This window comes from Miniopterus schreibersii, assembly GCF_964146895.1.
Source record: "Miniopterus schreibersii genome assembly, chromosome: 15".
Lineage (NCBI taxonomy): Eukaryota > Metazoa > Chordata > Mammalia > Chiroptera > Miniopteridae > Miniopterus > Miniopterus schreibersii.
In genome coordinates, this window is record NC_138115.1 from 25,620,787 (window position 1) to 25,764,330 (window position 143,544).

General features: G+C 47.2%; 2 protein-coding genes and 3 pseudogenes across 9 annotated transcripts; 2 read left to right on the forward strand and 3 right to left on the reverse strand.

Moving 5' to 3' along the window:
• Nucleotides 1-912: 912 nt before the first annotated feature.
• On the forward strand, nt 913-55,252 carry LOC308567469 (uncharacterized protein). Of its 5 annotated transcripts, XR_014000301.1 has the most exons (4): nt 913-1,242; nt 29,394-29,503; nt 30,528-31,357; nt 31,786-35,142. XR_014000301.1 is itself a non-coding variant. In XM_081159104.1 (3 exons), exons 1-3 carry the CDS (start codon nt 1,198-1,200, stop codon nt 31,970-31,972), a joined length of 342 nt encoding a protein of 113 aa, XP_081015230.1. In that variant the 5' UTR covers nt 924-1,197; the 3' UTR covers nt 31,973-35,142. The 5 variants fall into 5 exon arrangements, 1 of the variants encoding a protein (XP_081015230.1); XR_014000302.1 differs by lacking the exons at nt 30,528-31,357; nt 31,786-35,142 and adding an exon at nt 36,021-39,665 and having other exon boundaries at nt 922-1,242; XM_081159104.1 differs by lacking the exon at nt 30,528-31,357 and having other exon boundaries at nt 924-1,242.
• LOC308567494 (alpha-1,4-N-acetylglucosaminyltransferase pseudogene) lies at nt 50,404-54,813 on the reverse strand (annotated as a pseudogene). Its single transcript has 2 exons — nt 54,631-54,813; nt 50,404-51,039 (listed from the first exon to the last, which is right to left on the reverse strand). The product of its transcript is annotated as an alpha-1,4-N-acetylglucosaminyltransferase pseudogene (transcript).
• Nucleotides 55,253-58,357: 3,105 nt separating the features above from the next.
• LOC308567495 (cilium assembly protein DZIP1L-like) lies at nt 58,358-78,488 on the reverse strand (the record flags this gene model as incomplete). The annotated part of the gene is made up of 11 exons (XM_081159137.1): nt 58,358-58,498; nt 59,498-59,622; nt 62,133-62,305; nt 62,778-62,994; nt 65,422-65,602; nt 66,823-66,935; nt 69,451-69,481; nt 72,498-72,569; nt 74,101-74,225; nt 76,923-76,992; nt 77,988-78,488. 11 exons carry the CDS (start codon nt 78,486-78,488, stop codon nt 58,358-58,360), a joined length of 1,749 nt encoding a protein of 582 aa, XP_081015263.1.
• Nucleotides 78,489-88,650: 10,162 nt separating this feature from the next.
• On the reverse strand, nt 88,651-93,177 carry LOC308567496 (alpha-1,4-N-acetylglucosaminyltransferase pseudogene; annotated as a pseudogene). Its single transcript has 2 exons — nt 93,163-93,177; nt 88,651-89,285 (listed from the first exon to the last, which is right to left on the reverse strand). The product of its transcript is annotated as an alpha-1,4-N-acetylglucosaminyltransferase pseudogene (transcript).
• A 16,837-nt stretch (nt 93,178-110,014) lies between these two features.
• On the forward strand, nt 110,015-110,590 carry LOC308567497 (rRNA-processing protein FCF1 homolog pseudogene; annotated as a pseudogene). Its single transcript has one exon. The product of its transcript is annotated as an rRNA-processing protein FCF1 homolog pseudogene (transcript).
• The last annotated feature ends 32,954 nt before the right edge of the window (nt 110,591-143,544 follow it).

The following is a 143,544-nucleotide window of genomic DNA, read 5'->3' on the forward strand; positions in this document are numbered from 1 at the left end:
AAAGCAGTAAGGAGCATAGAGGAGGAGAGGCTAGAGGTTATGAGATCAGTTGGAAGGCTATTGCTGCAGTCCAGGGGAGAAGTAATAGCCTGAGGCAGAGAGCGGCTCATAGAAATGGAAGAATGGGTAACATAACAGGCTCATTGCAACCATCCTGTGAAAACCTTACTGGTTAGGAGCAGCACAAAGGTGAAACCTGTCCGTACAAGTCCAGGGAAGTTTTGTAGGAGCGCGCACACGCGCGCGCGCGCACACACACACGCAAATTGGGAGAGGTGAGTTAATCAGAAGCATGTTTTTATTTAGCTTCAGTTATCAGAGCGTTTCACTGTGAATTATTCAGATATTTGCCGCCATTTTTTAAATACCTGACCCAGAGGCGGGAGAAATGCTAACACATATCTAACGCTTTCTACGTTCCAGGCATGTGTTAAGAGCTTTAGGCTCTCCATCCTCACAACCCTTATTTAACAGAAGCGGAAACTGACTTAAAGGAGGGTAGGTAACTTGCCCAGGTAATGCAGCTGATAAGTGAAGTCGCAAGGCTTCAACCCAGGCGCTCTGACTCTAGAGCCTCTGCTCGTAGCGCAGCAGCAGCCGGAGGGTGGGGCAGACGGCGCCAAGCGGGTCCCACTTCAGCGGTGGGCTGGGAAACGCTCTTACTGGTGGCTGAATCGAGATCACGGTTTCTCCACCTGAAAAACGGAGATAATGACGCTACCCATTTGGCGCAAACAAGGAGCGAGATAAAGGTGCTTCAAATGACACACGCGGCTTCACGTACTAGCTTTTCGGGGTATGAAGACGCGAGGTCTCCGTGGCTGCGAATCAGCGTGTGAAGCCGGCAGCTGCGCAGCGAGGCTCCGCCCCCGAGGCTCCGCCCCCCGCGAGCGGCAGGTGGGGCCCGCAGATGCTCTTTGCGCATGCGGAAGCTGCTGCCCGCTCCCCACCTTTAACCCGGGCTGACTGTAGCCGCTGTTTCTCAGCGGACGATTCGTAAGGAGGCCCCTGGCGCGGTTTCCCTTTGTTCTCCCTTCTGCGGGCCCTGGCGGCGCCTCAGCGGCGTGCAGAGCGTGGTCCGGTCTCGCCTACCTGCCTGCCTTTCCGCGTACGTGCCCGTGGTTGGCCCAATAGTTTGCTGTCGAAAGTGCGGGCCCCCGCGCCGGCGTCCGCTGCAGCCGGGTGGGAAGGCTCAAGATGGCGTGCCTGCTGGAGACCCCAATCCGCATGAGCGTCCTCTGGGTGAGTGACCCGCCGCAGCCGCCAGCCCGGGCGCTCGGCCCCGGCCCGCAGCGTTCACCGCAAACGCGGTGTGCCTCTTGGGCACCACCCCCTGGGGTCACCCCCGACTCAGCTTTGGGCGGGGGATGAGGGAGGGTGGGCGGCTGCGATAGACGGAACCCGTGCCGAACCAGAGACGTCTCCACCTCCCGGAGCCCCCACCAGCGCCGGTTCTCAGGATGGCACCCAGCGGGCTGGGTGCTTGGCGTACTGGTAGCTGGCTCGGCGGCGCGGCTTGGGATTCGCCGGGCGCTGCACTGAGCCTTGCTCCGCGGTGCCGGGGGCTGTGTCCTGGGGGCGCGGGGCTAGCGGGTGGCCCGGGAAGGAGCGCCCACCCTGCTCCCCGCGGCTTTGGCCAGAAGAGGTGCGGGCTGCTGGTTCTCCACAGCCTCAGGGCTGCCAGCCAGGTCTGTGTGCCTTCTGTCGCGTCCCAGCACCTGGGCACTGGCCGGAGCAGCTTGCTTCTTAGCAACTGGGGTTTCCTATCAGTTGCAACGCCTAGGGTGTGTAGTTATTTAAGCCCATTTTCTTTACTCTGGAGGTTGCAGCCCAGAGTCGAAAGGAACTTGTGCCTGGCATTTCTTTTTCCTTTAAGGGGAGTCAGACCTGGGGGGGAAAAAAGAAAGATCAAATTTTCCTATTATTGAAAGAAGGGCGCATACTGACGTGCCAGGAAGTTAATACTGTTGTTGTTTTTAAGCTTAAAAAACAAAACAAAACGTCGCTTTGAGAGATCCAGTACCAGAGGTGAAAGTTACTGGGCGGTAACTTCGAAGGGTTTTTGCAAGAAATGAGATCCGTCTAATTCTGAATGGTCAGTTTATCCACAGTCCATTTGCTGTTCCTGGAAACAAACAGATATACAATGGTTGACCATCTTTTAGACTTGTGGAAATCAGTCTGATATTGAGAGGGTAGTTGGATTATATGTGACTTGTCAGGTTCCTAGAGTCTGTGACTGCAGCTGGTTAGTTTTCTGTTCCCTGACTTCTCCCACAAATACACTGAGCTCTCCAGAAGCACCTAGGACATTGGCCTGTGATTCAGGGTTAGAGCATTTTGGCCTACTGCAACCTTGATAATTTAATTTGGAGGGGCGGAGCTGTCAACAAATTGCTCCCCTAATCCATTTTAGTAGTCCTTCTTCTTATTTTTAAACTGCAACTGGGAAGTACTGTTCACCTAAGTATTGAATCAGATTAGCCCATCATTACTCCACCTTTGGCTGCAATATCCAGGAATGTTTTGTGGGAGAGCAGGCCAATGACTTTTCCCTCATGTTTTTTGAGAAAGTATGGATCTCCACTGTTCTCAATTCCCTTTTATTATCTTGTTTATCTTTCATTTCACTTGACGCTGCTATACTTTTTGTACATTGTCAACTTGTACAGTGCATACAATTGAAATTTTTTATTTGTTTCACTCCCCAGTAAAAATAATATTTTCTGATTAATTTTATTCAAAAACTTCTTGAAGAGCATTCCCTACTTCTAGTGGGGATTTGCTTTAGTCCTAGTCTCATTGGACTTTTGTTCATCTGTTTGTTTTTAAGATTTTCACAGTCTCAAAGTCTGGTTTCTCTGTACTTCAGTCCTAGAGCCTTGGGTAATCAGACCTTTGCATAAGTGACTTAATCTGCCTAAACTCACTGATTATACTAATTTAAAGTGAAGCCTGTTCCTTTCAAAGTACTACCTAGGATATCACTTTTTGAAATAAAGAGTGCAGGTGGAACAGGAAATGTTAATCAGAAAGTATCTTTAAAATAACTGATTCCTTTAATAGGCTACTTATGGTGCACCAGGTATGGACAACACCCTGTAATGTATACTTTAGAGAATGCAAGGATGAGATGGGATATGCCCTCAGGGAGCTCAGTCCGAATGACTCTATAGCTTGATAAACAGAATTCAAGCAAGGGGCAAATCAGACGGTTTTAAAGGGTTTTTATTCAAGGCCCTTTTTACCTTCTCCCCTCCGAGAGATCCTATTCACTCTTGTAACCTTAACTGTGATCAGCTCACACCATGTACAGTGCCAGCCTTGACTTTTCTCCATCTAGTCTCCATCTTCAATTGTGTGGATGTTATCCATCACTTGCAACAAGGTACATTCCATCTCCTAAGAGGACTTGGTCATGACTTCCCATTTCTATTAATGGTACTATCTTTAATTGATCACTCAACGTAAACCCCTTGAATTATCTCTGACTCTTTCCCCTTTCATGCCCCTATATCTAATTAGTTCTTAAGTCCTGTTGGCTCTTTATTCTTAGTGTTTCTCACATCTCTCTGTTCGCCTGGTCACCCTCTAATTCAGTGCCTGCATTACTACAGTGTCCTCTCAAGTACTTTACTGCCTCTAGTGTCTTACCCTCTCAGTTCAAGTTCATTCTCCACATTAATTTTTCTATTGAACACGCCACGTCCCTGCTTCAATTTTTTTAGTGGGTTTTTACTGCCGAAGGGCTGACATTTCATTTTCAGCTTTGGATATGAGATTGTTTATCCTTCTACATGAACCTTCTATCCCGTATAAACTGACTTTCTCAAGTTGAAGCGACCTAGGGTTCTTTTAAACCCCAGTAACTTATTGTCTCCCTGATCATTTGTACACATGAATTACAGCTTTGTATAGATTTATTCTTGTGATATACTTTGAACTTTTGTCCTTTGCCAGGCATGGTGTTGGGTTTGGGAACACAGTCGTGAGCTACTCAGACCTGTCTCTGCCCTTTTAGAGATTTTAGCCCAGCGTGGGCAATAGATGTCAAGTTGTCACACAGTTCGTTGTTTGTGAATGGCTGTTAGTGTTATGAATGAAAAATATAGGGTGCTGTTACAAGCATGTAGTAGGGGAATCTGATCTAATGTGGGGGGCAATGAGGAGAGTTGGGGAGGGTTTCTGTGAAGAAGTGACAATGAGGTGAAAGTTCAAGGATGAGTAAGAACAAACTAGAAAAACAGAAGAACATTTCAGGCAAAGGGAACTGCTTTTGCAGAGGCCCAATGCCTTTAATAGTTATTTTATCTTGTCTTCTTAGTAAATTAATTTTTTTCTTAATTTCACTACTATTTATAGCACTGTCTTGCATAAACAGCGTACTCAATAAATGTTTGAACTATCTGTTTTGAGGAGTTGCGCAAACTCTCCAGCTCTTTCTAGGCTGCACCATGATCACCTATATCACTCTGGTTTTCACTTAGCATTACATCACCCTTTTCAACAAATTTATAAGTTCTCTCATGTTTCCCAAACTTTTGGATAATTTAACATTAATTGCATTCTTAAAAACTTTATTTTGAAATAATTATAGATTCATGGGAAGTTGCAAAGATAGTATAGAGAGATTCCTGTGTACATGTCACCCCGTTTCCCTGTTGGTTACATTTAGCCAGGAAATTGATATTGGTATATGTGTATGTATAGGTCTCTATCACTTCATCACATGTGTGTATTTATGTAATCACCACCACAGTCAAGTTACAGAACTAGGCTATCATCACAGAAATCTCCCTCATGCAACCTCTTTGTAGTCACACCCACCTATTCCCCCTCCCCTACTATCTAACCCCTGGCAACTACTAATCTCTTCTTTATGTCTATAACTTTGTCATTTTTTATAATGTTACATAAATGGAGTCATATAGTATGTGACCTTTTGAGATTGGCTTTGTCACTCAACATAATACCCTTGCGATCCACCCAAGTTGTTGTATTAATAATTTGTTCCTTTTTATAGCTAAGTGGTATTTCTTGGCATGGATTTGCATGATTTGTTTAACCATTCGCCTGTTAAGCTGTTGTAAAGTTTGACAAGTTTTGGGTTTTTTTGTAATGTAAGTGCCTGACTTAAGCTTTGATTGCTGAGGCATCCACTTCAAAGAGGCATCCAAGTCAAGGATGGCTATCTCCAATAAATATTGCTGGACACAGGACTAGATAAAGAGTCATGCCACCTTCCTCCACTGAGGTGTCTTTATTTTAGATATTTTAATTGATTTCAATAAGCAACTCTTTGAGTTACTTGTTTTTACTCTTTCCAAACTTTAAATTCTGGTTTTTGTATTTTAAATTCAATAATAAAGAGTGAGCCGCTGAAACCCTAGCCTCCCAGCCTCAACCCCAATAAAAGCAGAACCCCAGACCCATGTGCACGTGTGGTCCCCCCCTCCCCCCAATGATCTTGCAAGTAATAAAACCTTATTTAGTTTTCTGATGATTATTGCTGAAGGGCATCTTGCAGCCATAATAAGAACCACAAAGGCCTATTCAATCACAAGATTGTTTATTGATAGGATGAAACTGCATACAGTAAGATTTTGGTGGTTTCCAGTTATTGGCTGTTATAACCAGATATGAATGATCATGCTTAGGTTTTTGTGTGGACATAATTTGGTATCTCTGAGGTAAGTCCAGGGTTCAATTGCTATATTGTATGGTTTAGTTCTTAAAGAAACCGACAAACTTTTTTTCAAGTGGCTATACCATTTTATATTCCCACTAGTAATGTATGAGAGATCCAGTTTCTCTGTACCCTTACCAGCATTTGATATTGTCATTATTTTTAAAAAAAAATTTTTAAATTGATTTTTAGAGAGGAAGGGAGAGGAAGAGAAAGAGAGAAACATCAATCTGCTGCCCTCCTGCATGCCCCCTACTAGGAATGGAGCCCGAAACGTAGGCATGTGCCCTGACCTGGAATTGAACCTGTGTCCTCTTGGTGCATAAGATGACACTCAACCAACTGAGCCATACCGGCCAGGGCTGTTGTTATTTTTTATTTTAGCTGTTTTAATAGATTTGTAGTGATATCTTATTATGGTCTTAATTTACATTTTCATAATGATTAGTGTAAAAAATATTTTCATTACTTATTTGCCACCCATATTTTATCGAACTATGAGTTAAATATTTCAGTGAAATATTTCTTCATGTCCTTTTGCCCACTTTCTTTCTAATTGGACTGTTTTTTGCCTGTTGAATTTTGAAAGCTCTTTGTGTATTCTAGGTACAAGTCCTTTGTCAGGTGCTTTGCAAATATTTTCTCCCAGCCTGTCACTTATCTTTTTATCCTTATAACCATAGGCTTAAAAATGAATTTGGATCTCAACTTCATACCTCATATAAAAACTGATTCAAAATGGATCATAGATTTAATTGTAAAACAAAGTAAAGTTTTTAGGGAAGATAAAAACAGGAGAAAATCTGCAGAACCTTGGGCTTGGTGAAGAATTCTTAGAAATAACACCAAATGCATGCCCTATTTTTTTAAAATCGATAATTGGACTTAAAATGAAAATGTATGCTTTGTAAAAGACCCTGTTAAGAAGATGATTGCATTTTACATTGATCACTTTGTAATTATTTGAGAGAGAGAGGCAAGGAGGTAATAAAATGCTTTTGAATCACAATGTAGGCTGATATAGACAGCTGAGACACTTAGTAATTGTAATTGCCTTCTTTACAGTCTTTTCCCAGTACCATTATGCCTTTTTGACAAGCAGCTGTTACAACTGTGTAGTATATTCCAGGCCTGGATATGCCTTAATTTTGTTCTGTTCTTGATGACTATAAGTATTTTGTTGGCCTCAAGCTGCATATTGATTTGCTCTTTACATGGACAACTGACAATAGTTAGAAAAAAGTTTTCTGTGAAGTTTTTTTGTTTTTGTTTTTAAAATATATCTTTATTGATTTCAGAGAGAGGGAAGGAGAGGGAGAGAGAGAGATAGAAACATCAATGATGAGAGAGTCATTGATCGGCTGCAGCCCGCAACCCGGGCATGTGCCCTGACTGTGCATCGAACCCTGATCGCCTGGATCTTAGGTCGATGCTTAACCACTGAGCCACGCCCGGCCGGGCTTGAAATAGGTTTTAAACGGAATCTTTATAGTAGTTAATAGTATTCCAAGCATCCTCCTTTTTGGTTGTTTTTCTTTCCTCTCTCCCCCAACCAAGATTTTCCCTGACAATGATGAATGATGAACAAAATGAACAATTTTCTCTTGAAGTTCCTAGTAGTTTGTGGAATAATTGACATACTAAATTTTGATTGGCAACCAACCACTAGTTTAAACTTTCATTTCTTAGGGATCACAGTTCCCCCTTGTGAATTGTAATATTTTAATTTCTAAACAGCATATAAATTAAATGAGAAAATAGGATAATGCTTTGCAAACTGTAACACACTAAACAAGTGTCTAGTATTATAAAAATATTTATCTGTCTTTTTTTTTTTCACCTGAGGATTTCTTTAAATTGATTTGAGAGAGAGAAGGGGGAGAAAGAGAGAGAGAGAGGAAGCAAGGAAGGAAGCAAGGAAGGAAGGAAGGAGAAAGGGAGAGGGAGGGAGGGTGGGAGGGAGGGAAGGAGGAGGGGAAGGGGGGAAGGGGGGAAGGGAGGGGGGGAGGGAAGGAGGGAGGGAGGGAAGGAAGGAAGGAGGGAAGGAAGGAAGGAGGGAAGGAAGGAAGGGAGGGAGGAAGGAAGGAAGGGAGGGAGGGAGGGAGGGAGGGAGGAAGGAAGGAAGGAAGGAAGGAAGGAAGGAAGGAAGGAAGGAAGGAAGGAAGGAAAGGAAGGAAGGAAGGTAGGAAGGAAGATTGGTGTGAGAGGGAAACATCGATAGGTTGCCTCCCGTACTCGACCTGACTGGGAATCAAACCCACAACATTTTGGTGTATAGGACAACTCTCTTCAACAACCAAGCCACCCGGCCAGGGAAATTCCTTCTGAATTATACATGAACATTGTTCCAGAAGTTCTCCCCTTTCCCATTGCGTCATCAGTTTTCTTCGCTATTGGAAAAATATTTCCATCACAGAATAAGCATGCTCTAATTTATTCCCAAAAAAAAGGCTCTCCTGACTCCACTTCTCTTTCTAGCTACTCTTCTATTTCTTCACCCTCCTTTATAGTGAAACCCCTTTAAAGTGCTATCTGTATTTGCTTTTACTTTTCTAATTCCTCTTTTCCCCATTCTCTCTTAAACCCTCTCAAAGCAGGCTTTGGCCCCACCACTTTGCCCATACTTCTATTGTCAAGATCACTCATGACCTCCCTGTTTCTAAATCCAGTGGTCAGGACTTAGTTATCATGTTATGCTGGACATCAGTACTATTTGGCTTATTATGTGATTACTCCTTCCTTGAAATAGTCTCTCATTTGGCTTCTTAGATTTCTTTCTACCACACCGGCTGCTTGTTCAAGTGCTCCAGAGTTCAGTCTTCAGGTGTTGCGTTATCCATGGTCACTCCCTTATTGAACTCATCCCATTTATATGCTGGAAACTCCCTGATTTTGTATCTCCAGCCCACAGCTCTCTCCTAAACTTTAGACTTATATATGCAACTACCAACTTGACATTCTTTTCACTTCCATGTCTAATAAAATTCTCAGTCTTAACATGTCCCAAACAGAACGTTTGTCTTCTCACTCAGACCTGCACCACCCACAATCATCTTCTTCTTCTTAATTGGCAACTCAGTCTGTGTAGGTGCTCAGGCAAAAACCTTAGGTGTTATTCTTGGTTTCTCTCTTCTTTTACATCCCACCTCTAGTCTGACAGCGTATCCAGTTTGACTGTCATTTCAAGTTCAACATTTTTCTGGAATCTGAGTGATCTTACTACCTCCAAAACTCTTTCCCTAGTCCAGGCTACTATCATCTCTCTGAAATAACAGTGTCTCTGGTTATTGAAATAGCCTTCTGCCTAGTCTCCCTGCTTTTTGTCCTCGGACTCCCTCCACACATTTGTTCCTAAAACTACAGCCCGAGAGATCCTTTTAAAACAAGTTCAAGTCTCTATTTTCCCAAAACTAATTGCTTTCCAACTCATGCCATAAAAATAAAAATTCTTACAATGACCAACAAGGCTCTATACCAGTGCTGTGCAGTGGAAAAGCAATGCAAGCTGCACAGGTGTCCATGTAGACGCCCCCGTATTTCCAGGTGATGGCCAGGAGGGACGCCTCTGAGCTGACATGGAGCCAGCTTCTCTCTGCACTGGTGCTGATCTGCAGGAGCAGGTGCAAATCAGCCTGAGCAGCACGGGGGTAGGGAGGGGAGTCACAGAAGGAGGCCTGGCCCAGGCTGCCGGGGAGGGGGCAGCAAGCCTGCTTCCCAAATACCTATTTGCCAAGGGACCAATTTTGCCAATTTACCAACATTGCCTCCTTCACCCAAGTGTTGCCTTTTAGTATAAAGGTTACACAAATCAGTATCCATGGGAAGACTTCAGGGGCTTGAAGTTTTGTTTTTTTTAAATGAAAGAAGTGGAAAGGTAAAGTAGAAACCAAAAGGGATTTCACAGTGAACTCTATGAGTCATTTTCAGGAGGTGGGACGGTATCTGCAAACATGAAACCATGAAGAAAGAATTTTTTTAAAGTCCTAAACACTGATAAAGAAAAAGGTAGAGTAGAAAATGCAGGAAAAAAATCAGTATTCGTGCTATTTGAGAAATTTGCAAAACAACCTTAAAATGCATGTATGCCTTCGTTCAATAACTAGTTCCTTTAATAATATTTAATAAGGGCCTACTTAGTGTGTGCCAAGCTCTGTGACAGCTCCTGAAGATATGCCAGTGAGCAAAGAGAAAACTTTCTGCTGGGAGGAAATGGACACCAAACAAATGAACCTAGATGTTCTGCTGGGGATTCATAACAACTATGAAGGGAAGGGGCTGGGTGGGGAGGCTATGAAGGGGGCGGGGAGCACAGTCGGATCTCGGGTTCCAGCAGAAGCTGGAATGAAGTGAGGGAGTGAGCTATGGCCAAATGTCTGAGAAGAAGGTTCGAGGTAGAGGGAAGAGCTAGTGCAGGGGACCCGAGGCAGGAACAGGAGGAAGGCAGTGTGGCCACAGCCAAGTAGTGAAGGGAGAGGGGTAGGAGATGACACCAGAAAGGGTAGGGCAGAGAAGGAGGGCGCATTCTGTGGGCTGAGCAAAGCATGAAGTTATTGGGAAGATCTGGAAGACAGGAGTCATGTGATCTGATTAGTCTTCCAAGGGCCACACTGGCTGCTCTGTGGAAAACAGACAGGGGTGGGTGGGGGTTGGCAGGTGACCAGGGCAGGAGCAGAGAGGCAAGTAAGGGTGCTGTTGAAAGAACCCAGCCAAGAGGTGGTGGCAAAGGAGGCTGACAATCAAGGAGGTGGCCTGCACACAGGGAGGGAAGAGGTTTTTGTTCTCTCAAATCACCAAGTTCCTGGCTTTTTGTTACACAGCCATAGGAAACTAATACAAGTACCGTCACAAATGGCTTCAATCATGCTACTTGAGCTGCAAAACCTAAACTATTGACTCTCTGGCCCTTTAAGGAGGACACACTTTCCTGGCCCTAGCAGCTTCGGCTCAGTGGTTAGAACCTCGGACCGAAGGGTCGAGGGCTCGATTCAGGAGAAGGGCATGTATCTCGGTGGCAGGATCTATCCCCGGTCCCAATCGGGGCATGTTCAGGAGGCAACCAGTGGATCTCCCTTTCACATCAATATTTCTCTCTGTGTGTCTCTCCCCCTCCCTTCCACTCTCTCTACAAAACACAATGGGAAAAATATCCTTGGGAGAGGTTTAACAGAGAAAAAAGAACAAGCTTCCTTACATCTGATCTAGCCTATGATTAGAACGCAGATAAAGCTTTATATAGCAAGCAATGCTATTATTTTCAAATCAAGTTTTAGCTGTTTTTTAAAAATAATTATAAAATTAACATATCCTCGTCACTGAATTCACTCCAGGTCATACTAAAACACCTACTATCACTGTGTGTGGTGTATTTTGTTCTTCAAGCCTTTTTCTTCAATCTTGATGGGGAGATGGGGCATGGCATAGCTAAAACACTTATAGTGCGTTTATAATGGAAGAGTACTTAATCCCATGTTGTAGTCTTCATAAGAAGGCACAGTTCGAAGCTGCATAATGAAATCAGAGAGTGCTTATAAGTTCCTTAAACATTACCTGATTATGGGTCCTCATGAGAGAAATATTTAGAGGAAATATTATTTCCTTATTGTGCTATGCTACTAAGATGAAGATTACAAACTTCCCAAGAGTTCCAGAAGTTTCTTGCTCATATCTTAATATAACGCAAACTCATACAGAAGCACTCCACCTGACCCCTTATGAATTTTCTATTTCTATAATTTTCAGGTGAAATATTGCCTCGTTTCCCCTTCAGGTGCAAAAACAGTTTAACGTGGATGGGTTTAAAACTGGCAGTGGAAAATAAGGAGTATACACACCTGGAAAAGATGCGGGCACTCATTCACCGATGATTAGTCTCAAAATGACCTAGGTACTAAGAGAGAAAGCTGGAGGCCAAAGACAGCAGGCAAAAGACAAGTCTAACTTAAGTCTCTCCCAAGTACTTGAATCAGGGCTCAACCCCATAGAAAGAAGGCCAGGCAAGAGTGAAAGGATCTGGGCTCTAGTTCCATCTCTGACACTGAGTCCTTACCCTCAGTTGACCCCTCTATAAAATGAGTAGGTTGGGCTCCTTTTCTGTGGTGCCTCTCAACATGGGCATTCTAAGATTCTCAGACACTTACTCGAGTGTACCGTGAAAACAGTGGTGTGTCTTCAAACAGCCCTTTCAGATCCAAAGGGAAGAGGAAAACAGTGTCTATTGCTGAGAGGAGAGAAAAGGCTGGGTAAGTGGAGTTTGGGGGCAGCCGCATGGAACTGCTGAGGCCCTTCATAAAGAATGCCACCGGGTAGTCGGGATAAACCTTGGCAGCAGACTCCACAGCACAGGCGACCAACGGGGATGGCTCCATTCTCTCGGAGGTCTCTAGGAACACAATGCTGCGCCCCTTGCCCAGGAGGGCTTGTGGCTCCCGCTGGGACTTGTAGGGGGGCAGGCAGGAGAAGAGGCAGCTGGACTTCAGGGTCAGCTGGTAGAGGAAGCCAGAGCAAAGCAGCAGGATGACCAACAGGGAGAGTTGGAGCTCCTTCAGCATGTCCACTTCTCTCTCCTGGACTGCTCCTTTAAGTCAACACATTCGTTAAAATTCCATTCACAAAACTAGAAAACAATAGCATGCACACACACAAAAACAACTACACAATCATATCACTTCTAAGCTTAGATTTTTTAAATCCCAAATAAAATATGATCAAATCAAGCCATCCAATATGCAAAAGAAAAAGGCATTCACTGGGGTTGAACATAGGAATTTAGGGTAGTTCTAATTCATTCATAACAGAAAATCTATTAATCACATGCATTATCTTATACATTAAAGAAGAAAAGCCGTATGACCATTTTGGTGAAAAGGTGCCAAGAACAGGATAAGATTTGACATCCACTCATGATTTTGATGAAGCCCAAGGAAATTTTTTTCAGCTGACGATGTGTAGCAGAACATACAGCAATCATCATACTTAATAGGAAGCATTTAAATGATCCCCAGTAAGACCAGGAAAAGGCTACGGATATGCAATGATCACTGTTACCATTCAACATCACACCGCTAAGTCTAACCAAGGCAACGAAACAAGAGAAAAGATTGCCTACTATGAATTCAGAAAGAAGGAAGCAAAACATCACTGGCTGTAGAAAATATGATTGCCCACCTAAAAAGCCCAAGATGATTTACTAAGAAGCTAACAGAACTAAGAAGAAAACTAACCATGAAAGCAAACCGAAGGCTAGAATTAAATGACTTGACAAGATCACAAGGTTAGCAGAGCCATGCGCCTTATTTGGGTCCCCTGTCTCCCTGTAGCAACTCCCTCTCTGAAAACATTGGCTCTAACTCTAGCTAACTCCAGGGGACCACAGATTCCACTTTTCCTGTGGTCAAGGTTTCCTATGCCATATGACTCTTTTAGAAAATACAAAACCAATGAGTCAGAGCTTACCTCGAGCCTGAGACTTGCGGTCAACTGCTACCTGAGGTCTCAGCAATGACCACAAGCTTTTCCTGCTTTACTTTCTGGTAAATCGCCACCTAATCTTCCAATTCAACAACAGGGCGAAGTAATACATTGGCCGAAGATTAACACTAAAGGCAAGTTCTCAAGAAGCTCCTCCCTTTACTAAGTTCCCCAGACACAGAGACTTGGGGGCAATAAGGAGTTTGCACAATATTTCAGGTGACTCACACATGAAATCGTGCTTATTTCTAGTTTTGTCAGAGGAGCAATAGGGTGATGACTTGGCCTGGAGTAAGTGTATATGGCCCTGGACCCAAAAGATAGTGTGCCTGAGTATTTTAGTTCCAATCAAAACCATGGGCAGACTTGGGAATGCTTCATCACTGGCAACCCTGTAATTTGGTCCAAACGTTGCAAACATAATGTCTGAGGAAAAGAAAAGAAAATCCAGCACCACCAATAAGCAATGCACAAGCCCAACAGTCCAAGGTCCTGCTGATTTGGAGCAAGAATTGATTCTCCAATTTCAGTTACGGTGGCTTCAAGAAGGACCCTTTGCGCAGAGGTCCCCTCACGTGAGGTAGAGCTTCCTCCAGGCCTCACAAGGCCAAGTTCATCGCCCTGCACCCGTGATGTGGCAATCCCCACATCTCCAAAGAGAGTAGTATCTTTCTCCTGGGGTCTGCTCCCCAGTGCTCCTCACGTGAGTATGTAGTAATCCTCTTGGGAGCCATCCTCACTGAGGGAGTCATCATTTTCAATTCAGAGCCTTCTCTTGGCCATGAACAGGAATCCACAGCTCCCCCTGGATGCTCTTGTGTGAACAGAGAGGTCCTCCCCTGAGCAGCCTTTGGATCCTGACATAGCAGGTTCCATATTAACGGACTTAAGATGTCCCACTTATCAATGGTTTCTTGTTTTCTATGTGCTGAGGCTCCCCAGGAACAGCTCTTTGGGTCATTCCTTTGGGAGCTGAATTTCTTCTCTGGAAGTCATCAATGTAGGGCTCAGGTACCTTGGTATCTTCTCAAAGTTCCCTGGCATTGAATGGATGGGTTGTATTTTACCTTCCAGAGGGGAGTGAAGAAGAGAGCACAGCTCCTGCTACTGGCTCTGGGATGACGAGAGGTCTCCATTTGTGGAGTGATACATGCCTAGTGCCTGCATTTCTGGTGGATCATGTAGCCAGTGCCTTCCAACTGTCCGCACAATAATCAAAACAGTTGAACAAGTGGTCAAAGAAGAGATCAGTGAAGTAGTTGGGGGTCTTTGACACAGGGGTGACAGTGAGCATTAGTGATGCAGTGACACCCCAAACACAAAAAGTAGTATATGTCTGACTCTGATCCAAATAGTGGGTATGATGGAAAGAGCACTAGTTTGGAGTCATTCCTCCACTTGCCACAGGCTCTGGTCACCAGGACAAGTCCCAAAACTGCTCAGAGCCTCAGGCCTTTTGTAAAGTATGGGAAATAAGTGACCTCAGACTCACAGTGAGGGTGAAGGGCTCTGTTAACCCAACAAGCTACTCTCACTTTTCACCAAGGAAAACAGGAGAAAATAAAACATAATTACTATAGATGGTATTTGAATCCCTGATGACAAACATTAAATGGTTGGTAGTTTTTTTTCAGATGAGGGAAATATGTTTCCCTCGGAACATTTAAGAAGAAATACGCAGCTCTGTTTTGGAGTTGAGATGTGCACAGATTCCAGCAGTCAGGCACTGATACCCAGGGCTCTTTTGGGATCACAGCCTGATGTCCTTCCTGAGTCTTTCTGAAGAGGCTCCCTGTCATCTGAGCCACTCTGCAAGCAACTCCCCAGGCTCCTAGATCCATCCCTTCAGCCTTCCCTCTGGTGTGAACAGAACTGCTTTCCCTTCTGTCTGCTCCTCTTTCTGCCTCATAGGGACGGTATCACACTGACTTTCTGTGTGTGGGAGCAGGTGCCACAGCAGGAGCTCCCAAGATGACTCCACAGATCCCTAGAGGCTCCCAGGAAGGGATTTGGGAACTTGGGGCCACAGTTTATATTAGTTCCTTTACCATGGGTGCCATTGGTGCACAGGTCCTATGTATTGCCTGCCCAAGGAATGTTCCTGCCCTTTGACACCCATGACCTTAACTCTGTTCAAAATTCCTCCAAATGTCTTCACCACACAATGGCAGGCTTTCTCCCACCAGCCAAGCAACCCATAGGAATAGATATCTGAGTTGAGAAGTGCAGAGTTATTTGTCTTCGAGCAATGGGTGGGTCTGAATATGCTGGTGAAAGCCCCCTGTGCATCCCGATGTTGTCTACTTTCCCAAAAGTTCCTGCCTCCCTTGAGGGAGCTCCTGTTTTCTCCATTATAATCTAAGCCAGACTTGGTCAATGCGGTGACCATGGGGCCTGGGCAGCTGCTACTGCCTCATGAGACCTAAGGACCTGTGCAGGGATATAGCCACAAGTAAACAAAGTAAATGGACAGGATGGGAAAAGACCGCTGAATCCAGAGTACTCCTTTTTTCCCCAATCAGTATTATTCCACTATTCTCTTTATTTTACAATATTGTTCTTTGGATGTTTGGAGATAGTCTGAAGAAAAGGCAGTGCAGGGGGTAAAACCCCAACCAGAGCAGAGATTTCCCCAAACCTCCAGGCCTACGGATAACCTCTGATAAACTCAACTGGGAAAACTCCCATGTTTGGGGCCTACGCTCCTTCTGATGTAAAGAACTCACTGTATCAAGAAGGAAAAGTTAAAGGAATTTTTAACACTAAATGTTTGTTGAACTGAACTACATGTTTAAAGCACACCTCTTAATTCCGTAGCTTCTTTGATCTTTCATTTTTTGAAAAAAGGAAATATTCAAGCCAACAATACTTGTCCTGTTGGCTTTGGAGCCCTTGGAACCGCAGTTCCGGTTTCTGACATATCTGTCAAGTAAGTGGGACTGATAAACTTTTTAAAGCATTCAGCTATTAACAGGGCAAAACCAATACACAGAATTATGGCTTATCACCATTGCCAGTTCCTGCCCTGGCGGGGTAGCTCAGATGGTTAGAGTGTCCTCCCGATACACCAAGGCTGTGGGTTTGCTCCGGGTCAGGGCACATACAAGAATCAACCAATCGATGCATAAATAAGTGAATTCAAAACATTGATGTTTCTCCTTTTTCTCTAACTCTAAAATCAATAATTTTTTTAAAAATTCTAAAACGAAACTAAAAAAGAAAATACGCAATTCCGTTCCCCACTGTTCTCAAGCTGGAACATACAGTGGAGACCTGGGTTCACATGAATGAGCAGGGCCAGTTCACTGCGGAGTGAGGGATAATCCACAGCCTAGCACCTGGAAACCATGTGAGAATAACAGAAGGACATTGCCGAGTGACAGTATCAACAGTAAGTCCTGAAAACCATTTTCTTTCTTATTGATAATCAGTGAATTGATGCCAGCATAGAATCCCCTTGTCCGAATATGTTACACTCTTCTGCACGTCTAAGGGATTCCCCCTGATAGTCAAATGTTGGGCTGTATGAAATTCCACGTCTGGGGGTCGAGCATTGTCTGAGGTTTGGCAGAGGGGAGAGGCAGATGCATACCCAGAATATTCATTCCTGTGGGGCTGCAGCAGTGGAAGGGGCGTCACTAGTCAACCAACTGAGCAGCAAGTAGCAGCTGCTGTCCTCAAGAACTAGCACCATATCAAGGGCTCAGCGTTGAGCTCTGTGGCTGGCAAGGTGGACATTCTGGGGCAGCGCAGTCTTGGGAAGTGGGCGTCTATGCTGTTGTGCCATGTGGCCTCTCTCTTGCCATCACAGCCATTCCACCCACGTGCCCATCGTGCCAGTTCTGGGCTGGTGACCAAGCAGATCGTCAGCAGTGCACCAATGCTCCTGTCGGCAAATAGGCACAAAAGATCTTTTCGGGTAATGGAAATACTCTAAAACCGCATTATGGGATGTTCGCACACAAAAGAGCCACCTACTGTGGAAGGTCTGCATGTGGCGGTCCTTGGGGCACACGGCCATGAGGCGCAGGTCGCCTCAGCTCAGCACAAGGTCTGTGGGCCCCGACCCGCTGCTCCGCCAGCGCCAGCGTCTCCTAGATCTTGTCCAGCTCCCTGTGGCAGCAGCCGGCCACAGCTCCCGCATCCTGAGGGCCCGAGGCGGGGAGCGTTGCCCGCAACCCCCTCGAGCAGAGGATCCCAGCTCCATGAGCAGAGGCTGGGCTGAGGGCTCAGCTCCCGCCAACGTAAACGGAGCCGCCTTCTCTTGAGAGGCCTGCAGTCTAACTCACTTCCGGTCTCAAGTCTCGCGAGAGAGGTTCCCTCCCCCAGGATCCCAAAGAGCTTTCAGGGGGACGCGGGTCTCCAAGTCTCAGCAGTGGAAAGATAAGAAAAGTCGCAACTACCAGAGTCAAAAAAGAAGTCCTCAGAAATAGAGCTTTAGTTTGATAAAATTAAACCAAACTAAGGAAGTGAGCAGGTGCGATTGGTAATACCCCAGGAGGAAGCTCTCACGGTGAAGATAAATGCCTGAAAGTAAATTAGAAATTTAAAAAGATGTTTAAAGAAAAAAAAAGGAAAGGTACTTTTAAAATAAACATTAAAATCACTGAGGATTTAAAAAGTACCCCCTCAAGAGTTTCTGAAATTACCAGAGTAGCTGTTTGTTCCTTTGTGTGTGTGTGTGTGTGTGTGTGTGTGCGCGCGCGCTTAAGGGTCCAGGGACTCTTCACCCTCCCGGCAGAGGGTCGTTGGCGCAACTGGACAGGACTCAGGAGAGCGCAGAGCGGGCAGAGCCTCCAGGAGGGGGCACCAGGCGCCCACTGAGCGGCCCAGAGGGACACAGCCAACAAGCAGAACACCTCTGACAAAACGCAGTCAAGAGAAGTAACATAATCGGGACCACACAGAGGACAGTTCATCCTTCTCTGCTCATTTTTATTCGTTGTATTATTGAATTTATTGTGCTCACAGTGGTTAACAAAATTGTGCAGGTTTCAGGTGCACAATTCCGTAAGACATCACCGCCCCCTGTACTGTGGGTTCAACACCCTGATGCTCCCACTGCCATTTATCTCTCCATCCCCTTTTTCATCTCCCTCCTCCCCCATCACCACACATTTGTCCATGTCCATGAGTTTTCCTTTTTGTCTTTTGTCCTCATTCCCTACATCCCGAATCCAGCCACCACCCACACACAGCTCTCAGCCTGCTCTCTCCGAGTCTGTCACTCTTTTGCTTGTTAGTGATTTGGTCCTTAGATTGCACATATGAGTGAAATCATAGGATACTTGGAGAGAAGTAACCTAATCAAGATAACACCGAGAATAGTGACTCCATCCCTGCTCATCTCTAAAAACTAGGTAAACAATATTCTAGAAACAGATTCCAGAATTATTTCAAAATGAAGCAGGTGTATGCAGAACAATGGCAATCAGACGACACCAGAGACGTTGTTGAGATATAAATCCATTGAAAGACATTGTAGCCCGGCCGTGGGTCAGCGGTAGAGCATCGACCTAGGATCCAGGAGATCGGGGTTCGATTCCCGGTCAGGGCACATCCCCAGGTTGCAGGCTAGGCAGCCGATCAATGACTCTCTCAGCATTGATGTTTCTATCTCTCTCTCTCCCCCTCCTTTCCTCTCTCTGAAATCAATAAAGATATGTTTAACAAATCAATCAATCAATAAAGACATTGTACCCAGAGTGTTTTATGGCTAAAGACATTGTACTCAGAGTGTTTTATGGCCAATTTCATTCAACTTTACAGGGAAGAGTTTTCATGATACTTATATTGATCAAGAGGGTTAAAAAATAAGATGCAAATTTAATATTTTCAATTATTTTTTGATATTTTACTTTCCTTTTGAATTGGACTTTTTAAATATATCAGAATCCATGCTTTTTACAACATTGCTAAGTTTAACTTTTTCCATTTAATTTTTAATCTACATGAGTTATCTTTTCTGGATCTTTTTTCTCCCATGTAACAAATATTGAGGGCTAACTTACTTAAAGTTACATGAGCAAGAGACAGGCCCAACAGCATAGACGCTCACTTCCCAAGACTGCTCTAGCTCCTCTGCCTCTGAATGTCCAACTTGTCAGCAACAGAGCTCAACACTGAGCCCTTGATATGATGCTAGTTCTTGAGGACACCAGCTGGCTACTTGGTGTTCTTTCACAAGCCTGGATGGCATAGCCTACTGTTTGCCCACCAGGCTATATGGCATAGTCTGTTGCTCACAGGCTACAAACCTGTACAGCAGGTTACTATACAAAATAACATGAGATTAAATCAAGCACAAGGAAAAGTGAGGCAATCAAGAGACTTGGTAGGGTTGTGTGAGGCTGCTCCCGCTGTAACACTGCATACTCTTTTATAACAAACCTTTGTTCTTATAGAAGTAGGAGGAGTACACTCTAAGAAACTATAGTATGGTAAATCCATAAGCCAGACAGTAGTCATTTGTTAGTAGCCCCAGCCGTGCAAAGGCCACACGGAATGGACTGCAGCTGGGAACACAAGCTAACCTAGCCAGATGAGGGAGTGAACTGTGCAAATACGGAGCAGAAACTGGGCAATGGCTTTGATCTTAGCCCTGCTGAAGACACAATGGGACTTCTTCCATGGCTAGAGAGAGGGAGATGGGACCTTAAAACTCGGTGGTTTAATTCCACAGATGGGAAGCTTTCCACGATCACTCCTCCTCCCACGGGGCCTCAGGAAATTCTTTTTCCCTTGGCACCTCAGGAAGCCCACTTCCACTATGAAGTAGGGACACAGAGCACCCCACCAATAACACTGACATAGTCTCAAGCTATCTATTCTTTGAGACTACTTACATGGTCTCAAAGTATCTTTCCAAAAGATTCTTATTGTAACAAAGAGATAGCAGGCTGACACCACATTAACAGAGTGATCAAAGGTGATATCACTAGGCCTAGACAAATCACACCCTGTGCGTTCTGATATGACACATATTATCTTTATGGTATTTCTACCAAAAACACATAACCTGAATCTAACCTTGAAAAACAACAGGCAAATAGAAATTGAGAAAGATTGTGAAAAATAACTGGCTCCTTTTTTAAATAAATATGATGGTCATGAAACATGAGGACAGACTGAGAAATTTTAAAAATTAAAGGAGACTGAAGATTTAGGATAACTGAATGCAATGTGGTGCTGTCAAGGACATTATTAGGTCAACTGGCAAAATTTGAGTAAGTTCTGTAAATTAGATAGTATTGTATCAGTATTAATTTTCTGATTTTGATCATTTTACTCTGGCTATATAAGGTAATTCCTTTTATATGAAACCCACTGAAATTATAAATATATATATAGTTCTCTGCCCACTATGTAATTCTGGGGCTAGAAGCTGAGAGGAACTGCATCTCTAAGTGACCCTTTGCCAGCTGAAGTCTGGATTAGGTTTTGCAAATGAGAAATACTTTTGTGAGATGTTAAGCAAACAAAAAAGACAGTTTCCAAGGCTGAAAGTCATTTTCAAAGAAAGTTTATTTGTCCATTGGTAGCACAAATAATAGTTACACTAAGAGAAAAAAATAGATGCTTATTTCAGCCCCTGCCCCACCCCCACCCCCACCCCCTTTTCCCTTTTTCTAAAAAGACACATACACCCAGCAGTGTCTTCAGGTGGTGTGGGACCTGAGCTGTTTTTCCCAAGCCCGGCAAAAAGCCGGGTCCTCAGCTCATCCCGCCTCTGGGGCAGCATCACCAGTTACAGATCTTGTGTTTGCCAGGGGTCCTATTGCTGACGTCATCCTTCTCTGGGCGCTGAGATTTCTTTCCATTGCCCACGTCCCGTGGGACATCTTGCAAAATAATTTCTTCGACGTCACTCTCATCAGAAAGCTGCATGAGATAAAGGGAAGAAGAAAATGCAGGATGGCCACGGGCATAAGATGGGGGTTTGGAAGAAAGTAGGTCGACACTGCTCCTCAAGCTCCTTGGAAAGAACTATGGCAGATCAGGCTGCTCTTGCTTTGGGCTGTGGATGCTCTTTCACAATGTGGGGAAAGCAAGGGATGTCTTTTCAATGCTTTGGACTCATTAAGAACACACAAGAGCTGCACAACAAACCCAACGGATTATATAGAGTAAAAGCCAAGGGTCGGGGGATGGATTCTACCAAGAACCAAGCCGTGACTGCCCACAACTTCTGAATGGCAGGGTGACAGCATTGGCCATCCCAGGGAGCCCCTCTTCTGCCTGAGAAAGTGACAGGATGTGGGAGCTCTTCATGCCTGGGGGGCGGAGGGCAGTGAGGAGGCTCTGGTGATGGTGGAGGACGATGAGCATCTGAGCTCTAAACATTACGGTGGCTCAAGCCTGAGAGACACAAGGCCATCAGGACATTCTCCGTGAGAGGAATGGCCTTGAATATTTAGAACAAAGTGTCTAAATCCTCCCACTGTATGCTGTCGCCCACTGTGATGTGTCTGATGCCACTGCAATACCCGCCCCGTGGGAAGAAGTCCACCGGCCCGGGGCCTGTGTGGGGTCCTTAAGAGTGAAGGAAGGGGGGGGTCCCCTGTGGGATGAGCCAGAGGGAGAAGAGACCAGCTACCGAGGAAGGCAGGCAGCGAGCCTGGGCCAGGCTCCATCAGAGGCAGGAAAGGGGAGAAACAACCTACCGAGGAGCTGCTTGTGTCATAAACCAAAAGGTTTTCTATTCTTAACATGGACACAAGAAGCACTTGAAAGTGGCCCTGTCTGCACAGTGAGGTCAGTTCCAGCATCCCGCTGGGGCCAAGGCTGACACTCGCTGGACCCTCCCGCAGGCCCACCCCACGCCCCCAGACTTGGAGCTGGTCCTTTAGGGAACTGCAGGGCAACCTGCCAGAGTCCCGCACCCTACCTGAGGCTTCCCTTCCGTCGTGGCAGCCTGCGGTGGCGCGGCGCCGGGCAGGGGCACACTGGCCCCTTCTGCAACCTTCTTCGCCTGCTCCCACTCCTGCCGGCTCATCACCAGCACTCGCCTCACTGCAAGGCAACCAGAGGGAAAAGCCCAGGGAGTGAAGGCCGCGACCTTCTGTGAGGTCCAGGCTCCAGTGCGGACAGAGGGAGTCCAGAGAGGGTCAAAGGCAGAGGAAGGGCGACCGAAAAGACCAGGGCGAGGAGAGGGAGAAGCCCCCGGCGACCTGTGCCTCAGGGAGAGGCCTTGGGCATCCCGACAATGTAGCCGCACCTCACAGCACGGCTGGGCGGTTCGCTTAGGGAGTCGCCTTCCTTTGGCCTCGCTCAGCTGGGACAAGAACTGCAAGACAGACGGTCAGGCACCCCCTCCCTCACCACGTCACTGAGACAGGGAGGGATCTAGATGGGACTCAGCACAGGAGGGCTGCAGGCCAGACATGCTCTCTGCACACTCCATGCAGGAAGGGAGCTGAGCAGTGACGTGCCTTATCTATGGCTCCCGGTGACGTGGGAAATGAGGTGCATGTCCAGGCCTCAGGAATCAGCAAGAAGGAGGGAGCTAAGCTCGGCTTCCTAGGAGTCAAATGTCTGAGCGCAGGATAGACTCTTGGATCTACAAAAGCCCTTGGCTCCCTGATTCAATCCTTCAGGGAATATTTCAGTGCCTACAATGTACCAGGAAAGTTCCTCACCCCTCAGTCATCTTCTCCAGATACCTCATTTTACAACAGAGGAACAGAAACCCTTCACACAAGGACAAGTAGGTAAGTAACAAGTGACAGAGCCCGAACTGGACCTTAGGACCCCTCAGACCATCAGCACTTCTCTAAAGACTCAGTCTGGTGGATTCTGATGGATCAGCAGGCCTGAAATAAGCTGTGGACTGGATGAACTTGTGCGGGATCCATTAACAGCATGGGCTTGCAGACGGCACAGGCCTAGGCTCACATGCCAGGGCAGCCACAGGCTGGCTTTGGAAAGATACAACTGTCTGTTTCATATTCTTTAAGTCAGCCTGGGCTAGAAAATGCAACTGAAGCCAGAAGCGAATGACATTTCCACTGGTAGGTTTTAGAAAATCTTAAAAGAATTGGAGTTGATTTAGTTGTTTTGAGAAGAAAATGGTCAATTTGTCATTATAACCTGTTAGATAGAAAGTGACAACTTGAATGGATGCATTCATTTCAGTTAACCATAACGCTTAGCTTCATTTCTGTGATGCCGTTTAAACCAACGAGCTAAATTTCTAAGTTTCTTTGCTGAAAAGGAAAAAGAAGTTTCCTTTAATACCAAAAGGAGTAATGTGGCCCAAAGATGACCTGGGGAGATCCGAGGCAGCCTGCTGGGAAGGTTCATTGTCAATCTCTGAGGCTGTCATCCTCTGTCTCAAGGTTGGCAGGGAAACCACACCTTCCCCTATTCTTTTGTTACAAAATCTTATGTTTCGTAGACTATGTGTTACAGGAAACTATATTTGTCAAAGTGTTCATTGTGGCTGAACCTAGTGGAAACTGAGGTGATAGTTAACCCGGTGACCATAAGCCCTTGGTCTGGCTCTAATGAACTCAAGCAGCGTAAGAGGCCGTGCGGATACACTTCCTGCTGGGCAATGGCTAAAGGCAGTTCTTTCTGGGAAAAAAGTATTCTACAAATAACAAAACAAACAATAACTCCAGCACATTAGCTTCAAAGACATAACCCAGAATCAATTCTCCATGACACGGTTCTGTGATCTTGAACGAGTAACTGAAGGTCTCAGAGGCTTAGCTTCCACATCTGTAAGGGTGGGTGCAGTTATGCAGACGCCTTACCTCATGGGCTGGGGGAGGGAATCCCTGCTCTACCCCCAGGGTTAGCCAAGCTTAAGAGGGACACCCTCTCAGTGTCTCCCTACACTTTCCTACCCTCTCCTACCCACAGAACTAGCCAAGCAGAGTCACTGCAACACCCCTGGGCCATGTTTCAGCTGGGAGAGGGTCAGGAATGCTGACTTCCTTTTTCTCTCAGACCCTCTCCCCCCACCAGTGACTGGGTTTGGAAAGCAGCTGGACTGTCCCCACAGCTGCCTGTTTAAGCCACCAGCTTAGGGTCTTTTCTGCAGACCCAGACCATGGCAAATATGGGCAAGATCTGGATTTGGGAGACTGCAAATCCAGAGGGAGGCCCCACCTGGCCTCAGGAACCAATCCAGCTCTGTCAGGAAGCTGATGCCTTAGGCATCACTGGGCCCTGTCACCAATAACAGAGCAAGGCTTTGATCTCGGTGTACCTGGTCACCTTGTGTAGTCACTGTCAGTTAAGTACCTGGAAGAGGAGAGGTAGGAGTGGGCTCCCCACAACCTCCAAGAGTTGAACAATTCAATGACTAAACAAGGGCTACAATAAACGACACTCAAATTCTATCTTGCTCCCCATATCTCTGCCATTCCCGGAATGGGAAAGGAGGACTGTTCTCCCCAAGGCACAGTAATGAGCTGTCCAATCAGAAAACCCAAAGGAACTCAAAGGGCATTTCTAGGACCTGGAGGAATCTGGGCTGCAGAAGGGCTACTCCACTGGTCCAGACCACTCACCAGTATAAGGCCGGGTACGTGAGCCGTTGTAAGGAGCCCGGGAGCTCCCCTCCAAAGGATCTTTGTCTGACAAGTCCCAGTTGTCCTCTGACTGGGGTCGTAACCTGGCTGGAGCTCGTGGAGGCTTGGGAGCTGCACGCTGCCCAGAATCTCTCTTCAAGTTCCGTTCAGAACTGAATGGGACCACAGTGACATGGAGGAGGAGAGATGAAGCATGGAAAGGAAAACTTTAAAAGGCAGTCTTCACTACTTACAAGCATGTTAGGTTTTCCCAGAGCCTTCCCACTCCCTCCCTTGGGCCCAGGAGGCAGCCAGAAGTCTCCCTAGAGTGTAGCAGCCAAGCCAGCTCCTCTCTTTGGACATGAGGACCCATCCTTCCAGTGTGGCAACCTGGGCTTGGGGAAGAGGTGAGTCAGGAGAGTGGACGTTTGTCTTGCTGGGAGCAAAGGACCTCAGTCTCTTTTGGGAGCTCTGGTTGGACCCTACCTGAGGCATCTCCAATTCATTGCCCCCCAACCACCTCAGCCCATCACTTGTCTCTGCCCCTCTCCTTCCTGGAGAAGCCTGTGGGGAGCCCAGAACAGAGCTGCCTGAGGCCCGGAGCCGAACCACAAACCCAGTGACAGTGCAGAGTCAGCGGCTCACCTGATCAATGGCCCTTGAGAATCTCGGGTCCTGAAATTGCCCTGGGCTCTAGTGGTCACCCTAAGGGTGGGCACCTGGGCACGGCCAGGGTCATTGATGCCATAGTAATGTGGAATTAGGACGGGGGGTTCTCCCAGGTTGGATGGCAATGCGTTGTGTTGGGTCGAAGTCTTTGACTGGACCTCTTTGGTGACCAGAAGGCTCTCTCGGCATTTGACTAGAAGCAAAGACAAGAATGAGGTGCAGTGAATGCCCATCTGGCTTCTCACGCCAGAGCGGATACGGAAAGAGGCCCCGACACACCGGAAATGGATAGGTCACTCTGTTGTAAGATACCACAGTAGCCAACTTAGTAATGTGCTTCACGGCTGGCCAGATTCAGGGCAAGGACCCAAGTATTATCAGAGACCAGGAGACTGGCTGGTATTCCAGGGCCATGTCATCATTCCAGGAGACACATAGGAGTCAGTAGATCTAAAGAGGAGCCCAGTGGGTCTGCCACTCACTCCCTTACTCTCCACCTCCCCCCACACATTATCCACACCCCTTCCTCAGCTTTGCAGGAAGACCCTGTTGTCACCAGAAGTCCCCAGAGGACCACATGGGCCATGAAGATCCACACTTTCCTCCTGGGACTAGGCCTGTGGCTTCAGTGCTAAAGGCAGGCAGTTAGGCATAGCCCTCATTTTCCAATGGCATCAGGACTCATTGGAGAGAGAGGGATCCAAAATCAGCATTTCTCTTTCACAGAGAGAGGAGATAAAGCTCATCACAGGGAGCTGGAGTAAAGACTATTGACGAAGCCTATGTGGACTGAGTAACAGTGTACAATGACTTTCTTACTGTATGTGGTTCAGGGTCAAACGCTGAAAGACACTGATCTCAGAGAGCTCAGTTACTCAGAATGGACCTTCCAGGAAAGTGTGAAGTGAAGAGAAGGGGAAGACAAACGTGCTGAGAGGAATTAATAACAATAAAAGCTGCAGTGCGAGGCACAGACACCAGCTGAGCACTTTACCTACAATGTCCTTTAGCCCAGACGCCTTCAGAGAGGACTGTTTCCCAACTTTACTGAGGCCTCCAGAGATTCAGAGCCTCGATCAAGGCCCAGGATTCCATGGAAGCGAGAGGCAGATACAAACCCAGGACGTTGGTCGCCCCAAATCTAGGCCTCTTGCCACTGCCTTTCTACATCCCACAGCTTTGCCCCCAAACAAAAGCAGCACAGTGTGAGCAGAGACAGGAGGTGAGCATTTATACAGCTCCGCGTGGTCCCTAGGGAGAGAGCTTGTGGGCAAGTGCTGGCAAGGAGGTCTACAAAGTGCTATGAAAACAGTGTCACCTCACAGTGACCTGCGCTGGAGAAGGCAGGACCTCAGGACTAGGGAAGGGAAGAGAGGTGGGGTTGGGGGGTGGACTCTCACTCTTGCTTCAGGACTACAGGGCCAGGGTTGCAGGGGAGGGTGGCGCCTGGAAGAGCAGGACGCCTTTCCCTTCTCTTGGAAGCGGGGACTAGGAGGGGCTTCCATCACCTTCCCTAACTGCCTGTCCCCTCTCTCCTCAGAGCTCCCACCACCCTGTATTTGTTCCATCCCATCACTAGTCCCCACTGGTTTCCTAGCTAAGGTGGCAGGTCCTGGCACACATCAACCTCAGTAAACAGCACTCAATGAATGAGTGGAATGAGTGAGCATTAGAGGCACAGGGCTGAGAACTTAAATTGAAGTGTGAAAGGCGGCTTAGCAACCAGGACTAATACCCTTCTTCTGCGATTTCTGTGCAAGACTAACAACTGTCCTGTCCTTAGAAACGTTAAGGCCAAAAATTTGAACTCCACAGGACAGAGTTTCCCCTATTTGGATACAATTTTACCATCTTCGCCTACCAACTGTTGTGTTATCTTTTTGACACTTTTACATAAGATGTCATCCCTTTTACACATAAAACACCTATTTTGTTCTTGTCCAAGTAAATGTCCGTGAGCTTACGGATGGCTGTTAGCACTGGGGAGGCTCCTGAAATTAGGAAGACAAGTTCCCTTGCTCCTGAAGTTCTTTGAGGACAGAGACTGGACGGTCCTTGCCCACCTCCTTGAATCTTCCACAAGAACCACCCGGCCTTCCCTTGTAGTGAGCCTCAGGGGCAAAGAAGCAGCTGAGACCCCAGGCAAGGAACAGGGCTGAGCTAAGGAAGGATTTGTCCTCAGGCAGAACTGCCCCAGCCACTCACCAACCCCTGGTCAGAACAGAGTGTCCATTGACTGCTGTTCGCCTCTGCCTGCAGCCCAGCTCCCAGGCCTGGGTCACAGAGCCAGGCACCCAGGGAGCTGCTCCCTCTGAGCACGAAGTTCACCCACAGTCAGAGTCAGCAAAGCTGTGCAGAGCTAAGCTGCCCAGGAAAGAGCAGATCTGAGCAGGAGAGTTCCGCTGCCCACAAGCTCTGGCTGGCTCTCCTCTGCAAACATCAGGGACCCAGGTGCCCACCCCACCCCACCCCAGCCCTCACTCTGTTTCCCCCACAGAAATCTTCAGACTGAGTCACCGTGAGGACCCAACCATCTCACCCTTACAGCCACCCACCTCATGTGCAAACAAAGCCAGGCCCTCCCAGGTGACAGCCCCTGGGCAAGCCCTCTCCCCAGCTTACCTGAAACCTTCCTCCCTGGCTGGGCCACTGAGGCCTTGTTCTGTTCCGCCTCCTCTCCGCCGGGGGCTTTCCTGACCAGCTTTTCCCTTGGACTCAGAAAACGAGGAGACTTCTCTTCCCTCCTCACCGGCTGTACCTTCTCGTGGTAACTCAGAGTCACAGTGGGCATTACCCTCGCATCCTAGAGAGACAGAAGATCCCCTTTGGAGACAGGACTCCCCTGCAGCCCCTTCCCTAAGCCTCTAAACCTGCTGCTGGCCCGGGAGCCACTGTGGTCAGTGCCAGGCGCTCCGAGGGCCAGGGGGATGATGAGTGTCAGAGCAGGGCCAGCAGCAGCTTCACCCGCTGCTGAAAGTGCGCTGGTTTAGGGCCTGGGAGACCCGCAAAACTCGCACAGCAAGAGGACAGAAAGGGGCTGTGCACAATGCCCCAACCACAGCGCCGGGGCTCAGCCGGGCCGTGCCTTTCCACCAGCAGACTGAATCCAGCACCGGAGACCCTGCCTTGCTCCTTTTTGTCCCCCAGGCACTATCCTTATGCCAGACACCTTGTCCTCTGTGACTAACAACGTTTGAAAAACTACTGCGAAAAACAAATGCCAGGTCCCCTCTGAGACCTACTGAAAGCTGCTTGGGCTTTTCACATCTACCCAGAGCCCGCGGGAGCTCCGGCTTGGGAGGCATCTAAGTCCAGCATGAGCGTTCATTCAAGGTTAGAGAGAAATGTTCTAATCAAGCCTGAACTTAGGGCCAGCGTCAGCTTCAGCAGGAGCTGAAAAGAGTCAAAGATTAGAGCAGAGTCACTAAAGTAAACTAGGAGCCCGTTTTTGTTCTCATCTTAGTCCACACAGATAGAATTTTCAAGGATGGGATGCCTGGCTCCTTTAGTGACCAGGTGTGCTTTTATTAAATAATAATTCCATTGCTGCCTTTAACGCTAATATGCATGCTCTGGTTAAACACGGGCACGAGGGAGCGACAGCACTCAAATCCCAATTTGTACCACACAGAGCTTTCAGGCCCTGCTCATCCACAGCCACCTGCTGAGTGTGTGTGGCCATGTGTGCCACCGATGATGGACACTTAGCCCATGGGACCCACCCAGAGGCCAGACTGAGCCAATTCAATTCCCTTTGTCAGAAAGAGAGACCCAGAAGAAAGTAACCAATGAGTAGAGAGCACGGAGAGGTCCGGACTCAGGGTGGCACCTCAAGTGGCCATTGGAGGAAACAAAGCAAAGCGACCACACTGCCACCGAGACCTGGGGGCAGAAGCCTCGTGGGTTTATATTCCTAGACACCAAAGGTGCCCCTGCTTGAACAAATAAGACGAACAAGCTTAGAATGTAAGGAACGATCGTGCCTTGTCAGTTTAAGAACTTACTTTCTTTACCCCCTTGCTTACCCTTCTGTCTGGAATGGTGTGATGCAGAGCTCGCTTGATTCGCTTCAGCAAGTTGCGTTTTCCCTTCGGAGCTTCCAGAACTTTCTCCCGTTCGTCCAAGGAGTCCTCCAGCTCTGCAGCACACGGCAATCAACAAGGTCAGTCTGGTGCCCGGAACCTGTGTTCCCACAGCCCCACAGCACCCACCTGGCTCATGCTCACCCCGTGTGCTCGGGCTCCCGCCCGTGAGCTCAGGGACACTGTCCCAGTGTCCATCCCTGGGTCACAAATTGTTGTTTCTGTTCCTGGGCACCACCACCGCAGACCCCTGCCCACATTCAGGATTCCCTTCCCTTCCAGTCTGGACCTCTGAGATCTGGGCTCACTCCAGATCCCAGAAAAAACTCGGGGCTCCAGGCTTTTGTCAGGCACTTGAGTCCTGGCAGCAGCTTGTTCCCTGACTCCATTCTGATCCCAGATCCCGGGCCATGTCACTGCCAGCTCCAGCCTAATACTGGCGCCACCTGACGCCCTCTTCCCAGAGCTATGTCAAATTCTGTCCCCTTTAAGGGGATAAAATAGTGCACAGGATAGACGGGTCCATGCTCTCTTCAACTTTACTGTTCAGATCAGGTGCTCTCCCTCCAGTTGCAGTAACATCTGGATCACAGGGTTCAAAAGCCACATACATTCCCTGGCCCCACCCTCCAGAGTCTGGTTCCATAGGTCTGGGGAAGGGCTCTGCAATCTCCATTTTAACTTGCCCAGATGATGCTGATAGAGGTGAGCCACAGAACACACCTTAAGAAGTACCGACCCAGAATGTAACACAATTAGGAATTACAAGGAAAATGCTGCCAAGGGCCTATCCAGGGTGAGACAGGGAGCACGGAGAACAGCTCTTCTGGTCCAGTGGGGAGAGAGAGGGGAGACCCTCCAGTTAGAGCTGGACCAGCCCTTTGATGCACTCAAGGGACATTTACTGACAAGTAACATGGGTGTGAACAGGCCAGTGCTGGGTGCCGGGGACACAGAAGAAAACACTCAAGAAAGTCACAGTGGAGGGTGGTCAACTCCAACTTGGCTGTATGTCTGAATCACCTGGGCCCCATCCCAAGCTAATTTCATCAGAGTGTCTGAGGGTGGGCCCCGGGCCTTAATATTTATTTTGTAAACTCCCAGATCTTCTAGCAAACAGCCAAGCCTGAGAACCAACTGTTCTGGAGCAACGGTTCTCCCCGTGTGAGCCACAGCACCGGCTGCACCTGGCAACTCACTAGAAACACAGATTCTCAGATCCCGCTCCAGCCCGACTGAGCACAGGTGGAGCCCAGCAGCCTGGGAGTCGGGAGACCTGCTTCTCACTGCACACCCCTCTGCCTTCAGGCCCTAGTTCCCTTCACCCAGGTTCAGGTGGCCAGGCACAATTAAGGAGCTACAATCTGAACAATAGAGAGGGCTGCATATCTGTTCTCAGCCTTGGACACCGGGGAAGAAAATGAGGGCCTGCCTCCCTTGGAAGAGCCCTTCTCCGTGTCCACAGCCTTCAGGTCCCCACAGCTCCCTGAGGAGAAGGAGCATTTAGTGCCTCCAATGCCCGGGACCCATGTGAGACTTAGAGAAAAGGTGGGACTGCATGTGGGGGCTAGTCGGAAAAGTGAGCCCTCTAGTCATCTTTCCCAGAAACAGGTGGGATGGAGCGGTGGTCACAACCACGGGATCTGGAGGCAGAAGGAGCAGAGTTCACAGGCCAGCCCTGCCCCTCTCTAGCTGAGCTCCCCTTGGCCAGTCCTTGAACCTCTCTCGGCGTCAGTGTCCTCACCTCCCAAATGAGGATGTTAATGCCCATCCCACATTGAAACCATGGGAATCCGGTAATGAGACCAGGAACCTGAAGTGCTTGGTGAAGCACATGGCACACATCCAGCCCCCACCCTGGGAAGCTCGGGGCCACAGGAACAGTGCCTCTCTGAACTGGTTGCAAGACTGGGAAAGAAATGTGGAGCCTCAAGGTAGGACATGGGAGGAGACTGTGGGATTGTCAGAAAAGGCAGAGGAGTAGCTCCAGGGATAGGACAGGGGAGGCAGGGTGGAGTAAAAGGGGCCAGTTTCATAAGAAGCTGGTCAAGGTCTCCAAGCAAGAGCACCGCCCTGTCTTATGGCCTGCCTTTACATGCTAGCACCTGCACTCCATTACACACTCACACACTCACGTGCACACAAACCCCAGCACACCAGAGCCCCCCCAAAACGAGTGATATTCCAAACCTGCCACAGTCACATAGGTTTGGGGTGAATTTGCTATACATTGGGAATAGGCAAAGGTCCATGGGCTAAACCACAGGCAAGGTGAATTAGAAAGAACGGGTTCATGGGCTCTGCTCCATCGATCACTTCCCCCAGGATCCTTTCCTTTTCCCACTTCTCCACCTCCCTGCAGAGAAGACCAGGCCAGGCAAGAAACCCTGCTGCTACAAGGAGGAGCCCTGTCTGCCCCAGAAGCAAAAGTCTTCTTACCCTCCCTCGCCCAGCCAGAGAGCCTGACCCCATACACCTTCACCCCCATCCTATATATCGAGTGGTGTGGGGCAGGAAAGAGAAGAAGCCAGGACAACCGCCAGGCATGACACAGACCATCCCATGCAGACTTACCCTCCTCCTTCCTGTGACACACCGTCTGGCTCTGCAAAGATGAAAACGAGAGCGGGTTACAGCCAGCAGGGACCTCTGCTCAAGGAGTCACTCTGCCTAGCACCGTGAAGAAGGGACAGCCACTGCTTCCACACGCCCCCCTTAGAACTGGAGGGCGCTCACAGTACACCGGACCAAACCCACACACCTCCTGCCTTCCGTATGTGAGGGGATGGCACCGAGGCTGAATGGCAGCAATCTGAATGGAACCATGCTTTATTTTCCCATGGTGGGGAGGCAAGACTGGTTGAAGGTCGGAGCCCCATGGAAGCAGAGTGGGACAGGCACACAGTCAGTACTCTTGGTACAATGGGTGGAAACAGCCAGGGCCAGGTAGGTGCCCATCCTGTACTGTGGACATCTGAGCTGAGTGCCTCCTAGGTGGATGGAGGCATAATGGGGACAGTCACTGAATTATCTGCTCAAACCCCCTTTCCAGAAAGTGCTGCTTCTCCCTCTGTCCACATGGACAGGGCAGCCACATGTGACAGTGTGGCCCCACGCCACAGCCAAAGCTGGCTGTCCAGGTCTGGGCAGAGAATCCTGGACTGCAAATGTGTGAAGGCAAGAGCTGTCGGCACCCCACTGCTCTTGGGTTGGGGTTTCTTGGTTTGTGTGTGTCCTTCTTTGTTTTGTCATGTGTAACACATAAGGAATAGGAGCTGGTCCTCAGAGTCACAATTGAAAACTAGAAGTAGATATGGAGAAAGGAGCAAGACAGGCAGCAGAGGGAAGCTCCTGACCGTGTTCCTGTCTCTGGTCACAGGTTCCTCCCACACCCAGCTGCTCCCTACCTGGAGCTCTGGGAGACGCCCGGTTGACAAACACAACGGATCCCCTCTCCTGCTTAATTTGAGTGGCTTCCTATTAGCCTCTGGCTAATGGCTCATCCAACTCTTTCTTGCTTTGCTAACTCTATTCCAGACACTATTAAAGAGATTACTCACCTCCTAGGCTTCCCTACAGCTATAGCTACCCATGAGACACAGCTGAGACCAACAGAATAGAAGCAGGTCTCAGGATTTGACCTTTTCATTAACTTTCCCAACTGACACAGCTGAGGCCAACAGAGTAGAGGCAGGTCTCAGGATTTGGCCTTTTCATTAACTCTCCCAACTGACACAGCTGAGACCAACAGAATAGAAGCAGGTCTCAGGATTTGACCTTTTCATTAACTTTCCCAACTGACACAGCTGAGCCCAACAGAATAGAAGCAGAAGTCTCAGGATTTGACCTTTTCATTAACTTTCCCAACTGACACAGCTGAGACCAACAGAATAGAATCAGAAGTCTCAGGATTTGACCTTTTCATTAACTTTCCCAACTGACACAGCTGAGACCAACAGAGTAGAGGCAGGTCTCAGGATTTGGCCATTTCATTAACTTTCCCAACTGACACAGCTGAGGCCAACAGAGTAGAGGCAGGTCTCAGGATTTGGCCTTTTCATTAACTTTCCCAACTGACACAGCTGAGACCAACAGAATAGAAGCAGGTCTCAGGATTTGACCTTTTCATTAACTTTCCCAACTGTCACAGCTGAGACCAACAGAATAGAAGCAGGTCTCAGGATTTGGCCTTTTCATTAACTCTCCCAACTGACACAGCTGAGACCAACAGAATAGAAGCAGGTCTCAGGATTTGACCTTTTCATTAACTTTCCCAACTGTCACAGCTGAGTCCAACAGAATAGAAGCAGGTCTCAGGATTTGGCCTTTTCATTAACTTTACCCACTGACACATCTGAGACCAACAGAGTAGAGTAGGTCTCAGGATTTGGCCTTTTCATTAACTTTCCCAACTGACACAGCTGAGGCCAACAGAGTAGAAGGAGAAGTCTCAGGATTTGACCTTTTCATTAACTCTCCCAACTGACACAGCTGAGACCAACAGAATAGAAGCAGGTCTCAGGATTTGACCTTTTCATTAACTTTCCCAACTGACACAGCTGAGGCCAACAGAGTAGAAGTCTCAGGATTTGACCTTTTCATTAACTTTCCCACCTGGATATGGTTCTGATAGTTGGGGTCATGGCAGCCATCCTGAAACTATGAGCGTCAAACACGAGAAAACTAAACATTTGGAAGATGATAAAAAGGGACCCAGAGTCTGAGTTGCTGATGTATAATTTTGCTGCAAAATTGAGGCCAGCAACAGTCACCGCTATTGGTGTGACAATACAGAAATACAAAACACACCCTAGGGGTCTATTGTGCTCTGTTTAGCCAATACATTCCTAACTGAAATATTTACAAACATGGGTTCTGGTAACATAAGGAAGAAACCTCTGGACCAGACCACAATGGCCACAGCAGTGAAGAGCCTCGTGTTGTGGGGGTGAACAGTGAAAAGAAAAGCAGCGGGAAGAGGGTAGGAATGTTACCTGGGTGAGGCATGGCTGGGAGGACAGAAAAGCAGAAACAGCAAGGGGTGCAGGTACACAAAGAGGGGACTAGACAGTGGCAGTGGGTGCTCAGCCCATGGAAGCCGTGTGCAGGGCGCTATCAGAACCATGGCGAGGACCTAAGGCCATGCGGGGGACATCTGGGGAAAGATGCCCTTCGGCAGGGACCTGGGGCTCAGAAGGGCAGGTGAGCCTGGATGGGGCAGAGAATCGTGAGCAGTAGGTGAAGAGGCACTGGGCCAGGTCTCGGAGACGGAGCTTAGTGAGTGCCTGTCATCACACGAGTGTATCTGACCACCGCATCAGAGGCTGTTAACTCATGAAAAGGCTGCTGGTTAAGAAATTATGTCTGAGAACACAGTGCACACAGGCTTTGCGTTCCCCTGCCAGGCTAGGGTTGATCTCACCCCTGGTACTATCCATGCCCTGTGTGGACTCCAGTAAGGCACTTGGCTTTTCCCGCCCTGTTCATAATCTGCCAAATGAATGATAAATAAATACATAAAGCCATAAAAGTACTGAAAGAAAACAGGAATTTTCTTCTAATCTCAAAATGGCCATAAACACAAGATTAATAATTTGAAAACTTTGACTACATAAACATTATTCAAAGTGTATGGACAAGGTCCTGTTAAACAGCATTGAAGGACCAATAGAAAACTGGAAAATGGTCACAACAGGACAACAGTTTGGTTTAATTTCCATGCCTGATGCGAACTCAGGAATTGGTAAGGAAATCAATAGAGAAACAGGCAAAAGATGTGAAACTAGGCAAAGGATGTGAACACACTTCATAGAAAAAAAATGGCTTTTTTAATGTGAAGCTGGTGAAACGCCCAGCGGTGGAAACACTTTACTGCTGACTATTAGCCACGAAGCTCTTTCTCAACAACCTTGCAGAGGAGAGACAGAAGGAGAGCATGATTACTGACTGCCAAAGGCCCTTCCTTGACGTGGAGCTAATTACCGGTGACACAGACCACACATAACTGGACTGTGCTGACGCATCCAGTGGTGGCCAGGGCCAACTCCAACCAGCTCACGAGAGCAGATTGGACACAAATCTCCAATTCCATATTTGCTGACCTCAAGTGGTAGCATGAAGTCGGCCATGGTGGGACTATTGACACCACAGAAAGTAACAAATGCTGCAAATCAAAGGTTTTCTACTTCCATAGAGCCAGGTGTGAAATCCTTGCCACCCACCACAGGATCCATCCCACATATCTTCAAGTCCCATAGGTCGTCACACTTTCTAAGAGTTGTTTTGAACTGGGTTGGAGTAAAAGGAGGGCAAGGGATGGAATAGGAGACACGCTGTGTGCATTTTGAAAAGATCCCAGGCAAACGTGACACTGCACACACGCATATCAGCAGCCTCACTGAGCCCCCCAAGAACCCCATTCTATCCTTTTAGGTGTTGGCGGAAGGTCTGAAAACATAGGACCTGATGTTTTTCAACTTGCCCAAAATCATAGAGCAAAAATGAGAGGCTTGTTTAGAAGCCAACATGGTTTTTGGTAGGTTCTAGGAAGAAAGGCCTGGGGGATCAGCTCACCTGAATTTCTATCTTCTCCTTTAGGGCCTGAAGCCCCTTCAGTGCCTGCTGGTGCTGCTCCTTGAAGTCATCCTGCAGAGACCAGGGCATAATTTAATTTACATGGAGATCTAATCATGATTCGGTCTTTTACATCCTGAGCTGTGGCAGAGGACACACCTTACCCTCCCACAAACGCCAGCCTGCCCTCCTTAGATATCCCCACACCTGGAACATCCCCACGAGCCCATGTTCCCCTTCACCGGGGTCTCCTGAGAGCTCAGGCCGCACACGGGACGAGCAGGTTCCAGGGGAGAGCGGAAGACAACCTGTCTTACAGTGCTTTTCACAGTCACTCTAACTGGAATCTTAACTGAGGTTTTCCCTCAGAATTTAAAAAACACACCAACAAAACAATTATCCAACTACTCTGAAAACTTTGTATCCAGTTTGGCTCCTATACTTTCATAAAAGTAAAATAATAAACTGTCGGGCGAGAGGAGACAGCAGTGAGACACACAGGCATGAGCACGTAAGCAATCCTTGGGGGAAAGACAAAAACGAAAAGGGGTGTCCCAGTTCAGGAGAATGTGGCCCAAGTTCAAAGGAAAGCACCGATGGTAGAAGTCATGTCTTCATTTATCAACACTCAGAATTTGCTAACCGGAAGCAACCCTTTGACCCTTGATGAGGCGGATTCTGAACAACCCCAAATTCAAATCGATACCTGTCTACCGGTGTCCAGTGAGGCAGCGCCGTGTCGGGGAGGGAGGGCGCCGGGGAGTTTAGCTGAGCTCAGGAAGGGGGCCTGGGAGCTGGGGGTTAGGAGCATGAGGTCCCTATGGTGAAGCAGCATCTTACTTTCCACAAACCACCCCTGACCACTCTGGGGAAACGTTTAGGATGGGAGGGGCGGGTCACTACAGAAAACTATAACCGCCCCTCCCCCCCAGAATTGTTAATACTGCATTATGCCTAATATTTTCTGAGAAACTTCTAGGGCCCCTTGTCCATGCAGGTCACCATGGAGACCCATAGAACATCCGTCCCAGAGTCCCCACTGTTTGGACTTGGAGTGGCCAAGTTTTACCTGAACCTTCATGTCCCTTGAGGCTGGAGATCATGCCTCTCCTGTCTTTCTATCCTCACAATGCCTGGCACTGTTGATGCTCAATAAACGTGTGCTGAGAGCATGAATGGTGAAGGAATAAATGAAGGAATGAGTGAGACAAGTTTATGTACTTTCATTTTATAAATATTTACTGAGAACCTCTTTTGGGCTGGGTTCTGAAGCTTTCAGAATAGGACCCATGCTTTGTCCTCGAAAAGCTGAGTGAACTGTAAGAAGTTAAAATTCACATTCAAGTGCCTTTCCAGGGTGCTGAATAATGCAGGAAAGTTCAACTCCCTGCTCTACTTCTGGCCTGACAGGTCTGGCAAAATAATGGCATTTTCCTTTCCAGACTGCCTAAAGTCATTTGCCACATCTGTGAAGATGCCCCCTGAGCTCGGCCTCCCAGCTCCTGGAGACCAGCCAGTACTTAGGCCTGTGGGACACATGTGCACCCCAGGTCTCCGGGGCTGCCCACAACCGAGCCTCCTGGCGTGTGTTCCCCATGCTCACCTGAGGCAGCCACTGCTTCTCCAACAGGGCTTTCAGCTCCTCTTTGGCCGAATTTAGCTCGGACCGCAGTTCTTCCACTGCCTCCTCAATGGACTTTTCCTGTTTCTTCCGTTTTTTTGTGGGATCTGTGAAAATAGCGGGTGACCAGATTAAGTGACAACGTCACTAGAGTGTAGTTCCTACCCTACGTCGTCAATCACGCACCTCGGTCTGAGACAGCTTTGCCCCTTACATTGCACATTGACCTTGGGCAATGACCTAACCTCTCTGACCCTCAGTTTCCCAAACTGGGAAATGGACATAATAATAGCACCTGACTCAAAGGGTTGTTGTGAGGATAAAATGGGATCATGCAAAGTCCTAGCACAATGACTGGCATGATGCTTCATAACTGTGAACTGTTACCGTCATTTACAATAACTCTTTTGACTGTACTGACACATAGAAATGTGAATGCAAAACTCCTAGAGTAACTGAAGCACAATACGAACTAGCGTGTACACATTGATTATTAATACAAAGAACATACCTGTGTATCCTGACTGCAATCAGAGAAGAATTTAAAGTAATGAAAATAATTGTAGTTTTAAGGCCACATGTTTCAATAATATCATTTAAGCATATAGTTTTACATTTCAAGTGAAAGAAAGGCATCATGCATTATGAATGAACAGTTAGGCCAAGGTTGCTTTATAAGTGTGTACTTCAAATTTTTTAAGTTAAAATCAGGTTCAGAATGAATTATAAAAGAACTTTCTAACTAAACCACATACTGATAGAGCGCTAAGGTTAAGGGTTAGTGCAAAAGACACCAATTGTACATTTGTTACTTTTTCAAGTATATTTAGGAACTATTCCAGAGATGACAATATTATTAAAATTCTAAGCCTTTCTTTGAAACAACATATGACTTTTCTCAGGCTGTACCTTTTCCAAACAACCAGTTATTACATGCAGTAGAAATTGATTTGGGTTAATAAGTGATTTGAGGTGAGTAGGAATAGGAGAGCTGAGAAAGGAATCAAAACAGTCACGAACGTTAATGGAGCAACATTGCTTTACAGACATTTCTTCCCTCTCCTTGCAGCACTTTGCATTAAGGAAATAAGAAGGGATATGCACAGAGAGTTACATACAAGAATGTTGATCATCGTGTGATTTATAGCAGGGACATTTTTGGGTAACCCACATATATTATGAAATAATTCAATTGAGAAATAGAGTAGCCATTTGTTGGGATATTATTCAGCCACTAAATATGGTGTTTACAAACCTGATTTAATGACATTGGAAATGTGATATATTCATTGAAAATAAGCAAAGTCAATACTGCATACAGTATACTTTATATATGCATACAGAAAATTAATGACAGAGAACACACCGAAATATTACCTGCAGGTGTATCGGCCATGACTTTTATTCTCTCTTTTCTGCCTTCTTGCATTTAAATTTTGTATATCAACAGCACCTTTTTTCAATTTTTTGATTGTGGCAAAATACATGTAATGTAAAGTTTGCCATCTACACTGTTTTTAAGTGTACAGTTCAGTGGTATTAAATACATTCATAATGTTGAGCAAACGATACCAACACCCATCCCCGTAACTCTTTTCCTCTTATGAAACACAAACTCTATACCCAGTAAACAAACTTCTCATTCCCCCTCCCACCAACCCCTGCTTTCCATTCTACTTTCTGTTTCTGTGAATTTGACTACACTCGGTACCTCATACAAGTAAAATCATTACAGTGTTTGTCCCTTTGTGACTGACTTGTTTCACTTAGCATAATGTCCTCCAGGTTCATCCATGCTTAGCAGATGCCCCAATTTCCTTTCTTTTTAAGGCTGAATAATATTCCACTGTATGTATAAACCACATTTTGGTTATCCATTCCTCTTTCAATGGACATTTGGGTTGCTTCCACATCTTAACTACCATAAATTATGCTGCTATAAAGATGGGTATACAAACATCCCTTTAAAGAAATATCTTTTTATCAGAAAAAATATTTAAGAAGTGGAAAATTTGGGTTTTTTTTAGCAGCCTCCAAGATAGAATCAAGGGTAATTAAACATACAATAAATGCCAGTAACTAAGTAAATGGTGCTGTTTTAAAAGTCTAAGTCTATTCCTTGAAAAGAAATTAAAATGAGGGAAAATAAGGAGATAGTTTTATTATGGGATTTTTCAATCTTTGTATTATATTAATATTTTCATGCCTATATGCTATGTTTTAACAGCTATTTCTTACTGGACCTCAAAACGGGATATAAAGCATGCACATCTCTCTGTGGAGTAAACACAGAGCTTTACTAACCATTTTGGAATTTGAAATCATAAAATTACAGTGATAATGTCATAATGAGCTTATGTACAGAATAAAGTCAAAGACCTGGTCTGATTGCTCATTAACCCCCTTTATGCTCATTCCGGGTCCGAATCAGAGAACAGCAGATTCACAGAAGGCTGGGGGAAGGACCCTTCAAATTCACTCTGTCTAACTGCCCCACTCGTAGTGAGAGCCGCTGAGACTCAGAGGGGGAAGAGCTGGCGGCAACTGAAAGGGGCAAAGCTAAGACTGGCGCCTGCCCGTGTGACTGCCAGCTCCTTCTCCCTACGCACATGGTCGGAAACCCTCCCAGCCCATTGGGATCCCCCATGATGGGTGCTGGGATCATCCCACCCTCAACCGGAGGTGAGGCTGTGAGGGCAGCTCTGGTGATGTGTGTGCCCCCCACCCACTGAGCTCCAGTCAGGGCCCCCCCTTCCGCAGTCTCAGAAGGGCCACCTGGACTCACCACCCTGCACCATACCTTCGTGCCTGCGCTGAATGTGGGTCCGGAGAAAGGTGGTGTTGGGGAACGACACATCACAATGATGACACTGCAGAGATGAAGCATGGGAAGTGCAGGGTTAAATCACCTGAGTGCGCCTGGGACTCTCCCTGTATCCAAACTCCCGTTACTAGGGACCCCTGGGCTGCTTCAGATCCAAGAAGTTTCATTTACTGAGTAAGGAGTGATGGCCACCCCACCCCACCCCCACTGTATATGTAGCGTGGCAGGGAATATCTTCCAAGGTGTCACATTCCAAATTTCACGCCCTTCCCCTCATCCCATCCTTCCCTGCTTCCCTGTTCCCACCCCCAGCAGGGCACTCAGAAACCAGGCAGCTAAAGTGGAACAGTCACCACTGCGTTCAGAATAAATCCAGCGCTCTACCTCGACGTTCAGGCCCCTGGGACCGGGCTCTGCTAGCCTCTCCTGCCACGTGTCCTGCCCAAACCCCAGCTCAGGCAGGCCAAAGCCGTCACCCTGAGCACCCTTCTCACACTGCTGGTAACATTCCTCCACCAAGCTGTGCTGAGCGTTCAAGGCTCTTTTAAACACCACCTCAGGAAGACTGTGCTCTCACAGCCCCTCAGCCATTTATCTTAACACTTTCTACACCTATAAAGGACATCAGGTCATTTTGGGCAGTAGAGTAGCCACGCCCTCTTCCTCTGATAACCACACCCAACTTTCTCCTTGGGAATTACCTCCCCTTTTTCTCAAGCCTTGGGCTTCAGTCCATCCCAGCTGCATGGAACATGTGACCTAGACAAAGCCAACCAGAGCCCTGCATTCCTGGGCCCTGTGACTGCTTCAGAGATGGGAAGGAGACCCAAACACAGGAAACAGTGAAATACTTGCTGGGGTGCTGGGACCAGCGCAGGCCCTCTGTCATGCCAGCCTTCAGTCTGGGAAAATGAGAAGTTGGCCTTACTGTGGCCCAACTTACTACCGCACACAAGAACCTTTCTCACGATGCAACCCACACAGAGGAAGAACTGCCAAGAGCTGCACAGAAAGAAACTAGATTCTGGTGCCATCTGATTCCTGGGCCAAAGCCACACCTGGGTGCCAGCAGGACCCTGGACTTTTCAGGACCCTGGATTAAGCCAATGATCCAGGTTAGATTGCTATTTGTCACTACTGAAAGGGATCTGACCCTTCCTATCATAACTCACATTACATCAATTGAATCAATTACCATGCTATTGAAATGATGCCTTCTGTCCCACCTACCCTCAAGCTATAAATTTCTTTAAAACCTGGACCAGCAGGACTTGTGCCTACATCCTCAGAGCCTAGAACCATGCTTGGTCACCATGACAAGTTATTACAGGGCAACTGTCACCAAACCACAATTCCCATGGAAATATATGCAAATGCTCAAATGCTGCTGTGGCTGATGAGTTGTCACTTGGTAGAAGAATGGAGATCTTTTTCCAGAATCAGCTTGCCAGATTTGGATCCCTTTCCACACATGGATCACACACACACACACACACACACACACACACACACACACACACACACACTGTAGAACCTGAACAGGCTCCCTCAGGCCCTCAGGCCCTCTGGCCATGAGCAGCATCTCCAAAATCTGCTCCTAACTAGTGACTATGGCCACAGTGGCCTCAGGCCCCAGGGTGTGGTGCTGTCCAGGTGGCCCAATAGCTGGGCACCGACCCCGCCCACTCTCCCTGCCCTGCTGATATTCCTCACCACATAATAGCTCTGGATGCTCATCTTATGGACCATCTCGTCTAAGTTGGTGATTGTCTTTTCATCCCAGAGCCTTTGCTCCCGGGCCACCTTCAGCTCTTCAGCGAGGCGTTTCAGCTCCTCCTGAACACGCTCCTGCTGGTCCAGGCTGGCCCGCAGCTGTGCCTCCAGCTGGCCACCGCTGGTTGTCAGGCAGTCCTGGCAGTGCAGCAGGTACTCGATCATTAGCTGGGCAAGGCGCAATGCCTTGAGCAGTGCCGGGTCCACAGGCCACCCACAGTGTCTGCATTCCTTCCGGTCAAACTTGCAGAGGGTGATTTTAGCGATGTTCTTCTGCAGGGTGGCCACATCCACCTCCCGTGCCACTCGGTCCACATCCAGGGACCTGATGTGCTTCCAGTCCATGCTCTCATGGCGAGGCTGGAACTTGAAGGGAGGGCCTGTATAGGTCCCAAAGAGGGGACCACGGCTACCCTGAGCATCACCAGTGGATAATTTCATGGCTGACGAAGCCCTGGGCAGAGCCCAGGACCTGTAGGTAGCAAAGAACCTCAGATAGGGCCTGGAAAATGAGAAGAGAGTCCAAGTTAGGCAAGGTGCATGGGCTGCATGTGCCGTACACCTGGCCACCAGGAGCCTAAGTGGGGGAAGTGAGGGATCTGAACAGCAGCTGGAGGGTGAGTGCTATGCACTCATGTGGCCAGAGCCATGGAAAGCAAGAGTGTGGGCTTTACAGTCACTCAGCTGTGGATTCAGATCCTCAGTCTTGGCCAAGTCCCTTCACACCTTCAAGCCTCTGAGGTGTATTGGGAATCACGGGACTCATCTTGCATGTTGGTGGTTACAAATGAGGCAGGGGAAGCGCCCAGCCTAGTGCCTGGCACATAGTAGGTTCTCAGTGAATACCCCAAGCCCAAGTCCACTACCAGAGTTTTTTGTTGGGGGAAACTGTCAGTTGTATTAGTGGGTCCTTCTGCAACCTTACATTGACCTCAGGATAAAGTCCAACAACTTGCCACGGGTGGCAGAGCCACCTGAGGTCCACCACTGCCCTCTTCTGCATCTCTCATTATAGGATCATGCCGGACAGGGGTAGGCTGCATTTCCCAGTTTTCCGGGCTGTAGGGTGTCACCACATGACTATGTTCTCTCCCGTGGGGTGTAAGTGAAATGATGCCCAGCACCGCGGGGGTGGGGAGGAGGGGTGCTCAAGACAGGGCCGTGTCTCTGTACTCAGACTGTGCTCAGTCCACGATGGCCTTTTGTCTCAAACCCAATGGTTTAGTGAAAAGAGCTCCAGTTTTTTGTCACAGACTCAGAGTCTACTCTCTACTTTCTTGGTAGACATAGAAATTTTCTCTCTCTTTGAAAAGTGATTTGACAAAACAACAGCAATTTTAACCCAATATTCCACTACTAAGAATTACAATTTATTCTACAGATAAACTCATACAAGTGTGCAAAGGTGCTTGTGCAAAAATTGTCATTTCAGTGCTGTTTGTAATAGCAAAGGATAACAAAAAGTACAAGAAAGCAAAGTACAAAGACAATAAAGGAATAAATTGTATCTGTATACAATGCAATACTATCCACTATCGATGAGACCGAGGCAGCTTTACATGTATTGTAGGCAGTAACATAGAAATATATACACACACACATGTGAAAATATATGTGTACATACATGTGTATACTTCTGATTCTGTTTAAATGTTATATTAATATAGTCACATTTAATAACTTTCAAAAATAATAGATATGTATTTCTCACATATATATCTCTATACCTGCATATAGAGAGATCTATTAGAAAAGATATATATATTGTATTAGAATGGTTGTCTATGTGGGGGTAGGTAACTGGATGTGTGAAATAAGATTTAAATAAATGAATAGATGGATGGTCCATGGGTAGGAGATGGATAAATAGGTGGGTAGATAGATAAACGGATACATAGATAGATAGGCCCTACACCAACCAACGATGATATATGAATGATACATGTGTGTTATTCCTGTATAATCAAAATTAAATAAAATATATGAATTTAGCCCGGCTGGGTGTGGCACAGCGGTTGAGCATCAACCTAGGATCCAGGAGATTGGGGTTCGATTACTGGTCAGGGCACATGCGCGGTTTGCAGGCTCGATCCCCAGTCGGGGCCGTGTAGGAGGCAGCCGATCAATGACTCTCTCATCATTGATGTTTCTCTCTCTCTCTCCCCCTCTCCTTTCCTCTCTCTGAAATCAATAAAGATATATTTAAAAAAAAATATATATATATATATGAATTTATGACTCACTGTATATAATTCCATTAGCATAGACTATTTCTAGAAAAATAGGCCAGCTGTTAGCAGTAGTTACCTCGGCATGAGAATGGCAGTTAGGGGATCTTTATTCCCACCTTCTAGCATCGATACTATTCAGAATGTTTTGCATCATTATCTATTACTTTTATAATTATTAAGGAAAAATATACAATTTCTGTCCTTGAGGAACTTAGAATCTGGGGCAGTAAGAAGTACATATGACTCTACTTAAGCTCTTTCTAGATCAAGTTTTCAGACTTTTAAGTGCAATAGAGAGAGAAGAGGAAGGTCACTGACATCATGAAGGGGAAAGGCCTTGAGGAAACGGTAGTGGTGGGTTTGCAAAGAGGGGAAGCGCCTCCAGGAAAGGGCCCGACCTCCCGAAGGCCCTGTCTTCATTTGGGAAAGGGGATGACAGGCTTGCCGCCCCCCCCCAGGGTGCCGTGGGAACTGAGGACAGGCAGACGGACTGCACTCATGAGTAATAGCAGCTGCAGTGCAGGGAGTGCCAGCCTCTGAGCCAGATGCCAAGTCCAAATACAAACCTGCAGACTATTGCTATTCCCATTTTACAGACTAGGACATTGATTTCTGGAGAGGTTAAGTGGCTTGCCCCAGGTAGAAAGGCAGAACTGAAGTGAGTTGGAGGTGCCTCTGGCTCCAAAACCTGTGGACTTTGAACCGCCCAACATGATTCTTGAAACTATCCTAAAAGTTTGCTTTGATGGGATCATTCCTCATCCCTCAAACTCATTCATTCATTTGCTCACTCCCCCCCGCCCCTGATTTATAGCATGCCTTCCTGGGCCAAGCCCTGGGCCAGGCTCCTGAGGGACAGTAAGCACACACCTTCCCACCACCCAGGAGCTCAGGGTTCGTCCGTGTTGCCACAGTAACGAGTCCAAACCCGAAGCCTGGTCTGGAAGCCTGTCCACAGGATGCCACTGACAGACCTTCGCCACTTCGGCGCCCACGCTTCCCTTTCTCAGATACTCTTCCCCACACAGACTCCAAAAGTAAGCCCCGTAGCCTCCAGCACGCCCACCGTGGCCCTGCGGAGAGCAGCACGGGGCTTATGATGATGATAGCAGCCACCACTGATTAAGGATCTATGTCTCAGGCAACGCGCCCGCGTTTACAAGAACTGTTTCTACCCCTCATACAGCCTTGCGTGTAGCTGTGATTCACCTCAACTCAAAATGGAAAAACTGAGGCTCAGAAAAGCTAAGGAACCTTCCCCAGATCACTGAGCTAGTAAGTAACGAAGCCAAGGTTCAAATCAAGTTCTGTCTGACTCCAAACCTTTTCAATGATGCCAAACTGCCTCCCAATGGTGGTGGTGACGATATGTAAGTTATTGCCCAGTATGGAAATTACAGTACCTGAGATTTCTAAACCAACCTGCAAGGAACGAACCTTTATAGCCAACCACAGTAGCGTCAACGCTCGAAACGTCAAATTCTCCTCAAATTCTCCACGGACTCAACTGTCAACCTTGAGTCCAGTAGACAAAGTCCGGTGAGAATGTTCGTGGTTGCCTGGCAACCGCCTTGCCTGTGGGGGAGGGGATGGAGCACCTGCTTTCTCCACTGACTCAGCAGCAGACTGCTCATCCCACATGTGGGAACAGGGACACAGGCAGGGAGGACTCACTGTCATTAGAAAGTGCACAGCTGTGTTAACCATCTCTAGAGGTTTAGATCAGGTCCCAGGACAATGTCCCAATCCTAGACCAATGTCATGAATTGGTGGGACCCAAAGACTGATATTTATGCTAGCATTTCAATCTCACTCCCTTGTTCGAGATCGTTTCTACCTGGGACAATCCCACAGCCAAGGAAGGAAGCCCTCGTGCTGCACATTCCCAGGGACGGGGTGGGGTGTTCAGCACCTCACAAGGCACCCATCCCACGTGCAACAATTCCTGGAGGCTTCATGGTTCTTCTGAAACCCGCCCACCTGTACTCTGTCCAAGGCAACTCCTACAAAATTCACCAAACATTTAAATGCAACTCTGGCTGAGTTTTTAATATAAATAGACAGCTAGACTACACAACCACCCCTGCTACCTTCCTGTCTCTTCTGCTTCCTCAAAAGGCAGCCAAATTGATAGTTACAGACACAGAGAAGAAGGTTAGAGCTAGGGAATACAATATTCAATAATATCATGAAAAATATGTATGCGGCCAGGTGGTAGCTTGAAGCACCAGGAGTCTGCTCTGTAAAGAACTTGATTTTCTAACCACTTCCCTGTACATCTGACACTAATACAGAATAACATTGAATGTGAATTGTAATTGAGAAATAAAAATATTTTTTAAAAAAGAATGCAGGCAAGTAGACCATATGGAGGGAGCCAGGCTTCCTAGCTAGCTGTCAGACAATCGTTGACAAGCCTGCCCTGGCTCTGAGCCTGACTGAGGGACCAGCCTCCTCTAGATGGGGGCGCTCTCAGTGGCCACTCCTCAGGTCCAGGGGGAGGTGTTAGAGAATGTGTGGCACGGGAGGGAGACCAGCAGCCTTGTCTGCAGGGGGGGGTGGTCAAGGCCACAGCTGGAGCACCTCACACTCAACACACCTCTCTTCAAAGTGCAGTTAGAAATCTCCTCCAGCACACAGTGCAGGAGCAGCAGGCCCTGGGCCCTTGGACTGCTTGGTGAATGAGGCCCCTGCCCTGACCTAACAAGCTGTCCTCTGCCAGCCTCTGGCCCCTTGTCCTGTACTAAGCAAGTCTCCCCTGGACATCCATGTACAGCCACCTCACTGAAAACACCTTTGCTGCCTCCAGCTAAAGTCCAGGCCCGGAGAGCAAGAGGGATGAACTAGAGATCCAATGAGTTTGTTTTTAAATCACCTCATTACAAAAAAGAACCCCTTTTCCTACAGAACTCAAAGCATTACCCACCCCCACCCCCACCCCCCACCAAATCCTTTTACTTTTTTCAAAAAGGAAAAATCCAACTCTGTTCTCCCAGGGAAGCCCAGTTCTGGAAGTTCAGTCATTCCTGCTTCCCTCTCTGGGTACCTCTGTCCAGAGCAAACCGTAATACTTTGAGTAAAGTGCCCAGCTGGAGTGTCGGAAGCCCGAGGCCAATCTAGGGTTCAGCTCCCCAGCTCTGTGTCGCGACCCCCCGTGGGGCGTACAGAACAGCTAATATTTAGCCTACTGCCACAGATCACTTCCACCCACGCTTGTTCTGGGCCTAATTCCTGGCATAGTTTATCCATGGGACCTGGCTCACCTAAGGGTCCTGGAGCCAGGAGAGTGGGCCGACTTGCCAGAGGCACCGGCTCTACTCCTCCTCCTGTCCCCGCTCCAGGTTCCTTCAAACACCCCCAACAGCCTCAGGCCTTTGCCAGAAGCCTCCTGGGTGAGCGCATGCGCACGTGCTGCAGACCAGAATGCGACCCCAGCCTCAGGAACCCTGGCGCTCTCCTCAGAGGGAACAGAGCCCCCCTGGCCACCTCAGTGCTGCCACCTACAGGGCCGGGCACGAGTGAACCTCTCTGCCCCAGCATGGAGGCCTAGGTCTGTAGGATCTCCATCTCCACACAAGCGCCCCAGCCCATGATAAAGAGGGGTGGAGTCTCTCCCCAGTCCCCAGGCACCAGCTATTTCTAGATCTGTTACAAGGGGGAGGGAGGGATTGCCTGGTTTAATCCCTTAGGAAAATCCAGGAACCCTGTGAATGGGTCCCAGGCTTTGCTGAGAGGCAGTGTCTGGAGCCCAGGGAGGCGGGAAGTGCCCCTGTACACACACACACACACACACACACACACACACACACACACACAGCCCAGCTGCCCTAAACTAAAGGGACCCTCCTGGTTTCTGATTTGGCCCCAAGCTAGTCCTTTGAGTGACTCCCAGGCCTGGTCAGATGTCAAATACTCCGCCGCCCCCCACCGGCTGGCTTGTCCTGTGCATGTAGTTGTGAAGCCCAGGACCAAAGAACTCTTTCTCTCCTGTCCTCAGACCCTGGTCCTTTCGCACAGCAAGCCCCTGTTCTAGTGAGACTCAGATTTCTGGGGAGATTTTAAAGGCTTTTCTCTCACCCCAGCCTCAATCTGCCAAGCTCTGTATCTTGGGGCAGCCAAAGCAAAAGCCCATGGGACCTGTGCTGGCAGAGATGCGGAGAAAATGGAAGCCCATGCACTGCTGGTGGGAGTGAGAATGGCACAGCCGCCCGATCAGTGCAGCTCAGCTGCTGATCATCCACCTGTGAGCCAGTTTATGGTTCGATTCCACATCCAGGCGAGAGGCTGGGTTGTGATCAAGATTCCTAGTGGGGGGCGTGCAGGAGGCAGCCCATCAGTGAGTCACCATTGATGTTTCTCTCCCTCTCTCTCTTTCTCTCTTCCTCTCTCCGAAATCAATTTTTTAAATAAATGGTACAGCTGCTGTAAAAAAAGAATGGCGATTCCTTGAGAAATTACACATAGAATTGCCATATGGTCCAGCAGTTCCACTCCTGGGTATATACTCAAAAGAATTGAAAGCAGAAATTGAAATATTTGTACACAACATCAGGCTTTACAACAGCCAACAGGGGGAAGCAACCCAAGTGTCCATTGACATACGAATGGATTTAAAAATGTGGTACATACATGCATACAAAGGAATATTATTTAGCCTTAAAAAGGAATGAAATTCTGAGAATGCTACAACATGAACCTTGAAAATACGCCAGGCACAAAAGGACAAATAGAACATGATTCCACTTGCACATCATACCTAGAAGAGACAAATTCATACAGATATTCCAAAAAATACAATAGTGGTTCCCAGGGCAGAGAGGGGGAGGGAAGGGAGAGGAGTCAGTGTTTGGTGGGTTCAGGGTTTCACGTTAGGAAGATGAAAACGTTCTGAGTGTGGGCAGTGGCGTTGGTTCCACAGCAATGTGACTGTACTTACAGCCCCTGAACTGGACACTTCAAAATGGAAAACATGGCAGATGTTATGGTCTGTAGAGTTTATGCTACGTTTTGAAATGTTGGAAAAAACGATGGTTGTGGCAGGCACCAGGCCCAAGAAGGAATGTCTGTGAGCATCTGCTCCGACGGGAGCCTTGTCCCTCCTCTCCTGGTCAGCAAGCTCTTCTTTGCAGGAGTTCCCCTGCCCACTGCGAGGAGGGAAGAGCCTAGGCTTTGGAGTCAAAGGTTCATTTACATTCTGCATTCACAAGCTGTGAAACCCTGGGGAAGCCACTTCACCTCCTTGTGAAGTGGGAAAAATCAACTCTGCCTAAAGCATCCCTAGGCTGTCAGCGGGTGTCCTCCGAGTTAAGCCCAGTGGGAAACCTGGGGGGTCTTGGAGCATTTGTTTTGTAGCTCTCGTCCCAGTGTATCCCTGAAGTGCAGAAAGTAGCTCTGAGGGTACCTGTTTGTGCTCGCCATTTCCATAGCTTTTCATTTCCCCATGTATAAGCAGGGTACCCTCTTATGCACGACTGTTGAGAGAAAGTGGACTTGACGTGCACCCCAGTTGACCTCCATAGTAAGGTTAAAAGCTAAAGACCCCATCCTCAGCTGACCAAGACCTGCCATGCATGACACACCCACATCTTCCCTCACTAGGCCAGAGCTCAACATCCAACACAGCCTAGAGGTCTTGAGCGCCTACTGTGTGTCAGGCTCTGTCCCAGGGCCTGAGGATACCAAGAGTGGATAGGGGACTAGATCACTTAACCTGGGAAGCTGTCACCCTCTCTTGTGCCACCTCTGCCACAGCACACACAAGATTTGTGGCACCATGGTCGCAGACACAGGAACAGGACAAAGGTGTCTGGGGCTTCTCTACTACAGACAGAGGAAGCTACTCTTACCGACATGTGACGAAGCCCCCACACCCCTGCAGACAGTGGAGATCAGGGGAAAGCGAGGCACTGCAGGAAGTGTTTAGTGCCAGGATGTAGCAGCAACAAACCAGCGTTGGCTCTATTTGATCCCGGGACCCGACTCCCCAGTCACCAACCCCTCTGGGCCTTGAATCATGTCCCCGTAAGTCCTGGGACAGTGCTGACGACAGAGATTTTCCACCAGCGTGTTGCGGCCTCTAACCACGCCCCTCCCTCCCTGGTTCAGGTAGTTCCACAGATGCAGGGCATAGGAGTGTGAAGCTTGGCTCCCTGTTCCCCACCTCATAGTCGCGCCTCCACTCTGGATAGGGGATGGGGTAAAATCTTTGGGGGTGGAAGAAGGACAAGTTCAAACACCTGAGGTCGCTCACCTCCTGGAAGTGTTCAACTTTGCACCACACTCTCAACATCCTTGTCATCAAACGGGACCCTGGTGGCCCCAAATGTGTGAATTGTAGTGTTCAACAAAGTTTTCCATGCACTGCCATAGGAAGGAGTGGCGGGGGAGGAATCCAAACACCCCGTTACTAGAGGGCTGTGGAGCCTGTGCCGCCCAAAAGTTCTCCTCAGGGATGGGCCTGATGGAGATGACATCGGTGTCCATGTAGACGCCCCCGTATTTCCAGGTGATGGCCAGGCGGGACGCCTCTGAGCTGACATGGAGCCAGCTTCTCTCTGCACTGGTGCTGATCTGCAGGAGCAGGTGCAAATCAGCCTGAGCAGCGCGGGGGAGGGAGGGGAGTCACAGAAGGAGGCCTGGCCCAGGCTGCCGGGGAGGGGCAGCAAGCCTGCTTCCCAAATACCTATTTGCCAAGGGACCAATTTTGCCAATTTACCAACATTGCCTCCTTCACCCAAGTGTTGCCTTTAAGTAAAAAGTTTACAACAATCAATTTCCATGGGAAGACTTCAGTGGCTTTAAATTTTCTTCTTTAAATGAAAGAAGTGGAAAGATAAAGTAGAAACCAGAGGGGATTCCGCAGTGAACTCTATGAGTCATTTTCAGGAAGTTGGACGCTATCGCAAACTTGATAGAAAGAAATTTTTTAAAGTCCTAGAAGTACTAAAAACTGACAAAAGAAAGATAGAGTCGAAAATATAGGAAAAAATCAATATTTGTGCTATTTGAGAAATTTGCAAAAGAACCTTAAAATGCATGTATGCCTTCGTTCAATAACTAATTCTACATTAAAGGAATTAAGATGTCCCACTCATCGATGGCTTCTTGTTTCCTACGTGCCCGAGGTTCCCCAGGAACAGCTCTTTGGGTCTTTCCTCTTGGACCTGAGTTAGTTCTCTGGACCCCTCAATTCAGGGCTCAGGGCACTTGGCATCTTACCATAGGTCCTTGACATCAAGTGGATGGGTTGTTTTTTCCTTCCAGAGCGGGGGTCGGGGGGCAGAGGGGAAGGGAGGAGAGAGCAGAGCTCCTGCACCCTGCTTAGGGATGACTAGCGGGCTCCATTTGTGCAGTCATACATGCCTAGTGCCTGCATTTCTGGTGGGTCATGTAGCCGGTGCCTTCCAACCATCTACACCATGGCCCAAACCATTGAACAAGTGGTCAAGGCAGAGATCAGTGAAGTAGTTGGGGGCCTTTGTCACAGGGGTGAAAGTGAGCATTAGTGATGCAGTGAGGCCCCAAACACAAAAAGTAGGACCTTTCTGACCAAGAACCTAGTAGAGGGAATGATGGAAAGAGCACTAGTTTGGAGTCATGCCTCCGCTTGCCACAGGCTCTGGGCACCAGGGCAAGTCCCAAAACTGCTCAGAGCCTCAGCCCTTTTGTACAGTGTGGGAAATAGGTGACCTCATGCTCAAAGTGAGGGTGAGGGGCTCTGTAAACCCAACAAGCTACTCTCACTTTTCACCAAGGAAAACAGGAGATAATAGAACATAATTACTGTAGATGGTATTTGACTCCCTGATGACAAACATGAAGTTCTTGGTGTGTGTGTTTTTGTTTTTTCAGATAAGTGAAGTATATTTCCCTTGGAACCCTTAAGAAGAAACCCTCAGCCCTGTGTTGGAGCTGAGATGTGTACAGAGGCCAGCTCTCAGGCACTGATACCCAGGGCCTTTTTGGGATCACAGCCTGATGTCCTTCCTGAGTCTTTCTGAAGAGGCCGCCTGTCATCTGAGCCACTCTGCCAGGAACTCCCCAGGCTCCCAGATCCATCCCTTCAGCCTTCCCTCTGGTGTGAACAGAACTGCTTTCCCTTCTGTCTGCTCCCCATTCTGCCTCATCTGGCCAGTATCACACTGACTTTCTGTGTGTGTGGGAGCAGGTGCCACAGCAGCAGCTCCTATGCTGACTCCACAGATCCCCAGAGGCTCCCAGGATGGGCTTTGGAAACTTGGGGCCATAGGTTGTATTAGTCCCTTTACCATGGGTGCCATTGGTGCACCGCTCCTATGTATTACCTGCCCAAAGGAATGTCCCTGCTCTTTGACCCCCCATGACCTTAACTCTGTTCAAAATTCCGCCAAATGACTTCACAACAATGGCAGGCTTTCTCCCACCAGCCAAGCAACGCCTAGGAGTTGAGAAGTGCAGAGTTATTTGTCTTCGAGCAATGGGTGGGTCTGAATATGCTGGTGAAAGCCACCTGTGCATCCCGATGTTGTCTACTTTCCTAAAAGTTTCTGCCTCCTGTGAGAGAGCTCCTGCTTCCTCCCTTATAATCTAAGCCAGACTTGTCAATGCAGTGACCTTGGGGCCTGGGCAGCTGCTACTGCCTGATGAGACCTAAGGACCTGGGCAGGGATATAGCCACAAGTAAACAAAGCACATGAACAGGATGGGGAAGGACCTCTGAATCCACTGTACTCCTCTTTTCCCCATTCAATATTATTCCACTCTTCTTTTTATTTTACAATATTGTTCTTTGGATGTTCGGAGCTAGTCTGAAGAAAAGACAATGCAGGGGGGAAAACCCCAACCAGAGCAGAGATTTCCCCAACTCTCCAACCCTAGGGATAACCTCTGATAAACTCAACTGGGAAAACTCCAATGTTTGGGCCTACACACCCCCTGATATAAAGTACTCACTGTATTAAGAAGGAAAAGTTAAAGGAATTTTTAACATTAAATGTTTGTTGAACTGAATTACACGTGAAAAGGGCACCTCTTCATTCTGTAGCTTCTTTGATTTATTGAAAGAAGGAAATACTCAAGCCAACAATACTTGTCCTACTTACTTTGGAGCCCTTGGAACCACAGTTCCGGTTTTTAACATATTTGTCAAGTAAGTGGGACTGATAAACTTTTTAAAGCATTCAGCTATTAACAGGGCAAAACCAATACGCAGAATGATGGCTTATCACCATCGCCAGTTCCTGCCCTGGCGGGGTAGCTCAGATGGCTAGAGTGTCCTCCCGATACACCAAGGCTGTGGGTTTGATCCGGGTCAGGGCACATACAAGAATCAACCAATCGATGCATAAATAACTGAATCAAAAAAAAATCCATGCTTCTCTCTCCTTTTTCTCTAACTCCAAAATCAATAAATGTTTTTAAAATTCTAAAAAGAATCTGAAAAAAAAAAAAAGAAAAAAAAAAGCCAATTCTTTTCCCCACTGTTCTGAAGCTGGAACAAACAGTGGAGACCTGGGTTCACATGAATGAGCAGGGGCAGTTCACTGCGGAGTGAGGGATAATCCACAGCCTAGCGCCTGGGAACCATGTGAGAATAACAGAAGGACATTGCCGAGTGACAGTATCAACAGTAAGTCCTGAAAACCATTTTCTTTCTCACTGATCATCAGTGAATTGATGCCAGCATAGAATCCCCTTGTCCGAATATGTTACACTCTGCTGCTCGTCTAAGGGAGTCCCCCTGGCAGTCAAATGTTGGGCTGTATGAAATTCCACGTCTGGGGGTCGAGCATCGTCTGAGGCTTGGCAGAGGGGAGAGGCAGATGCGTACCCAGAATATTCGTTCCTGTGGGGCTGCAGCAGTGGCAGGGGCGTCACTAGTCAACCAACTGAGCGGCAAGTAGCAGCTGCTGTCCTCAAGAACTAGCACCATATCAAGGGCTCAGTGTTGAGCTCTGTTCCTGCCAAAGGGGACATTCGGGGGCAGAGGAGCTAGAGCAGCCTTGGGAAGTGGGCGTCTATGCTGTTGGGCCATGTGGCCTCTCTCTTGCCACCACAGCCATTCCACCCACGTGCCCATCGTGCCAGTTCTGGGCTGGTGACCAAGCAGATCGTCAGCAGTGCACCAATGCCCTGTCGGCAAACAGGCACAAAAGATCTGTTCGGGTAATGGAAATACTCTAAAACTGCATTATGGGATGCTCGCACACAAAAGAGCCACCTGCTGTGGAAGGTCTGCATGTGGCGGTCCTTGGGGGGCACGGCCATGAGGCGCAGGTCGCCGCAGCTCAGCACAAGGTCTGTGGGCCCCGACCCGCTGCTCCGCCAGCGCCAGCGTCTCCTAGATCTTGTCCAGCTCCCTGTGGCAGCAGCCGGCCACAGCTCCCGCATCCTGAGGGCCCGAGGCGGGGAGCGCTGCCCGCAACCCCTCGAGCAGAGGATCCCAGCTCGGGGAGCAGAGGCTGGGCTGAGGGCTCAGCTCCCGCCAACGTAAACGGAGCCGCCTCCTCTTGAGAGGCCTGCAGTCTAACTCACTTCCGGTCTCAAATCTCGCGAGAGACGTTCCCTCCCCCAGGATCCCAAAGAGCTTTCAGGGGGACGCGGGTCTCCAAGTCTCAGCAGTGGACGGATAAGAAAAGTCACAACCACCGGAGTCAAAATAGAAGTCCTCAGAAATAGAGCTTTAGTTTGATAAAATTAAACCAAACTATGGAAGTGAGCAGGTGCGATTGGTAATACCCCAGGAGGAAGCTCTCACGGTGAAGATAAATGCGTGAAAGTCAATTAGAAATTCACCAAAAAAGATGTTTAAAGAAACAAAAAATAAAGGTACTTTAAAAATAAACGTAAAAACTCACTGAGTATTTAAAAATTATCCCCCTCAAGAGTTTCTGAAATTACCAGGGTAGCTGTGTGTGTGTGTGTGTTTAAGGGGCCAGGGACTCTTCACCCTCCCGGCAGAGGGTCGTTGGCGCAACTGGACAGGACTCAGGAGAGCGCCGAGCGGGCAGAGCCTCCAGGAGGGGGCACCAGGCGCCCACTGAGCGGCCCAGAGGGACACAGCCAACAAACAGAACACCTCTGACAAAACCCAGTCAAGAGAAGTAACCTAATCGGGACCACACAGAGGACAGTTCATCCTTCTCTGCTTGTTTTTATTTTTATTGAATTTATTGGGGTAATACTGGTTAACAAAATTGTATAAGTTCCAGGGTCTCAATTTTATACCACATTATCTGTACACAGTATTGTATGCTCACCACCTGCAGTCAAGTCTGGTCCATCACCGTTCATTGCCCTATGACCTTCTCCACCTCCCTCTCCCCTCCCGCCTCCGTCACCACCCTGTTTTCTGTGTCCACGAGTTTTTCTTTTTCTTTATTCTCAATCCCTCCACCCTCAACCCAGCCTCCCCAAACCTCCACAGCTCTCAGCCTGCCCTCTATCTAGAGTCAGTCACTCTTTTCATTGTTAGTGATTTTGTTCCTTAGATTGCACATATGAGTGAAATCGTAGGGTACTTGGAGAGAAGTAACCTAATCAGGATAACACAGAGGATAGTGACTCCATGTTTGCTCATCTCTAAAAACTAGGTCAACAATATTCTAGAAACAGACTCGAAAATTAATTCAAAATGAAGCAGGTGTATGCAGAACAATGGCAATCAGACGACTCTGGAAACATATGTCTCTGAAAAGACATTGTACCCATAGTGATTTATGGCCAATTTCATTCAACTTTACAAGGAAGAGTTTTCATGATCCTGAAATTGATCAAGAGGGTTAAAAAAAGATGGAAATCTAGTATTTTCAATTATTGTATGATATTTTACTTTCCTTTTGAATTGGACTTTTTAAATATATCAGAATCCATGCTTTTTTCTTCTTCTTTTTAATATTTCTTTATCGATTTCAGAGAAAGGAAAGGAGAGGGAGAGAAAGACATAGAAACATCAACGATGAGAGAGTCACTGATCGTGCCCACAACCCGGGCATGTGCCCTGACCGGGAACTGAACCCCGATCGCCTGGATCCTAGGTCGACGCTCAACCGTTGAGCCATGCCCGGCCGGGCCAGAATCCATGGTTTTTACAACATTGCTAAGATTAACTTTTTCCATTTAATTTTTAATCTACATGAGTTGTCGTTTCTGGATCTTTTTTCCTCCGTGTAACAAATATTAATTGAGGGCTAACTTACTTAAAGTTACATGAGCAGGAGACAGGCCCAACAGCATAGACGCTCACTTCCCAAGACTGCTCTAGCTCCTCTGCCTCTGAATGTCCAACTTGTCAGCAACAGAGCTCAACACTGAGCCCTTGATATGATGCTAGTTCTTGAGGACACCAGCTGGCTACTTGGTGTTCTTTCACAAGCCTGGATGGCATAGCCTACTGTTTGCCCACCAGGCTATATGGCATAGTCTGTTGCTCACAGGCTACAAACCTGTACAGCAGGTTACTATACAAAAGAACATGAGATTAAATCAAGCACAAGGAAAAGTGAGGCAATCACGAGACTTGGTAAAGTTGTGTGAGGCTGCTCCCGCTGTAACACTGCATACTCTTTTATAACAAACTTTTGTTCTTATAGAAGAAGGAGGAGTACACTCTAAAAAAACTATAGCATGGTAAATCCAAAAGCCAGACAGTAGTCATTTCTTAGTAGCCCCAGCCGTGCAAAGGCCACACGGAATGGACTGCAGCTGGGAACACAAGCTAACCTAGCCAGATGAGGGAGTGAACTGTGCAAATACGGAGCAGAAACTGGGCAATGGCTTTGATCTTAGCCCTGCTGAAGAGACAATGGGACTTCTTCCATGGCTAGAGAGGGGGAGATGGGACCTTAAAACTCGGTGGTTTAATTCCACAGATGGGAAGCTTTCCACGATCACTCCTCCTCCCATGGGGCCTCAGGAAATTCTTTTTCTCTTGGCACCTCAGGAAGCCCACTTCCACTATGAAGTAGGGACACAGAGCACCCCACCAATAACACTGACATAGTCTCAAGCTATCTATTCTTTGAGACTACTTACATGGTCTCAAAGTATCTTTCCAAAAGATTCTTATTGTAACAAAGAGATAGCAGGCTGACACCACATTAACAGAGTGATCAAAGGTGATATCACTAGGCCTAGACAAATCACACCCTGTGCGTTCTGATATGACACATATTATCTTTATGGTATTTCTACCAAAAACACATAACCTGAATCTAACCTTGAAAAACAACAGGCAAATAGAAATTGAGAAAGATTGTGAAAAATAACTGGCTCCTTTTTTAAATAAATATGATGGTCATGAAACATGAGGACAGACTGAGAAATTTTAAAAATTAAAAGAGACTGAAGATTTAGGATTATTGAATGCAATGTGGTGCTGTCAAGGACATTATTAGGTCAACTGGCAAAATTTGAATAAATTCTGTAAATTAGATAGTATTGTATCAGTATTAATTTTCTGATTTTGATCATTTTACTCTGGCTATATAAGGCAATTCCTTTTATATGAAACCCACTGAAATTATAAATATATATAAAGTTCTCTGCCCACTATGTAATTCTGGGGCTAGAAGCTGAGAGGAACTGCATGTCTAAGTGACCCTTTGCCAGCTGAAGTCTGGATTAGGTTTTGCAAATGAGAAACACTTTTGTGAGATGTTAAGCAAACAAAAAAGACAGTTTCCAAGGCTGAAAGTCATTTTCAAAGAAAGTTTATTTGTCCATTGCTAGCACAAATTATAGTTACAATAAGAGAAAAAAATAGATGCTTATTTCAGCCCCTGCCCCACCCCCACCCCCACCCCCACCCCTTTTTCCCTTTTTCTAAAAAGACACATACACCCAGCAGTGTCTTCAGGTGGTGTGGGACCTGAGCTGTTTTTCCCAAGCCCGGCAAAAAGCTGGGTCCTCTGCTCAGCCCGCCTCTGGGACAGCATCACCAGTTACAGATCTTGTGTTTGCCAGGGGTCCTATTGCTGACGTCATCCTTCTCTGGGCGCTGAGATTTCTTTCCATTGCCCACGTCCCGTGGGACATCTTGCAAAATAATTTCTTCGACGTCACTCTCATCAGAAAGCTGCATGAGATAAAGGGAAGAAGAAAATGCAGGATGGCCACGGGGATAAGATGGGGGCTTGGAAGAAAGTAGGGAGACACTGCTCCTCAAGCTCCTTGGAAAGAACTATGGCAGATCAGGCTGCTCTTGCTTTGGGCTGTGGATGCTCTTTCACAATGTGGGGAAAGGAAGGGATGTCTTTTCAATGCTTTGGACTCATTAAGAACACACAAGAGCTGCACAACAAACCCAACGGATTATAGAGTAAAAGCCAAGGGTCGGGGGATGGATGCTACCAAGAACCAAGCCGTGACTGCCCACAGCTTCTGAATGGCAGGGCGACAGCATTGGCCATCCAGGGAGCCCCTCTTCTGCCTGAGAAAGTGACAGGATGTGGGAGCTCTTCATGCCTGGGGGGCGGGGGGCAGTGAGGAGGCTCTGGTGATGGTGGAGGAAGATGAGCATCTGAGCTCTAAACATTACGCTGGCTCAAGCCTGAGAGACACAAGGCCATCAGGACATTCTCCGTGAGAGGAATGGCCTTGAATATTTAGAACAAAGTGTCTAAATCCTCCCACTGTATGCTGTCGCCCACTGTGATGTGTCTGATGCCACTGCAATACCCGCCCCGTGGGAAGAAGTCCACTGGCCCGGGGCCTGTGTGGGGTCCTCAAGAGTGAAGGGGGGGGGTCCCCTGTGGGATGAGCCAGAGGGAGAAGAGACCAGCTACCGAGGAAGGCAGGCAGCGAGCCTGGGCCAGGCTCCATCAGAGGCAGGAAAGGGGAGAAACAACCTACCGAGGAGCTGCTTGTGTCATAAACCAAAAGGTTTTCTATTGTTAACATGGACACAGGAAGCACTTGAAAGCGGCCCTGTCTGCACAGTGAGGTCAGTTCCAACGTCCCGCTGGGGCCAAGGCTGACACGCGCTGGACCCTCCCGCAGGCCCACCCCACGCCCCCAGACTTGGACTGGTCCTTTAGGGAACTGCAGGGCAACCTGCCAGAGTCCCGCACCCTACCTGAGGCTTCCCTTCCGTCGTGGCAGCCTGCGGTGGCGCGGCGCCGGGCAGGGGCACACTGGCCCCTTCTGCAACCTTCTTCGCCTGCTCCCACTCCTCCCGGCTCATCACCAGCACTCGCCTCACTGCAAGGCAACCAGAGGGAAAAGCCCAGGGAGTGAAGGCCGCGACCTTCTGTGAGGTCCAGGCTCCAGTGCGGACAGAGGGAGTCCAGAGAGGGTCAAAGGCAGAGGAAAGGCGACCGAAAAGACCAGGGCGAGGAGAGGGAGAAGCTCCCGGCGACCTGTGCCTCAGGGAGAGGCCTTGGGCATCCCGACAATGTAGCCGCACCTCACAGCCCGGCCGGGCGGGTGGCTCAGGGAGCCCCTTCCTTTGGCCTTGCTCAGCTGGGACAAGAACTGCAAGACAGACGGGCAGGCACCCCCTCCCTCACCACGTCACTGAGACAGGGAGGGATCTAGATGGGACTCAGCACAGGAGGGCTGCAGGCCAGACGTGCTCTCTGCACACTCCATGCAGGAAGGGAGCTGAGCAGTGACGTGCATTATCTATGGCTCCCGGTGACGTGGGAAATGAGGTGCATGTCCAGGCCTCAGGAATGACCAAGAAGGAGGGAGCTAAGCTCGGCTTCCTAGGAGTCAAATGTCTGAGCGCAGGATAGACTCTTGGATCTACAAAAGCCCTTGGCTCCCTGATTCAATCCTTCAGGGAATATTTCAGTGCTTACAATGTACCAGGCCAAGTTCCTCACCCCTCAGTCATCATCTTCTCCAGATACCACATTTTACAACAGAGGAACAGAAACCCTTCACACAAGGACAAGTAGGAAAGTAAGAAGTGACAGAGCCCGAACTGGACCTGAGGACCCCTCAGACCATCAGCACTTCTCTAAAGACTCAGTCTGGTGGATTCTGATGGACCAGCAGGCCTGAAATAAGCTGTGGACTGGATGAACTTGTGCGGGATCCATTAACAGCATGGGCTTGCAGACGGCACAGGCCTAGGCTCACATGCCAGGGCAGCCACAGGCTGGCTTTGGAAAGACGCAACCGTCTGTTTCATATTCTTTAAGTCAGCCTGGGCTAGAAAATGCAACTGAAGCCAGAAGCCAATGACATTTCCACTGGTAGTTTTTAGAAAATCTTAAAAGAATTGGAGTTGATTTAGTTGTTTTGAGAAGAAAATGCTCAATTTCTCATTATAACCTGTTAGATAGAAAGTGACAACTTGAATGGATGCATTCATTTCAGTTAACCATAACGCTTAGCTTCATTTCTGTGATGCCGTTTAAACCAACGAGCTAAATTTCTAAGTTTCTTTGCTGAAAAGGAAAAAGAAGTTTCCTTTAATACCAAAAGGAGTAATGTGGCCCAAAGATGACCTGGGGAGATCCGAGGAAGCCTGCTGGGAGGGTTCATTGTCAATCTCTGAGGCTGTCATCCTCTGTCTCAAGGTTGGCAGGGAAACCACACCTTCCCCTATTCTTTTGTTACAAAATCTTATGTTTGGTAGACTGTGTGTTACAGGAAACTATATTTGTCAAAATGTTCATTGTGGCTGAACCTAGTGGTAACTGAGGTGATAGTTAACCCGGTGACCACAAGCCCTTGGCCTGGTGCTAATGAACTCAAGCAGTGTAAGAGGCCGTGCGGATACACTTCCTCCTGGGGAATGGCTAAAGGCAGTTTTTTCTGGGAAAAAAGTATTCTACAAATAACAAAACAAACAATAACTCCAGCACATTAGCTTCAAAGACATAACCCAGAATCAATTCTCCATGACACGGTTCTGTGATCTTGAACGAGTAACTGAAGGTCTCAGAGGCTTAGCTTCCACATCTGTAAGGGTGGGTGCAGTTATGCAGACGCCTTACCTCATGGGCTGGGGGAGGGAATCGCTGCTCTACCCCCAGGGTTAGCCAAGCTTAAGAGGGACACCCTCTCAGTGTGTCCCTACACTTTCTTACCCTCTCCTACCCACAGAACTAGCCAAGCAGAGTGACTGCAACACCCCCTGGGCCATGTTTCAGCTGGGAGAGGGTCAAGAATGCTGACTTCCTTTTTCTCTCAGACCCTCTCCCCCCACCAGTGACTGGGTTTGGAAAGCAGCTGGACTGTCCCCACAGCTGCCTGTTTAAGCCACCAGCTTAGGGTCTTTTCTGCAGACCCAGACCATGGCAAATATGGGCAAGATCTGGATTTGGGAGACTGCAAATCCAGAGGGAGGCCCCACCTGGCCTCAGGAACCAATCCAGCTCTGTCAGAAAGCTGATGCCTTAGGCATCACTGGGCCCTGTCACCAATAACAGAGCAAGGCTTTGATCTCGGTGTACCTGGTCACCTTGTTTAGTCACTGTCAGTTCAGTACCTGGAAGAGGAGAGGTAGGAGTGGGCTCCCCACAACCTCCAAGAGTTGAACAATTCAATGACTAAACAAGGGCTACAATAAACGCCACTCAAATTCTATCATGCTCCCCATATCTCTGCCATTCCCGGAATGGGAAGGAGGACTGTTCTCCCCAAGGCACAGTAATGAGCTGTCCAATCAGAAAACCCAAAGGAATTCAAAGGGCATTTCTAGGACCTGGAGGAATCTGGGCTGCAGAAGGGCTACCGCACTGGTCCAGACCACTCACCAGTATAAGGCCGGGTACGTGAGCCGTTGTAAGGAGCCCGGGAGCTCCCCTCCAAAGGATCTTTGTCTGACAAGTCCCAGTTGTCCTCTGACTGGGGTCGTAACCTGGCTGGAGCTCGTGGAGGCTTGGGAGCTGCACGCTGCCCAGAATCTCTCTTCAAGTTCCGTTCAGAACTGAATGGGACCACAGTGACATGGAGGAGGAGAGATGAAGCATGGAAAGGGAAACTTTAAAAGGCACTCTTCACTACTTAAAGCATGTTAGGTTTTCCCAGAGCCTTCCCACTCCCTCCCTTGGGCCCAGGAGGCAGCCAGAAGTCTCCCTAGAGTGTAGCAGCCAAGCCAGCTCCTCTCTTTGGACATGAGGACCCAGTCCTTCCAGTGTGGCAACCTGGGCTTGGGGAAGAGGTGAGTCAGGAGAGTGGACGTTAGTCTTGCTGGGAGCAAAGGACCTCAGTCTCTTTTGGGAGCTCCGGTAGGACCCTACCTGAGGCATCTCCAATTCATTGCCCCCCAACCGCCTCAGCCCCTCACTTGTCTCTGCCCCTCTCCTTCCTGGAGAAGCCTGTGGGGAGCCCAGAACAGAGCTGCCTGAGGCCCGGAGCCGAACCACAAACCCAGTGACAGTGCAGAGTCGGCGGCTCACCTGATCAATGGCCCTTGAGAATCTGGGGTCCTGAAATTGCCCTGGGCTCTAGTGGTCACCCTAAGGGTGGGCACCTGGGCACGGCCAGGGTCATTGATGCCATAGTAATGTGGAATTAACACGGGGGGTTCTCCCAGGTTGGATGGCAATGCCTTGTGTTGGGTCGAGGTCTTTGACTGGACCTCTTTGTTGACCAGAAGGCTCTCTCGGCATTTGACTAGAAACAAAGACAAAAATGAGCTTCAATGAATGCCCATTTGGGTTCTCACCCCAGAGTGGATACGGAAAGAGGCCCCGACACACCGGAAATGGATAGGTCACTCTGTTGTAAGATACCACAGTAGCCAACTTAGTAATGTGCTTCACGGCTGGCCAGATTCAGGGCAGGGACCCAAGTTTTATCAGAGTGGAGAGTGGCTGGTATTCCAGGGCCATGTCATCATTCCAGGAGACGCATAGGAGTCAGCAGATCTAAAGAGGAGCCCAGTGGGTCTGTCACTCACTCCCTTACTCTCCACCTCCCCCCACACATTATCCACACCCCTTCCTCAGCTTTTCAGGAAGACCCTGTTGTCAGCAGAAGTCCCCAGAGGACCACATGGGCCATGAAGATCCACACTTTCTTCCTGGGACTAGGCCTGTGGCTTCAGTGCTAAAGGCAGGCAGTTAGGCATAGCCCTCATTTTCCAATGGCATCAGGACTCATTGGAGAGAGAGGGATCCAAAATCAGCATTTCTCTTTCACAGAGAGAGGAGATACAGCTCATCACAGGGAGTTGGAGTAAAGACTGTTGACGAAGCCTATGTGGACTGAGTAACAGTGTACAATGACTTTCTTACTGTATGTGGTTCAGGGTCAAACGCTGAAAGACACTGATCTCAGAGAGCTCGGTTACTCAGAACGGACCTTCCAGGAAAGTGTGAAGTGAAGAGAAGGGGAAGAAAACGTGCTGAGAGGAATTAATAACAATAAAAGCTGCAGTGCGAGGCACAGACACCAGCTGAGCACTTTACCTACAATGTCCTTTAGCCCAGACGCCTTCAGAGAGGACTGTTTCCCAACTTTACTGAGGCCTCCAGAGATTCAGAGCCTCGATCAAGGCCCAGGATTCCATGGAAGCGAGAGGCAGATACAAACCCAGGATGTTGGTCGCCCCAAATCTAGGCCTCTTGCCACTGCCTTTCTACATCCCACTGCTTTACCCCAAAACAAAAGCAGCACAGTGTGAGCAGAGACAGGAGGTGAGCATTTATACAGCTCCGCGTGGTCCCTAGACAGAGAGCTTGTGGGCAAGTGCTGGCAAGGAGGTCTACAAAGTGCTATGAAAACAGTGTCACCTCACAGTGACCTGCGCTGGAGAAGGCAGGACCTCAGGACCAGGGAAAGAAGAGAGGTGGGGTTGGGGGGTGGACTCTCACTCTTGCTTCAGGACTACAGGGCCAGGGCTGCAGGGGAGGGTGGCACCTGGAATAGCAGGACGCCTTTTCCTTCTCTTGGAAGCGGGGACTAGGAGGGGCTTCCATCACCTTCCCTAACTGCCTGTCCCCTCTCTCCTCAGAGCTCCCACCACCCTGTATTTGGCTCCATCCCATCACTAGTCCCCACTGGTTTCCTAGCTAAGGTGGCAGGTCCTGGCACACATCAACCTCAGTAAACAGCACTCAATTCCAATGAATGAGTGGAATGAGTGAGCATTAGAGGCACAGGGCTGGGAACTTAAATTGAAGTGTGAAAGGCGGCTTAGCAACCAGGAGTAATACCCTTCTGCGATTTCTGTGCAAGACTAACAACTGTCCTTTCCTTAGAAACGTTAAGGCCAAAAATTTGAACTCCACAGGACAGAGTTTCCCCTATTTGGATACAATTTTACCATCTTCGCCTACCAACTGTTGTGTTATCTTTTTGACACTTTTGCATAAAATGTCATCCCTTTTACACATAAAACACCCATTTTGTACTTGTCCAAGTAAATGTCCGTGAGCTTACGGATGGCTGTTAGCACTGGGGAGACTCCTGAAATTAGGAAGACAAGTTCCCTTGCTCCTGAAGTTCCTTGAGGACAGAGACTGGACAGTCCTTGCCCACCTCCTTGAATCTTCCACAAGAACCACCCGGCCTTCCCTTGTAGTGAGCCTCAGGGGCAAAGAAGCAGCTGAGATCCCAGGCAAGGAACAGGGCTGAGCTAAGGAAGGATTCGTCCTCAGGCAGAACTGGCCCAGCCACTCACCAACCCCTGGTCAGAACAGAGTGTCCATTGACTGCTGTTCGCCTCTGCCTGCAGCCCAGCTCCCAGGCCTGGGTCACAGAGCCAGGCACCCGGGGAGCTGCTCCCTCTGAGCACGAAGTTCACCCACAGTCAGAGTCAGCAAAGCTGTGCAGAGCTAAGCTGCCCAGGAAAGAGCAGATCTGAGCAGGAGAGTTCCGCTGCCCACAAGCTCTGGCTGGCTCTCCTCTGCAAACATCAGGGACCCAGGTGCCCACCCCACCTCACCCCAGCCCTCACTCTGTTTCCCCACAGAAATCTTCAGACTGAGTCACCGTGAGGACCCAACCATCTCACCCTTACAGCCACCCACCTCATGTGCAAACAAAGCCAGGCCCTCCCAGGTGACAGCCCCTGGGCAAGCCCTCTCCCCAGCTTACCTGAAACCTTCCTCCCTGGCTGGGGCACTGAGGCCTTGTTCTGTTCCGCCTCCTCTCCGCCAGGGGCTTTCCTGACCAGCTTTTCCCTCGGACTCAGAAAATGAGGAGACTTCTCTTCCCTCCTCACCGGCTGTACCTTCTCGTGGTAGCTCAGAGTCACAGTGGGCATTACCCTCGCATCCTAGAGAGACAGAAGATCCCCTTTGGAGACAGGGCTCCCCTGCAGCCCCTTCCCTAAGCCTCTAAACCTGCTGCTCGCCCGGGAGCCACTGTGGTCAGTGCCAGGCGCTCCGAGGGCCAGGGGGAAAGGAGTGTCAGAGCAGGGCCAGCAGCAGCTTCACCCGCTGCTGAAAGTGCGCTGGTTTAGGGCCTGGGGGCCCTGCAAAACTCGCACAGCAAGAGGACAGAAAGGGACTGTGCACAATGCCCCAACCAGAGCGCCGGGGCTCAGCCGGGCCGTGCCTTTCCACCAGCAGACTGAATCCAGCACCGGAGACCCTGCCTTGCTCCTTTTTGTCCCCCAGGCACTATCCTTATGCCAGACACCTTGTCCTGTGTGACTAACAACGTTTGAAAAACTACTGCGAAAAACAAATGCCAGGTCCCCTCTGAGACCTACTGAAAGCTGCTTGGGCTTTTCACATCTACCCAGAGCCCGCGGGAGCTCCGGCTTGGGAGGCATCTAAGTCCAGCATGAGGGTTCATTCAAGGTTAGAGAGAAATGTTCTAATCAAGCCTGAACTTAGGGCCAGCGTCAGCTTCAGCAGGAGCTGAAAAGAGTCAAAGATTAGAGCAGAGTCACTAAAGTAAACTAGGAGCCCGTTTTTGTTCTCATCTTAGTCCACACAGATAGAATTTTCAAGGATGGGATGCCAGGCTCCTTTCGTGACCAGGTGTGCTTTTATTAAATAATAATTCCATTGCTGCCTTTAACGCTAATATGCATGCTCTGGTTAAACACGGGCACGAGGGAGCGACAGCACTCAAATCCCAATTTGTACCACACAGAGCTTTCAGGCCCTGCTCATCCACAGCCACCTGCTGAGTGTGTGTGGCCACGGGTGCCACCGATGATGGACACTTAGCCCAAGGGACACACCCAGAGGCCAGACTGAGCCAATTCAATTCCCTTTGTCAGAAATAGAGACCCAGAAGAAAGTAACCAATGAGCAGAGAGCACGGAGAGGTCCGGACTCAGGGTGGCACCTCAAGTGGCCATTGGAGGAAACAGAGCAAAGCGACCACACTGCCACTGAGACCTGGGGGCAGAAGCCTCGTGGGTTTATATTCCTAGACACCAAAGTGCCCCTGCTTGAACAAATAAGACGAACAAGCTTAGAATGTAAGGAACGATCGTGCCTTGTCAGTTTAAGAACTTGCTTTCTTTACCCCCTTGCTTACCCTTCTGTCTGGAATGGTGTGATGCAGAGCTCGCTTGATTCGCTTCAGCAAGTTGCGTTTTCCCTTCGGAGCTTCCAGAACTTTCTCCCGTTCGTCCAAGGAGTCCTCCAGCTCTGCAGCACATGGCAATCAACAAGGTCAGTCTGGTGCCCGGAACCTGTGTTCCCACAGCCCCACAGCACCCACCTGGCTCATGCTCACCCCGTGTGCTCGGGCTCCCGCCCGTGAGCTCAGGGACACTGTCCCAGTGTCCATCCCTGGGTCACAAATTGTTGTTTCTGTTCCTGGGCACCACCACCGCAGACCCCTGCCCACATTCAGGATTCCCTTCCCTTCCAGTCTGGACCTCTGAGATCTGGGCTCACTCCAGATCCCAGAAAAAACTCGGGGCTCCAGGCTTTTGTCAGGCACTTGAGTCCTGGCAGCAGCTTGTTCCCTGACTCCATTCTGATCCCAGATCCCGGGCCATGTCACTGCCAGCTCCAGCCTAATACTGGCGCCACCTGACGCCCTCTTCCCAGAGCTATGTCAAATTCTGTCCCCTTTAAGGGGATAAAATAGTGCACAGGATAGACGGGTCCATGCTCTCTTCAACTTTACTGTTCAGATCAGGTGCTCTCCCTCCAGTTGCAGTAACATCTGGATCACAGGGTTCAAAAGCCACATACATTCCCTGGCCCCACCCTCCAGAGTCTGGTTCCATAGGTCTGGGGAAGGGCTCTGCAATCTCCATTTTAACTTGCCCAGATGATGCTGATAGAGGTGAGCCACAGAACACACCTTAAGAAGTACCGACCCAGAATGTAACACAATTAGGAATTACAAGGAAAATGCTGCCAAGGGCCTATCCAGGGTGAGACAGGGAGCACGGAGAACAGCTCTTCTGGTCCAGTGCGGAGAGAGAGGGGAGACCCTCCAGTTAGAGCTGGACCAGCCCTTTGATGCACTCAAGGGACATTTACTGACAAGTAACATGGGTGTGAACAGGCCAGTGCTGGGTGCCGGGGACACAGAAGAAAACACTCAAAAAAGTCACAGTGGAGGGTGGTCAACTCCAACTTGGCTGTATGTCTGAATCACCTGGGCCCCATCCCAAGCTAATTTCATCAGAGTCTCTGAGGGTGGGCCCCAGGCCTTAATATTTATTTTGTAAACTCCCAGATCTTCTAGCAAACAGCCAAGCCTGAGAACCAACTGTTCTGGAGCAACGGTTCTCCCCGTGTGAGCCACAGCACCGGCTGCGCCTGGCAACTCACTAGAAACACAGATTCTCAGATCCCGCTCCAGCCCGACTGAGCACAGGTGGAGCCCAGCAGCCTGGGAGTCGGGAGACCTGCTTCTCACTGCACACCCCTCTGCCTTCAGGCCCTAGTTCCCTTCACCCAGGTTCAGGTGGCCAGGCACAATTAAAGAGCTACAATCTGAACAATGGAGAGGGCTGCAAATCTGTTCTCAGCCTTGGACACCGGGGAAGAAAATGAGGGCCTGCCTCCCTTGGAAGAGCCCTTCTCCGTGTCCACAGCCTTCGGGCCCCCACAGCTCCCTGAGGAGACGGAGCATTTAGTGCCTCCAATGCCCAGGACCCATCTGAGACTTAGAGAAAGGTTGGACTGCATGTGGGCGCTAGTCGGAAAAAGTGAGCCCTCTAGTCATCTTTCCCAGAAACAGGTGGGATGGAGCGGTGGTCACAACCACGGGATCTGGAGGCAGAAGGAGCAGAGTTCACAGGCCAACCCTGCCCCTCTCTAGCTGAGCTCCCCTTGGCCAGTCCTTGAAACTCTCTCGGCGTCAGTGTCCTCACCTCCCAAATGAGGATGTTAATGCCCATCCCACATTGAAACCATGGGAATCAGGTAATGAGACCAGGAACCTGAATTGCTTGGCGAAGCACATGGCACACATCCAGTCCCCACCCTGGGAAGCTCGGGGCCACAGGAACAGTGCCTCTCTGAACTGGTTGCAAGACTGGGAAAGAAATGTGGAGCCTCAAGGCAGCATATGGGAGGAGACTGGGATTGCCAGAAAAGGCAGAGGAATAGCTCCAGGGATAGGACAGGGGAGGCAGGGTGGAGTAAAAGGGGCCAGTTTCATAAGCAGCTGGTCAAGGTCTCCAAGCAAGCGCACCGCCCTGTCTTATGGCCTGCCTTTACATGCTAGCACCTGCACTCCATTACACACTCACACACTCACGTGCACACAACCCCAGCACAGCAGAGCCCCCCCAAAACGAGTGATATTCCAAACCTGCCACAGTCACATAGGTTCGGGGTGAACTTGCTATACATTGGGAACAGGCAAAGGTCCATGGGCTAAACCACAGGCAAGGTGAATTAGAAAGAACGGGTTCATGGGCTCTGCTCCATCGATCACTTCCCCCAGGATCCTTTCCTTTTCCCACTTCTCCACCTCCCTGCAGAGAAGACCAGGCCAGGCAAGAAACCCTGCTGCTACAAGGAGGAGCCCTGTCTGCCCCAGAAGCAAAAGTCTTCTTACCCTCCCTCGCCCAGCCAGAGAGCCTGACCCCATATACCTTCACCCCCATCCTATATATCGAGTGGTGTGGGGCAGGAAAGAGAAGAAGCCAGGACAACCGCCAGGCATGACACAGACCATCCCATGCAGACTTACCCTCCTCCTTCCTGTGACACACCGTCTGGCTCTGCAAAGATGAAAACGAGAGCGGGTTACAGCCAGCAGGGACCTCTGCTCAAGGAGTCACTCTGCCTAGCACCGTGAAGAAGGGACAGCCACTGCTTCCACACGCCCCCCTTAGAACTGGAGGGCGCTCACAGTACACCGGCCCAAACCCACACACCTGCTGCCTTCCGTATGTGAGGGGGATGGCACCGAGGCTGAATGGCAGCAATCTGAATGGAACCATGCTTTATTTTCCCATGGTGGGGAGGCAAGACTGGTTGAAGGTCAGAGCCCCATGGAAGCAGAGTGGGACAGGCACACAGTCAGTACTCTTGGTACAATGGGTGGAAACAGCCAGGGCCAGGTAGGTGCCCATCCTGTACTGTGGACATCTGAGCTGAGTGCCCCCTAGGTGGATGAAGGCATAATGGGGACAGTCACTGAATTATCTGCTCAAACCCCCTTTCCAGAAAGTGCTGCTTCTCCCTCTGTCCACGTGGACAGGGCAGCCACATGTGACAGTGTGGCCCCACGCCACAGCCAAAGCTGGCTGTCCGGGTCTGGGCAGAGAATCCTGGACTGCAAATGTGTGGAGGCAAGAGCTGTCGGCACCCCACTGCTCTTGGGTTGGGGTTTCTTGGTTTGTGTGTGTCCTTCTTTGTTTTGTCATGTGTAACACATAAGGAATGGACGCTGGTCCTCAGAGTCACAATTGAAAACTAGAAGTAGATGTGGAGAAAGGAGCAAGACAGGCAGCAGAGGGAAGCTCCTGACCGTGTTCCTGTCTCTGGTCCCAGGTTCCTCCCACACCCAGCTGCTCCCTATCTGGAGCTCTGGGAGACGCCCTGTTGACAAACACAACGGATTCCCTCTCCTGCTTAATTTGAGTGGCTTCCTATTACCTTCTGGCTAATGGCTCATCCAACTCTTTCTTGCTTTGCTAACTCTATTCCAGACACTATTAAAGAGATTACTCACCTCCTAGGCTTCCCTACAGCTATAGCTACCCATGAGACACAGCTGAGACCAACAGAATAGAAGCAGGTCTCAGGATTTGACCTTTTCATTAACTTTCCCACCTGGATATGGTTCTGATAGTTGGGGTCATGGCATCCATCCTGAAACTATGAGCGTCAAACACGAGAAAACTAAACATTCGGAAGATGATAAAAAGGGACCCAGAGTCTGAGTTGCTGATGTGTAATTTTGCTGCAAAATTGAGGCCAGCAACAGTCACCGCTATTGGTGTGACAATACAGAAATACAAAACACACCCTAGGGGTCTATTGTGCTCTGTTTAGCCAATACATTCCTAACTGAAATATTTACAAACATGGGTTCTGGTAACATAAGGAAGAAACCTCTGGACCAGACCACAATGGCCACAGCAGTGAAGAGCCTCGTGTTGTGGGGGTGAACAGTGAAAAGAAAAGCAGCGGGAAGAGGGTAGGAATGTTACCTGGGTGAGGCATGGCTGGGAGGACAGAAAAGCAGAAACAGCAAGGGGTGCAGGTACACAAAGAGGGGGCTAGACAGTGGCAGTGGGTGCTCAGCCCATGGAAGCCGTGTGCAGGGCGCTATCAGAACCATGGCGAGGACCTGAGGCCATGCGGGGGACATCTGGGGAAAGATGCCCTTCGGCAGGGACCTGGGGCTCAGAAGGGCAGGTGAGCCTGGATGGGGCAGAGAATCGTGAGCAGTAGGTGAAGAGGCACTGGGCCAGGTCTCGGAGACGGAGCTTAGTGAGTGCCTGTCATCACACGAGTGTATCTGACCACCGCATCAGAGGCTGTTAACTCATGAAAAGGCTGCTCGTTAAGAAATTATGTCTGAGAACACAGTGCACACAGGCTTTGCGTTCCCCTGCCAGGCTAGGGTTGATCTCACCCCTGGTACTATCCATGCCCTGTGTGGACTCCAGTAAGGCACTTGGCTTTTCCCGCCCTGTTCATAATCTGCCAAATGAATGATAAATAAATACATAAAGCCATAAAAGTACTGAAAGAAAACAGGAATTTTCTTCTAATCTCAAAATGGCCATAAACACAAGATTAATAATTTGAAAACTTTGACTACATAAACATTATTCAAAGTGTATGGCCAAGGTTCTGTTAAACAGCATTGAAGGACCAATAGAAAACTGGAAAATGGTCACAACAGGACAACAGTTTGGGTTAATTTCCATGCCTGATGCGAACTCAGGAATTGGTAAGGAAATCAATAGAGAAACAGGCAAAAGATGTGAAACTAGGCAAAGGATGTGAACAGACTTCACAGAAAAAAAATGGCTTTTTTAATGTGAAGCTGGTGAAACGCCCAGCGGTGGAAACACTTTACTGCTGACTATTAGCCACGAAGCTCTTTCTCAACAACCTTGCAGAGGAGAGACAGAAGGAGAGCATGATTACTGACTGCCAAAGGCCCTTCCTTGACGTGGAGCTAATTACCGGTGACACAGACCACACATAACTGGACTGTGCTGACGCATCCAGTGGTGGCCAGGGCCAACTCCAACCAGCTCACGAGAGCAGATTGGACACAAATCTCCAATTCCATATTTGCTGACCTCAAGTGGTAGCATGAAGTCGGCCATGGTGGGACTATTGACACCACAGAAAGTAACAAATGCTGCAAATCAAAGGTTTTCTACTTCCATAGAGCCAGGTGTGAAATCCTTGCCACCCACCACAGGATCCATCCCACATATCTTCAAGTCCCATAGGTCGTCACACTTTCTAAGAGTTGTTTTGAACTGGGTTGGAGTAAAAGGAGGGCAAGGGATGGAATAGGAGACACGCTGTGTGCATTTTGAAAAGATCCCAGGCAAACGTGACACTGCACACATGCATATCAGCAGCCTCACTGAGCCCCCCAAGAACCCCATTCTATGCTGCCATGTGTTGGCGGAAGGTCTGAAAATATAGGACCTGATGTTTTTCAACTTGCCCAAAATCATAGAGCAAAAATGAGAGGCTTGTTTAGAAGCCAACATGGTTTTTGGTAGGTTCTAGGAAGAAAGGCCTGGGGGATCAGCTCACCTGAATTTCTATCTTCTCCTTTAGGGCCTGAAGCCCCTTCAGTGCCTGCTGGTGCTGCTCCTTGAAGTCATCCTGCAGAGACCAGGGCATAATTTAATTTACATGGAGATCTAATCATGATTCGGTCTTTTACATCCTGAGCTGTGGCAGAGGACACACCTTACCCGCCCACAAACGCCAGCCTGCCCTCCTTAGATATCCCCACACCTGGAACATCCCCACGAGCCCATGTTCCCCTTCACCGGGGTCTCCTGAGAGCTCAGGCCGCACACGGGACGAGCAGGTTCCAGGGGAGAGCGGAAGACAACCTGTCTTACAGTGCTTTTCACAGTCACTCTAACTGGAATCTTAACTGAGGTTTTCCCTCAGAATTTAAAAAACACACCAACAAAACAATTATCCAACTACTCTGAAAACTTTGTATCCAGTTTGGCTCCTATACTTTCATAAAAGTAAAATAATAAACTGTCGGGCGAGAGGAGACAGCAGTGAGACACACAGGCATGAGCACGTAAGCAATCCTTGGGGGAAAGACAAAAACGAAAAGGGGTGTCCCAGTTCAGGAGAATGTGGCCCAAGTTCAAAGGAAAGCACCGACGGTAAAAGTCATGTCTTCATTTATCAACACTCAGAATTTGCTAACCGGAAGCAACCCTTTGACCCTTGATGAGGCGGATTCTGAACAACCCCAAATTCAAATCGATACCTGTCTACCGGTGTCCAGTGAGGCAGCGCCGTGTCGGGGAGGGAGGGCGCCGGGGAGTTTAGCTGAGCTCAGGAAGGGGGCCTGGGAGCTGGGGGTTAGGAGCATGAGGTCCCTATGGTGAAGCAGCATCTTACTTTCCACAAACCACCCCTGACCACTCTGGGGAAACGTTTAGGAGGGGAGGGGCGGGTCACTACAGAAAACTATAACCGCCCCTCCCCCCCAGAATTGTTAATACTGCATTATGGCAAATATTTTCTGAGAAACTTCTAGGGCCCCTTGTCCGTGCAGGTCACCATGGAGACCCATAGAACATCCGTCTCAGAGTCCCCACTGTTTGGACTTGGAGTGGCCAAGTTTTACCTGAACCTTCATGTCCCTTGAGGCTGGAGATCATGCCTCTCCTGTCTTTCTATCCTCACAATGCCTGGCACTGTTGATGCTCAATAAACGTGTGCTGAGAGCATGAATGGTGAAGGAATAAATGAAGGAATGAGTGAGACAAGTTTATGTACTTTCATTTTATAAATATTTACTGAGAACCTCTTTTGGGCTGGGTTCTGAAGCTTTCAGAATAGGACCCATGCTTTGTCCTCGAAAAGCTGAGTGAACTGTAAGAAGTTAAAATTCACATTCAAGTGCCTTTCCAGGGTGCTGAATAATGCAGGAAAGTTCAACTCCCTGCTCTACTTCTGGCCTGACAGGTCTGGCAAAATAATGGCATTTTCCTTTCCAGACTGCCTAAAGTCATTTGCCACATCTGTGAAGATGCCCCCTGAGCTCGGCCTCCCAGCTCCTGGAGACCAGCCAGTACTTAGGCCTGTGGGACACATGTGCACCCCAGGTCTCCGGGGCTGCCCACAACCGAGCCTCCTGGCGTGTGTTCCCCATGCTCACCTGAGGCAGCCACTGCTTCTCCAACAGGGCTTTCAGCTCCTCTTTGGTTGAATTTATCTCAGACCGCAGTTCTTCCACTGCCTCCTCAATGGACTTTTCCTGTTCCTTCCCTTTTTTTGTGGGATCTGTGAAAATAGCGGGTGACCAGATTAAGTGACAACATCAGTAGAGTGTAGTTCCTACCCTACGTCGTCAATCACGCACCTCGGTCTGAGACAGCTTTGCCCCTTACATTGCACATTGACCTTGGGCAATGACCTAACCTCTCTGACCCTCAGTTTCCCAAACTGGGAAATGGACATAATAATAGCACCTGACTCAAAGGGTTGTTGTGAGGATAAAATGGGAGAATGCAAAGTCCTAGCACAATGACTGGCATGATGCTTCATAACTGTGAACTGTTACCGTCATTTACAATAACTCTTTTGACTGTACTGACACATAGAAATGTGAATGCAAAACTCCTAGAGTAACTGAAGCACAATACGAACTAGCGTGTACACATTGATTATTAATACAAAGAACATACCTATGTACCCTGACTGCAATCAGAGAAGAATTTAAAGTAATGAAAATAATTCTAGTTTTAAGGCCACATGTTTCAATAATATCATTTAAGCATATAGTTTTACATTTCAAGTGAAAGAAAGTCATCATGCATTATGAATGAACAGTTAGGCCAAGGTTGCTTTAAGTGTGTACTTCAAATTTTTTAAGTTAAAATCAGGTTCAGAATGAATTATAAAAGAACTTTCTAACTAAACCACATACTGATAAAGCGCTAAGGTTAAGGGTTAGTGCGAAAGACACCAATTGTACCTTTGTTTCTTTTTCAAGTATATTTAGGAACTATTCCAGAGATGACACTATTATTAAAATTCTAAGCCTTTCTTTGAAACAACATATGACTTTTCTCAGGCTGTACCTTTTCCAAACAACCAATTATTACATGCAGTAGAAATTGATTTGGGTTAATAAGTGATTTGAGGTGAGTATGGAATAGGAGAGCTGAGAAAGGAATCAAAACAGTCACGAACGTTAATGGAGCAACGTTGCTTTACAGACATTTCTTCCCTCTCCTTGCAGCACTTTGCATTAAGGAAATAAGAAGGGATATGCACAGAGAGTTACATACAAGAATGTTGATCATCGTGTGATTTATAGCAGGGACATTTTTGGGTAACCCACATATATTATGAAATAATTCAATTGAGAAATAAATTAGAATAGCCATTTGTTGGGATATTATTCAGCCACTAAAAATGGTGTTTACAAACCTGATTTAATGACATTGGAAATGTGATATATTCATTGAAAATAAGCAAAGTCAATCCTGCATACACTATACTTTATATATGTATACAGAAAATTAATGACAGAGAACACACCGAAATATTACCTGCAGGTGTATTGGCCATGACTTTTATTCTCTCTTTTCTGCCTTCTTGCATTTAAATTTTCTATATCAACAGCACCTTTTCTCAATTTTTTGATTGTGGCAAAATACATGTAATGTAACGTTTGCCATCTACACTGTTTTTAAGTGTACAGTTCAGTGGTATTAAATACATTCATAATGTTGAGCAAACGATACCAACACCCATCCCCGTAACTCTTTTCCTCTTGTGAAACACAAACTCTATACCCATTAAACAAACTTCTCATTCCCCCTCCCACCAACCCCTGCTTTCCATTCTACTTTCTGTTTCTGTGAATTTGACTACACTCGGTACCTCATACAAGTAAAATCATTACAGTGTTTGTCCCTTTGTGACTGACTTGTTTCACTTAGCATAATGTCGTCCAGGTTCATCCATGTTTAGCAGATGCCCCAATTTCCTTTCTTTTTGAGGCTGAATAATATTCCATTGTATGTAGAGACCACATTTGGTTATCCATTCCTCTTTCAATGGACATTTGGGTTGCTTCCAAGTTTTAGCTACTGTAAATAATGCTGCTATAAACATGAGTATACAAATATCTTTAAAGAAATATCTTTTTATCAAAAATATTTAAGAAAAGGGAAAATTTGTTTTTCTTTAGAAGCCTCCAAGGCAGAAAGAACCAAGAGTAATTAAACATATAATAAATGTACAGTAACTAAGTAAATGGTGCTGTTTTGAAACTCTAAGTCTATTCTTTGAAAAGAAATTAAGATGAGGGAAAATAAGAAGACAGTTTTATTACGGGATTTTTCAATCTTTGTGTTATATTAATATTTCCATGCCTATATGCTATGTTTTAACAGCTATTTCTTACTGGACCTCAAAACGGGATATAAAGCATGCACATCTCTCTGTGGAGTAAACACAGAGCTTTACTAATCATTTTGGAATTTGAAATCATAAAATTACAGTGATAATGTCATAATGAGCTTATGTACAGAATAAAGTCAAAGACCTGGTCTGATTGCTCATTAACCCCCTTTATGCTCATTCCGGGTCCGAATCAGAGAACAGCAGATTCACAGAAGGCTGGGGGGAAGGACCCTTCAAATTCACTCTGTCTAACTGCCCCACTCGTAGTGAGAGCCGCTGAGACTCAGAGGGGGAAGCGCTGGCGGCAACTGAAAGGGGCAAAGCTAAGACTGGCGCCTGCCCGTGTGACTGCCAGCTCCTTCTCCCTACGCACATGGTCGGAAACCCTCCCAGCCCATTGGGATCCCCCATGATGGGTGCTGGGATCATCCCACCCTCAACCGGAGGTGAGGCTGTGAGGGCAGCTCTGGTGATGTGCGTGCCCCCCACCCACTGAGCTCCAGTCAGGGCCCCCCCTTCCGCAGTCTCAGAAGGGCCACCTGGACTCACCACCCTGCACCATACCTTCGTGCCTCTGCTTAATGTGGGTCTGGAGAAAGGTGGTGTTGGGGAACGACACATCACAATGATGACACTGCAGAGAGGAAGCATGGGAAGTGCAGGGTTAAATCACCTGAGTGCGCCTGGGACTCTCCCTGTATCCAAACTCCCGTTACTGGGGACCCCTGGGCTGCTTCAGATCCAAGAAGTTTCATTTACAGAGTAAGGAGTGATGTCCACCCCACCCCACCCCCACTGTATATGTAGCGTGGCAGGGAATATCTTCCAAGGTGTCACATTCCAAATTTCACGCCCTTCCCCTCATCCCATCCTTCCCTGCTTCCCCGTTCCCACCCCCAGCAGGGCACTCAGAAACCAGGCAGCTAAAGTGGGACAGTCACCACTGCGTTCGGAATAAAACCCACGCTCTACCTCGACGTTCAGGCCCCTGGGACCGGGCTCTGCTAGCCTCTCCTGCCACGTGTCTTGCCCAAACCCCAGCTCAGGCAGGCCAAAGCCGTCACCCTGAGCACCCTTCTCACACTGCTGGTAACATTCCTCCACCAAGCTGTGCTGAGCATTCAAGGCTCTTTTAAACACCACCTTCTGTCCCACCTACCCTCAAACTATGAAATTCTTGAAAACATGCCCCAGCAGGACTTGTGCCTACATCCTCAGAGCCTGGAACCAGGCTCGGTCACCATGACAAGTTATTACAGGGCACTGGTCCCAAACCACAGTTTCCATGTAAATACATGCAAATGCTCAAATCCTGCTCTGGCTAATGAATTGTCACTTGGTTGAACAATGGAGATCTTTTTCCAGAATGAGACTGACTCTACCCGTCTCTTGGCACACATGGATCACACACACACACACACACACACACACACACACGCACTGTATAACCTGAACTGACATCCTCAGGCACTCATGCCCTCTGGCCATGAGCAGCATCTCCAAAATCTGCTCCTAACAAGTGACTGTGGCCCACAGTGGCCTCAGGGCCCTGGGTGTGGTGCTGTCCAGGTGACCTGATGGCTGGGCGCCCACCCCGCCCACTCTCCTTCCCCTGTTGATATTCCTCACCACATAATAGCTCTGGACACTCATCTTGTGAATAAGTTCCTCCAAGTTGGTGATTGTCTTTTCATCCCAGTGTCTTTGCTCCCGGGCCACCTTCAGCTCTTCAGCGAGGCGTTTCAGCTCCTCCTGAACACGCTCCTGCTGGTCCAGGCTGGCCCACAGCTGTGCCTGCAGCTGGGCACCGCTGGTGGTCAAGCAGTCCTGGCAGTGCAGCAGGTACTCGATCATTAGCTGGGCAAGGCGCAATGCCTTGAGCAGCCCCGGGTCCAGAAGCCCCTTCCACTGGCTGAGTCCCATGTGATCCAACTTGCCGAGGGTGATGCTAGTGATATACTCTTGCAGGGTTGCCAAATCCACCTCCTGGATCACACGGTCCACATCCAGGGCCCTGATGCGCTTCCAGTCCATTTTATCATAGCGAATCCGGAACTTGAAGGGAGGGCCTCTATAGGTCCCAAAGACGGGACGATGGCGGCCCTGAGCAGCAGGAGCGGATAATTTCATGACCGCGGAAGCCCTGGGCAGAGCCCAGGAACTGCAGCTAGCAAAATAGCTCAGATAGGGCCTGGGAAATGAGAAGAGAGTCCAAGTTAGGCAAGGTGCATGGGCTGCACGTGCCGTACACCTGGCCAGCAGGAGCCTAAGTGGGGGAAGTGAGGGATCTGAACAGCAGCTAGAGGGTGAGTGCTATGCACTCATGTGGCCAGAGCCATGGAAAGCAAGAGTGTGGGCTTTACAGTCACTCAGCTGTGGATTCAGATCCTCAGTCTTGGCCAAGTCCCTTCACACCTTCAAGCCTCTGAGGTGTATTGGGAATCACGGGACTCATCTTGCATGTTGGTGGTTACAAATGAGGCAGGGGAAGCGCCCAGCCTAGTGCCTGGCACATAGTAGGTTCTCAGTGAATACCCCAAGCCCAAGTCCACTACCAGAGTTTTTTGTTGGGGGAAACTGTCAGTTGTATTAGTGGGTCCTTCTGCAACCTTACATTGACCTCAGGATAAAGTCCAACAACTTGCCACGGGTGGCAGAGCCACCTGAGGTCCACCACTGCCCTCTTCTGCATCTCTCATTATAGGATCATGCCGGACAGGGGTAGGCTGCATTTCCCAGTTTTCCGGGCTGTAGGGTGTCACCACATGACTATGTTCTCTCCCGTGGGGTGTAAGTGAAATGATGCCCACCACCGTGGGGGTGGGAAGGAGGGGTGCTCAAGACAGGGCCGTGTCTCTGTACTCAGACTGTGCTCAGTCCACGATGGCCTTTTGTCTCAAACCCAATGGTTTAGTGAAAAGAGCTCCAGTTTTTTGTCACAGACTCAGAGTCTACTCTCTACTTTCTTGGTAGACATAGAAATTGTTCTCTCTCTTTGAAAAGTGACTTGACAAAAAATAAGAATTTTAACTTAATATTCCACTACTAAGAATTACAATTCTACAGATAAACTCATACAAGTGTGCAAAGGTGCTTGTGCAAAAATTGTCATTTCAGTGTTGCTTGTCATAGCAAAGGATAAGAAAAAGTACACGAAAGCAAAGTACAAAGAGAATAGAGGAACAAGTTGTATCTCTATACAATGCAATACTATCAGCTATCGATGAGCCCGAGGCGGCTTTACATGGACTGTAGAGAGTAACATAGAAATATATATGCACACACATGTGAAAATATATGTGTACATACACTTCTGATTCTGTTTAAATGATATATCAATATAGTCACATTTAATAGCTTGCAAAAATAACGGATAAGTATTTCTCACATATATATCTCTAAATCTGCATATATAGAGATATAATAGAAAAGATATATATCGTATGAGAATAGCTGTCTATGTGGGAGGAGGTAATTGGATGTGTGAAAAACGAATGAAATAAATGAATAGATGGATGGTCCATGGGTGGATGATATAGGAATGATACATATTTGTTATTCCTGTATAATCAAAATTAAATAAAATATATGAATTTTTGACTCCCTATATATAATTCTATTAGCATAGGCTATTTTAGAAAAGCAGGCCAGCTGTTAGCAGTACTTACCTCGGCATGAGAATGGCAGTTAGGGGACCTTTCTTTCCCACCTTCTACCATCGATACTATTCAGAATGTTTTGCATCACCATCTATTACTTTTATAAATTTTAAGGAAAAAAATACAGTTTCTAACCTTGAGGAACTTAGAATCTGAGGCAGTAAGAAGCACATATGACTCTACTTAAGCTCTTTCTAGATCAGGTTTTCAGACTTTTAAGTGCAATAGAAAGAGAAGAGGAAGGTCACTGACATCATGAAGGGGACAGGCCTTGAGGAAACGGTAGTGGTGGGTTTGCAAAGAGGGGAAGCACCTCCAGGAAAGGGCCCGACCTCCCGAAGGCCCTGTGTTCATTTGGGAAAGGGGATGACAGGCTTGCCGCCCCCCCCCAGGGTGCCGTGGGAACTGAGGACAGGCAGACGGACTGCACTCACGACTAATACCGGCTGCAGTGCAGGGAGTGCCAGCCTCTGAGCCAGATGCCAAGTCCAAATACAAACCTGCAGACTATTGCTATTCCCGTTTTACAGACAAGGAAATGGATTTCTGGAGAGGTTAAGTGGCTTGCCCCAGGTAGAAAGGCACAACTGAAGGCAGTTGGAGGTGCCTCTGGCTCCAAAACCTGTGGACTTTCAACCATCCAACATGATTCTTGAAACTATCCTAAAAGTTTGCTTTGATGGGATCATTCCTCATCCCTCAAACTCATTCATTCATTCGCTCACTCCCCCCGGCCCTGATTTATAGCATGCCTTCCTGGGCCAAGCCCTGGGCCAGGCTCCTGAGGGACAGTAACCACACACCTGCCCACCACCCAGGAGCTCAGGGTTCCTCCGTGTTGCCACAGTAACGAGTCCAAACCCGAAGCCTGGTCTGGAAGCCTGTCCACACGATGCCACTGACAGACCTTCGCCACTTCGGCGCCCACGCTTCCCTTTCTCAGATACTCTTCCCCATACAGACTCCAAAAATAATGCCCGTAGCCTCAAGCACCCCCACTGTTAGCCAAGGAGAGGAGGAGAGCGGAGGAGAGGGGAGGGGAGGGGAGGGGAGGCGAGGGGAGGAAAGAAAAGAAAAGAACGAAAAGAGAAAACAAAAGAAAAGACAAGAAAAGAAAAGAAAAGAAAAAAGAAAAGAAAAGAAAAGAGAAAGAAGAGAAAAGAAAAGAGAAAGAAGAGAAAAGAAAAGAGAAAGAAGAGAAAAGAAAAGAGAAAGAAGAGAAAAGAGGGCGGGAGATGATCCTCCCCATGCTCAGCTCCGAGCTGCAGCCATGTCACCAGACCTCAGAGGCTCTGCGGGCCCTGCCTTAGAGCAACAGCGGGTACCAGGCACGCGGGGCCACAGGCAACAGGACGCCTGCTCTCTGCCACCCGCAGACCTGGAGCTCGCCTGGGAACTCACTGGGTAACTTTTGTAGCTTTGGGCTCGGCTGTTTGCTCACAGTTCCCTCTCTCGCAATAAGGTCAAGAGCACTCCATCATCAATTCTCTCCACTCTCTTCCCACCCCATTCAATGCTCCTCCCGCCGCTTCCTTGCACAGTGACTACCCCTTCCCCTTCCTTTAAGCCAGGGTGGTCCAATGTCCCTGTCACCATCCCTGCTGTTCACCCACAACCACCTCTCCCTGCACTCTCCCTGGGGTGAGTTTACCATTCCCACAGCTTCTGCTACCATAGGCCTGCTTTAGGTACTCAGACACCCCCAAATCTCTTACTTGCTGGCACACCTGTCTCTTGGGACCTTTACAACAACCCTTCCAATGCTGATTATACCAGACATTGCAAGTCCAAATACCACCAGGCTCAGGAAGGCAGCATTAAATGCAGGAAATGGGCCATGTGTAAGAGGAGCCACAGTACCAGCTTGATAATAAATGGCACCTGATTCTCCATCTTGGTGTCCAAGGTACAATCAGGCAGCAGTTCTCAAAGTGTGGTCTCAGGACCAGCAGCACCAGATTCACCGCGGACCTTGTGAGAAATACACATCTCCAGACTCACTGACTCCGAACCACTGCACTAGGGAGTGTTGGGACAGGGAGTGCTGGAGATTGTGGCCGAATGGGATTGCATTTGCCGTTTCAAAGGGGGATCCACCACTGAGCTTCATCCATATGGGAATGTACTGTATGTGATCCTCATGGGCTAATTCCAAATTCCTTAAGAAGACATTCAGAGACCTCTATGAACTGTTCCCAGATTACCTTTCTAGCTGCACCTCCCACTTACCATGTTACTTGCTGTCTGCACTTCCATATCTCTGGGCTATTTATTTATAGGCACTGTTTGTAAGTGCTTTGTAAACTATAACTCATGTAATCTTCAGAACACCCATGGAGGAGGGACTATTACTATCAGACACACAGAAGTAAAGAAGCTTGGCCTGGGCGCAGACGGCAGGATCCAAACCCATGCAGCCTGGTTACAGAATCTGAGCTGCTAGCCACTATGCCACGCTGCCTCTTGGGACAGATGTCCCACTTCCACATCCTTCTGCTCCCACTGAAGGTGAATGCATGATTCAAGGCCTTGCTCACACAGGATCGCCTCCAGAAACCCCTCCCAGGCCCACACTCAGAATTTCCTGCCCTTCCCCTGGGCTCCCAGGGCACAGAGCATACACTGCCTTGGTCCCCCTCATGACACTCTGGTCTGCGCTGAGGTGGCTGTGCAGCATTCATTCATCCAGCTCATCAACAAATGATTCCTGAGCCCTGACAAAGTGCTGGGTACCGTGACTGACACTCAGGATTGATGGTGACCTAGGCAACAGCCCAGCCATTGTTAACAGAAGTACATAACACTTCTAAAACTGTGTGCTCCACACACAAGTGTAAGGCTTTACATGTATTATGCCATTTAATTCTCACAACAACCCAGTACACTGATGAAGACACTGAGAGGCAAACAAAGAAGACAAATGACCTTCCCACAATCACACCACCAGGAAGCGATGGTGTCTGGCTCCAGAGTTTGTTCCCCAGAAAGACAGAAAAATACACAGAAATTACTCTACAGAGTGGTGGCAGGGGAGGAGCTAGGACACGGTGCAGTGGGGACCCTCCAATAGGGGACCCTCCCAGGACATTTCTGTCTCATTTCTCCCCCTACCTTGCCCCAGCCCCCCAAGCTACAAGCTACACAGGGGCTGAGACCTTGGCCTACTCACATCTGTTGTATTCCAGCCCCTGACATATTACCTGCAGCCCAGATTGCTATTGAACTGCACAGAATTGTCAGAATCTTAGAATATCTGCCTCAAAATCTATATCCTTGGGGTCTTGGAGAAATGAGGCTATGGACAAGCAAGAATTTGGATAAAGAATAAGAATGGAGCTAGGGGTCCTTATTTTGGACTCCTCGGAGCCAAAGTCTCTTCAGACTTACGAAAATGATAGATTGATTGGCGGTCTGTGTCCATACCTTAATCCCACTGTCCACTAATGAAAGCTGAGAGTGCAGGAGCCCTTGGGGGTGGGCCCAGGCTCATCAGCGAGAAGCCCCACTGCCCACACTGACTGTCACAATGTGACCACAGTGGTCTAGCTTCCCTCCCAAGCAGCCATGAAACCCTCATGTTGACACTGAGCGCGCTCTCTGAACACTGATGGTGGCAGCCCCGCTCCCAGTTATACAGGATTCTGAACTAGGGGTCCTGGTTCATGAGGTTTTACTACGCCCCGAAAGTATTCCTCCTGTCTTCCTCTAAAATCCCAAGAGCCCAATTCTCAGTAGTCTTACGACTCTGACATCAAAAGGTGAGCACAGCTGTGGAATTTGGGGCTTATGATGATGATAGCAGCCACCACTGATTAAGGATCTATGTCTCAGGCAACGCGCCCGCGTTTACAAGGACTGTTTCTACCCCTCATACAGCCTTGCGTGTAGCTGTGATTCACCTCAACTCAAAATGGAAAAACTGAGGCTCAGAAAAGCTAAGGAACCTTCCCCAGATCACTGAGCTAGTAAGTAACGAAGCCAAGGTTCAAATCAAGTTCTGTCTGACTCCAAACCTTTTCAATGATGCCAAACTGCCTCCCAATGGTGATGGTGACGATATGTAAGTTATTGCCCAGTATGGAAATTACAGTACCTGAGATTTCTAAACCAACCTGCAAGGAACGAACCTTTATAGCCAACCACAGTAGCGTCAACGCTCGAAACGTCAAATTCTCCTCAAATTCTCCACGGACTCAACTGTCAACCTTGAGTCCAGTAGACAAAGTCCGGTGAGAATGTTCGTGGTTGCCTGGCAACCGCCTTGCCTGTGGGGGAGGGGATGGAGCACCTGCTTTCTCCACTGACTCAGCAGCAGACTGCTCATCCCACATGTGGGAACAGGGACACAGGGAGGGAGGACTCACTGTCATTAGAAAGTGCACAGCTGTGTTAACCATCTCTAGAGGTTTAGATCAGGTCCCAGGACAATGTCCCAATCCTAGACCAATGTCATGAATTGGTGGGACCCAAAGACTGATATTTATGCTAGCATTTCAATCTCACTCCCTTGTTCGAGATCGTTTCTACCTGGGACAATCCCACAGCCAAGGAAGGAAGCCCTCGTGCTGCACATTCCCAGGGACGGGGTGGGGTGTTCAGCACCTCACAAGGCACCCATCCCACGTGCAACAATTCCTGGAGGCTTCATGGTTCTTCTGAAAGCCGCCCACCTGTACTCTGTCCAAGGCAACTCCTACAAAATTCACCAAACATTTAAATGCAACTCTGGCTGAGTTTTTAATATAAATAGACAGCTAGACTACACAACCACCCCTGCTACCTTCCTGTCTCTTCTGCTTCCTGAAAAGGCAGCCAAATTGGTACTTACAAACAGACACAGAGATGAAGATTACAGCCTAGGGAATAAAATATTCAATAATACCATGAAAAATATGTATGTGGCCAGGTGGTTGCTTGAAGCACCGGGAGTGTGCTCTCTAAAGAACTTGATTTTCTAACTGCTTTCCTGTACATCTGACACTAATACAGAATAACACTGATGTGAACTATAATTGAAAAATAAAAATAATTCTTTTTAAAAAACAGAATGCAGGCAAGTAGAGCACATGGAGGGAGCCAGGCTTCCAAGCTAGCTGTCAAGTAATCACTGACAAGCCTGCCCTGGCTCTGAGCCTGACTGAGGGACCAGCCTCCTCTAGATGGGGGCGCTCTCAGCGGCCACTCCTCAGGTCCAGGGGGAGGTGTTAGAGATTGTGTGACACAGGAGAGAGACCAGCAGCCTTGTCTGCAGGTGGGGGTGGGCAAGGCCACAGCTGGAGCACCTCACACTCAACACACCTCTCTTCAAAGTGCAGTTAGAAATCTCCTCCGGCACACAGTGCAGGAGCAGCAGGCCCTGGGCCCTTGGACTGCTTGGTGAATGAGGCCCCTGCCCTGACCTAACAAGCTGTCCTCTGCCAGCCTCTGGCCCCTTGTCCTGTACTAAGCAAGTCTCCCCTGGACTTCCATGTACAGCCACCTCACTGAAAACACCTTTGCTGCCTCTAGCTAAAGTCCAGGCCCGGAGAGCAAGAGGGATGAACTAGAGATCCAATGAGTTTGTTTTTAAATCACCTCATTACAAAAAAGAACCCCTTTACCTACAGAACTCAAAGCATTACCCACCCACCCCCCACCCCCCACCAAATCCTTTTACTTTTTTCAAAAAGGAAAAATCCAACTCTGTTCTCCCAGGGAAGCCCAGTTCTGGAGGTTCAGTCATTCCTGCTTCCCTCTCTGGGTACCTCTGTCCAGAGCAAACCGTAATAGTTGGAGTAAAGTGCCCAGCTGGAGTGTTGGAAGCCTGAGGCCAATCTAGGGTTCAGCTCCCCAGCTCTGTGTCGCGACCCCCCGTGGGGCGTACAGAACAGCTAATATTTAGCCTACTGCCACAGATCACTTCCACCCACGCTTGTTCTGGGCCTAATTCCTGGCATAGTTTATCCATGGGACCTGGCTCACCTAAGGGTCCTGGAGCCAGGAGAGTGGGCCGACTTGCCAGAGGCACCGGCTCTACTCCTCCTCCTGTCCCTGCTCCAGGTTCCTTCAAACACCCCCAACAGCCTCAGGCCTTTGCCAGAAGCCTCCTGGGTGAGCGCATGCGCACGTGCTGCAGACCAGAATGCGACCCCAGCCTCAGGAACCCTGGCGCTCTCCTCAGAGGGAACAGAGCCCCCCTGGCCACCTCAGTGCTGCCACCTACAGGGCCGGGCACGAGTGAACCTCTCTGCCCCAGCATGGAGGCCTAGGTCTGTAGGATCTCCATCTCCACACAAGCGCCCCAGCCCATGATATAGAGGGGTGGAGTCTCTCCCCAGTCCCCAGGCACCAGCTATTTCTAGATCTGTTACAAGGGGGAGGGAGGGATTGCCTGGTTTAATCCCTTAGGAAAATCCAGGATCCCTGTGAATGGGTCCCAGGCTTTGCTGAGAGGCAGTGTCTGGAGCCCAGGGAGGCGGGAAGTGCCCCTGTACACACACACACACACACACACACACACACACACACACACACACACACACACACCAACTGCCCTAAACTAAAGGGACCCTCCTGGTTTCTGATTTGGCCCCAAGCTAGTCCTTTGAGTGACTCCCAGGCCTGGTCAGATGTCAAATACTCCGCCGCCCCCCACCGGCTGGCTTGTCCTGTGCATGTAGTTGTGAAGCCCAGGACCAAAGAACTCTTTCTCTCCTGTCCTCAGACCCTGGTCCTTTCGCACAGCAAGCCCCTGTTCTAGTGAGACTCAGATTTCTGGGGAGATTTTAAAGGCTTTTCTCTCACCCCAGCCTCAATCTGCCAAGCTCTGTATCTTGGGGCAGCCAAAGCAAAAGCCCATGGGACCTGTGCTGGCAGAGATGCGGAGAAAATGGAAGCCCATGCACTGCTGGTGGGAGTGAGAATGGCACAGCCGCCCGGTCAGTGCAGCTCAGCTGCTGATCATCCACCTGTGAGCCAGTTTATGGTTCGATTCCACATCCGGGCGAGTGGCCGGGTTGTGATCAAGATTCCTAGTGGGGGGCGTGCAGGAGGCAGCCCATCAGTGAGTCACCATTGATGTTTCTCTCTCTCTCTCTCTCTCTCCTTCTCTCCAAAATCAATTTTTTAAATAAATGGTACAGCTGCTGTAAAAAAGAGAATGGCGATTCCTTGAAAAATTACACATAGAATTGCCATATGGTCCAGCAGTTCCACTCCTGGGTATATACTCAAAAGAATTGAAAGCAGAAATTCAAATATTTGTACACAACATCAGGATTTACAATAGCCCACAGAGGGAAACAACCCAAGTGTCCATTGACTTATGAATGGATTTAAAAATGTGGTACATACATGCATACAAAGGAATATTATTTAGCCTTAAAAAGGAATGGAATTCTGAGAATGCTACAACATGAACCTTGAAAATACTCCAGGCACAAAAGGACAAATAGAACATGATTCCACTTGCACATCATACCTAGAAGAGACAAATTCATACAGATATTCCAAAAAATACAATAGTGGTTCCCAGGGCAGAAAGGGGGAGGGAAGGGAGAGGAGTCAGTGTTTGGTGGGTTCAGAGTTTCACGTTAGGAAGATGAAAACGTTCTGAGTGTGGGCAGTGGCGTTGGTTCCACAGCAATGTGACTGTACTTACAGCCCCTGAACTGGACACTTCAAAATGGAAAACATGGCAGATGTTATGGTCTGTAGAGTTTATGCTAATTTTTGAAATGTTGGGAAAAAAGATGGTTGTGGCAGGGACCAGGCCCAAGAAGGAATGTCTGTGAGCATCTGCTCCGACGGGAGCCTTGTCCCTCCTCTCCTGGTCAGCACGCTCTTCTTTGCAGGAGTTCCCCTGTCCACTGCGAGGAGGGAAGAGCCCAGGCTTTGGAGTCAAAGGTTCATTTACATTCTGCATTCACAAGCTGTGAAACCCTGGGGAAGCCACTTCACCTCCTTGTGAAGTGGGAAAAATCAACTCTGCCTAAAGCATCCCTAGGCTGTCAGCGGGTGTCCTCCGAGTTAAGCCCAGTGGGAAACCTGGGGGGGCCCAGTGTATCCCTGAAGTGCAGAAGTAGCTCTGAGGGTACCTGTTTGTGCTCGCCATTTCCATAGCTTTTCATTTCCCCATGTATAAGCAGGGTACCCTCTTATGCACGACTGTTGAGAGAAAGTGGACTTGACGTGCACCCCAGTTGACCTCCATAGTAAGGTTAAAAGCTAAAGACCGCATCCTCAGCTGACCAAGACCTGCCATGCATGACACACCCACACCTTCCCTCACTAGGCCAGAGCTCAACATCCAACACAGCCTAGAGGTCTTGAGCGCCTACTGTGTGTCAGGCTCTGTCCCAGGGCCTGAGGATACCAAGAGTGGATAGGAGACTAGATCACTTAACCCTGGGAAGCTGTCACCCTCTCTTGTGCCACCTCTGCCACAGCACACACAAGATTTGTGGCACCATGGTCGCAGACACAGGAACAGGACAAAGGTGTCTGGGGCTTCTCTACTACAGACAGAGGAAGCTACTCTTACCGACATGTGACGAAGCCCCCACACCCCTGCAGACAGTGGAGATCAGGGGAAAGCGAGGCACTGCAGGAAGTGTTTAGTGCCAGGATGTAGCAGCAACAAACCAGCGCTGGCTCTATTTGATCCCGGGACCCGACTCCCCAGTCACCAACCCCTCTGGGCCTTGAATCATGTCCCCGTAAGTCCTGGGACAGTGCTGACGACAGAGATTTTCCACCAGCGTGTTGCGGCCTCTAACCACGCCCCTCCCTCCCTGGTTCAGGTAGTTCCACAGATGCAGGGCATAGGAGTGTGAAGCCTGGCTCCCTGTTCCCCACCTCATAGTCGCGCCTCCACTCTGGATAGGGGATGGGGTAAAATCTTTGGGGGTGGAGGAAGGACAAGTTCAAACACCTGAGGTCGCTCACCTCCTGGAAGTCTTCAAGTTTGCACCACACTCTCAACATCCTTGTCATCAAACGGGACCCTGGTGGCCCCAAATGTGTGAATTGTAGTGTTCAACAAAGTTTTCCATGCACTGCCATAGGAAGGAGTGGCGGGGGAGGAATCCAAACACCCCGTTACTAGAGGACTGCGGAGCCTGTGCCGCCCAGAAGTTCTCCTCAGGGATGGGCCTGATGGAGATGACATCGGTGTCCATGTAGACGCCCGGTATTTCCAGGTGATGGCCAGGCGGGACGCCTCTGAGCTGACATGGAGCCAGCTTCTCTCTGCACTGGTGCTGATCTGCAGGAGCAGGTGCAAATCAGCCTGAGCAGCGCGGGGGAGGGAGGGGAGTCACAGAAGGAGGCCTGGCCCAGGCTGCCGGGGAGGGGGCAGCAAGCCTGCTTCCCAAATACCTATTTGCCAAGGGACCAATTTTGCCAATTTACCAACATTGCCTCCTTCACCCAAGTGTTGCTTTTAAGTAAAAAGTTTACAACAATCAGTTTCCATGGGAAGAGTTCAGTGGCTTTAAACTTTCTTCTTTAAATGAAAGAAGTGGAAAGATAAAGTAGAAACCAGAGGGGATTCCGCAGTGAACTCTATGAGTCATTTTCAGGAAGTTGGACGGTATCCCAAACTTGATAGAAAGAAATTTTTTAAAGTCCTAGAGGTACTAAAAACTGACCAAAAAAAGATAGAGTCGAAAATATAGGAAAAAATCAATATTTGTGCTATTTGAGAAATTTGCAAAAGAACCTTAAAATGCATGTATGCCTTCGTTCAATAACTAATTCTACATTAAAGGAATTAAGATGTCCCACTCATCGATGGCTTCTTGTTTCCTACGTGCCCGAGGTTCCCCAGGAACAGCTCTTTGGGTCTTTCCTCTTGGACCTGAGTTAGTTCTCTGGACCCCTCAATTCAGGGCTCAGGGCACTTGGCATCTTACCATAGGTCCTTGACATCAAGTGGATGGGTTGTTTTTTCCTTCCAGAGCGGGGGTCGGGGGTCAGAGGGGAAGGGAGGAGAGAGCAGAGCTCCTGCACCCTGCTTAGGGATGACTAGAGGGCTCCATTTGCACAGTCATACATGCCTAGTGCCTGCATTTCTGGTGGGTCATGTAGCCGGTGCCTTCCAACCATCTACACCATGGCCCAAACCATTGAACAAGTGGTCAAGGCAGAGATCAGTGAAGTAGTTGGGGGCCTTTGTCACAGAGGTGAAAGTGAGCATTAGTGATGCAGTGAGACCCCAAACACAAAAAGTAGGACCTTTCTGACCAAGGACCTAGTAGAGGGAATGATGGAAAGAGCACTGAGCTTGGAGTCATGCTTCCACCTGCCACAGGCTGAGGGTCCCAGGTTAAGTTCCAAAACTGCTCAGAGCCTCAGTTTTTTTGTACTGTGTGGGAAATAGGTGACCTCAGGCTCACAGTGAGGGTGAGGGGCTCTGTAAACCCAAGAAGCAACTCTCCTTTTTCACCCAGGAAAACAGGAGAAAATAAAACACTATTACTGTACATGGTATTTGTACTTTCTGATGACAAACATTAAATTGTTGTTGTTTTCAGATGGTGAAATCTATTCCTCTGTGAACTTAAATAAGTAATTTGAGGGAAGTACTTTGAAATGGGGAAATACCCTATTCCTCATCAGGCTTGCACACGTGAGTTTTGGCCTTCATTATTGATTCCTGCCTGCATCAATCATTACTACAGTGGTTATAAAACTGATTTTCTAACACCTTTATTCCTCCTGTATTTTTATTAGTTGGTGCTTTACTGTAAGAGAGAGTTTCCTCTTCTCCAGTTATTTATCTTAGTTATTTTAAATCTCATCAGTATCCACAATTTTGTCTTCTTTTTTTTGTTTGCAATATTGTTTACTTGCTTCCCCTCCTTTACTAGTCTAATCTTGCCAGAATTTTATGTATTTTATCTGACTCTTCAAAGAACCAACTTTTGGATTTGTTGACTGCCTCAGGCTTAGTTCCCCGGGAAGCAGATAATCTGCAGCTTGCAGATAATTCTGAGCAATGCACTATGAGCGGTGAAGGAAAACCCAAGATCAGAATATGCATCACTTGTAGTGAGGATGAACTGTTACCCTCTGCAGGCTAGAAGAGATCCAACATCATGAACTCGCCAGCTGCGTATGTCCTTGAGGACCATATATCAAGGTCTCAGAATTGACCTGTCTTGCTGACAGTCAATCACTCAGCAGTGGTGGTAACTACATCAGCCTTGGTGAAGGGAAACCCATCACATCAGACCACCATGACAAATTTGTTCACTCCCGGGCTCCTTTGTAAGGACGGAGGTGGCTGAGAACAGAGGTAACTGGCATTCATTGGACGAGTCCCCCTGTTCACCAGCTTATTTGGTGCTTCTGCCACATGTTCTTTCTGGTGGACATGGGTGTGGGACACAGAGATCCACACATATGAACCCTTTCCCATAGCTCCACCCACACGCTTCTTCTTCAGATATCCTTTCTTCTAGTTTCTAATCTTCCAGTCATGCTCTCTCTAGGCCTTGACCAAGCAGCCAAGCCATTTGCCATGATCTAGAAGCCTGTCTATATCCTTACTTCAGGATGGCCATTTGTATTTTAAACTCTGCCCACTGGCAGGATTTTCCCTCGCCACTCTTTTTCAGGGCCATTCTGTGGAACAGCAGTTTATTTTTAGCTTACACCAACATATTGTGCCTGCCTAACCATTACCAGGTCATTTATTTTTTCTCTCCTCTGTCAAATGGTTGTAGAGAAAGCCCCAAGGGGCCATAGGTGTGAGCGGATGGTGAGACATCAGTGCAAGAGAGACAGGGTATGTGGCGCCTTGTTCACTTGTTCTCATAATTTACCTGTTTCCCCCACACCTGTTTGTATAAATGTACCATTTTCATTGTATGACAAATTGCTATTGTGCTTCCCTGAACTCATGATTCGGTGGGTCTAACAATTGCCCCAGCTTATGATTCTCTAAGGTCAGACACTCAGTTTCTCCCAGGGTCCAGCGTTGTGCCAGAAGCTGTTTTTTTGGTGTGTGTGTGTGTTTTTGAACGATAAATAGTTCTTTGCTGTAGACAGCATGGTCCTGCTCAAGAACCTTAAGAGTCTGGGTGCAACTCTCCTCTCAGAGCTTGCCAGAGACTCCATAGAGTGCCCTTAAAAACCACAGATGCCTTTAGCATTACTGGATCTACCAGACCATATGCCCAGGCAGTCGGGCTGCTTGTGCTGTAGCCTGAGTCCACTGCAAAGCTCCCTCTTGCTCTGGGCCCCACTCCAGACTGGAAGCACCCCATGTCGCCTGAGATGGGTCAGGGTAGAATTCTCAGGTGCAGTATATGTTGTCTCCAAAACCTGAAGCAAGCTGTGTTTCTTTCTTAGTGGTAAGTGGCACAAGGCATAGGAACTTGTCCCTTATTTTGGAGGGGATGTTTTGGCATTTTCAAGACCACAGACTCCTAAAAACTTCACCAGTGAAGCAGGCCTCTGCCTCTTTGTTAAGGTTTCTCTCCCGCTCTCTGGTATGAATGCATCCTTCCAGGACATCGGCCACTTCTTAGTCTCCCCAATCCGATTAATGTGATGTCGTCAATATGACGGACCAACGTTGGAATGAATGGCATGATGGTCAAGACGCTGTCAGATTATATCATAAGAGAGGTGGAGACTTAATGTAGCTCAAGGGCAAGATTGTAAATGTGTACTGCTGTTCATCCTAGGTCAACGAGAAGTGATTTGATTGTCCTTCCCGATCAAAAGCTGCATTCCAAGAAGCAGACACTGTGTTCATCTTTTCCAATAAAGATACTGCGTCTGGGTACAGCAGCTGCAAAACGGTTGCCCCATAGTTAAGCGTATAGCAGTCTGCCATCGCCTACTGTCATTCGCCTGCTTTCCCAGTGATTGCACCAAGGCATGGAAAGGGGCAGACGTGCCCTTCAAGTCTTTGAGAGTGGCACCAATTGCTCTCATTCTACCGTGGTATCAGGGTCGCCTCTCAAAGTGTATACAATAGCACTCAGAAAGTCAGGGTTTTCCCCTTGCCCCTGTGTTCAGCTACTTTGGTAAATGGCTGGAGGTCCTTTTGTGGGAAGAATTTGGGAGAAATATGCTTGGCAGGCTTCCAGGGGACCTGGTCTTTCCTTTTCTAGACAGGCTCTGGGTTTGAGCAGTGCCTGCCTTCTGCTTACCTGCTCTTGGTTCATTTTGGTTATATAAGTGAAGCACAGATTCTTGTGATTAGTGGGTTTTTTGGGTTTTTTTTACTTTGTGACTTAATAAAACAAAGTTAAAGTTGAATGATTTTTCAACTCTCCTTCTAAATCTCAGTTCACTCTAACATTAATCAGGTTCATTCAGCTTACATCTATTTTTGGTTAGTATTTTAAACCTATTCTGTGTTTTTATGTTAATCCTACAAGTTAGACATTGCTCACTGTTCTATATAACTGATGCTTGTTTAGATTTCCCCATATGCTCTCCAGGTTCCTTGCTCACTGTTCCCCCCAGCATATCAGACCTCCATTCCGGGGTTAGTTTCCTTCTTCCTAAAGTGCATCCTTTGGAAATGTTTTTGTGTGGATCTATTGGCAAGGAATCACCACCTACTTTATTTGTCTGACAATATCTTCACCACCATTCTCTTTCTTTTCTTTCCATGAACTTTTGTATTGAATCATAATATACATACAGTAAAGTACATGAAATTAAGTAAACAGCCCCGTGAGTTGTCGCCAAGTGCACAGGCCACTCAGCTCCCCAGAAGCCTCTCTGCTGTGCTCTCCTGCCAGTACCCACCCCAAAGGTAACCGCTGTTCTCACTTCTGTTACCACACAGTGGTGTTCTCTGTGCTTAAATTTTATACACATGGAATCACACATTATGTATGAGGAGGGGGGAGGTGGGGGTAGAGGTGAAGGTAGAGAGGGAAGACTTGGAGGAGGGGGAGGAGAAGGGGAAAGGTGGAGCAGCTGGAGGAGGTGGCCAAGGTCACGGGTGGTTTTCCACCACCCTAACCCAATGCCTGTTGGATTTCTCTTTACGCACTTGGTATCTTTTATTCCTGTCAACGACTGTGAGTTAGATATTATCTTTACTTTGTGGATGTTAAAAACAAAGCTAAGAGAAGTGAAGTGATTTTTCACATAATAAGTGACAGAGCTGGGATTGGAACCTACAACTCTCATATGCTGCTCTTTTCTCTGATTTTTGTATGAAACTCTAATAATATTTCTATAATAAGCGTTCCACTAAAGACAGTCCTCTCTGAATGTTGTTTGCACCAGCTGCATTGAAGAAATCTTGCCAGCAGATGGCGACCGAAACCCAGTAACTCGGGATCCCAGCCCGGGCTTTGGGGAGGAAGTCCTGGATCCCTGCTGCGTCTTTGCCTGGGTGGCTGGCTGCCTTCAGCTGTGATTGCTGGGCTTCTGTATTCTCAACTTCTGCTCCCTGGAAGCTCACCCTGGTTTCCGAAGGCTCTCAGAACAAAGTCTTTAGACCTTTCTGGTCTGCTGCGTGCCTGAGAACCTGCTTTTTCTGCCCTTTTGTCTCTCTCCCTGCCTCCTAATCATCTAAGTGTCTTAACGCTCTTCAGGCACTGTGCGCTCCCACACTCCATGCCTTTGTCCTTGCTGGTCACACTGTATAGGACCCCTTCTCCTTCCCCATATCTGGTTAATGCCTTCTCATTTTTGGGCACGCAACTCAAGGATCACCTATAGGCCCATTCTGCCTACCCTTCCCCCCAACATGCCCAGGTGGTGGGGCCCCTTCTCTGTGCATGCATTCATCACAGCACAGTAGGCCCTGGGTCCTACTCTCTTTTGGTCGGCTGTCTTCCTCTTAGACAGTCCCCTGAAGGTAGGCACTATGTCCTATTCATTGGGTTATTCCTAGTGCCAGGCATGGAGGAGGTGCAGAAAAACAATTGCTGAATGAATGAATGAGTGTTTACAGAGAGGGCAGTGACCCGGTCTGGGGAAATTCTGCCCAAGGGCCTTTGTGGAGCCCCGAGGGCTGAGCCTTTTGTAGACATGGATGGGCATCACAGGGAGGGTGGCTCTTCCTGGCCTACAAGGTAGGAGATTTGTGTTTTCTGTTTGGGACATTTCTTGCATCATCTCAACAGTTTCTTTGAATCCCCTTAAATACCTCCAAGGAAGGATGCATTTTCTCAAGATATAAAAAAGAGTAATTTAAGTAAGTGGAAGGAAAATGCATGTTAATTGCATTATTATACTAATTTATGTCTCCTGCCCCCCTTGAAAAAGTGCTTTTTCACAGTGCGGAAGCACATTAGGGTTGGAATTTGAGACTAATTGTTTCAGATGGCTGCTGAGAGACAATGGGCTTTGCCTCTACAGCTCTCAAAGCAGGTGGGCAAGCAGGTCTGTTTTATTCTCTCTGCAAGGCCAGGCAGAGTTTCATGAGCTCAGGGACCACAGCTGCAACGTCTGTGCTCCAAGCACCGCGTCTGGCACATAATAGGCGCTCAGGAAGAATTTGCTCCATGGGCACATGAGTGAATACTAGAGAGGGGTAGGGCTGGAGGTAGGACTGAGCAGGATTCAAGATGGTTGGGGATTTTCTGCAATGACATGCTGTGCGATCTGGCTGTAAGGAGAAGAGGAAATGACCGAACATCTGCTGGCCTCCTCCAGGCTGCTAGGTGTGGGGTGGCCACTGGACATGCTTTCTTGCTTAATCTTCGCAGCCACCCTGTGAGGTAAGCCCAGTTTGCAGATCAGCAAGTTGAGGTATCCAAGGTCTCAATGTGCAGAGGGCTAGAGTCAGTATGAGGAATGGATTCTAGCATTCAGGCTCTTTCCTCCTCCCCAGGCAGGCTCTTTTAAACAATAACTGTCACACATTGAACACCTACTATGTGCAGGCACTAAACTAGGCACTCTGTATGTTATCTCAGCATCTGACACATTGAGGGTATCATGTAAATGGAAGAAGTTACTGTTAATAAGGATCCTCACTGATTTCTTTTGAAGGAGGTATTGCTAACAGCCGCGGTGTAAGCCAGGGCTTGCCAGGCTTTAATAGAACACAGGTTCTGGTTCAGTCCCAACGGGGCATGGCATGAGATTCCGCACGTCTCACAAGCTTGATCATGCTGGTTGCACACTGAGAGGGGAAGGCAGGTAACAGAGCTGAGGCTCAGAGGGAGCAGCTGAGTTGCTGAGGACACCCAGCTGGATGCCTCTCACATTCTCTTGCCTCTTACTTTCCCAGACAGGTGCCCGCAGCCCTGAGGGCACAACTCCAGGGCTGTGCTGTCCACATGGTTAGGGCACTCTGCATGGTGCGGGAAGGCAGGCACAATTCTAGGCCAGATCCGTCCATTTGCTGAACTGCTTCTCTGTTTTTGCCTAGTTGTTGTCTTCTATTATGTCATTTTTTGGTTTTCCTTCTGGTAAAAGCTTTATTGAGACATAATTCACATACCACATCATTTACCCATTTATAGTGTACAAGCCAATAGTTTTGAGTGAAGTTGCAGGGTTGTTCAAGCATCACCTCTATCAGTTTTAGAATATTTCTTCACCCTGGAAAGAAACCCTTCACCCTGCAGCTGTTACCTTCCAACCCCTCTAGCTCTACGGAACCAATATTGTACTTTCTATCACTACTGATTTACACATTATGGACATTTCACATAAATGGAATCATATAATATGTGATCTTTTGTGATTGGCTTCTTGCATGTACTATAAAGTCTTCAAGGTTCACCCGTGTTGTAGCACCAGTACTGCATTCCTTTTTTTTGAAAAAAAATACATCTTTATTGATTTCAGAGAGAGGAAAGGAGAGGGAAAGAGAGAGATAGAAACATCAATGATAAGAGAGTCCTTGATCGACTGCCTTTTGCACGCCCCCGACTGGGGATTGAGCCCGCAACCCCGGCATGTACCCTGACCGGGAATCGAACCCCGATCTCCTGGATCCTAGGTCGACGCTCAACTGCTGAGCCACACCTGGTGGGGCATGCATTCCTTTTAATGGCTGAGTAATATATCATTATATGGATCTATCAAATTTATCCATTCCTCTTTAATGAACATTTGGGTTGTTTTCACTTTTTAGCTATTATGAATAATGCTACTATGGATATTTGCATTCAAGTGTTTGTGTGGGCATATATATTTTCCCCCATTGTTTTTTTCAGAGATAGTGGAAAGGAGGGGGGGGGAAGAGAGAGAGAGAGAGAAAGAGAGAGAGACATCGATGTGAGAGAGACACATTGATTGGTTGCATCCCACACTCTCTCCATCTGGAGCCAGGGATCGAGCCTGCAACTGAGGTACATGCCCTTGGCTGGAATCGAACCTGGGACCCTTCAGTCCATGGGCTGATGCTCTAACCACTGAGCAAAACCAGCTAGGGCAGGACATACGTTCTAATTCTCTTGGGCATAATACAGCTAGGAGTGGAGTTTCTGTGTCAATGACAACTCCACGTGTAACTTTTTGGCAAACTGCCACACTGTTTTCCAAAGTGGCTATACTATTGACATTCCCGCCAGCAACAAATGAGGGTTCTGATTTGTCCACATTCTTGTCAACACTTGTTATTGTGACTTTTTGATTGTAATGATCAGAAAGTCATAATAACAAGTGTTGGCAAGTGGTTGTGAAGCGGACATCACAGTATCTCAACTATTGAAACGTAAAAATTACTTGTAATAAAGCTGCCCTCCAGCTGTACTGTGTTGACCTCCCCTTCTTTCCAGGTGACAGTAGCTGCCCCTCATCAACATCTGAACTAGATTATACAACTTTTTGGCTGCTTCTACATCTTAGAAGTATCTCCTTTCCGTATTAAAGACTTAATCCTGTTCACTTAAAAATGCAAATTCATGTTTGATTGTAAACTCGCTCTCCGCCTCAGAGCTGTGTCTCCAGATGTATTTTTGGGGAGAAAGATGGGGGAGTGGCTGTGTCATCAGCCATCATACTGAGGCAGAGGAGTAAGAAGCCAGGAAAGTTCCTTGTCAAGTGGAAGGGGAGACAGACAAACAGCCGATTCAAACTGGCCTCACCCAGCACCCTGACTCACCTGCCCCCTTCCCCCTTAGGCATTAAATGCTTAGGACAATGAGGTTCTGATCAGCATCAAATAATCTTAGGAACAAAGCCTCAGGTCCATTGAGCACAGAGGCAGAGTTTTGGTCAAACTAGAGATAACACCTAGGCCTCACCTGTGTTTCAGCTCCAGGCCCAGAGAAGCAGCAAAACCAGATAAAATGACGCCATAGATGACATCAGGACCTGATGCAATGACCAATGACCCCTAGTGCCAACCAGTAGAGACCACGACCCTGACCCTATATGCTCATTTTGATGCATTAGCATATTAAAGGACACACTTGGAAAGCTGATGAATATTGTATTGAGATCCTCTCCTAGGACCTCCCCTACAATTCTCACCTTTAGAAAAGAGATAAACACCTTAAGGCAACAGACCCAGTGCAAGTTCTCCCTGGAGCAAGCCCATGCTTTCTTTCTTCAGGCATGTATCTTTTCTTTCTTTCTCCTAATCTCTAAGGGTTCTCACGAGATTTACTACCAGGGGAACAGCAGACAGTGGCAACTCATCTTGGGCTAACCTCTTGAATGTCTCTCCAAGGGCCCTTTTTTGGCCTCTATAACTTGTTTTCTGAGTCCATGCAGCCCAGCTGGCTCACTTCTTCTGCCTGTGTGACTTTCTTTCTAAAAGGCCAAGGCAGCTCTCTGAGCAGCCTGCTTGAATCTTCTCTTCAAGTGTACTTTTGTTTTGCATGTTAAATAAACTTCCTCTTGTGCTAGAGTTCTTTGTGCTCTGAATTCTTTTTCTGCTGATCTCAAGAACTGAGGTCCAACATTGCCGCTATTAACCCCTCCCTCTTCTTTTCTGTTCTATGTTCTGGCTTCTCTGGTGGGGCATAAGAAGGCACCTGTCTCCTCACTTGGTGGGAAAACTGAAGGCATCTTTGTTGGTCAATGCTGGTTTTCCCATCAACACAACTGGCTGTTAGTATCTCTGTATGGAGAACACTCAAATGCAGGCTGTCTTGGGGGTGCATCACTGAGTCCTTTGGGGGGGCCTGTGGGATCTCCTCATTGTACAACTTCCTGGTATTGGAGACCTGGCTCCACCTGATGGCTTTTCCCACCAACCCTGAGACCCTACCCAGGCAGCCCACCTCACAGTTCCTTCCCATAGAGGTCTGCAGCTTTGGTCACTCCTAATGGAGTCTCCCTCCTTGGTTTTGAAGGGGTTCAGAGCAGACCTTCCCAAGATGTGCTACTTTGGCATGTGGATTATTGTGAACTGAAAGCAATCAAGGCCCTGCGGGCCCAGATTAAACTTTTACCTCTCCTTAAAGATTTTAAATTGAAGGCCTTGCCCATAATAAGACTAATTACCAGAAATAGCTTTTTATGACCTATCTATAGGGCAGGGAAAACTTCTAATTACTGAACATCTGCTCTTCTATTCGTCCTGTGAATGACCTTCTTCCCCCCCTGAAACCTCAAGCGCCTTTCCTCATTTTTAGCTCAGGATGTCATATAAAGGGTGGACAAAAATAGGATTACAACTGTTCATATGGAAAATAATACAATAATTAATAAATAATAATACAAGAACAAACTCTATGTTTCATGTACTCACAACTGTAAACCTACTTATGTTTACCCCTGTATACCTCATTTTACCTTTCTGTCTCTGAACCTCTCAGGTATGTGTGGTCTCCCTCCATGTATGTGAGGTCCCCATATGCATGTATATAATTAAATTTGGTTATTTTCTCTTGTTAATTTGTCTCATGTAGATTTAATTATTAGACCGGCTGAAAGAACCTAGAAGGGTAGAGTAAAATTCCTCCTCTCCCACAGTCTCAGCAGAGTAAATAAACTTGAAAGCTGGGGAGGGATTAATTAGCCTCTCTCTTTGGTCACTGTATGTGCCCCACAGCTGAGGACCCCACATGTCTCATTCATTTCTCTTCTTCCTCTCACTGGGAGTGGGTAGGAGAGGCAAGGGTGAGGTGAGTAGTGGAACCCTTGAACTGAAGGCCATGTGAGGAGTGCTGGCCCCACTGCTGGGGACTTTCTGAACTGAGAATGTGGAGAAATTTATTGCCTTTCCCTCTTAGTTTTGGATTTCAATGGTGAAACCAAGAGAAAAGAAAGAATCCCACCGTACCTCATTACTTCCCATTCTGTGGGTCAGGGAGGAGGCCTCCTAGTGCACCTGGGTGGGGTGAGGAAGAGCTATTTTCAGGAAACTCAGGTTAGGCAAACTAAGTAATCAGTGACCTCCTTGGTTGTAAATGTGAATGACATTCAAATGAAAATGCATGCAAAGCATTTCCGAGATGGATGTCATGAGTGTGGAAGCAGACACAGAATGTAGGTACCGGTGATGGAGAAAGCCCTCCAGATCAGCCCACCACACTCATCTTGTACTTTCTCAGCACTTGCACACCCAGCCTGGACAGGATCAGTTTGCGTTTGCTGTTTCATATGCCATTTTTCTGGGTCTGATCACAGGGGCTAAGAGCGTTGCAGCTGGATTCATGCGTCTGACTTCAAATCCCTACTCTTTCCTTTCTGGCTCTGGGAGCTAGAGAGAGTTGCTGAACATTTCTAAGCTTTGGGGTCCTAGTCTGTAAAATGAGGATATTAATACTGCCTACCTCATAGACTTGTGGGGACTGAAAAAAAGGTCATGCACGTGTGCTATAACAAAATACCATAGACTGGGTGGCTTATAAACCACAGAAATTTATTATTCACAGTTCTGGAACTCAAAGCCCAAGATCAAGTTGCCAGAAGATTTGGTGTCTGGTGCCTGCTTACTGGGTCATAGATGGTGGGCTTCTCACTGTGTTCTCAGGTGGTAGAAATGGGAAGGAGCTTCCTAGGACCCCTTTTATAAAGGTACTAATCCCATTCATGAGGGCTCCACCCTCATGATCTAATAACTCCCAATGGTCCCAGCTCCTAATAGCATCACACTGTAGGTTAGGATTTAACATTTGAATTTTGGGAGGATGCAACATTCAGTAGCAATGTACCTTCCTTGTAGTTTATACAAATTAAGTGTTTGATTCTTTCTCCCCTAGCTTCATCACAATTTGCTCTCAATGAGTAATTTAATACATAAATTAAAATCATTGCCTCTTTAATTGCAGAATGAAAACGTATTTCCTGGTGTAGAGGAAGCCAGTCAGCAGTGAGGAGAGAGGCTGCGTGGAGAAGTGCGATGAGTGCTCTCAGAAGCTTCTTGCCCTGGCAACTTGTCTACCTCTCCCAGCATCACACAGAGTCAGCCTTCCACCCAGGGCCTCCGCCTGATCACACAGACCACACCAGAAGGGGCAGAGATGCAGGAAGAGACCTCATGCTTGAAGATGCCTGGTTTAGAGCTATCTTAAAAAATTCAAATATAACTCAATTCAGGCAGTATAATAGTTACAAGAAGGACATCTTTAAAAAGCTCTGTCTTGTGTTTAGATCTAAAAAGTAGTGGAAGCATTTTTAATTTTGTTTAAATTTATTATAAACTTCTTCAGAAGGAAGATCATAAATTATAATTGCCCATTGCAGAAACGAAGACCGCTGGGATTTTATGGTTTGGAAAACCCAGAGAGGCAGGAAAAGAATTTTTAAATGTTCATCTTGAGTTAACATCTCAACATCTCAATTTATGTTAAGTCATAAATGCAATTAATGAACTATGAGTATCTGCTACTCTTATCAAGTTTTACGACGTTCTACAACTTCCTTAAACAAGTTTCACACTTAGACATCTATGCAAATAACTGGCTGTCATTTGGGTGAGTAAAGATAAGCTCTGTAACACACAAAAGAGAATGTGGCCCGTAAGCACAGAGCAGAGTGTGGTTTTGTCTTGTCTTACTGAGGACCTCACCTCTTTTAATCAACCGGCTAACCAAAAGCTCTTTGTACAGTTCAAACACTTGAACATTCACTTTTCTTATCATTTTACAGACAGAATCTTAATTAAAAGTGCTTCTGGGTCCTAGGAAATGGTTCCATAGTTTCCTTTCAGTTAGATATGATTTTCTTATTAGAGGGAGAGATAAGTTCTCATTTTTGTATCAGCCTTTTCCTAGTTCCACCCCAGCAGGCCCTCAACAACCAGCGTGGGGCCTGGAGTCTTTTCTGGAATCTGGGAGAGGGCATCAGGTCCAGCTATCGAGGATTCTAGCTGCTTTCTAACTAAGGGCCAGAGTCTCAGATGCCTCAGTGACAACACAGCCAGTGTCGCCTCCCGCCCCACTGCTCTGTGGTATACGCAGATGCCCACCTGCCTGCATCGCTCAGGGTGGCAGGCTTCTTTGCCATCTTCATTCTATGAGAGGGGAGGGAGTTTACGAGTCATGGTTCAGTCCGATGATGCCTGGGGCCTGTTCTTCCCCCCCCTCCCCCCTCCCCCCATCCTGCCAGCTTCTTAGCAATGCCCGGCTCCGTCTCTGTCCTTACTTGCTTTTATTTCTCTGCATCTGAAAACGACCAGGCTTGATCCCAATCCTCCCCTAACCCACTCATGGGTCTGCTTATTGTCTCTGAAGCCACACCCCGTTACCACCATATGTTTCATTGTCAGCGTCTGGCCTGGAAGGAGGCAGGTTCCCCACATGGGCAATATTGATAGTCACGTATCTCATGTATGACACACGCTCACGCTCTCTCTTTGTCTACATAAACACACACATTTAATCTTAAATAAAAAATATTAATATATAGGAAAATATAATGAGCATAATTCCATTTTGCATCTTCTTTCTTTGTTTAATTGCCTTTATCTTTAGTAGTTAAAACATTTTTTTTTCAAGTTGGGCCTGAAGTGGTAAACTCAATCCTTATTTGTTTGAAATACCCTCACTGTGAGCTGGCCTAGCTGAGTACAGTGCTTCAGGCTGACAGCTGTAGTTTCTCAGCATTTTGAAGATACTGTCTCATAGTCTACTTACCGTTGTTGATGCTATTGTTGATGTTGTACCAGTAAAGTTATTATTGTTTTGTAGGAAATCTGTATTGTGTAGACCGTACCAGTCTAATTGTTATTATTTTGGTGGAAGTTTGTCCTTTATCTCTAGTTGCTTGTAAGGTTTTCTCTGTGTCTTGGGTGTTCTGCAATTTTGCTGTGATGCCTCTAGGTTTAAATTTATTTAGCTTTATTTTCTTCATACTCAAACTATTCTTAAATCTGAGAAGCCATGTCTTCCCATCAATTCTGAAAAATTCTTAGCCGTTATTTCTTATAATATCTCCAGACATTATCTCCATTCATTCTATCTTCTCCGGAAATCATGTTAGAAATGGGTGGACATTGTCATTGTGCCCCTAGCTCACTTAAATGCTCTTTCGTATTTTCATATCTTTTTATGTCTTTGTGCTGAATCTGTGGAATTTCCTCAAGGTTGTCTTCCAGTTTATTACTTCTCTACTTGTCTAGTGTTATTTTGCTAAATCTGTTTCAAGTTTTTAAAACATTGTTTCAATATTTGAATTTTTAAAAAAGCTTTATTGAGACGTGGTTTATATACTGTACAATTTACCAATTAACAGTGTACAATTATGTGGTTTTTAGTATAAATGGCTGAATTTTTATTGCTCAGGTATTTTATTTGTTTATTTAAAAATTTTGCTTGCTCTTTTTTTTCATAGTATTTTGTTCTCTTATGATACCAATTCCTTTATTTTGGAGTTATTATTTTATTTTAATTTGTATTTTATTTTTTAATTCTCACCTGAGGCTATGTTCTATTGATTTGTAGAGAGATGAAGAGGGAGAGAGTGAGAGAGAAACATTGATCGGTTGCCTTCCGTATGATTCCTGACTGGGTGTCAAACCTGCAAACTAGGTATGCGCCCTACCAGGAACTGAATCTGCAATCTTTTGGTGTGCGGGAAGACACTCCAACCAACTGAGCCACTCAGCCAGGGCTTGGTTTATTATTTTAAACACACTTATTTATAATCTCTATTATGTTGTTCTATTATCTGAAGCTCTTGTGAGTGTAAACATCATTCCACTTTAAATTGCATATATTTGCTGAATTTCACTTGGGGGGGTTGGTTCCTCATTTGAGTTTTAATTTTTAGCTTATCCCGAGTGGATAGTTATCTGTTGGATTCATCCACAGTTTGGGATAAAACTGTGTCCTTCTGCAATGGTTTTTCATTCACTTCTGTCAGGGGCCCTAGGGATATTACCAGCTTGTAACAAATTTCTATGCTAATTCACAGCTTGGGGTTTCCTGGATTATACTGATTGTGTAAAATTTAACTTTAAAGCAATGTGAGGTATGGGGCTTTGATTATAAATTCGCAAGGGAGGATTTTTATTCCCATTAAGATCTCAGACCAAGGCTGACAGGTGTCCTCTTTCCCCCCTGTACTTGCAAGTAGATTTTTTCCTACTCTACTCTGTCACCGAGAGCATAGCCCATTGATGGTCTTGGCTTCATGTGGGCTTCTAAGCTTCACTTCCTTACTTTACTTAGGCTGATAGTCTCATCTCATGGTGTCCTCGGATGACCATTAAAACTCAAGCCTGTCTTAACCACTTTTGCATGCATGTAGCAGGTGCATACAGCAGAGTACAATACATTTTTAGCATAGCTGTTTCTTTATCTAGGTGTTCATGACAAATGACATTGGGGACTGACTCATGCTCAGGAAGAGCCCCTAATGTGAGTCCTGTTAGTTATGTAAGTGTAAGTCCCTCAATGACCTGGTGAAAGGGCAAAATAGGGCCTGGTGTGACCTGATGGAGATGAGCCTCATCAATGCTTCTTGTATTCGGAGCTGATTTGTATTCAGAGAAAATGTATGCAAATTTGTTTGGGGGCCAAGGAGTCTTCCGTGGGGAAGGCATTGAGATTCTGGTCACTACCACTAAGAGGTTCAGCTGTACTAGACCTTCTCTGATGGATTGGAAATGATCTAATCTGAGATCTTTCAGTAAGACAAGTGACATGCTCTGGATTGTCTGGACTGGTGACCTGAGCTCAAAAGAGGTGTCTAAGGTATCACAGAGGAGCTATTTCTGACATAAGGTATGACTGAGGTGAGAAGCCCTTTATGACCCAGCCTCCCTTCCATTAAAGTTATAACGGAGGAGTACTGTGCACACGTCAGCATCTCCTAAATGACTGCAACATGAGAACAGGCATAAGTGCCCCGATGGCTTGTGTAGGGAACGGGCACAATAACAGCATCACCCCTGCAGAGGACAAGGGTCCACTGATTGTGTGGGGCCAGTTGTTAACAGCAACCCTGCAAGGCAGCAACACACTCAGTGACAAATGGAAACTTGGGCTTTCTTGTGGAAGGTCAGATATTCCAGTTCTCACTCCACCTGGCCTTCAGAAGTGGAACTGAAACCCTTAGGTTGAATAAACTCCAGTGGTGTGGTAGACTCTCGGGAGCTTGGATAACTAAAAACCACTCACGGCTTGCTTTTCTCTACTGTAGAGGGTAAAAAGTGAACTTAACTACTTCCAGCTTCCCTTGCAGCTAGGGGTGGGTAGTCATGTGATCTAGTTCTAGCCAGTAGGATGTAGGCAGAATTCCCATTTCAAGTGACAGGACGGAATTTCTTTGCTCTTTGCTCTTCTCCCTTCTTGCCTGGAAAGAAAACAGATTTTCTGTGACCATGAGAATGAATCACAAACAAGGATGATGAGCCAGGAGCCTGGATCCTTCAGGATATCTCTGAGCAGCATTCCAGCCCTGGCCTGTCTCACTTTGGGTTTCTTATTAGGAGAGGGATACACACCCCATTTGTGTAAGGCACTGTTGGTTGGATTTCCTGTTGCTTGCAGTAGAACCCATTCATTTTTTTAAAAATTAATTTTTAATTATAGTTGATATACAATATTATATTAGTTTCTAGTTATACAACATAATGATTAGACATTCATATATCTAATCCGGTTATCACCATGATAAGCCTGGTAACCATCTGTCACCATATATAGTAATTATGATGTTGACTGTATTGCTTATGTTCATCACATCCCTGTGACTTACTTTCTGATTAACTTATTAATTTATTAATTTATTAATCCTCACCCAAGGATATTTTTTCCATTGATTTTTAGAGAGAGTGGAAGAGAGGGAGGGAGGAGAGTAGAGAGAGAGAAAGAGAGAAATATCGATCTGAGAGAGACACATCAATTGGTGGCCCCCCACAAATGCCCTGACTGTTCCAGGGGCTGGGGATTGAACCTGCAACCAAGGTAGGTGCCCTTGATTGGGAATTGAACCCTTGACCCTTTGGTGCGCAGGCCGACACTACACTCTAACCACTGAGCCACACCAGCCAGGGCCCCTGTGACTTATTTGACTTATCCTATAACTTGAAGTTTATATTTCTATTCCCCTTTACCCTTTTTGCCCACCCTGCCACCCACTTTCATGAGTTAATTCTCTGCATCTATGAATTTGTTTCTGTTTTGTTTCGCTTGTTCATTTGTGTTTTACGTGCAATAAAACCCATTCTTAGGTGCCACAAGGGAGAAGCCTAAGAGGGCTCTAGGCATTGTATTGTTTAATAACAAGACTTGCAGCTGCTCAGTGATTAATTGGAAAAATGAAAGAAACGTGCTCGTGTTTGTAACCTCAGCTGGTGAAGTGGATCAGGCAGCTTTGGCATTATCTTGTCATTCCAAAAGTGGCACTAGGACAGAAGCTTGGCGGGTGTGATCCACACTAATACCCTTGGAGATCGAAGCCCAGAGATATTCATTGAGGGGTTTTCTAATTATAAAAGTAATACAGGCTCATTGTACACACAGTGGAAAGCACAGCAAAATCTAAAGAAAAAATTATTTGGACCACCCCCGTGGAACATTCTGATGCATTTCATCACGGTCTTTTTCCTGTGCGCAAGCGCATGTCCGCACTCACACTTTTAGACTTTTTGTCTTTTTCCTTAGGTTTCCATTGAGGAAATCAGGACGGAAGCTGGGATTATGGTGTGCGGACTAAGGACAACCATTTTGTTTAGTAGACAGTAGGGTGTGGTGTAACTTATTAGCTTTCACTTTTTAAGGAATGAGAAGAGAGAGAATCCAAGAAGGCCAGGGAAGGCCATTCAAAGACCACGGATGGCAAAGTGCTGCCCTATTTCCAGGCCCGTTTGTATCTCACTAAGACCCTTCTCTGTGGTGACCTGTCCTTAGGGAAGCCCTGTGACCCACCAATATTGTGTCATTCTTCAGGGTGAGCCAGTCAAGGTCAAGGTCTCCTGACAGGCCTCAGAGGGATGTTCAGCAGCCAGAGCGGGGTCACCTGTGTCCCTTCCTGCTGTTTGGGGCCCCAGAAGTCTTGGAGGAGAAGAAGGGGTGATGGGAAGGGAGGAAGGGAGGAAGGGAGGAAGGGTAACAGTCATGGGAAAGGCAGAGCACTGGAGTCGCCTGGCGGACGGTCTCTTCCATCCCCACACGCAGCCTTGCTCTCCTGGCTCTGCGTTTCTGTCCCAACAGGGTGTTACTGAAACACACATGGGGATCGACTTCTGCTTCTGCTTCTTACTGATTGTCACTTGGCAAGTTCTTTGAATTTCTTGAGACTCTGTTTCCTTTTGTTTATCATGGATGACAGATGCGGCCTTGGCGGAGCTACCTGGGGGCAGGGTGGTGGTGAGAACCTGACACCTGACCCTCCCTGGGCTGGTAGGGACACCTGATGGGAAGCATTAAAATACGCCTTTGCTTTATGGGGAATTTGGCAGGGCCGTCTGTTTGCCCAGTCCTTCACCAGGGGAAGCGGGCTCCGTCTTCTGACATGACTGGCATAGTTCAGTTGGGGGGGGTACACTTGTCTGCTGCTGTCGTTATGTACAAGGCCGGTGGAGAGAAGAAACACCAGCACTGCAGACCCTCTCACAGCTCCTGCTGCTGGAAGGCGAGGGCCCGAGGGCTGGGACTGATCGACGGGAACGTAGCTGGGCTCCGGGAACCCCCAGACCAGCCTCCTGGACATCACCACGACTGTCTCTCTCTTCACCTCTTGTTATTGCTCCTCTTGGCTCCTTTTGTATAAATGCTTCATTTTCTTTCTGCAAAGTGCTTTTCTTCACGTTCTAAAACACGGCAGCCAGCACCTCCGGAGAGTTATGTCACAGCCTCTGTGACGCGGTCGCTTCTCTGGTCAGAATTCCAAGATTCCTCACTGGAGGAATGTGAATTAGCCACACCTTGACCAGTCTCCTGGGTCATGCAAGAACTCTTCACCCCTCCACTCCCAGGGTTCTTATGGATGGAGAAGTGGGTGGGGATTTAGAATAAGGGGTGCCAGTTGGCATAAGGGAAAGGCTGGAGCCTCCAGAAAAAGGTGGGCAGTGAGAAGCCCCCAGAAACACCCGAAAATAGCACATGATGAGCAGGGATGTCTGATAGTCTTAAGCTGTGTGCTTTGCTGGGATGTCACACTACCCTGTCTCCCCAGCCATACTGCAAGGCTCACCACATGCTCTTTAATGCCTGTGTGAGTGATTTGGGTGAAATAAAAGGGTCTGCATCTTATATCAGGACTGGTGCCCAGCAGAATGGGGAGAGAAGCTGCAAGTGGTGAGGTGTTTGTGTGAACTCACTGGAAATTTAAAAAAATCTTGAAACGAGCATTGGGCTTTCCATAGAACAAGGGGAAGTTCTTGAGCCAACTTTAGGTAAATATCAGTGGATTGGGGACTTCAGCTGACATTTGTGTTAGTATGAAAAATGGGAAAGACACCATCACAAATAACAATTGATGTAATACATAGAGTTTAGAGTTCAATAAACATGCAGTAAACAATCGCTCCAGTCTCCCTCGCCCACCTCGTTCCCCGTAGCCAGGGACGTGACTTTGAATGCTTCCTAGGATTTACTTTTATGTAAAGAAAACTATTTTTGAAAGAGTAGAGTTTTGAAAAAAGACGGACCCAGATTTTCATCCATTTTTTCTCCCATTTTTTAAAGAAATTTATTATATTGTTGAGAGTATTACAGATGTCCCCCATTTCTCCCTCTTTGCCCCCCTCCACCCATCTCCCACCCTACCCCAGGCCTTCACCTGTCTATTTTCTGTGCCCATGGGCTATACATATGGTTATAAATTCTTTGGTTAATCTCTTCCCTCCTTCCTGCTTTTCACCCATTTTTGAGTCTTAGCTATCTGAGTAGATTCTGCAATTTACTTAACCTCTCAAACATCAGTCTCTGCATCTTCATCATGGGAGTAATGATGCCCACCTCAGGGTGTGGGTGTAACAGGTGAGAGAAGGCATGTGAAGCACCCCAGTGCCTGACACCCACTTTGGTGCTCACTAAACGGTGATTCCACCCCCCTCCTGTGTTTCTTTCTCATTTCCTCAATTTCACTACAAGCTCCTGAGGGCAGAAGTCATGTTTAATAATGTTTTATCTTTCTAAGGTACTCTAGTATTTGCAAAGGTTTTCTCTTAGCCCATACCTTCCATTTGATTCTCATAATAGTGATCTTGTGAGGCAGGTTGAACAGGTCTCATTTCTCCCACTTTAAGGAGGAGCCGATGGAGGGATGCTTAGCACAGAGCCTCGCGTGTGTCATTGCTTCATGTTTGGTGAGTGAATGTTGAACAAGATCCACATGTGTAAGCACCATATGACTAATTGCTGAATCCATCCATTTGTTAACTTATTTAGTAAATACTTATTGAGCACCTGCTCTGTACCTGTCTGTGTGCAACAACAAAAATCCTTGCCCTTGTGGTGCTCACCTTGCTGGGAAATGAATGAATAAATTAATGACCAAATGAATTGAGAAGACAAGCAGAGGGAGCTGCTTGGATGCCAGTTACTCTAGACAGAATGTTCGTGTCCCCACTAAATTCCTATGTTGAAACCTAACACCCAGTGTGATGGTTTAGGAGGTGGGACCTTCGGGAGGTGATTAGTTCATGAGGATGGAGCCTTCCTGAATGGGATTAGTGCCCTTATAAAAAAGGCTCCAGGGTAATTCCGAAAGAAACAAGAGTGTGGCGTAAACATGGGGAAGCAAAAGAAAACAAAGATGTATGCGACCATGAAGCGAATGCTTGGTCTCAGAGATCAGAGGCTGAAAGAAAAGGCTGGATTAAAACATAAAAAGGAAGATGCCGGTGCACTCAAGGAAAGAGAAGTCCCCCAGCACCCCTCCTGCTTATTCTTCCAATATGACTCACAGCTGGGCCCCCCTGACCACATCCTGGCTGATACAGACTTTATGAACTTTTCCACCAAGGCCAAACTGGACTTAGAGCAGCTGCCGACGGACTGTCTCTGTGCCAAGTGTATCCCTTGTGTAATGGCTGAAATTGAGAAGTTGGGGCAGAAGTATCCAGTGGCTCTAAGGGTCGTCGAGGATCCAAGATTTGGGCGATTACCACGCACACACAAAGGAACGCATGCAGGTGACCGCTTAGTACAGAGGGCAACTCAGCACAAGTGTTGCATTGTGGCCACGGTTAACCGGGACCTTAAAAGAAGAGTCAGGAAGACCCCTGGAGTGTCCGTCATGGCCAGTTCTAAGCACAGGTACGACACTGAGCAGATGCCAGGTGATGATGGAGTCCTTTGGTTCTAATTCTTGAAAGCCAGTGTTTCTCCTTTTTCCTTCAACCAACTTTCTCTGTCGCCAGTTTACTAAACATGCTACAGCATGCATGATTATTCCAGTCACCCGTTTGCTCTGTTATGCGCTGAGTATGGTTAAATACACTCACTTTTTGATATTGTTTTGAAAAATAAAAAATAAAGGAGACACCAGAGAGCTCTCCTGCTTCTCCCACCACGTGAGGACACAACAAGAAATGGTCATCTATGAACCGGGAAGCAGGCTCTCACCAGCTACCAAGTCTGCTGACACCTCGATCTTGGACTTCCCAGCTTCCAGAACTGTGCAAAATAAGTGTTTGTTGTTTAAGCCCCCGAGTCTATGGTGGTCTGACATGGTGGCCCAAGTAGACTAAGGCATCAGTCTTGGATATTTCTTTTCTGACCTTTGAAAAAGGAATTTTTGTAGAATTTTAGAATGATAGATATGGACGGGACCTTGGGGAACATCTAGTTTCATGGGTATACTTTTTAAAGCCTGAGAACACAGTGTTCAAATGAGAACTCACTACAGACAGCCAATTTATAAAGCAGATACAAGAAGTGCTTCTTTGTATCTAACTCCAATTCATTAAAATGTTTTTTGACTTTGAATCTTGTCCAGGCACCATTCCACTTCTGCACTTCTCTCACAAAACCTGAAAGGGTGTGCAGACATTCTGTCTCCATTCTTTACCCTCCCACTCCCTCTCCCACCCACTTCTATGTGGATGTCATTTCTGTTCTGCTCTTGGCAAAGTTCTCCAAGATCTCATGGTGCCAAGTTCAATGGCACTCTTCTGTTGCCATCCTGCTTGACCTCTCAGTGACTCTGACTCACCTGCACCCTGTCCTTTGCAACCTCTCCCTTTCTGTGTCTATGGAATCATTCTCCCCTAGTTTCCCGCCTGCTTTTCTGATCATCTCCTTCCATCTCTTCAGTTGGCTCTCCTCTTCTATTTTTATGTTTTGAGTTTCCTAGGAGTCAGTCTTACGTCTTCTCATGTATCTCTATAGTCACTCCCTAAGCAACCTCATGAATGCCCTTGGTTTTCAATATCATTTTGATATCTTTTAAATTTCTGTCACCAGCCCAATTTCTGAAGAACCTCAGGCTTAAATATTCAACTGCCTGCTTAATACTTTGATATCTTATAGTCAAGTTAAGATTAGTTACTCAAAACTGAGCTTTCCATCTGTTTAATGCCAACTTGCCCTCTCTTGGTAAATGACCTCACTACTCAGCCAGGAAGTCCTCTGCGATTCTTCCCAGGCCCTCAAACCAAGCATCCAACCTCACAAGCCCCGTCTCTTTCCTCTTCTTAAATGTATTTCTCATCTTTCCAGTTTTCCCATTTCTACTGCCACTACTGTAGTTTCAGCCACATCGACTCTGCTGGAGTATTGCAGTCACGGCCTCTTACCCCAATTTCTCTATTTCTATTCTTTTAAGATATAGATTATTTATGTATGTATGTATGTATGTATGTATGTATTTATTTATTTATTTATTTAATATGTCTTTATTGATTTCAGAGAGAGGAAAGGAGAGGGAGAGAGAGATAGAAACATTAATGATGAGAGTCATTGATCGGCTGCCTTCTGGACACCCCTGACTGGGGATTGAGCCTGCAACCCGGGCATGTGCCCTGACTGGGAATCAAACAACGATCTGCTGGATCCTAAGTTGATGCTCAACCGCTGAGTCACGCCCGGCCAGGCAGATACAGATCTTTTGAAAGTACTCTAAGGTGTAAAGATTCTTTAATGGCTTTGCAGTGCCTCAGAGTAAAATCTGTACTCCTTTCCAAGCCATGGCGGGTCCTATGTGTGGATCCTGCCTATCCTGCAGGTGTGCATCTATCTCCCCTCACTTTGCCCACTGGGTTCAGGTCACTTTGGACTTCTCTTAGTCTCCCACACAGGACAGAGTCTTTCCTGTTTCAGGGCCTTTGCACACACAGCTCCCTCCTGAGCCTGGAACCATCTTCCTCTCACACTCCCTGGCTAGCTCCTTTTCAGTCTTGATCACAGCTTCATGGCTCCTCCTCTGAGAACCTTCTTTAAACATCCTATCTGAATAGCTCCCCAATTTTCTATGTCACTTCACCTTGCTGGTTTCCTTCATGGCACTTGTCATAATTATTTACCTGTTTACCTGTTTATTGTCTGCCTCTATCCCTAGATTGTATGCCCATGAGGACAGGGGCCACGTGTGTTTTGGTTATTGAAGCTTACCTAATGCAATATATACTTGTTGAATTGATGATAATGGGTGAGGTCCAAGCCAGAAGGTTGGCTTTCTGGCCTTGGTTTGTTGTGGCCTTCCTATCAGTGAGTATAGACACTACTGTTCTTGGTTGCCAGCAGCTGTTCTTATTCAGTCTAGAAACACGCCTGGGTGGGAGTGGGCAAAGCATGGCGACCTGGCTGGCCCAGCGATGGTTCTCCTTGGCATGGCCTCAGATGTGGCCCAGGGATGGGCATGCGATCCAACCCTGATCAACCAGAGGGCTTCTCCAAGATTCTGCTAACTGAGGCTGGCAGGAAAGTCTTTCCTCGTTAGCTGTGAGGCTATAAGGATGCTGGCTTGGAGCTGCTGGCCCGAGAGAACAAAGCCAGAGAGGCAGAGATAAGAGTCAGGGAGGGAGGGGGCCCTGACGGTGTTGGAGTCCTGGGCACAGGCATTCAGGCCGGGTACCACTGCCTTTCCTGGTCATGCCTGTCAATCCCCTTTTTTGGGTTTCGGTTTTCTTTCCCTTGCAATAGCAGAATAATGAGCCTCGGTTCTCTTCCCTGTCAAATCCAGTTAATGGTGTTTAACCAGTTTGATTTAGGGAGTTCCTGAGAGGCTCAAAGGAGAGACTGTCCGCAGAGGTGCTTTGGATCCGTCTCTGTGATCGGAGGAGTGTGCATTTTCTATTCCTGGAGCAGTCTGCCTCCTCTCTCCCCAAGGAGGGTATCTGCAGTTAGCATGAGCGCCTAGGCTGGGTAATTTAGGAGATTATTTTGAGTGCAAAGGCCTCAGCTCCTGTCTTCGGCAGCTCCCTGAGCATGCTCCGACCCTGGAATGACACGTGCTGTTAGCTCATTACCCTGACATTTCCCGTCCTTGACACACATGCACAGGGAAGTCTCGAATATTGAGAAGCAAGCTTCTTCTGGGTGAGCGTAAAACCCTTTTCTTTTCTTTTTTTCCCCTTTTGAGCTGCAGGGAGACTTTCTTCTTCATTACCAGCGTCACACGGAGAGCTTATATGCCACTGGCTTTGATCTAAAACTACTTAAAGTGAAGGCAGCTGCCTTTGCTAAGCAGTCTCGCCCCAGGTACCTGCGGAGTGGATAATGAAAGGCAAGCGGTTTGCCCAGGGCCCTGCTGGGGAGGGGGCCCTGCCTGCTGCACAGCAATCGGCTGCCTGAGGTCCGCTCCTCACTTCTCCAACCCGTGTGTCTTGTCTCCAGCCACCCCTCCCTGCCATTCCAAGCATCTGAGGCCTCGGCGTCCACATGAACTTGAATTTTTTCTTTCATTGTTACATGTGTTGAAGCCTTCACCGTCATCTCATTTCTATACTGTGGCTGCTCCCTTCCCAGGAGTTCAAAAGGGCCTGACACCTCCCAGCTACCTGGCGATTGTCGTCCAGGGGACTTACAGCTTCTGAGCCCCAGATCCATGTTCCCTCTAACCAGCCAGTTAGTCTCAGCGGCCTCCTGTCATGTTGAACACAGGTCTAAAGTGAGAGTCATTCTGCCACCTCTCCGGTTTCTCCTCCAGCCTCTTCATCTCTCATAGCGCCCCATCCTGCTGCCCAATTCCAGGCTCTGGCCTTCACACTCATCTTGGCCCTTCTATTTAACTTGCTCTGCAGACCCAGGCAGCTGCCCGTTTCAGCGGTTCGTTGATTGATGGTTTCATCCAACCCCATTGCCAAGGACTCTGTCAGGTTCTTACAGTGCCGAGGAGACAGAAAATAGAGCTGCTGTCTCCTGGTCTATTGCTTGGACCACTGAGGCAGAACAGCTGTGCCCCTACCCCAAGGCCCGATTAAAGCTCCCTAAACTGTTTTTTTGGGTATGTGTGTGTGTGTGTACTTTACTCTTCTGGCAAAACTCCGTCGTGGCTCTGCATTGCCCATAGAATGAAGTCCAACTTTAGACTAGAACTGTGCTGGCCAGTGTGGCATCCGATGGCCACATATAGCAACTGAGCACCCAAAATGTGTCCAGTCTGAGTTGAGATGTATGATAAATGTATGCTACATACAGAATTTCAAAGACCTAGTACAAAAGAAAAAATATGAAATGCCTCATTAGGTTTTTAATTAATTACATGTTGAAATGATCATATTTTAGATATACTGGGTTAAATAAAATATTATTAAAATTAATTTTTACTGAACAATTTTTTAACAGGGCTAAAAAAAATCTAAAATTAATAAGTGGCTTGTATTATATTTCTATTTTCAGCACAGGTCTGGACACATTATCTCGTATTTTCCTCATGATAGGCTGATACAGTTTGAATTATGGAACTGTTTTACTGATGAAGAATCTGAGGGCCGGAGAGGCATGAGATAATGGATGGGAAGTCAGCACCATGAAGCCAAGCCTCAGCAGAGTCCTGAGCAGCATCACATTCATGATCCCGCATGCCACTGTCCTGTTGTCTCCCTTCCGCCACTCCCCAGGGATAAGATATGGAAGGGGCAATAAAATCGTGAAAGCCTGACTGGACAGGCCTGGCACTGTCCAGGACTCGCTGTGCGATTATTTACACAGACTCACATGTCCGGTGAGCTCGAGAGGAGTACCCTGATCGCCTGGATCCTAGGTCGACGCTCAATGGCTGAGCCACGCCTGGCCGGGCTCTTCTAAAACTTTAATAGTTGTAGCTCTTACATTTAGGTCTGTGATATATTTTAATTTTTGTATATGTGTGAAGTAAAAGAACTAACTGAAATATTTCTTTGGTCTGTTTTCCTCTTTACAAAAATTAATTTCACCTTTTTATCTGATAATGTCGTTTTTTTTGTTCTCTTTAAATTTTTTCTTTCATTCTTAAATTATTTAAGCAAGATGGTTAATTTATTTATTTTGATTTTTATGTTCTATTTGTATAATTTCACTATTTGAAAATTGTTCTGAGTATTATTTTAGTCCCATCCTTTATATGTTGGTATGTAAATCTTTTATACATTTTGTTTTCTAGAAATTCTAAAAACTCAGTTTTCATTTCCTCTTTGAACCAGAGATTAAGAGTTAAAAATTTAAAAAATGTCTTTTCTGATATTATTCTTAATTTCTAACTTTATATTGTGACCAGAGAATATTGTCTGTTCATTTCTATGTATTAGAATCTAGTACTCTTTTTGTGTGACTTTAATGATGGTTGGTTTTCATGTTTATTCCAAGGGCATTTCAGGATATTGTGTGCAACATATATCAATCGGGCCTACTTAGTATTTATGTTACTTAGGTCATTTATATGCTGATTTAATATTTTTATCTACTCGATCTGTCACAGATAGAAAGAGGAATTAAAATCTCCCTACCACTGGCCTGTTTTTAAAAACTTGTTTCTCCTTGCAGGCGCTATAATTACTGTTTTTTGACTCTTGCTTCTAAGGTCTCTCATCACATAGATATTCATAACTACTATGTATTCGACCTACGTTGTACCCTTTAGCCTCATAAGCAGTGCCTTTCTTTGTCTCATTTAATGTCTTATGCTCTGAGTTTAACCTTGCTCGATATTTACATTATGCACTCTGCTTTTTTGTTTGTTTGCCTTTCCTGTTTTACCTTTGCCCATCCTTTTATTTTCAACTTTTCCGAATCACAGTGTTTTTTGTGTGTATCTTTTATATATGAAGGCTTAGCTTTGCTTTGTGATGGACCTGAAATATATTTTGAGCAGATAAGTTAAGCCCATTTACATTTATTAATATGCCAGATATATTTGAAATTAGTTTGCCACATTATTTTATGTTGTTTCTCTTTTACTGTTTATGAGCAAGTTGTTACAAAATGAGTTTCCTTTAAAACAATGGCAGCTTTTGTTCTCATGACCACCTTCGTCATTATGACTTTATATGATCTCTTGAGTGCTCTGTTTCTCTGGACAGGGTTGATGAGTCCTTTACCGAGTTGTGACGAAGCTGACGTTTCACTTTCCTGCGCTCCCCCACCCCCGCTTTGAGAGGACCTTTGTGTCCGCCTCTCGCTGAAGACTTTACATGCGCCCCTGGTTTGTTTTGCCAGCTTCCGATCACATTTTTTGACTCCCACTGGTACAAGCGCAACAATCTGCAAAACCGCTCTCCTTTTTACTTTGTTGACCCTTTACCCTTCCCATTTTTATTGCTTGTGTCATTTACCCATTGTCCGGGCATAAAACATTTACATTCTATCTGTTACCTCAATCTTCAGCTTCGTTTAACCTTTCAGTTAATTACTTTTAACTTTTTGAGGCATAATTGACATATAATATTATATTAATTTCAGGGGCACGCCATAGTGATTTGTTCTTTGTACATACGGCGAAATGATCACCACAATGTCTAGTTAACATCCGAAGTTTAATCTTAATTTTGCAGTTGTGGTATATAGTGCTCCTCACCCGTCTTTTTGCTATAGTTTGTTTCCTCTATTATCTCTTGGTTGATGAATATTTAATCTTTTATAAATTCCTCAGGAAATGTTCATGGGGCAATATTACATACGTTCAGAGACTCAACAACTGTTAGCTTTGTTTGCTTTTGGAAGGGCAGTCTTTGCTGGATAGAAAACCCTCAGCTCTCTTTCTTGGGCTGTCTTGCAGCTGTCTGACTATATCGCCTTCTTGTCTTGACTGCTGCTTGGGGGAAATGGGAGGAAGGCCTGAATTCCTCCCTATTTATGGCTTATCTCTTTGCCCGGGGGTCTGGAAGATTCTCTCCCCCTTTCCCTACCTTTATCCCCCCTGCCCTCCCTCCTCTCCTCTCCCTTCTTTGTCTCCAGGTCCCTCCAGCTTTGCAGGATCTGTCTCGTGATGAATGATGTTCATCTGTTGGTAAATTTTGCTGCTCTATTCCAACGTTTACCTCACAGGAACTTTGTATAGATGCTCTGTCAGTTCATCTTAAAAAACTACTTGCTAAATGTGCTGAGTTTTTTAGTACTAGCTGTTTACACAAGGTTTCTGATGCAACACTTCACAAATCAAAGCTTCCTGTTTCTCTGCTGTTCCCCCAAAAGACTGATTGCTGGAAATGCGGGTTGACTGCGTGGTTCCTTGTGTGGCCTCACCTCCTCTGTTTCTACAAACACCCCGGGGACTCCTCCTGTGCCTTCTGCTTTCCTCACTTGCTGCACCTTGCTGCGAATAGGGTATGCATGGTGAGTTGCCTGTTTTATTTTTGCTGGCACTTTTAAGAAGTGCCATCATTAAGTTATCTTACAACTCAATTTTTCTTCTTTCCTCTTTTCCCCCATGTGGTTTCTCTCTCGTTTCAGTTATTTTTGTCAGCCCTTAAGCATATTTTGGAGTGTGCAGATTATATTTGGCTTCTAGTTTCACTGAAAATGGAGTTTTGGGGATATCTTTTCAATTCTCCTTGCTCTTTCACATGATTTTTACCGAGAGTACGGAAAAATAAGCTGAAATACACAGCCATGTTCATATAAGAAGCTCCTAAAATGAGCTTAAGGTTTTCTATCATCATGTTTTTTTTTCTTGTTGTGAAACACTGAAGAACTGTGGTTTGAGAGTTCTCGGAAGTCTGCCCCCCACCCTGACTTAATAGTAAAGGCGATTACAGATTTTTAAAAAACACTCATGACTTTGGCTATCCGGAAAGTTAAGGAATAATACATTATTTTAGCTAAATCTGAGTTAAAACTCGAAGCACTAAACTTTTCCACTTGAATCATTTGGGAAGAAAATCTTTCTAAACACTAACATATTTCTTGCTTTTTTGGAGCTTGAAGAACCTGCTCTGTGTGGAGATTGGATACGAGGGGGTATTATGACTATTATATACTAAAACATGCTTATTTTATTGAAGAAGTGGAAGGCATTGCCTTTCATAAGAAGAGGCTCCAAAGTTTATGTTTTGAGTTTCTTGTCATACATAGGCTTTCCCCTTTTTATCTTGTGAGTAGATTTTCTTTATGGGGCCCTTTCTTGTAGCTGTTACTGTATTTGCCTGTCTTCTTTGAATCTGATGAAGGCTCATGACTCAGACAACAAAGATTGCTGGAATTACACATAAAGTAAAAGTACGTATACTTTGGGCGTGACACAAGGGACTCTCCCATGAATACAGGGACACGCACTGCAGAGACCTTCTTATGTCTGCTTCAGTGGCCTGGGAAGCTGTTGTTTCTTGGATCTCAGCCTCCAGTTCCTCTTTGGGGCACCCTGCCTAGATGAAGAGAATCCATAAGGGAACATCTCAGCAGATGGCGGGGGGAAAAGTGAGTAACGCGGCGCAGCAAGACAGGCAGGTGCGAAAATCACTGACCACATTCTGCCAGCTGGGTCATGTGTGTAGATACTGTTAGGGTCAAAGTTAGTTTGCTGACAGTTGGCAGGGACCTAACACAAAAGGGAAAGGAAGTTGAAAAGTTTCATTTCTGACACATCAGATGTTTTTGTACTTTTGATCATATGTACGCTAAATGATATTGCAATGAACATTGTAACTCTAGTTTAAAATGCCATCCTGTTGCTTTTCCCCACCCTGGAAGTGTTACGGAAAGTCCAAAGAAAACATTTGCCATGGCATTTTGTTGCCTTGCAGAGAAGGGCGTTTTTGTGTTCTCGGTGTCCAGTGGTCCCAGCATCCGGGGGAGGTGCAGACGTTTGCTATGCAGGCCGAGTAGACAGGGAAGGTTCTAAAGTTGTTAAGTGTGAGCGGCAAGATTCTAAGATTAATTGTGCTTCGCTCTCTAGTGAGATTAGTGTATTATAAATCATAGAGGCATATCCCATCAATCTGGCGTCTGGATCCAGGGAACACGATAACCCCTAACTCAGCAGAAACATACCTTCCATCCATTATGGCATCTCTCCTGGAATAAACTACGTGCTCCTCAGAAAGGTCCGGGACAGCAGGCAGCATTTTAAAGACATCTTTGAGATAACATTTCTTTCCTTACAACAGGGAAACCTCTCCTATGCTCCTTGGTTTTATTCTATAATAACCTTAAACAAGACAGGTTTAAAGAAGCACTTTCTGGGCACTTAGCTTTGTTTAGCCCTGGGGTAAGTTCTCTGAGGGATTCAAAAAAAAGAAAATAGATGATCCCTACCCTTGAGAAGCCTACAGTTTAGTTGGGGACAAAAGCCACATTAATTCTAATTATGTGATGTTGATGCTAATTGCTTTTGTTTATTTAGCACTTACTATGTGCATAACAATATACTAAGAAATTACTCATAGAACGTATTTCAAAGTAAATACTTACAGGTCAGAGAAAAGAGAGATATGTATTGGCTGGATTAGTCTGGAAGGTCCCTGTAGAAGCCAGGTATGTGCTGGGTCTTGTTGGTGGAACAGCTTAAGCGATGTGACCAGGCCGCATTTCCCAGGGTGAGGGTAGAGACTGCAGAAGAGAAATGAGTTTAGATCAGCAGTGAGGGAAACAGAGAGGCATGCAGGCAGCCAGCAGAATTGTAACATGTGCAAGGGTCTCTTGCTCTGCCCTCTGTCTTCAGATGAATTCCATTCCTCTGTGGGGCACCCTGCCTAGAGGAAGAGGGTTCCCATCGGAATACCCCATCCAGATGGCGGGGGGGGGGGGGAGTGGACGCAGTGCAGCCAGCCAGGCAGTGCCGTGGGCTACTTGGAGAAGGTCATTTGACCAGATTATGCCAGCTTGTGTATGTAGCACTGAGGGGGCAAAAGTTAGTTTGTTGACATTTGGCAGGGACACAAAACAATTTTTCCTCTCCCCTCTCTTCTTCCCCCCCTTCTTCTTTCCCTCCCTCCATTATTATGAAAGATTTTAAGCTTAACACGCCCCAATTTCAGCTCATCCTGTTCCTCGATGCCCAGCGCAGTTCCCTTAGCTACAGCTCCATGGCCACAGAGTGCTCACTCAACTCCATTCATCCATCCATTCAACAAGTATCCATGAGAATCCTATGTGTATCTTCAGAGAATATACAGTCCTATAAGGAAGACAATTAAGACACAATTACAGCCCAGCTGGGCGTGGCTCAGCGGTTGAGCATCGACCTAGGATCCAGGTGATCAGGGTTCAATTCCCCGTCAGGGCACATGCCCGGGTTGCGGGCTCGATTCCATCGGGGATGTGCAGGAGGCAGCCGATCAATGACTCTCTCATCATTGATGTTTCTCTCTCTCTCTCTCCCTCTCCTTTCCTCTCTCTGAAATCAATAAAGATATATATATATTTTTAAAAAGGCACAATTACAATATGATGTGACAAGTACCTTGAAATGAGGTGAAGGGGGTCTTACTATATGGTGACGGGAGAAGATATGACCTTGGGTGGTGGGCATACAGAGCAATACACACATCTTGTAACATAGAAACCCACACCGGAAACCTACATGTACATATTAACCATTGTCACCCCAATAAATTTAATAAAAAAAAGAAATATGGGATATGACGGGAGCAGATAGCAAGAGCACTTCATCTTATTGAGGGGAGGAGGGTGATAGAAAAGAAGTGACATATAAGCTGAGACCTAAAAGTGTGACTGGAGATTTTCTAAACCTTCCCTAAGGCTGTTGAGGGGTACCCCATCTGATCCGGGAAGCTGCCAGCCAAGTAGGGTCATGGAAAAAATATTGCAACAGCTTTAGCTTGAGTGAACTCCAGAATTTTGCAGTCATATCTAGAGAAAAGCTATTTCAATTTCAGTATGCATGGAAAATTTGTGACTTATTTTCACTGAGTACTATAATTTTAAAAAATTTATCTTTACTGTTGAAAGTATTACAGATGTTCCCCCTTTTTCCCCCATTGACCCCCTCCATGCCGCCCACCCCCCCCCCAGGCCTTCACTGCACGATTGTCTGTGTCCATGGGTTATGCACATAAGCACATAAATTCTTTGGTTAATCTCTCCCCACACCAGCCTTCCCTCTGAGATTCGTCTGTAATTTTAATGATATTTAGGGTTAGGAGAATCATTATCTTTTCATTGCTTTGAACATTTGAAAGTCTTCATTGAGTCTCGTCTGCCTACGAGGGATTTGTCATTTGTCACAGTCGCCCTCACCATCCTCGCCATTAGTGTGCGTCAGAGCAGCTGCTAGGAAAGGCAGAGGCAGGACAGCCAGGCTGAGGGCATGTGTCTCTGCTCTGCCATGTACTGGGACACCTTGGGAAGTGACTCCATCTCTCTGTGCCTCAGTTTCCCCCTCTACAATGAAATATCTACTTTGGTTTCAAACTTTTTGGTCAAATTTTTCTCTTTCCTCAGTGCAAGCTAGAGCTGTGGCCCTGCTTTCTTAGACTGAGGAGGGTGTGTGGGGTCTGGTCCTGGGATTACCCCCTTTTCCAAGTGTATCTCATGTGGGGTTTGCAGGCATGGAGGAGAGACGGGGAGGTGAAGGCTCCCTCATTAGCCTCCTCCAAGTTGGCCATGGGAAGTGCTGCAGACCCTACCCTGCTTCAGGCTGGCTCCAGCCATCGCTGGGGGCCTTTGCTGGTTGTCTCCATGATGGTGCTGTGTGGGGTTTGGACACAGTGCTCAAGGTGGCCCCTTCATCTCTAGGGAACCTGCTAGAGGGGCAGCCCTACCTCCCTTTGGCTCCTGGAGGCATATCCTAGTAACCCTTTTTCCAGGCTGGGCATCCTCCCATGCCCCCCGGGAGCCATCTCTCTAACTTCTGTGGTCCTGGGTCCTGGCGGTGAGGATGGTTTAAGGGAGTGGCCATGCCTACTTCTCCCACTCATGCAAAAGCCCCTTTGTGGGGGTACCATGCTTGGGTCTTGGCTCCAGGCTAGCAGGCATCCCATTGCAGCCTTCCAGGACTATGTGGGCAGTGGGTTGAGGGTCCTCATAAAGGTCTCCCCACCTGGCCCACTCCATCCCTGGAAGCCAGCCTCTTGCCTCTTCCCTCCTGCTTCCAGGAACCACCACCCTTGGAATTCAGTCAACACACCTGCTTTCAGGCTTGTGTTTTTCTTTGATGCCCCCCCCCCCCCTCAAGGTGAACCAGTCTCAGGGAAAAGAGGGGAAGGAAGAGCTAAGTCTCACAATACAATCCTTGCTATGTTGGTGCTAATGATCTCCTCTTGCAGGTGTCCCACATCTTTTTGGTCCATAGTGGGCTGAATATTTTAACATAAATCTTTAGTCTAATTCATTGCACAGCACCAGGTAGCCACGCTCCCCCTCCTACCCCCCGGGCCAGAAGCCTGACTGCTGGGCAGAGCGGCTCACTGAGGGAGGCAGTCCTTACATCCCCTTGTGTTTTGGGCTGTCAGCTGTGCTCCTGCTACAGGATCTGGCATCCAATGCTTGTCACCATTGTCCCTCAGCAGGAAACTCTCAAACATTCATCTGGGAGATCGCAAACCTGAGCCATTAAAAAGCAGGCAGATCTTTGTATTTTTGAAAGTTTGCAATTAATATTTCATGGGGAGAGGATTAATAAAACATCATGCAATTAGCTGCTTCCCTTCAGCAATCACATCTCATTAAGGGTGGCAGGAGGCAGGCGACAGACTCCTGAGCCAGCAGCTGGCCTGGCTCTGACTTGCAGGACAGGCCTGCTGGTTTAGAGGAGAAAAATTTTTTCTGGTAAATGGTGTGATAAATGGGATTTATCTCAGCAGAATAGCTTTCGGCAGCCACACCTTTATTTTTATCTCCAGAATTTTCCCTTTATTTACTCACTTATTCATTTATTGTCTTCTGTGAGCTGGGCTCCATACTGGGTGATGGGAGCAGAACAGTGGTCAGCATCCCCACTTCTAAAGCCCCTGTTGGCCCCTATCAAAGATTTCTGTTTTCCCCTCCTCACCCCTTACCATCTGGCTCCACCTCACACTCCTGTTACCTGTCACCCACTCTCCTCTCCTCCACCTTCTTGCTGTGACTACACTGATGGATGGATTCCTTCTGCACTCTGCACCTTTGCTCTCCTCCTGTGGTTTGGCCCCCTTCCCAAAGCGTTGCAGAGAGACCCCCTCTCCTCTCTGCTTCAGGAAGAACATGGAAAAGGCAGTGATGGAGTCACTAGAACCCCGTGTCAATGTCTCCTTCTTGCCTGGGCTAAGAGGAACTACGTGGGCTTAGTCTTGCTCACCTGAGCCTTTCCGTTTCCTATTCTGTTCTGTTTTCTTCTCTCTAGAGTAGAATGGTAGAGAGAAAAATGGGTTTGGATGTGAATCTCAGGCCCTAGCAGGTGGCTTTGGGCAGGCAGCTTCATCTCTTGAAGCCTCAGGTTCCCATCTTGTGAAAAGGGCAGAACAGTACCCACTGCACGGTGTGGCAGGAGGATTCATGAACCACACTTTGGGACAGGGATGCTGTGATTGTTAAATTTGGGTAGTTCTGGGTAGGCATCTGATCCAGAGGTGCTGGGCTGAGTGACCAGCTCTGCCAGCACCTGGAGGACAAATCTTTCCTCCCTGATGCAGGGCACCAGCATGGCATATTGTCATCTTTATTTTTACTTATTTTTTAAAAGATTTAAAAAGTGATTTTTAGAGAGAGAGGAAGGAAGGGAGGGGAGAGAGAGAGAGAAACATTGATGTGAGAGTGAAACATCAATTGGCTTCCTCCTGCACACCCCCTACTCAGGACTGAGCCTGTGACCCAGCATATGCTCTAACTGGGAATCAAACTGGCACCTTTGGATGCACAGGATGATGCTCAGCCAACTGAGCTACACCGGCCAGGGCAATATTGTCATCTTTAAATGGTGGCTGTGCTTGGTGACACTGTCTCTGCTTCCAGCCCAATGTCCCTGTGTGAGGCTGTGTTCTGGGATCAGCATGTTGAAATGGTCCTGTGTCCCAGGGACAGCAGCTGACAGTGACTTCTTATTTCCATCAGGCTAAGTTAGCTCCCATCCTCCTGAGAAGTCTGAGATTGTGGTGAAGCCCAATTAGACATATGGGATAAAGGCATCGAGCTGGGATGTCACACCTGGCAGCCTGATGGTCCATTCACGTGTCAGGCCACCTTCTCTGAGCCCTTAAGGGATGGAGGCAAGAAAGCAGGGCCTCAGTGACAGCATCTTCAGGGTTAAAGTGATAGAGGAGGGGATGCTCTCGTCAGCTTTGTGTGATCAACCCACAGAGGCAGTTTGGATCACTCGAAAATGAATGGATTAGGAAATGGAATTTTCTGCATGAGGCGATTGCTTCCACTCACTAACCTGCTTCACCTCTGTGAATGAGAGAGAGAGGAAGAGAGGTGTTAGGAAGGCTGATTTAATTTGGACTAGACTATGATGGTCTTATATGCAGTTGGAGACAGTTTGGGCTCCATGCTTCCACCACAGCCCAGTGCAGTTAGAATCATCTGACGGTTTTAATTAAAGACATGATGAAATCAGATAAGTTTGTTGGAAAGGTCATTATAGTGGATGTCGTTGGTGGTCTGCCCAAATCTCTCGTTCATTTTGGTGCCATCTCCCAGCTTCTGAGCGTTTGTTGCTAACAGCTCACAGCTCACCAGCTGTCCCCTTTTCTAAAGCACTGTCCTTGGCCAAACTGAGCCACTCTCCCTGCAAAACAACATGCCCCGCTACTCCCAAGCCAATGGCTGACAGTCACAGGAGGCAATCTACTTTGCCCCAAGGTGGGACCAGCTCTGGTACAACCAGGGCCCCTGAACTTACCTGAAAGATCAAGCTTAGCCCTCGGCTTTGCCAGTCTCTTCCTCTGCCTCACCCCGCTTTCCTCATCTCCCCTATGAAAACATTCCCCCAAGAAATCACTTGAACAAGAATCCCCATCTTCGGCTCTGCTTTTAGGAAGCCTGAGCTAAGACAGTCACTGTGCACAGGAGGGTGAGCCGGGTGGGAGGCTCTGCAGTGGTTCAGGATGGAAGATCTGTCTGGTATGGATCACATTGTCCTGCTTCTTTGTAAGTTGGGTGCTTTTTTATTATAATAATTTTGGACATTTGGGACACTGTGTCATGAATCTTTGGGTCCTGTTACATTCTCTGCAGAATGTTGATTCTATCAGTTTAGCAGGCAATCAGTTTGATTGGGTTCAAGCTGCAAGTTTACCTCTTGCCATCACATAGGCAGCGATTCCGATGTTAATCTGGTTTTCAAAGCCTTTGTTATGCTGCGTTGGGTCTATTCCAAGCTCGTGCCTCTGTGACACATGGTCACAGGATGACGCCCAACCAACTGAGCCTTACTGGCCAAGGCCTCGGCTATGTGCTTTGGGTTGATCTTGTGCACAGACAGCTTAGGGGTTATCCTGGGACTTGTGGCAGAATAAAGGGATCCCTTTCCCCAGCTCTCTCCTCTCTGAGATTTCTTCCACGCTCTCTTAACTCCCTCCAGCCCTTTCCCACATCTTTGCTCTGTTTTGCTCTCTCTGTGTTTTAGGACCCCTGTCTGCTGCCCCTGTGGTGGCACCACCCTTGGGTCAAAGTCAGAAGGAAAAAGAGGAAACACCAGGAATCTTCCCTCACCGATACGGATCATTCTGTAAGTGTTGGCTCCCTTCTCCAATCTACTTACTCTTGTTAACTTTTCAGAGTCTGAAAGTAGATGCTTTTTTCATTTTGTCTAAATTTTCAGTTGTAACCAGTGGGAGAGAGAGGTAAGGTGGGCTTAACTCATTTGGTTGGCACTGGAATTTCCAGACAACTGTGTTTTTAGAGGTATTGCTAAGGCATTGGAGTGTGCTGCCCTAGAGTTGCTTTATTTATGCTTTTGCAATGGTGAACAGAACCTGCTGGTGAGTGGGGCTTTGAGTAGAGTATGCCACAGAGACATACAAAGGCTGGATTTCCACAAAAAGGGCTACAAGTGACTTTCTTGTTCATTTATAAGCAAATTTCTATTTGTTACTTTGGAACATGCCATGCACGTCATTTGCCACCAGATACTTGGTAAATATGAGATTTTTGCTTAAATCATGATGTCTACTGAGAGGTAAATGACAGTTGGTGCCTGCAGTAGCCAAAGGCTGTCTTTAGTTTTATGTGGGCTCTTTAGTTGAGTCCTTAAATGGGGCCTGAAACTCCTGAGATGGCCATATATGATTTTTCATTCTTGTAAGAACAAATAGCACTGATAATTTTAGACTCTTGTCTTTAACTAAGGGAGGCCCAAACCACCGCACCCTGGCTTGGAAGGTTGTATGCATATCCACACTGAGGGAGGGAGAACATGGCACTCATTCCGCTGTTTAAAGTTCCTTTGGTTGGAAATCCCACTTATTTAATCTTTTGATATATATATGGTTTATATCAAAAGGAATTTGTATTTGGCTCTTACCGCCCTACAAAAATAAATGAATTAAAGAGAAATGGGTTCCTTTGACCCCCAAATAAAGTGAAAGGAAGTTGCAATTGGAGTTTGCTTTGAACCCACAATTTTTGACCAGAAAGGGAATGCAAAGGGTCATGACACTGAAGTTTGCCTTTTCCTCGACAGCTTGCTTGGGCCTGTGGGATTCAGCTCAAAATTGCAGGCAACCCCTTTGTTACTGGCTTCGCTCACTGAGGAAGACGTGTCAGAGCTGGGTTCAAAGGCTTCAAGAGAAGGGAGCATTCTGCTTCCTAGGGAAATGGTTGGGTAGAATACAAGCTGTAGCAAGATATTGCTTGGATTTTGCATTTGACAGAATTAAAAGACCTGTGAGACCCTCTAGCCAGTCTTGGTCACCTAGGGTTTTGAAAGCTTTCATTTTATCCTAATTAAAAATAACTGAAGTATCATTTAAGTCCAGGGAGAGGGGCAGCCCCAGGGTTGGTGGAGGCTAAAGCATTAGACATGCCTAACCCTCACAAACTTTCCTTTCTCCCCCAGGGTCCCTCCCGAGGCAACACTTTCTTGTGGTAATCCTCACAGAGGCCTCAAGCTTAAAGAAGAGCCATAATGAGTATTTGGAGGGGGAAGTTAAGGAAAGCTGCATTCGTGCCCTTTTTTGGACTAAGCAGCTCACTAATTAGAGTCCCAGGACAGCCTGGCTCAAGCTATTTGGCACAAGCTCACCTATAGAATAAATGATCCTTTCCTACAAAAGCCAGACAGCCAACCAGGGAGCCAGTACTTGGGGGTGGGGGGTGGCTCTTGAGGTGGTCTGGGGTAGAAGTGACCAGAAACCAGTGTCTGAGTCAAAACCAAAATTAGCAGCAGGACGTGGCATGGGGGGAAGTTTTTAAAGGGGGCCCGAACGAACAATTAGGAGTCAGGCTAGACATGGAAGAGTTGGGAGTGGTTCTGGAACTCGGTGCTGGGGTCTGGGTGGCTGCTGCTGGCACTGGTGCACTTGAAGTTTACATTTGTTGGTTAAGGTGGAGTGGGGTGGGGGTAATATGGGGGGGCTGATATAGTTAGGCTTGTTAGGTGGCCCTAAAAGTGCAGGATCCAGTCACTCACTATCAAAGGGCCTCTCATTGTTTATTTCCCTTTCTCTTTGTCATGGTTGTGACTATAGAATCAGTTGTAAATAAATAACATTTTCAGTTTGCTTATTTCCCTCTTCTTTAGCTATAAGTGTTATTTTAAATTATTTTATTATAAAAATAAAATGTACTGAATGGTTAAAAACTCCAACGACATGGAGAGCACAAAAACAAATGGAGAAGAAATTAAAGAGACGCCAGTAATCAGACTTCCCAGAGGTAACTAGCATTATATTTTGGTGAGTTTCCTTTCTGGGATTTTGGTTGTAAATAAGCAATTCTTGACCTTGTCTTTTCAGCCAAGTGAGCTGCCAGGCGAGCTACATCAGCCAGGAGAGCCACACCATCCAGAACAGGGGCTACGTGCTGAGGGGTTCACTGGAGAAACCTGCAGACACATGGCCCCCGGTAGATGGACCCTGTTAGAGGTCTGACGTTATTCTGTCAATATCTTTGCCATGTTTCATCTTGTGGAGCATCTGATACAATTTTGGACACAAGACCTGGGAGAGTAAAGCCCAGGACACTGCAATGAAGGGAGAAGAGCTCGGCTTCTAGTGCGAGTCTAACTCAGGAGGCGCGTTTTCAGGTCAGTGTCATCACAGCCATTCAGTGGGGGAGCGTAATTCTCCAAGTGTCTTCTGCACTAAGACCTTCTCACGATGACGGGTGTGAAGAAATATCCACGAGACGTGCACATCGGTGGATAACGAGAACCCCAAACCATGACATGTCCAATGAACTGTTTAATTGGAAAGGATTTTATTGGAGATGGCGGCCGCCCTCCTGACTCTCCAGCCAGGATGGGAAGTTATGGAGTGTCCATCATCATCAACGCTGCCCACAAAGTGGCAGGATGAAGCCATATAAATGCAAATTGTGCTGTAATTAAAGAGGAAAAGGCAAGAAGCAAAAACATTGAGCTGCGCATAGCCTTCAGAGTCCTCTGTTGCTGCTGAGAGGCCAGCGGGCTCCCAGGGTTTGCTTTGAAATCATCCTGCAGCGCTGCCGATGGGGCAGGAGGCTAATGGGGAGGGGACGCAGCCAGGGTTCCAGGGACGGGCATGAGGCCCTTCAGGCTGCGAGTGGCTCGGGGTCAGACTGCGGGGAGACGAGCACGCTCCCTGCTGCCTGCTGCTTCTCCCCCCACTCTGATCGCGGCCTTGCCGGGGCCCAGCGCTGGGCTGGATGGGCAGCGAAGGACAGGGCTTTCTTCATACGCAGAGGCAATGCTAAGACTGTTCCTATGGGCTATAATCACACCTACTTTTTAATTTAATTTTTGAGTAGTTCTAATGTTCAGTTCCAAAAGAAAATAAAGAAAATATATAAAGTGAAACTCTTCTTTTCCATCTTTAGCCTGTGCCCAGTCCCTCCGCCCTCCAACCTCAACCGCAGGAACCACTGTTATTGGGTTTCTGGGTGGCCTTCCAGGTGTGCTTATATAAGCAAACATTAATATATACTCGAATTTTCCTCCATTTTTATGTGGAAGGTAACACACTATATTCTATACCTTGCTTTTTTCATTTAATATGTAATGAAGCCCTTTCCATATCATGGACACTTACTTTATTTCCAATATTTTTCTAATACAAACAAGTGCCATTGATTGGCATGTCTGCTGGACACCCCCTCCTCCCCCCATGCTTTGAGCTCCATGAGGACTATGTCCCAGGCCTTATTCATAACACATAATCCAGTGTCTAATACATAGTGGATGTTCAGTAAATGCAAATGTAATTCAGTTAAACTGAACATCAAAGAATTCCATATAGGCAGCCATGGGGAACACAGCTGTCAGCCTGCCCATGCGGGCAGTAGGCCTTGTAAAACCTTTATTCCCTCCCCCACTTAACTCCAAATCTTTTCAGACTTTCTGGATCATACCTGAAATCCCTCTATTCCTTTTATGCCTTTAGCTTCTGGCTCTCTCTTGTTAAAGAGGCAAAACTCCAGCCTGGCATTTGCCAGTTACTCACCTCTCAGTGGGGGCCTTCATGCCTCCGGTCTCCTGGCCACATCATCTATTCTGACCACCTAGGAGGCCAAGGGACGGACACCAACAACCAAGACAAGTCATAACTGGCTCTCATTTACTGTTGTCTGGTGATCACTTATCTGGTAGGTTGGTCCAGGGCCCCAGAGTAGAGAGAGACTCTCTCGGCTCTTATCTCAGCTCTGTCACTTGCTAGTGCGTGCGGCATTGGGCAAATCACTTAATCTCCGTGTCTCCATTTATTTATCTGTAAACTAGAGACACTTACACTTATACCTTCCTCATAGAGCTGTTGAAGGGCTTCAGTGAGCTAACACATGCGGAGTACTTAGTGCCTGGCACACAGTGAGCGCTGTGAAAGGGTCTACTCTCATTGTTATTGGTGCTCAGGGAGGGCAGCGGAGTGGGTGCCTGCTATCTTCTCTGAGTCTGCCAGCATGCCTGGGCAACCATTTCAAAGCTGGAAGGGGATGGCACTCTCCTTATGGCTTTCCTGGGGCAGAGATGTTGGGTCACCGGTGATATCCAATTGTCATTTTCCTACTTTCTTCAAAATGAGAGAAAGGGGCTTGGCTTGGATAGACTTGGCCAAAATTACGTGCTCCTTTCTATGTTGCATCTGACTTATTAGTCTCCTGGGAATCAGATCTTTGATGAGTTTTACATAAGAGCTGTTAAAAAGTAGCCAGAACTTGTAAAGTCCATCAGTTTTTGAGTTAGAAGGAAAAACCATGCTGTGCTGATAGCAGAGGGTTCCATAGGAAGATGTGATTGAGAGTTTCCTGTAACAGTGGTTTTCTCAGACAGGGAAGGGGGTGACGGACAGGGCCTGGCCTGGGATGGGGGGCAGGGATGGTGAGGCCCGTTCCACCAACTTCGTATGATGGTGGGAGAGAAAAAAAGATGTGAGAGATGCAGGCCTTGTTCCCTTGAAAGTTCTGGTGTTTACAGTGTGTGAAACAGCAAGAGATGGGCACAGGCAATGAGAAACCAAGGTCAGTCAGTGGCTCTGCAGTCCTGGGCCCCACATATGTCTCTGCCAGATTTCCACCAGGTTTCTGGCTAGTTAAGCACATGTGTGCCCTGAACAATAGGGTCCCCTGAACATAGAAGCGCATTCCTATGCCTCTGTATCTTTGCCTGTGCTGTGAGTTTGGCCTGAAATACCTTTGCCTCCTGTGCCGGATAACTTCTGCAATTCTTCTGAGATTCAGCTCAGGCACTGCTTCTTCTGGGAGTCCCTCCCTAGGAGCTGAGTGTCCCTCTTCTGTACTTCCAGAATGCCCACACTTAGCTCTACAAGTGAAAACCTTTTGCAGAATTAACTACACACGTACCTGTCTGGGTTTCCATGATCTGTCATGTAGCACACATTGTTTTAACAAATAGACAGCTGTCCTTAGTGGTAGGTGTACAGATAAATATTGGTAAAGCTTATACAATGTCTCCAAGACTTTCTAATAAGAGTCACCTGGGGCCTGTGCTAAAATATAGGTTTCTAGGCCCTGCCACAGAGCTGATTTAGTGGGTCTGAGGCTACGTCTGGGAATCTGTGGTTTTACTCTGTGCTCAGGGGATTCTTACGTTCCAGCAAGTCTGGGGAACATTTGCAGAGCAGGTACAAGATTAGGCTCCAGTCAGACTCGGGTTTGAGCTCAGGCTCTTTCACTTACAGGCTGCCTGACATGGGTAAGTTTCTTCGTCGGTCTAACCCTCCTTATTCTTCTTGTTGGCTAATTAGGGGTTATTGTAGCACACACCTCAAAGGGTTGTTGTAAGTTTAAGTGGATAGGAAATGATTAGCACATCCCCTTACACATTACACATTTTACAAATAACAACTCGTTTAATCCTGAGAACCACTCTAAAGGGTAGGTGTTATTGTTTATACTGAGTTTGCAGATGAGAAAACTGATACACAGACAGGCTAAGAAGCTAGCCAAGCATAGGTAAACTCCACATCCAAGTAGTTTCTGCTGCAGTGACAGACTTGGGGTCACAAGCATTGGAAGGGAATGGAGTGAGGCTTTGGGATGCATGCCTTGCACATCTGTTGACATGTAGAACCTAAGCAGTGATTATATGGTATAAAAGTTTTCAAATTTCCTATATGTTTGAAAGCCATTATAATAAAAACATGGTAAAAAATTAAGGCGAAATAAAACATTTTCAGATAAAAGCTGAGAAAATTTGTTGCCAGCTAAGGGAGTTTTTTTGGGTGGAAGAGAGATTATACCAGATGGAAATTTGAATCTATAAGAAAGGTAGAAGACCACTAGAAATGTTAAATAGAAAATACTGTTTTTCTTTATTTTCTATATTCCTTAAAGCCAATTGATTGTTTAAGGCAAAAATGATGACAATGTATTGTGGAATGTAAATATATACGTAGACATGAAATATACAACAACATAGTACAAGGGCAGGAAGGGGGTGTAAAGATAATTGTACTTTATAAGTTTCTTCATTGTAAAGGAGGTGGTATAATATTAATTCCAGGCAGACTGTATAAGGATGCATATTTTAATTATGAGCGCAATCACAAAACATAAACAAAAAAGTTATAGCTAAATAGCCAATGGAGGAGATACAATGTGGAACTAAAAAACACTTGGTTAACCCAAATGAAAGGAAAAACAGAGGAAAAGAGAACAGAGGAGATAAGAAGAAAATAAGAATTACATTAAATGTAAATGGATTAAACATGCTGTTTAAAAGGCAGAGTCTAAGACTGGATAAAAAAGCAAGACCCAAACCTATGCTGTTTAAGAGATACACACTTAAAATACAAAGACACAAGCAGGTTAAAGTGAAAGAAATAGAAAATTTATGCTATGTAAATACTAAGCATAAAAAACTTGATGCAGCTATATCAATATTACATAAGGAGCATTACCAGAGATAAAAGGGTCATTTCATAGTGAGGGGCTATATTTTTGTTTAAACATCTCAAAGGATTCTGAGTGTCAGTCAGGTGGGTGACATATTTGCCTAACTCAGCTGTTTTGTGTTTGTGTTCTATACTTTTTATTTCTCTTTGTTCACCCTCTCATCTATCTCCTTCCTCTCTAATATTACTCATAAAGTACTTTGTCCATTTTTATTTGTTGAAAAACTGATTTTCAAAATTAAAATTTATATACTTGCCCATAGTTTCACCCCCCAAACAATACATCTGCTTTCTTTGTATTTTGTCTCTCTGTGGTCCTGGTACATATGCATGTTTTTATAGCTGAAGTTATAGCATGGATACAGTTCTGTGCTCTTGTGGTTCACTTATATCAGTGATTATATGTAAAACACCTTGTTTATGTTGTATGTAATGATGGCAAGATTTCTCAACCTTGGCACTATTGACATTTTGCACCAGATCATTATTTGTTGTGGGAAGTTGTCCTGTACATTATAGGATATTTAGTAGCACTTCTGACCTCTACTCACTAGATTCCAATAGACTTCACCCCCCAGTGTGACAGTCAAAAATGCCTCCAGATATTGCCAAATGTTCCCTGGGAGGCAAAATCATCCCTGATTGAGAACCACTGAATTTTGGAATTGTTTTTATTTGCTGCGTAACAATATATACATTTAGTTGAAGATTCTTTGTCAAATTATTTTCTATTACTGGACATCTATATTATTTCCAACATTTTTGCCATTCTAAATTGCACTGCAAGAGGCATGCTCATAGTCATTTCTTCTCAACTATTTATTTGCTTAGAGTAAATTACTGGGAGTGGGGTGTGTGGGCTTCCTTTTTGGGACCTTTGAGAAGAGTGATCCTCAGAGTGATCGAAAGCTAGGGCTTCCCATGGTTTCAGGCCCTGCCAGTACAAATCACTCAGATCACTTAGGACCCATCTGTGTCACTGAGAAAAGTACTAAGTGACTTACACATTTTGGTACAGGGTAGACAAATTAGTTATCTGAGCTATAAATTACTGCAATGATCCATAAATTAGATCTGTATTATATAAATCAAAAGACACGGATGCACGATGGGAACTTAAGAATACTAATTTATAAAAGGCATTATGATAGATTAGGCCATGCAATAAAGGGAAACAGGGGCACATCCATCAATGCCTCCTCACTCGAGATAGGAGATGCCCAGGCTGGCAGGGAGGGTGCTGTTAAGTAATTTAAAGTCGGTAGGCTCCGCATGGAAGGGAAACGGTGGTGGTTCCAGCAGAACAAAAAGATTGCCCATGTATAGTTTAACTTTAGAGAAATTTCTAAAGGGCAGTTTTTCCTTTTGTGTTTTTTTCCCTCCAGAGTGTCCGATGCCACTGAGTTTAGGGGCTGAAACACATTTGGAAAGGAGTGAATCTTCTTCCCGCCTCCTGCCATGCTGCTTCTCCAGCCTGGAATTCCCTGCGGCTCTCTCCCTTCTCCACCACCTTATATCCATCCTCCAGCTCTCAGCGTGAGGGTCCCTCCCCCAACACCCCGGCCTGCCCGGGCTCAGCCTGTCATGGGCTCCCATGGCCCCCCGCCGTCCTCCTTGCTTCGGCCTCCATCCCCATTTATGGCTCCCGCGCGCTCTGACTCTCCCTCTCCAGAGTGCAGCCCCCCAGGGAAAGCAGCAGCATGTCTCGTCCTCGGCTGTGTCCCCAGCACCCAGTCCATTGCCGCAGAGCGCACGCGCTAAAACATTTCTGGAATAAGCGAAAGAACAGGAGAAAGGAGGGCGCACGGCTGGGGCCTGGGAGACGCTGTCCCTGGCAGATGCTGGGTCAGTGATGCTTCGGACAGTATTTTCTAAACTTCCTCAGTGGTTTTATGAGAACTTATTAAAGATTCTAACCAAGGGAATGTTTGGTGGGTAAAAAAGTTTCAAAAAGTGGCCTAACTTCATTCCCCTCTAGGAGAGCCAAGGTGCACATTACATAGAAAGGTTCTGTCAGATCTGCTTAAAAATGTTAAATATTGTTTAATTGAAGTCAAGGTTTTGAAATGGGGCCAAGGAGGCTATTTGGGTTCTAGTTTTGCTGAATCCAATCATCTCTCCCCCACCCCACTCCCACCTCACCAACATCAATTTCTTGGGTGTTTCAAGAGCCCCCTGTGCTGGACAAGGTGACTCCAGATGCACAGGCCACACAACCCTTCCCTATCAAAAGTCGCATCTTGTTGGGGATACACATACTTATCTGCAACTGGAATCATAGATAGCCTGAACTCCCTGGGGCGCAAAGCAAGAATTCACTTTCCCCATCCACAGCCTTCAAACATGCTCTGCTGTGCTTTCCTTCCTGACCCCTTGACAACACTCTGCAGACCCCGTAATTTTACGGTCCCTTTAGCTGCAAGAACGGTCGTCTTCACAGCTGACACACATTCAGGCAGCAGCAGTCCTTTCTGATCGAACCACCACTTGGGTCCCAAGAGTCCTCCTCACCTGTCCCAGTTGGACCGGAACACATCCCTCCCTTTTCACAGCCAGCTCCCCTAAGGACTGCCTCTCCCATCCATGACCTCCTTTGACTTTCTAGTCTGTGTGTGTATAAGGGAGGGTGGGGTGGGATCAGGGTCATAGGACCGCCAATTCGTTTCTTAGCAAGAACCTTGGTGCTTGCTTTATAATTAGGGGCACTTAATATTGAGGACCCTCAGCTGTGGGGTTGCGATGCTGAGCCACACAGGAAAACACAGGGATGGGACAGGACACCAGACCTGGGAGTCTGCAGAGCTTCCCTTCAGGAGTTGGGGGCCTGACCTTATGCCTTGAAGGATATTTTTTTAACTTAAAAAATTGCATTATAGAAGTTATATATGCTTCTTATAAAAAACAATCAGAATAAAATAAAACTTCCTTCCTTCCAGTCTCACTTCGCCAGGATGACCTCTCATAACCGTTAGCTGTTCATCCTTCCAGGTCTTTTTTTATGTATACATAAACACACATATCCAAACCACAAATAAAGCAAAGGATTCCCGCCTAATCCCAAGTTCATTTCATGTATTGGGTTGAAGGGTTTTGAGTAGTTTATAAAATGCGTGCCTGGGGCTTGGTGTGACAGTGTGCTGGTCCCCGAGAGTAGGGAGATGAGGCCCGATGGAGCAAACAGGGTGGCTGCGTGTGGCTGCACCGGCTGTGCTCTGTCCTCTTGCCAAGCTCATGCCTCAACGGCTGTATGCATCCAGGGAAGGGGTCCTGGAAGGAGGGCTGCCTTTTCCTAATTGCAACAAAGGCATTGGTTCCTTGAGAAAGTTCCAGCTTACCAGTGGAACCAGAGGAGAGAACAAACCACTCTAACGTTGGAGCAAGGCAGGAGGGTGACCCAAGGCCACCTGTGCAAAGAGCAAGGAGGACTCCACACCAAGGGCACGTGAGCTGTGAGGCAGCACCTTTGGGACCCTGGAAGGACACCTGGCTCCTGCCCCTAGGAGCTGACGGTCCACCTGGGGAGAAAGTCACACACCTGAGATAAATGTAAGCAAATGACCAAGTGGACAGTGATGATACTGAACTGAGCAATATAGCTGGTATTTTAGACGTTGGGCTTCTGTGTGGTGACAGACTCATCCGGGTTTCCTGACAGGTAGGGTCACTCCTCTGCTCAAAACCCTTCACCCTGTCTCTCGGGCTTCAGGAGAGAGAAGTCCCCAGCTTCCTTGCAGGGCACATAAGGAGGGCCCTTTGAGATCTGACGCATGCCCATCACCAGCCCCATTTCCTGGCCTTTGGGTGCTCCAGAACCCACCACCCACATGGAGCCACGGAGAGTCCTAAAGCACTCTGCCTTCAGGGCTCTGCAGTCTCTTGGCCTTGGCCACGCTGCTCTCTCTGTCTAGGTGCCCTTATGTGCTCTCCTGCTCACCTCACCCCTGCTACCCCTTTTTCTGTCTGGCTAACTCTTACTTGGTCCCTACAAACAGCTATACCCAGGGGGCTTGGGAATTTCCTCCCAAAGACCCCCTTTGACCTTGCTTTTATTTGAAATGGAGCAGCCCAGCTGCTGATACTCTCTCCTACTCCGTCGTTCCTTCCTGAAACCTCACAGGCAGACAGAGGGGAGAGGGCAAGTCCGGATAACCCAGCATGGGTCTCTGAGAGGGGGGCTGGCGGAAGGCACACTGAGCCTTTGCACAAATTAAACTTTACGTGCAGCGACGAGCCATTACATGCTCTGCTGAGGTAGAAAATGGTATTTTTCTTTAAGCCCCGTTATGTTTGAAAGTTATTTGAATAATAGTATACTCGTACATCCAAATCAATTCCTTGTTAGAATAACTCTATACTTCTGAAACACAGTCGTTCGGGACACGCACATTTAATCTGGGCAGAACATCACTCCATTTGCGGGCACCATGCAGTTTCAGTGTTCACTTGAGCCGGAAGTAACACGAACGAGCTCCTAATTGTGTCTTGTGAATCAAAACCTAGAAAAAAATTTAAGAATTGCCTCAAAAAGAAAATAGAATTCTTGTATATGGTGCCTTCTGGGGACCCTGCGAAGCCTGAGACTGCTTCAGTCAGCCAGGCAGGTTAGGCCATCTGAGCCGGTCTTTGCAATGAGTGATGGATGAGTTTTCCTTCCTGGGCGTGGAAGAAGGTGGCTGATGAGAAATGGGGACCCCGCTGCTTGCACGGGACCCTTGCACCTGCCCCTGCCCCCACTGCCCGGTTTGGAAACTCATCAGGTGTGAGCTGCTCCAGTAGACGCCTCTCAAGCCCGACCACGGGGGCTACCTGCGTGTATCCAGCTGTGCTAACTTCCCACAGCTCACTTTCCCGGCCCGCTGTTGGCCTTCTTTGATAGATGATGCAAGAAGCTGAAGGGTGAAACCCGCTATGATATTTATCGTAGCTTGTTGCTAAGGATATTGTCCACTAAATCAGTGGAGCCTGTTTGAAGAGTCACATGAAAAATTTAAGGCTTGAGTACAAGAAGAGCATTGTTTCATTTGAAAAACTACTGTGCTTCACGTTCGGCGGACAGATTCAATTTTGTAATTGATTGTCTTGCTTTGGCTGCCAGGAAACTCAGGGCCATATTTGCAGTCCAACTTTTTACCAGTGTACGGCCCTGGGAGCCCCATATTTATACATGCTGCCCCTTGGTTCATCTTTCTATTTTATTTACACCTCACCTTTTCTGATTTTATCTGATGTTTATTTATATTCATGTCTCCAGCTCTAGCTCCTTCTAGCAAGCATACAGAATGAGTAGGTCCCAACTGGGTGCTAGCAGAAGACAAGTGTTTATACGTGTTTATTTATGCCCACCACTGTCCCATCAGACCCGCTCGTGGACAATTCTTCCTTGCACCTTAGATGAAATTGCTGTGAAGTTCCATAATGTTTCTTGTCATTCCTGGGGAAAAACACCCTTAGTTCATTTTTAACCAAAAGATCAGCCTCGTCTTAATAATCACAGTATTCACTCCAGAGCAGGAACCAAAATTCAGAACTTCCTTCCAGGTTAAACTTCTCCATCTCTGAGCCTACCTCGGGTGGGAACTTTGTTAAGGGTGGTGGTGGACTGGGGGTGCCCAGCATCTACGGTCAGCATTGCTCTTTCTCGACATCGCTCGTCTAACCACTCCCACCCTCTTCTCCAGACTGCCTGCCTCCTGTTCCTCTTGAGTTGGATGAGAGATAAAAGATAGGAAACCTCTTACCTGAAAGCTTCCACCTGCACAGGCTGTCTTGTCCTGACATAGAAAACAGTCTTGGTTTTTAAAAAAATGAGCCATTCATCTTCCATGATGAAGCCCACAGGGTAAAATACAATACACATCTTTCCCCCACTGTTGGTGGGGGGCAAATTTTCCCAGGCCACTTCAAGTCAAGTCTCACATACACTTCTTTAGACCGAGGTGTAGCACCTGTCTCTGTACCTGTCACACTCCAAAGGCACAGGGCAAACTCTTGAAGTGGTTCTTACAATGTCCTTTTTGGATTTTCTCAACTTCACAGTTTGGCTGTGGGCACTCAGAGTGCAACAGAGGAGGGGTTAGAGAAAGGACTATGGACAGAGGTGTGGCAGGGTAAAGACTAAAGATGGTGAGGCTCCCAGATAGATACCAGCACTGTGCCCTGAAGGGGTAGTAGAGGAAAGGGTGTACTTGTGAAAGGCAGGCTACTGGACAGATGTGGTGGCTAAGAGGAACCAGCTAGAGCCAAAGCAGTGGCCAGTTGGGGTGTGTCATGGTTTGAACTGTACCCCCGCAAAAGATATGTCGAAGTATTAACCCCCTGTATCTGTGAATGCAACCTTATTTGGAAACAAGAGTCTTTGCAGATAAAATCAAGTTAAGATGAGGTCATTAAGGTGGGCCTTAATCCAATGACTGGTGTCCTTACAAGAAGACAAGGCAGGGACACAGACTCAGGTCCAGGGGGTAACGTCATGTGAAGATGGAAGCAGAGATTGGAGCCATAGTTCTGCAAGCCAAGTTGCACCAAGGATGGCAGGCAACTGCCAGAAGCACAGACAGGCTCTTTCTCAGCCTCCAATAAGAACCAACCTTGCCGACACCTTGATTTTGGACTTCCATCCTCCAGAACTGTGACAGAATACTTTCTGTTGTTTTAAGGCATTTGGGTCTGTGGTAGCTTATTATGGCAGCCCTAGGGAACCCAAAAGGGAAGAATGGAACAATTCCTTCACTATTCCCTCCTGCCATCTCTCACGATGGTGCCTCTCACTGGTCAGACCCATCTGGAAGCAGGAGAGCGAGGGAGCGGCTGTGTGGTCCCCAGAGGTCAGCCTCCAGGCACAGGGCAGGGCAGAGCGAGTGGAGGGTGGTTGTGCTTGGGGAGTGAGTGCAGCCAGCCCTGCCTCTGGCTTCCGTCTTCTTCAAGTTCAGAGTCAGGGGGAGCAGGGGATCCATCCCAAAGGCACTGGAGAAACTGTTGCCTTGACCCCCTGTTTCTGCCCTTTGAATTTGCTTCTTTTGTGAGCACAAGCAGCCTTGGAACACAGCTGGCTCCTCGAAGCTGCATCTCAGATGAGAAGCTGGCTTTCCCAGGAGAACAATGTCATAAAGAGGCGAGGAGAGGCACGCGCTTGCTGAGGAAGGCCATGACGCAGGCTAAAGGGCTAACGCTCAGCCTCATTTGTAAGCAGACACACTCGAGCCCAAACAACATTGAGATGAACCAGTTGTCACCTTCAGGTTGGCTGGCTCCCAGGGCTGGTTGCGGATTCCGCAAGGTGAAAACACTCAGCACAGTGCTAGCACATAGTAGGTGCTCAGCAAATATGTTTCTCTCTCTCTTCCTGCCCAGCCCCAGCCCCACCTCCCCCGATGGGCACAGTAAAGAGCATGACATTGAACACCCAAGGCACAGAATCGGTGTATCAGTGCTGCGCAGTGTTCTCACACAAACACCCACCTTTACTGGTGGAAACCCCTGGAGCTTTCACACTGAGCACTCTCAGCAGCACATGCAGCTAGGGCAGAGGGAGCGCTATCATGAGAAACCGGGCTAAATCCATCACACAGGTCTCAGGGGAAGAGGAAGGGGAAGGGCAGGGCGGGGCTGAGAGTGGAGAACAACATTTGCATCTTATGACAACTGCATCAGAATTGTAATTCCACCGAGGGAGCCCAGAAAGTTTGACAAGTGTAGCCGCAGTGAGTGCTTTGCTCATATGTCCTCAGGTGATTTCACCATTTTACCTGGATGCCAGCCTGACATCCCCCAGCCAACACCTGCATCTTGTTGGGGTTTGCCCTTAGGCTACTGGAACCCCCTTTGTCCCAGTGCACAGCTGGCTGCAAGTGCCTATGAATTAACCTCCCCTGGGGTCAGCCCACGTCACTGGCTGAGGGATGCTCAGATAAGAGTCTCCCAGCCTCCTGGAGCCTTGGCTGGGATAATCCTGAGCCATGATTTTGTGCCGTTTTTCGGTTTCCCCCCGGGACTAAGCTTCAACCATCCACTGTGGAGGTTGGTTTAATCACACACGTTCACTGGTGGCCTTTGCCTCCCATACCCCTAGCCCTCTCTCCTACCCCTGTTCTTTGCATGTCCCCATAGATGGCTTGTCTTCCACTGCTTGGCTCAGGGTCTGCTTCTGGGGCCACTCAAACTAAGACAGGTGGGAAGCTTGGCCTTCTGAGCCCAGTTCTCCATGTATTGCCCTTTCTGAGCGTCTGGGATTGGGCTAAGCTTGGCTCCTTGCTCCCTGCTTGTGTGTGTGTGTGTGTGTGTGTGTGTGTTTGTGTGTGTGCTGAGTTATCATCAGTAGCATAGCTCACTTATAACCTCTACATAATGAAAACATGGATCTAGCAATTATTATGTGACAGGCATTATTCTAAGCACGTTACATGAACTAACTCATTAAACCATCATAGAAACCCTACTGGGTATTATTCCCATATCACAGGTGAGACAACAGGAAAAGATCTACCCAAAGACACAGGGCAAGCTTGTGGCCTTAGATTGTGCTTTCCCCGATGTCCATTGCACTCTCTGAGATGCACTTTTCATTTCTGTGCATTTTTGTTAGCTTTCGTGAGAATTTGGGGTTTATTACTGAGTACCTTTATGGAAGTTATCAGCCCCTCATGGAGGGGTTGTGGGAGAAAAGAAAATAAAGGGAAGATGTTATGAATTGAATGTTTGTGTTCCCCAAACTCATATGTTGAAACCCTAACTCCAAGTGATGGCATTTGGAGGTGGGGTCTTTGTGAGGTAACTGGGTTTAGATGAGGTCATGAGGGTGGGGTCCCCATGATGGGATTAGTGTCTTTATAAGAAGAGGAAGAGGGACCAGAGCTGTCACTCTCTCCACCATGTGAGGACACAGCAAGAAGGCAGCCATCTGCAAGCCAGGAAGAGGGCTCTCGTCAGGAATCAAATCTGCCAGCATCTCAATCTTGGGCTTCCAGACTCCAGAACTGTGAGAAATAAATGTCTGTGGTTTAAGCCCCCCAGTCTGTGATATTTTGTGATGGCAGCCTGAGCTGACTAAGACAGAAGGGAAGAGGCAGTCGTGAAGTCACAGGAAAGATAAAGGATGCTGAGAGGAGAGTAAATTCCAGGCCCTGAACAGCACTGAGTCCATTAGCTGTCAGGATGGGTCATGGGGTGAGGTGATCAAAGTTTGATAACCCTGGGCTTTGGGGAAGAGAGTCAGAGTAAAACCTCTCAAAGGGGTCGAGTAAAGGTTTCTCCAAAGTAGCTCATGGTGGTTCTGAATATCCTGGGTCTCTGAAGATTGCAGCGTGTAGAGCTAACCCCTTAAGCCTTCACTGTGCACTGGAGGAGGGCCATCAACCCAGGTCCTTCTTGGCGTGTTCATTCCATCCTGCAGTTACCAGGGCTACCACTCTCTTCTTGACACTGCTGGAAAGGGAGGCCTGAGAATTTTGTAGCAAGGGCTGGTAGGTGTAAGTTATTAACAATTATTAAGTACTGTTATTCTCATATAACTAGAGTGAAAAATGGGGAACTAAGAGATGAAGCAACTTGGAAAGATCATACAGTAAGCGAAGAAGCCAGATTCCAAACCCAGCACCGGTATCCCAAACTCCTATTCGTAAATTCTACACCTCACTGCGCCCTTCATAGACTCATACCTGCTCTGCTGTTCTGTGTCAGATGTTTTTGTTATCCTTCTTATGCGGTCTTTGTTTTATGTAAGTGGACATAAAAATAAGCATTAAGACTCATGGGCATGTGGCTGACCACGTGAGGGGGAAGCTAGATGGGCAGAGGTCTCTAAAGTTTCCTTTTCAACCAAGAAATTCCAGATTTATATGCTTTATATGTAAGTTCTCCATAACACGCCACTGGGGCGAGGAGTTTGGGAACTCCCATTGTGTTAGGAGATGATCAGGTTTGCATTTTAAGACCGAGTGGACTGAAGTGCAGAGATAGATTTTTTGTGTGGGGTATTGGGAATAGAAGGATCAGTTAGGAGCCATTGGAAGAGCAGGAGGTGGTGGTAGCTTGGAGTAGGGACTGGCATGCAGGGTGAGAGAAGCTGGTGGGTTTAAGACATATTTTGGAGATAACATTTCAAACACAGCACTTACTTTTAAATTTTAGTTCTAGCCCTGGCCATGGTGGCTCATCCCATACACCAAAAGGCTTTGAGTTCAATTCCCCGTCAGGGCACATACCCAGGTTGCAGGTTCAATCCTTCATAGGGGCCATGTGGGAAACAACTGATCAAAGTTTCTCTCTCTCTCTCCCTATCTCTCTCTCTCTCTCAAATCAATAAACATATCCTTGGGTTAGGATTAAAAAAAATACATTTTTTAATCTAACTGTGTCCTCCTGCTTTTATTTTAAGGTTTACAGCCTTCAGGTAATTTATGATACAGTTAATTGGTCAAAAGGATAAAGTTCTGTTATAAAAATGCTTGTTTGGATTGTGGGTGGGAGGAGAGTGGGTCCCAGTCCC

Bases quoted from the DNA above. Each gene is read 5' to 3' on its own strand.
- LOC308567469 (XM_081159104.1), top strand. From the start codon at position 1,198: ATGGCGTGCCTGCTGGAGACCCCAATCCGCATGAGCGTCCTCTGG. The intron at 1,243-29,393 runs GTGAGTGACCCG...GGTGTGATGCAG, and splicing joins TCCGCATGAGCGTCCTCTGG to AGCTCGCTTGATTCGCTTCA. The intron at 29,504-31,785 runs GTCAGTCTGGTG...ACCTCCCTGCAG, and splicing joins AGCACACGGCAATCAACAAG to AGAAGACCAGGCCAGGCAAG.